At 32.0% G+C, this 144,179-nt stretch overlaps 6 protein-coding genes and 2 long non-coding RNA genes across 9 annotated transcripts in view; 3 read left to right on the top strand and 5 right to left on the bottom strand.

The window, feature by feature from the left end:
* Nucleotides 1-462: 462 nt before the first annotated feature.
* On the top strand, nucleotides 463-25,167 carry LOC145331661 (uncharacterized). The gene is made up of 3 exons (XR_013883826.1): nucleotides 463-597; nucleotides 23,495-23,559; nucleotides 25,100-25,167. It is a non-coding gene; the product is annotated as an uncharacterized LOC145331661 (long non-coding RNA).
* Nucleotides 25,168-30,058: 4,891 nt separating this feature from the next.
* LOC145331337 (carbohydrate sulfotransferase 11-like) lies at nucleotides 30,059-34,961 on the top strand. The gene is made up of 7 exons (XM_080175953.1): nucleotides 30,059-30,065; nucleotides 30,967-31,030; nucleotides 32,003-32,059; nucleotides 33,162-33,250; nucleotides 33,412-33,463; nucleotides 34,290-34,350; nucleotides 34,935-34,961. The coding sequence occupies exons 1-7, from the start codon at nucleotides 30,059-30,061 to the stop codon at nucleotides 34,959-34,961; spliced, it is 357 nt and encodes a 118-aa protein (XP_080032079.1).
* Nucleotides 34,962-39,140: 4,179 nt separating this feature from the next.
* Nucleotides 39,141-49,656, bottom strand: LOC145332787 (uncharacterized). The gene is made up of 15 exons (XM_080177844.1): nucleotides 49,522-49,656; nucleotides 48,831-48,904; nucleotides 48,243-48,296; nucleotides 47,769-47,822; nucleotides 46,632-46,685; nucleotides 46,007-46,039; nucleotides 45,224-45,281; nucleotides 44,883-44,972; nucleotides 44,308-44,406; nucleotides 44,001-44,099; nucleotides 43,458-43,556; nucleotides 42,091-42,189; nucleotides 40,947-41,015; nucleotides 40,598-40,649; nucleotides 39,141-39,883 (listed from the first exon to the last, which is right to left on the bottom strand). Exons 1-14 carry the CDS (start codon nucleotides 49,577-49,579, stop codon nucleotides 40,621-40,623), a joined length of 969 nt encoding a protein of 322 aa, XP_080033970.1. The 5' UTR covers nucleotides 49,580-49,656; the 3' UTR covers nucleotides 39,141-39,883; nucleotides 40,598-40,620.
* A 9,782-nt stretch (nucleotides 49,657-59,438) lies between these two features.
* LOC145332788 (bolA-like protein DDB_G0274169) lies at nucleotides 59,439-65,706 on the top strand. The gene is made up of 5 exons (XM_080177845.1): nucleotides 59,439-59,457; nucleotides 59,781-59,875; nucleotides 61,300-61,377; nucleotides 64,873-64,952; nucleotides 65,611-65,706. Exons 2-5 carry the CDS (start codon nucleotides 59,837-59,839, stop codon nucleotides 65,642-65,644), a joined length of 231 nt encoding a protein of 76 aa, XP_080033971.1. The 5' UTR covers nucleotides 59,439-59,457; nucleotides 59,781-59,836; the 3' UTR covers nucleotides 65,645-65,706.
* Nucleotides 65,707-83,210: 17,504 nt separating this feature from the next.
* Nucleotides 83,211-91,601, bottom strand: LOC145332762 (uncharacterized). 2 transcript variants are annotated; one of them, XM_080177819.1, is made up of 22 exons: nucleotides 91,413-91,601; nucleotides 90,490-90,741; nucleotides 90,174-90,317; nucleotides 89,784-89,930; nucleotides 89,384-89,523; nucleotides 89,076-89,174; nucleotides 88,757-88,862; nucleotides 88,492-88,617; nucleotides 88,183-88,292; nucleotides 87,933-88,003; nucleotides 87,633-87,711; nucleotides 87,370-87,534; nucleotides 87,096-87,160; nucleotides 86,758-86,883; nucleotides 86,374-86,584; nucleotides 86,045-86,145; nucleotides 85,736-85,842; nucleotides 85,480-85,601; nucleotides 85,185-85,324; nucleotides 84,798-84,912; nucleotides 84,037-84,423; nucleotides 83,211-83,811 (listed from the first exon to the last, which is right to left on the bottom strand). In XM_080177819.1, the coding sequence occupies exons 1-22, from the start codon at nucleotides 91,487-91,489 to the stop codon at nucleotides 83,330-83,332; spliced, it is 3,372 nt and encodes a 1,123-aa protein (XP_080033945.1). In that variant the 5' UTR covers nucleotides 91,490-91,601; the 3' UTR covers nucleotides 83,211-83,329. The 2 variants fall into 2 exon arrangements, with proteins under 2 accessions (XP_080033945.1, XP_080033946.1); XM_080177820.1 differs by lacking the exon at nucleotides 90,174-90,317.
* An 11,920-nt stretch (nucleotides 91,602-103,521) lies between these two features.
* On the bottom strand, nucleotides 103,522-105,202 carry LOC145332789 (uncharacterized). Its single transcript, XR_013884312.1, has 4 exons — nucleotides 105,110-105,202; nucleotides 104,217-104,315; nucleotides 103,961-104,059; nucleotides 103,522-103,621 (listed from the first exon to the last, which is right to left on the bottom strand). It is a non-coding gene; the product is annotated as an uncharacterized LOC145332789 (long non-coding RNA).
* Nucleotides 105,203-108,107: 2,905 nt separating this feature from the next.
* On the bottom strand, nucleotides 108,108-110,911 carry LOC145331338 (uncharacterized). Its single transcript, XM_080175954.1, has 7 exons — nucleotides 110,904-110,911; nucleotides 110,500-110,533; nucleotides 109,953-109,992; nucleotides 109,799-109,888; nucleotides 109,616-109,718; nucleotides 108,486-108,588; nucleotides 108,108-108,197 (listed from the first exon to the last, which is right to left on the bottom strand). The coding sequence occupies exons 1-7, from the start codon at nucleotides 110,909-110,911 to the stop codon at nucleotides 108,108-108,110; spliced, it is 468 nt and encodes a 155-aa protein (XP_080032080.1).
* Nucleotides 110,912-113,004: 2,093 nt separating this feature from the next.
* The window catches only part of LOC145331339 (astacin-like metalloprotease toxin 2), a 174,578-nt gene continuing 143,403 nt past the window's right edge, over nucleotides 113,005-144,179 (bottom strand). The window contains exons 8-9 of the mRNA XM_080175956.1: nucleotides 116,748-116,805; nucleotides 113,005-113,131 (exon numbers count right to left, since the gene is read on the bottom strand). Of these exons, the coding sequence (XP_080032082.1) occupies nucleotides 113,005-113,131; nucleotides 116,748-116,805 (185 nt within the window). The remainder of the gene's footprint in view (nucleotides 113,132-116,747; nucleotides 116,806-144,179) is intronic.

Consider the following 144,179-nt stretch of genomic DNA (forward strand, 5'->3'; position numbering starts at 1 on the left):
CCAAAATAGTTATAAACCTTCCCATGACCTATGAGAAGCTACCCTGTTAAGGAGGACCCGAACGGCTCAGCGGTTAGCGAGATCCTTCAGTACACACAGACAAGCAGACAGAAAGACATCCTGTTACTTTATTATAAGGATTAATACATTTATTGGATTGCTAGCCCCTTGTTGCTGCGCTTGTACAAGTGTGATTTGCAAATAAAGACAAGGATGACAACCTACACAAAAGCTAACCTTTAAAATCACGCAACCCCCCCCCTACCCCCCCCCCCCCCCGACCGATAAAGTTGCGGCTAGGTTCCCGACTGTTAAGGGTTAACTATAATTTACTGAAGGGGTAATTTTGTGTACAATTGTTGGGGATATACAATACATCATTTCATCGGCCATTGTATTATCCCTTTAGATCCCTGGCTTAATTATATTTAGATTGCATATTTCTTTTCATTTAAATATTTCAGAAATAATTCAACACTTGACCCGAATAGGATAAATTATTATTAAAGAAATAATTTATTAATTATGAATAGATACGGGTTAGGCTTAGTGATAATTTGCAATACATTAGTTTTCCTCACTGTTGTGATTGTCAAGGTCTAGCCATCATTTTCGACAAATTTATATTATCGCAAATATCCGGTCCAACCCTAATATTGATCCTTTCGTTAGTTTAGGTGTGTTATAATTTTCACATCGATTTTAAACTTTGCATGAGGATTCCTATAAAATTTAGGTTCTATTCACTGTTTAGAAATCGTAGCACTTCTAAAATCGTTACCCGAAAGTCTGTACGTTCAATTAAAGAATGCTGTTTTTTAACTTTTTGTTGTACTATATAATTTTCCTTTTCTTTTGATTTTCGGAATAATGATTCCTAAGACAGCAAGGTACAATGTTATAAACATAGAATCTCTATAATCAATTTCTTAAAATCTATGTATATCCTTTCAAAAAGTGTCTAGTAGTTAGGAAATTTTGCAACAAATTTATAAACAATTTGGTTTAGACCTCTTAGTGTATTCTGTTTATTAAGTTCTGGCACTCTACAAGTGTGAATGTTTGTTTGTCCAACTTGCTGATTTTAGACCTTGTATATGCTGTCATCCTTGTTTAATAGCGATGTTGTTTTTATTTGTCTAAATAGTGTCAGTCTGTTTTTCTCAGTGCTTTTTTTGTAGTTAATTATGGATCTAAAGGGATAAGATAATGGTCGATAAATTGATTTACATGCCCCACAAAATTACTCCTTTTATACATTACCCTAGTAATCTCAAAACGTGTAAGTAAGCAATTAACATTTTTTTTTGCTTACTTAAATGTGCCATTGTGCCATTTTTGTGGTAAATTACTGATAAGCCATAAAGAATACTAATTGCTTACTTATATCAGCATTCTACAACAATTTGGTCTTACTTGTGAGATAAAAGAGGGTGGAGTAAATAAATACTCAGTCATTTACAGTAAAAGTTACTTATATAAGTTGAAGTGAAGAAAAAGAAGGAGGAGTAATAATTAATCCCTTTCTTCCTGTAAGCAGTTTATGAAAAAAAGAGAAGATTTGGCTGATATAAGCCAAATAAGCAACAAATGTGATTGATTGCTTATAAGTAATTTATCCAAAAATTGCATGATTTGGCATATAAGCCAAATAAACATTTATTGTGATTGATTGCTTGTAAGTAATTTATTAACAAATTGGATGATTTGGTATATAAGCCAAATAAGCATTTATTGTGATTGATTGCTTATAAGTAATCTATCAAAAAATTGCATGATTTGGTATATAAGCCAAATAAGCATTTATTGTGATTGATTACTTATAAGTAATTTGCATTTTCATTGATTGCTTATAAGTAATATATCAAAAAATTGTATGATTTGGTATATAAGACAAATAAGCATTTATTGTGATTGATTGCTTGTAAGTGATTTATGAAAAAATAGCATGATTTGGTATTTAAGCCAAATAAGCATTTATTGTAATTGATTGCTTGTAAGTAATTTTTCAAAAAATTGCATGATTAGGTATATAAGCCAAATAAGCACTAAATGTGATTGATTGCTGATAAGTAATCTATCAAAAAATTGCATGATTTGGTATACAAGCCAAATAAAGATTTATTGTGATTGATTGCTTATAAGTAATCTATCAATAAATTGCATGATTTGGTATTCAAGCCAAATAAGCATTTATTGTGATTAATTAATTTTGTATATAAGCAAAATAAGCATTTATTGTGATTGACTGCTTGTAAGTAATTTATGAAAAAATAGCATGATTTGGTATATAAGCCAAATAAGCAATCATTTTCATTGATTGCTTATAAGTAATTTATGAAAAAATAGCATGATTTGGTATATAAGCCAAATAAGCAATCATTTTCATTGATTGCTTATAAGTAATTTATGAAAAAATTGTATGATTTGGTATATAAGCCAAATAAGCATTTATTGTGATTGATTGCTTATAAGTAATCTATCAATAAATTGCATGATTTGGTATATAAGCCAAATAAGCATTTATTGTGATTGATTACTTATAAGTAATTTATCAAAAAATTAGATGATTTTGTATATAAGCAAAATAAGCATTTATTGTGATTGAATGCTTGTAAGTAATTTATGAAAAAATAGCATGATTTGGTATACAAGCCAAATAAGCAATCATTTTTATTGAATGCTTGTAAGTAATTTATGAAAAAATAGCATGATTTGGTATACAAGCCAAATAAGCAATCATTTTCATTGATTGCTTGTAAGTAATTTATCAAAATATTGTATGATTAAGTATACAAGCCAAATAAGCATTTATTGTGATTGATTGCTTATAAGTAATCTATCAAATAATTGCATGATTTGGTATATAAGTCAAATAAGTATTTATTGTGATTGATTGCTTATGAGTAATTTATGAAAAAATAGCATGATTTGGTATGTAAGCCAAATAAGCAATCATTTTCATTGATTACTTAAAAGTAATTTATCAAAAAATTGCATGATATGGTATATAAGCCAAAAGAGCATTTTTTGTAGTTGATTGCTTATAAGTAATATATCAAATATATAAGTAATCTACCAATCTAGGAATCAAGTTAGCAACCCAACCAATAAGCAAATCTCATCAAAACTTGATAAAAGTATGCAGAATATAAAATGATTCAATCCCTGAAAATTTCAGCCGTCTATGTTGAATAGGAGTTGAGAAAATCATGAAAACTTTAAAATGTAGGAATCAATCTAGCACCTTAACCAACTGACAAATCCTAATAAAACTAGGTGAAAATATGAAGACTGTGAACATAATTCATCCCTTAAAATCTCAGCTCTCCATCTTTTATAGGAACTAAAAAAATCATGTTTCCCTTTTTCTGTCTTAGATGGACAGATGGAGGGGCGGACGGACAGACGGACTGACAGACATTTAGACCCATGGAGTAGCTTCACTACTAAAAAAAGCAAGATTTGGTATATGAGTCAAATAGACAAAAGTTTTCATTGATTGCTTATAAGTAATTTATCATAAAATAGCATGATTTGGTATATAAGCTAAAGAAGCAATAATTTTAACCCCTTACAGTCGTTCAACGCCCCCCCCCCCCCCCCCGCCGTTAAGGGTTAATTGTTTTCTTATAAGTACTAATATTTGTGGAATGGATTACATAATTTAATTATGATATTCCTAACTACAAAAATTTCGAAAATTGGACCATAAAGACCAAAGATATGGGGGAAAATATAAAAATAGCTAAAAAAATGCTACAAAGCAAGGATGTTTTTTTTATATGTTGGCTATGATCTCATTAACCACTTTTCTCTACTAAGTTCTTCATTTTATTCTATTTGATTGTTAGATTAGTCTAGAAATGATTTTATTCTTTTCCCTCACCCTTTCCTTTTTGAACAACGACACTTCTTATATTAGTATTAGTTCATAGTGTGTATTTTTTATGTTTGAAGGCTTGATTGCTAGCCCAGACAAGGATGACAATATCCATAAACCAACACTCTAATTGTAGAAAAATAAGAATATAGAGAACTAGAATATGTTTTAACTGGACGTACTGACATTCTGGTAACGCTTACTATATAAATCGTACCCAACTGTAATAGAAATCATCATGCAAAGTTTTAAATTCTAATATGCCTAAATTAAAGAAAATAATTTACCATTCCGGACGGACATACAGACCAAGCGTAATTTTATAAAAGCTGTGCTTTTCTAAATTTCTTTGATAGTTTAGTAATTTCTTTAATCTGTTTGATTAGAACCGGATCTCAGCCATACAAAGAAATGTATATAGCCTTGTATTATATCCATTTTTCTACGAGATTTAAGACTGATTATATACTTACACTTTACATTTTTATATCTGCAGAAACTGTTAATAATACGATGCGAGTATTATCTATTTCAGTATGGCTTCAAACCCGATTAATATTGGCCCCCTAGCCTATAACCTAACCTAACCTATGTATGAATGTTTAATGTACATTAATTTCTAATTTTATATTTTTTTATTCCATACATTTGTTAGGTTAGGTTAGGTTATATGCTAGAGGATAAGCACCCATGGCTAGGCAGGCCAGTGATCCAAGTGCTGTAGCCATGACCTTTATTAACAGTGGAGGCTACTTTACGTAGGAGGCTATTTTCCTTAGGAGGCTAATTTTCGTAAGTAATTGCCCCACTCTGCTTTGTCCTAGAGGCTACTTTGTCCAGAGGCTACTTTGTCTAAAGCTACTTTGTCCAAGTTCCAGCAATCACCACTTGTTTAATAACTCTTTACAGTTGAATATCAACTATATATTTAATATTACCAGAAGATATTACTTAGAAACATAGCTACTCTGTAATCTTGACCAGAAAGTCTGTAAGTCAATTCAAACATCTTTCAACTTTTTTCATAAAATTGGTTTGAATATAATAATTATTCTACTCATCTGATAATAAACAAACAAATAATGAATTAACCCCTTCCATAATTAAATTGATTTTCTCCATACATTTTATCATTAAGGGGAACGGGAAGGTTTTAGAGCTCAACAAGGTATCCTGAGTGAAACTACCAATTTTTACATTTTTTATTGGGATAAGACAATGAATGTTTATTGGAATTACATCTCCAATGTTATTGCATCATATTATAGACAGCATTCCACAGATAGTAAAGTGAAAAATCATAAGATTAATTCTGGTTTTGTTAACATTTAGGGGCTAACAAATATGGCATTGAAATTTGTATAAAATTGTCTAGAACATAATATGATACATGATTTTCCAGTATGACTTCTAGCAGATATAATTCATTTTTGAAGCCATTCTGAAAATAAAATCACCTCTGTTGTAGATTAAAATTATTAATTAAATTAATTGAATATTGGGCACTACTTGTTTGGAACAAACCAAATGCAATGAAAGTACCCAAAGTTTGTCAGCTAACCATTGAGCAAGGATGGTATTGAAACTTTGGGTACCTGTGTAAATACAGTCAAATATACACCTTGGGTATAAATGTAATTTACAGATCAATGTTCCATGGGCATTGTTGGTCTACAAATTGGAAATAGAATGTTAAGGTTTTTATTTAATCTAAAGTTTTGCATATTTGGCTTATATACCAAATCATGCTATTTTTTGATAAATTACTTATAAGTAATCAATGAAAATTATTGCTTATTAGGCTTATATACCAAATCATGCTATTTTTTGATAAATTACTTATAAGTAATCAATCACATTTATTGCTTATTTGGCTTATATACCAAATCATGCTATTTTTTTCATAAATTACTAATAAGCAAACAACTACAATAAATGCTTATTTGGAATATATACCAAATCATGCTATTTTTTTATAAACTAGATATAAGCAATCAATTACAAAACTGCTAATTTGGCTTATATACCAAATCATGTAATTTTTTTATAAATTACTTAGAAGCAACCAATGAAAATATTTGCTTATTTGGCTTATAAACCAAATCATGCAATTTTTTGATAAATTAATAATAAGCAATCAATGAAAATTATTGCTTATTTGGCTTATATACTAAATCATGCAATTTTTTTTATAAATTACTTATAAGTAATCAATGAAAATTATTGCTTATTTGGCTTATATACCTGATCATGCTATTTTTTCACAAATTACTTACAATCAATCAATCACATTTATTGCTTATTTGACTTACCCTAGAGGCCACTAGATGAATTTGAAGTCAGAAAAAAGGGTAAAATGACCTTCTCCGAATTAGTTTTAAGAGAAAAAAAGTAAAAAAAATTAGGGAGGGGGGATAAAATTTTTCTAGGAACTATTTATATTTTGAGGAGTGTGGTACCCTTATAAAATAGTAATAAACCTACTTAGGACCAATGAGAAGATACAATTAAAGATCCATACAGGAAAACAATATCTGTTCAGCTTTTGGCAAAGTTTTTCAATGCAGACAGACATAAAGACATACAGGGACACAGGCAGACATCCTGTTACTTTTATATGGGGATTAGGACAAAAGATTAAAAATGATTGTTTGTTTTCATTTAAATTAGAGAAATTATCTTATTATTCTTTAAAACGGAAAAAAATAGATTTCAACTTTAAATTTCATTTACCGAGCTTAATTAGTTAGATTCAAAGGTCTGTAGATTTAATTAACATTTGGATTTTGGAGAGGGACGATGGAATATTAATTATCCTTGCCAAACCATTTAATTTTTATGTAAAAATGTATAATAATCAATCAGCCATTGTCCTATCCCTCCAAGAATAAGTTTAACATTAGACTATATTATAAGTTACAACACATAAGCAAGGATAACAAATAAAATTATGAAACAAATCAGGGATCTAAAGAGATAAGACAATGGTTGATAAATTGATGCACATCCCTAAATATGACACGCAAAATTACCCCTTCTGTAGATTAAAATTAAGGGTTGAAAAGTTTATAAACTCAACTTAACCCATTAGAGCCGAGCGCCACTTTTATGGGCCGATCGAGCTGAAAATCTCAGGGAAGCTTTATAATGGTCAAAACGGAATTCCAATTTTTTTGTTTTGCTCTAGTCATAAACAAATATTTAATGGTTTAAAAGTTAAAACCGGGTAATAAAACCAAAGCTGAGCTGGGTTTTAAAACTGCCGGGTATTTATGGCCATGCCGAACCGGGTCATAATAGGGCATAAAATAACGATAAAAAAATCATATAAGAAATAATAATTTGAATAAAACGAATTCACAAATAGATGTACTTGTCAATAAACATTAGATTTCTCCAAAAAAAATCAGCAACTTTACTATAAAAACAAAAAAGTTAGAAGGGGTATTTTGAATTCACCAATATTTTCATGGTTTTCAAATTTTGTTTAGCTATACCGGCAAACGGAAGTAAGCAAAACTGCCTGCTTCAGGGGGAAATGAAAACCAGGGTAGTAGAGGGGGGATTCATACTGGGAATGATGCAATTTGAAGACTGGAGACCGGTTTTTTAAAACATTTTCTGGAACCAGGTTTTAATACCCGATTCGTCACTAATGGTTTAATAAACAACTCAAAATACAGTAAAACTCCCCAAAGCCAACGAATAAGAAAACGTTATTGTAAAACTTTGGGGACTATTGAAATAAACAGCCAATTGTCTCCGCTCTCCCTCTGGAAAAAAATACTAACCAAGAAAGAATAAAAAGCAAAGCTACTCTATGATTCTCTTTTCTGCCTCTCATCATTCAGTCCTGATTTTATTTGATTTTCTCGTATTCATTCCAATCTGGTGGACAGGAACCGGTTCTCATCAATACGAAAAAAATATGTCTAGCATCATATTATAAACCGCTTTCTACGAATATAGAAATGTACAATCATAAGATTAAAACCATTTTTTTAGCCTGTGCCTTCGGCACCTCGGGACTAAAAAAACTGGTTTTAATCTCATAATTGTACATTCTATATCCATGAAAAGCGGTTTATAATACGATGAAAGAAATAACTATTCCAGTATGGCTACAAAATCAATTAATATCTGCCGGATTAGAACCATTTCCCAACCATACTGCAAAATCATGTATCATATCAAAATATAGACATTTTCTATGAAGAGTAAAATTAAAATCCTAATATTCATACCAGTTTCATTGAACCAAGCCTTCGGCCATTCAGGACTAACAAAACCGGAATTAATCTTATAATTTATCGTTTGACTATCCGCAAAAAGCTAATTATAGAATGCTGCGATAATAACTAATCTTGGCTGCTTGGGTGTGAAATAAAATATTTTTCAATAATTGGTCCTCAAAATATTTTTTTTATTTTGCTCGGGGATCTAAAGGGATAATATAGTGTACAATTTTAAATAAAAGTAAAAAAAATTTAGGCCAACAAATGATTATGAAACTTTGGTTACTGCTGAAATTCAAACCCACTCTTATTCTTCTTGTAGTGAAAATACTTAAATTTAAAGACAAAATTATAGAAACATCCAAACCATAAGAGTGATTCTGTTTACATACAGACATACTTTTCTACCTTTATTTTTTTTTTATAGAAGGTTTCGCTTTAAAACAATAAGGTTTTTTTATGTGTCTTATATTTATGAATCTTAAAGGATAAGAAACGGATCATAAATTTACATATGGTATACATTTCCAATAGTAATTTAAACAAGGATGACAACATCCATAAGTAGCAAAGGACAAAAATCGTGGATAGGAATATGTACAAAAAGAAAGAGTATTCTTTAAAATCAAGAATAGATTTATTAGAGAAAATAAAAACAAAACCTTATTTTATTTTGTATGATGACTTACATACCAACAGTCAAAGTAAATTACATACTAGATGCTCAGAAAAAAAAAGAAAATCTCAAAAAAGTTTGAAAATCGGACCAAAAAAACATTAAAGATATTAGGAAATATGTAAAAATATAAAGATAGCCAAAAACCTGCTTAAAAGATGGAAAATTTAATTAGATATCCATAACTAATTTTTTTTTGAAAATATGACCTTTAGGCTTTAGCCTTCATAGGAGCCGAGAAAATCACGTTTCCCTCACTTTGCCTGTAACAGAAGGACGGACGAACAGACGAACGGATGGAATTATAGAGTAGCTTTGCGACTAAAAATTGTTACTTTTGATAATAATAATTGGTTGAAAAGTTTAGACACCCAATCCAGATATGCAGACCTAAGTTTATACTATTTTTTTAATGTAAAGAGCTTCATCACATGTTTTAAATGGACATAAAGACTATCTAATAACGATAATAGAAATACTATGCCTTCAAAGTTTTATTTTGTTACAGGAATCCTTACCCGAAGTTTGAGATCTATAACATTTATAAATTAACAAAAGTTATAGAGAAACTATACAATGGAAAATTTATTTTGGGTATAGTCCCAGAAAGAAAATATAGAAATAGGAGAAAAGCTACTATTAAAATACGACGAAACGCCCCTTAAGAGGCGTTTCCACGAAAGAGACTATACCCCAAAAAAATTCTTAGATATTCATACTGTCTTTTTCTTGTCTTTCCTAGATATTATAGACAGAATTTAGACCGACATTTTTCGTTCATTATTTCCTCCCTGTAGACAACTCTTACTATTCCCAGAGAGTGAGGGAACATTGTACAGTAAATCTTAAAAATACTCAGGGAGTGAAAAGACATTGGACAAAACTACAACCAATAATTTTTACAGTAAAACAATGTACAACAGGGGCAATTTTATTAGTCGTCATTGTAGATCTATTTGTTTATTGTCTTACCCCTTAAGATCCCTGAATAAATTTAATAAATATGTACATAGTTTCATAATCACTTTGCCTTATTCGTTGGCATAAAAGTACGTTAATTGAATTTTTAACCACCAGGGATCTAAAGGGATAAGACAATAGCTGATAAATTGACAAACATCCCCGTTGATGATAAACAAAAATACCCCTTATTTAGTTTACCATTAGTGGTTGAAACGTTTGGACACTATACTTAAGGATTCAAAATTCAATAAAAGTCCCCAAAGTTGATAGGCAACGAATAAGAATACGTTAATAAAACTAGTGGGGACTAGTGTAATAAACAACCTAATGTCCATTATCTACCTGAAAACCACCCTCGCTCATTAATTAGCTAATAAGCTTGAGTTCTTATATTTTAAATAATCTACAAAAGACAGAATTTGCTTCCTAAATATTTTATGTAAAATTTTTGTTTAATTATCTTTTCCCTTACCATACAAAACTGTGTATAAATGGTTTGTGTGTGTGTGAGTGTGGGTATGTGCGTGTGTGTGCGTGTCGTGCCAGCTCATAAGTAGGGTCAACACAGTTCCCGTGTCGCGTCATCGTCAGTAAACCAAAGTTAAGCTTGGGAGAAACATTTATGTGTTATAAGTATGTGCAAAGTATATTCTACAGTGATAGTTATTTTATTTGATAATTAATGAAAAATTCTTTGGTTAATTTTATATCTTTTAATAGTGCATTTGTAACAATTTATATTCTAAAAATTAAGTTTTACTTTTAAGAATATTTAAATTGTAGCAATTGTAATGTTAAATAATATCTACGCATTACATCAAATTGAGTGTAGCTGAAAGGAAACTATGCAGTTCTTTCTAATAATATAAAAGGTTAGACTATGTTTTTATTTTAAAATTTATAAATCGTATCACATGTACTTGTACGTATAGTCAATCATTGCGTCCTTTATCTATGGATTTTTTTAACTATTGGGACACAAACGTTTTTATGAGTTAAGCATTCTGTTATTTACTTATTTTAATTAACTTAACGCATATACTAAATGGGCAGGGTTTATATAGTAATGTTTGGAGTACAAACTTGGATAATAGTAGTAAAAATTGGTTGATGCTTGGTATGCGTTTTTGTTTGATGTATAACTTTGAGCAGTAAAGAAGGGAGGTGTCATTGGACTATAAATTACACTGGTACCCAAAGTTTTATTACAACTTTATCTCATTCGTTTACTCAAAACTCTAGCAAGTTCCAAACTGTAAGTTATTTTGTGGGTTTTTTTGAGGGGGGGGGGGAGTTTGGGGTGATTTTTCTTGGATGGATGGTGGTATACTCCCTTAAACAGACAGAGAGACACACATAGATCCTGTTACTTTTTAAAAACAGTATATGATTCAAAAAATAATAATTATTTATCGCCTCGTATTATAGTCAGTTTTCCGCGGATATTAAATTGAAAAATTTAAAAGATTAAAACCAGTTTTGTTAGCTCTTAATGGTTGAAGGACCTGGTAAAGAAAACGGACTTTAATGTTATGATTTTTTGTTTTTATACTCGTAGAAAATTGTCTGTAATAAGTTGAATACATGATTGTTTTCAGTATGGATTAGAACCGGTTCTAATTCAGCGGATTTTAATTGGTTTTGAAGCCATACTGGAAAAAATATTTTCGGTTCTAGGGCATACTGAAAAAACATTATATCCTGTTTTCTATGAATACAAAAATGTACATAAGATTAAAACCAGTTTTGTTTACGCGTGCCTTTTGAATCTCGGGACCAACAAAACTGGTTTAAAATCATACAAAAAAAATAAAAAATCCACATATTTTAATTGGACGTACAAACTTCTTGTTCATAGAGTTGCTACGCTTCTTAAATAATACACAGGAATCACCACCTACAGTTTGAAATTGATAGGACAATTCTAAATCGACATAGTGTATGAACAGACGGACGCACAGAACCTTATCATAAACAAACTTTGCTTTTAATAAGATTATTGAAATTACATCACCAGACCGGGATTTGACTAATTAATTATTGCATCGTATTATAGACAACTTTCAGTGTAAAGTAAAATAAAAAATATAGGAATAAAAACAAAACTGGAAGGCATTAATTTTATGATTTTATTTTAATATTCATGAAAAAATGTCTGTAATTTGATGCTAAACATGATTCAGTATAGCCGATAAATTGATGTACATCCTTAATGATGAAACACAAAATTACCCTATAGTATATTAAAATTAGTGGTTTAAACGTTTGAACACTCTACTTAGTGAATCAACCAATCAAAATTAAAATCAAAAGTCCCCAAAGTTGTTTAGCCAATGAATAGGAAAAGTTATTATAAAACTTTGGGGACTATTGTAATAAACAGCCCATTGTCTAATCTCTCTGCTGAGAACCGGTCCTAATCCAGCGGTTAATCGGTTTCGAAGCCATACTGGAAAATGGATTGTAACTTTTTAAAAGAAAACCTTTCTATAATCAGGGTCGGTCTGTCCGTCAGTACTGGTTAGCTTTTTTCGTTAATTTAGACATGTTAGAATTGTCCTATCAATTTAAAACACACTACATTATAACAAGTAGGTACGATTTAGAAAGCGTAGCAACTCTATAATTGTTAAAAGATCTTAATTATCTTATTTTTGGAATACTGATTCCTATGACAACAAGGGACAATGTTATAAGCAAAGCATATCTTTAATGAAGTCTTATAAATTTAATTATGTCCTTATACAGTATCATGCTAATTTAGTTCTGACACTCTACAATTGTAAATGTTCATTAACACTTGACATATCAGCAGTAGGAACAACTTTTAATGTCTTAAGTTATGTCGGGTCGAGATTCAAACCTATCACCTCCCCGACAATGAGCGGATGCGCTACGTGTTGAGCCATGATTGCGAGTTTCCCTGAATTATACACAATATTTAATAACTATGTTATCTTATTTGTTGGCCCAGAAGCTTTCGGTACTTATATTGAAGTTTTATTATCGCAGGAACCTAAAGGGATATGACAATGGCCGTTTAATTAATTTACATCCCCAATATGATGGTAAACAAAATTAATAGATTACAATTAGAAAAGAAACGTTTAGAAACTATAGTTTATAAACAAACCAATCAAAATTAAATTTAAGTGCTAAAAGTTGTTTTCCCAAAAAATAAGAGAACTATTTTTATAAACTTTGTGGACTTGTTTCACAAGGAGCCCAATGTACCACCCCTCCCTAAAAACGCTCGCTCATTGATCAATTTTTTGATCGTCCATTGTCTTATTCCTTACGATTCTTGTTAAAAACGAAAATCAAGTTTGAAGTAGATAAGAAAAAAATCATCCATAAAAGCAACGCTTTAAAATAAAAATATTGGCGCTTTCACTTGAAGTACATTGTTGAGCACTGAAACCTTGAATTTTGGGTAAGGTTAGGTTAGGTAGTATAAGAAGCGGGGAGGGGGGGGGGGGTGGTATTTTACTTAAATGTTTTATTTATATGATGCATATCTTTGAGCCGACTCTTATGTATCCTGAAAATATGCATTATTATGTAGACAATGTCCTAGTTAAAACGAAATTTCTAGTATGGCTTTGAAACCGATTAATATCCACTGGATTGGATCCAGTTCTTAGCCATACTGAAAAATTATGTATTTGATCGTATTACAGACAGTTTTCCACGTAAATTAAAATAAAAATCATAAACCTAAAACAAATTTTCCTGGCCTGGGCCTGGGTTAAGAAAACGGGTTTTAATCTTACAATTTTTCATTTTGATATCCATTAGAAATTAGATTGGATTAGTTTTTTTATTGTATCGTATTAAAGACCGCTTTCCGTGGATATTAAAATAAAAAAATATGAGAATAGAATAAAAACTGGTATTAATTAATTATGGTTGAGAAACGGTTCTAATCCAGCGGATTTTAATCGGTTTCCCTACTGGAATATTAATTTATAGCATTGTATTATTGTCAGCTTTCCGCGGATATCAAAATGAAAAATAATAAGCTTAAAGCTGGTTCAAATTTTATGATTTTTTAAATTTTCGTGGAAAATGGTCTGTAATATGATTCTATCCTTATTTTTCAGTATGGTTGAGAACCGGTTCTAATCCAGCGGATTTTAGTCCGTTTTGAAGCCATACTGGAATAGTTATTTCTCGTATCGTATTATAAACGGCTTTCCGCGGATATAGAATGTACAATTATGAGATTAAAACTAGTTTTTTTTAGCCCCGTGGTGCCGAAGGCACCGGCTAAAAAAACTGGTTTTAATCTTATGATTGTACATTTTATATTCGTAGAAAGCTGGATATAATACGATGCTAGACATAGTTTTTTCGTATTGATGAGAACCGGTTCCTGTCCACCGGATTTGAATGAATACGAGAAAATCAATTATACATTTCAAAAGCAAAGCTTCTCTATACTTCGTGTCGGTACGTCCGTTCGTACCCTCATATCGATTAAAAAGTTTGCTTTATAACGAGGTAGCAGAATTTTCGTAGATCTATATTGAATTTTAAACCTTTTTGACAAAAAAAAATATTTATCTTAATAATTTTATTATAGAATACTAATATTTATCAAAACGAGGTACAATGTTATAAGCATCTTTATAAATATGTCCTAACAATGTAAGATGTCCTGGAGCAGTATCATGCTTATTCAGTTATGCCACTCTTATACAATTGTTAATGTTCATTTCAGAGCTTCGATTTTTTGGATGTTGACATCCTTGTTTCTCTGATATTTTTCAGGGATCTAAATGGATAAGACAATGGCCGATAAATTTAAATATATCCACATTGATGGTAAACATAATTACCCATTCTGTAGATTACAATTAGGGTTGGAAACGTTTGAACACTAAAGATAATGATGATAGATTATTGAATTTTGATTAGTTAAGTTTTCAAACTTGTTTGTAAAAAGGGAATTTTCATCAAAATATCGTCCATTGTCTTAGTCTTTAAGATTCCTCGTTAAAACGAAAATTTAGTTTGAAGTAAAAACAAGAAATATAAATCCATAACTGCAATGCTCTAAAACAAAATATTGTCGCTTTCACTCGAAGTACCTTGATGAGCACTGAAACCTTCAATTTTGGGTCAGGTTAGGATAGGTTGTATAAAGAGAAGGGGGGTGGCATTTTTCTTGAAACGTTTTTAATTTGAGGCACATCTTTGAGCAAATAAAATGAAGTTTTCAATGCATTATTCTAAAAATATTTTTACTCTTACGGAAAGCTGTTTAGTGTATATAATATGATGCTATAAATAACTATTTTAGTGTGGCTACGAATCTAAGTTTTCCCTCTTGATTTGATAGGTTTTGAGTCAAAATGAAAAAAAAAATATTATATTGTAGAAAGCAGAAATTTACTTGCGCGATAACTGTTTACAATATGCACAATTACAATTATAAAACGGGACCACTTTTGTAGATTAAAATAATTGGTGTAAAAGTTTGAACACTGCCTTTTTGTAGACACGCCATACCCTGGGATGTAGGGATCATTGAGCAGTAAATTACATTTTTACCCAAGGGGGAAGGGTACATTGGACTATATTTTCAAAGGTACCCAAAGTTTTATTACCATCCTTGCCTATATTTAGCATAAAAACTTTGGGTACTTTTATTTAATTTTGATTGGTTGGTTCCAGACAAGTATTGCCCAATCAATGATTTTAATCTACAATAGGGGTTATTTTATTTTCAGTATGGCTTTGAAACCTATTTATATCTGCAGGATTAGAACCGGTTCAAAGCCATACTAGACTATTTTATATGAATATTAAAATGAAAAAAACATAACATCAATACCAGATTTGTAAGGCAAGGACTTCGGCCCCTCAGGGTTAACAAAACCGTAATTAATCTTTTAAATTTACTATCCGCGGAATGTTGTCTATAATACGATGCAATAAATAACTATTATCATCATTGGGGATGTATTTCAATTAAACATTCATTGTCTTATCCCAATTAAAATTGTAACTTTCACTCAGGATACCTTGTTGAGCACTAAATCCTAAAACCTTTGAAATTTAAAGGATAACTGTAACATGCCTAAATTAACGAAAAGGTATTGACAGACATACAGACGTAAACAGATGGACAGACAGACAAACTGGCGGACAGACAGACAGACTTATACTTTTAAGAATATTTTGAGTGTTAATTAAAATTATGCATTAAATTATATTAAAATAGGCACGTCAGAATTTTTCTATCAATTTCAAAATTTGTATGGTGATTCTTTTGGTAGATAGGTAGACTTCAGAAATCGTAGGAACTCTATAATTGTTACCTGAATGTCCGTACGTCCATTCTAAACAGCTAATTTTTGTGTTATATAATTTTTTGATTGATCTGATTTTTGAAATACTGATTCCTAGGACAACAAAGTATAATTTTGTAAGCGTAGCATCTATAAAAATGAAAGTATGTCCTTATACATTATTCTGCATCTAAGCAGTTTTTCAACAAATTTACTCAAAATTTTGTTTCATCTTTTAAACATTTATATTCTGATTATTTAGTTCTGATACTCTAAAAGTGTTAATGTTTATTTATCACACCTTTTCAGAGCTTCGCTTTTATGGATGTTGTCATCCTTGTTTACCTGTTTTGACCCCACCCTTTAAAATTTTTTAAAAGCGAAGCTTTTCTATAATTAGGGTCGGTCCGTCCGTCCGTCCGTAACGGATAGCTTTTTTCGTTAATTTAGACATGTTAGAATTGTCCTATCGATTTCAAATTTTGCATGGTGATTCCTTTAGTAGTTAGGTACGATTTAGAAAGCGTAGCAACTCTATAATCATTACCAAAATGTCCGTACGTCCATTATATTGATTTTTTTACTTTTTTAAATAGCTTTTTTCGTTACTTAAGGCATGTTAGAATTGTCCTATCGATTTCAACTTTTGCATGGTGATTCCTGTAATAGTTAGGTACGAGTTAGAAAGCGTAGCAACTCTATAATCATTACCAGAATGTCCGTACGTCCATTTTAAACATGTTGATTTTTTTACATTTTTAACAACAAATTTGTATGTGACCTAATTATCCGATTGGTCTGATTTTTGGTATACTGATTCCTGGGACAACAAAGTACAATTTTATAAGCAAAGCAACTCTATAATCAAGTCCTAAAAATGTAAGTATGTCCATAAACATTATCCTGTATCAAGCAGTTTTTCAACAAATTTACTTACAATTTTGCTTTGACTCTTATACATTTGCATTCTGATTATTCAGTTCTGACATTATACAAGTGTTAATGTCTGTTTGTCCTACCGTTTCAGAGCTTCGCTTTTATGGATGTTGTCATCCTTGTTTATGAGCAAATCATTTTGTTATTTAAATTTCCTTGTTTTAAATTAGTAAATGGGTTAATGTTTGGCTTTATTTCTTAAAACGTTTTTAAGATGCATTTGTTTGAGCAAACAAGGAGAAAGGTTTGTGACATTAATAGTTTGAGTATGAGGAATGTCTTGGTTTAAAACAGGTGCAACTCATTACCATGCCTCTAGGACCTCTAGACAAAATTCGTGCAATTAAAGATTTGGCTATCTATTTGGTGTTACCTTACTTAATACCCTTGGGCGATTGAGTGCGTTACATTGCAATTTAGACACAGAGTAGGTTCAAGGTGGGGTGGAGAGGACTTTTACTCAAAGCGTCACCGAGCCCCTAGAGGTAATACTGGTATAAGGATAAGTATATTCATAAGAAGAACAGCATTATTTTACTATACTGAATTTAACATGGACAAGTATAAATATAAGTAGAGCAGCAATATTATACAATAGTGATGTTTAAGTAATGTTGAAGTATATTCATAAATAGCACGGCAAAATTATATTATGCTGTCCCTAGTAATCTCTCCTCGTGGAGTAAGCATGAAAAAAAGTAAATTGCTTACTTAATTGTGCCATTTTTGTGGTAAATTACTGATTTTAACAAGTGCATTTATATCCACAAGTTTGTCAGCAACATTATGATAATCTAAATTTAACCCTTACAGATCGGGCCCCAATTCCCACCTTAATAGATCGGGGGGGGGGGGGGGGTTCATATTGACCCTCCCCCTCTATCTCGGCTCCTGTTACAGTTAGACATAAAATTTTTTTCTGGTGGTTCATGTGTATTTTTAGAGAAAATTACTTTTTCTAGTCATAGCGATCAGACCGCTCCTTAGCCGCTTTTTACAGCCAGCCGCTAAATATTAAAACAGCTGTAGAGCGGCCAATTTTGCAGCTAGGATGACCAAATTTTAGGACGAACTTTTAATTTTTGATAACAAAAAAAAACTTTTTCTGATCATTGCCGAAAAACGGCAAATAACGGAAACTGCCATTTCCGGCGGTTACGGCGGTAAAACGGCGGTTGGCGACGCCAATTAATATTTTTATCTGTTTATATTTGCTTAAGGATTTACCAAAAAAATTTATAGGTCTCTAGCTGTAATATAAGCCACGATATTTATGATATATGTCTGTAGTAAGAGCCGGACAAAAAACGGTCATAAAGTCAGTCAGGGAGCGGTCATAACACCACTTTTCTCAGAAGGTCATTGATATCTAAGTATTCACCAAAAAAATTTTAGGTTTTCCTTATACACAAAAGTCATAATGTAGAAATTAAAATTTATTTAAAATTTTTTCTAAATTTGGTGCCACCTAACCGACTTTGACCGGACGCCACGACCGACACAGACCAGATATCCTTATAAGATCAACTCTTGCCGACGTATAATTACAAAACTTAAATAGTCATGAAGTCACAACTCTCTATCTTACCATAAAAAAAATGACATTGAAATAACTAGAGGGGGGGGGGGTCAATATGACTCCCCCCCTCCCCCCCCCCCCAATCTGTAAGTAACGCAACATTATTCCTTCTAATGTTAACAAGGACAGTTATATACATATGTAAAACAACAACATTATACTATACTAATTTACCAAGGATAAGTATATCCATAAGTAGGGCAGCAACATTAAACTATTTAACAAAGTATCTTCATTCCTCTCCCCCTCTGTTTTTTAAAAACTTTCTGAATATAATTGGTTCTTACACAAATAATTTTTTTTTATAACTCCCTTATCATTTCTTAGCATTGGGGTACCCAAAAATATAGGTACCCTAAAGTTTTTCTGTGTGTGTGTTTTTGTTATGCAGCAAATGCTACAATAATATTTTTAATTCATTACCAAATTTTGCCCTGGATTGTTGGGCTTGTTTTTATAGCTTGTAAGCTCATTTATTTGATTTGATCCACATGTAAAACTGTAAAAATTGAATTTTGGGACTTTTCTTCTAGGGGCTAGTGGAACAAAAGATCCCCCAAAACACTAAAAATGTAAGTTCTGAGCTTATTTTTAAAGATATCAATCTGATTTTTTTAAAGAACTTTTTTAACATAACTTAACTAATTAACCAATACAGATTTCATTTCGGGACTTCCTTTCTAGAGGCTAGTGGAGCAAAAGACCCCCTCTAAAACTATAGATATGAGTTCTGAGCTTATTTTTAGTAGCAAAGCTATTCTATAATTAGTAGTGAAGCTACTCTATTATATGAAATGTCTATCTGTCTGTCCGTCCATCTGTCAGAGACAGAAAGGGTGAAACATGATTTTTTCAACTCCTATAAAAGATACAGAGCTGAAAATTTTAGGGATAATTATGGTAATAATCTTCATATTATCACCAAGTATCATTAAGTTTTGCCAATTGTTTGGGGTGCTAGATCGATTCTCACATTTTTAAGTTGTAAATCTGTTTTATTCTTAAAACTTATAACCTTGGAACTAAAATTTGTGGGTATAAATAATCCCAATAATAGAAAAATGCTTTTAACTTTAAAAACTTAATTTTTTCATCACAATGTGTATAATAAAGGATGAATTCCGACATTTATTTGGCCCCCTTTTCGACATATCTCTTTAGATCTCTGGTAAATTATGCTTTTGAAAATCAAAACTCATTTTGATGAAATTTTATTTTGTTGATATCTTTTTTGTTAATAAAGTTAGGATCATGAAAATATCATTAACCTTACAAGACTCCAAAAAATGCTTTCAACTTAAAACTTATTTTAACTTTTTACTTAAAACTTATGTAAGTTACTTTTTCTTAAGTTACTTTTTCAAAATTTAGGCTCTTTCTAAAATTTTTTTCTTGTGTGGAAATATTAAGAGATCAAGAACATATGCTACTTTTTTTGATACACTAAGTAATATGGTCTGTAAACCCTAAAAAATACTTTTTGTGTGTCATGCTGTATTACATAGAAGCTCCACAATGATGTCTTAGTTCCTAAATGCCAAATTTCATTGGGGGTGGGGGTTATCATACCTGTACATCCCTCCCTCCTTAGACATCAGTGCACTTCATTGCTTGTTTTTATATATAATAGCTTTAGATTTTTTTTTGAATAAAAGTCTAATCCCAAATGACAAATACTATATTAGATATTTTACTATTATTTATTTATTCTAAATGTTAATAATAATACATGAATATTTATTGTAAATATTAAAGAAAAATATGTTAGAAAGAGTAGTTTTGTGTATTTCATATCAATATTAAATATACCTTATTTTTAGTAATTTTTTCTCAGGAAGTTACTTCATTGGAGAACAGAGTTGATAAATCAATCAAAATATCATTAGAGTACATTAGAATCACTTCAAAGACAGATTGTCTCAGTCTGTGGTTAGAGTGGTTTTGCTGGAACTTTATAACACAACTTTAAATCAGAAACAGAAGATTGATTTATGCAGAAAACTAGTGAATTTGATTTAAACATCTAATTTGTATAAATTTAAAACAAACTTTCATCAGACATTTTTTAAACATGAAAAGAATATAAAATTTTTGAATGTATTGTAATACTGTATAATATCATGTAGTTTAATATAATTTGACTTATAAATTTGTTTTTTCTCATTAATTATAGGTTCAATTTTGCCAATTTTCATCATGAAAGTAGGAAATAAATCACAAAAAAATGGCTTGTTTAAGTAAGGATTTTGTAGCAAAAATGGAAGATTTAAGTAAGAAATTAATCTCAAAAATGACTTGTTTAAGTAAGAATTTTGTAACAAAAATGGAATATATAAGTGGGAGATTAATCACAAAAATGGCTTGTTTGAGTAAGAATTTTGTAGCCAAAATGGAAGATATAAGTAGGAATTTAATCACAAAAATGGCTTGTTTAAGTAAAGATTTTGTAACAAAAATGGAAGATATAAATAGGAAGTTAATCACAAAAATGGCTTTTTTAAGTAAGGATTTTGCAATCAAAATGGATGATTTAACTAAGAAATCAACCCCAAAAATGGCTTATTTAAGTAAGGGTTTTGCAACAAAAATGGATGATTTAAGTAAGCAATCAACCCCAAAAATGGCTTAATTAAGTAAGGATTTTGCAACAAAAATGGATGATTTAAGTAAGCAATCAACCCCAAAAATGGCTTAATTAAGTAAGGATTTTGCAACAAAAATGGATGATTTAAGTAAGTACTCAACCCCAAAAATGGCTTATTTAAGTAAGGATTTTGTAGCAAAAATGGATGATTTAAGTAAGCAATCAACCCCAAAAATGGCTTATTTAAGTAAGGATTTTGCAACAAAAGTGGATGATCTAAGTAAGTAATCAACCCCAAAAATTGCTTATTTAAGTAAGGGTTTTGCAACAAAAATGGATGATTTAAGTAAGCAATCAACCCCAAAAATGGCTTAATTAAGTAAGGATTTTGCAACAAAAATGGATGATTTAAGTAAGTACTCAACCCCAAAAATGGCTTATTTAAGTAAGGATTTTGTAGCAAAAATGGATGATTTAAGTAAGCAATCAACCCCAAAAATGGCTTATTTAAGTAAGGATTTTGCAACAAAAATGGATGATTTAAGTAAGTAATCAACCCCAAAAATGGCTTATTTAAGTAAGGGTTTTGCAACAAAAATGGATGATTTAAGTAAGCAATCAACCCCAAAAATGGCTTATTTAAGTAAGGGTTTTGCAACAAAAATGGATGATTTAAGTAAGCAATCAACCCCAAAAATGGCTTATTTAAGTAAGGATTTTGCAACAAAAATGGATGATTTAATTAAGTAATCAACCCCAAAAATGGCTTATTTAAGTAAGGGTTTTGCAACAAAAATGGATGATTTAAGTAAGCAATCAACCCCAAAAATGGCTTATTTAAGTAAGGGTTTTGCAACAAAAATGGATGATTTAAGTAAGCAATCAACCCCAAAAATGGCTTAATTAAGTAAGGATTTTGCAACAAAAATGGATGATTTAAGTAAGTACTCAACCCCAAAAATGGCTTATTTAAGTAAGGATTTTGCAACAAAAATGGATGATTTAAGTAAGTAATCAACCCCAAAAATGGCTTATTTAAGTAAGGATTTTGTAGCAAAAATGGAAGATATAAGTAGGACATTAATAACAAAAATGGCTTGTTTAAGTAAGGATTTTGTAGCAAAAATGGAAGATATAAGTAAGCAATCAACTACAAATATAGCCTAAATGGCTGAGAAGGGATTAAATTTTGAGGAAAAATAATCCGGATTAAAATCTTAATCTGTAAGACATTTACGTCAAAAGCATCCGATTTGGCTGATTCTTATCAGCCACCCTTATTTTTGGGGATTTTTAGGGGTTTATAGGGCAATAATAGTTCTTCAAGTAAGCAATTAACCTACGAAAATGGCTCGTTAGTCCGACATGTCCGATTTAAGTAAGCCACTTTTGTTGTAAAGTGCTGACTTTCCCGATGTGAGCACGTCCTACTTAAATCTGACAAAATTGCTTATATAAGCACAAAAAGAGGTAAATTGCTGAGACAGAGATTACTAGGGTTAAGATTAGTGGTTAAAACGTTTGAACACTAAACCAATCAACATTTACAAAAGTCCCCAATGTTGTTAAGAAAACGTTATCATAAAACTTTGGGGACTAGGGTAATCAACAGCCCATTGTCCCTCCTCCCTCTAGTTGTTAATGTCCTTAGATTTTTTATTTACTTGGCTGCTAACTATTATAGACGGCTCAATTTTCTAAAAAATGATATCTAGTCTTTGAGCATCTACTCTGTAAGTCAATTTGTCCGTCAGTCTGTAAATATCTTCTGTAGATAGCAAAAATCTACAGATGGGGTAATTTTGTTCTTTTTCATCGAAAGTACATCAATTTATCGTCCATTGTCTTAACCCTTTTATTTTGCGGATTCAATAAACTGACAATTTGGGCAGGAGTAATGTGTATTAATATATTAAGGTTTTATAAACACAATCTCTCATTCGTTTTTTTTTTCAAAATAGCAGTAAACAACCAATCAAATCTTCAAAAAGGGTGATTTTGTTCATTAATATTGGGGATGTACAATACATTAATATATCACTCATTGTCTTATACTTTAAGATTCCTAGATGGATTTTTAAACAGATAATTTTGGTAATGGATATATCATTACCTGGATGAGACACTAGATTTTTTGTTTTCTATTTTAAAGTTAAACTCGCTAAGATACTGATCCACACCCTTTAAACCATCATACTATACTCCTACTGAATGAACTAACTGGCCAATAAATGATTTCCATGTTAGCAACCTAAATTGATGATAATTTTTACCCTGTCATAATATCCACGTAAATTACATATCCATTTTTTTGGCGAAAACGAAGGCTAAAACTGTTAAAGAATGAGGAATTGTTTGAGGAGGAGAGAACTGCTTCAAACAGACAAAGTGATGAACAAATAAAAAAGTACGTTTTTTGTGGGGAGGGGAGAGGGGGATTACCCAAAGTTTTATAATAGTTGTCATATCAACTTTGGGGACTTTTATTTGTTGGTTCATTAAGTTGAGTGTCCAAATCATAGAGAAAAAAATAAAAGAGAGGAATCAAAGTAACTAGAAGACGAAAATAGGCAGTGGGCCCAGGGGCCTAATTAGCGCTGTTGCCGCGCTAAATTTTATTGCTATTCCACCACTTTTCAAATGGGAGGATTACATAATTAATATGTAAAGTATTAATAATTAGAATATATTATTTTTATTAAAAATAAAAAGAAAATTTTGTTATTAAATATAAAAAAATATTAAATTAACAACATCTAAAAAAATATTTTTTTTTACTTTTTACTTTTAGATATTGTCGTTTTAATGTTTTAATTAAAAATTACACAGAATTTATTTTTATTTTAAAAAATTTGTGCATGAAAGATGAATCCTTTCATTTCTAAAAAGAGGGAAATTTTTTTCATAATGAACATTCAGCTGATTCTGACTGCCCATGGCTGTTTGCTAAATATCGCTTTTCTTTTTATTCACATTATTATTTATGATTGACATACAAAAAGCCCTGGGCGGCTTTTGATTTTCGTCTGCTAAATTATCTTTTAAAAATTAGGGATGTGGAAGTAGTATTTTACCATGAAAAGGGGATGAGTATTAGGGTGGGTTCATATCGGAATTAGACAAAGCGGGGATATGCAACAGATAAAATTAACCTTAAAAACATTTCTGACCGAAAAAGAATTTTAAAAAATTGAGTTTTAGAGCACGACCACTTAAAAATATAATTCATTACTTATTAGTATGCAAAGACGACATTCAAAATTTTTTTTGAATCAGAACTATGGCTTCATGGTACTCCCTGGAAAGGCCTTGAGGAGCTGAATCAGGAACTTTTGTCCGTTTCAAAATATCTCGTTCCTAGCCATTGAAATCACTAAAAAACCAAAATTTTTTAAGGTTTATTGAGAATTGTCCAATTTGTAGAGGTTTTTTAGATTTTCTCAGGCTAGGAACAAGATTTTTTGAAACGGACTAAAGTTCCTGACTCAGCTCCTCAAGGCATTTCCAGGGAGCACCATAAAGCCATAGTTCTGATTCAATAAATTTTTGACTCCCATTTACAAATAGCTATACAATTGAATGTCTGGTCGTCAGCGGTTTTAAGACTTAGGATAAATTTTAAATCATCCAGAGGTGTATTATATCTATATAAATTGAGTGCAGATCCCCGCTTTGGCCTCAGAAAAAAAATATCCAAAATCGACCCACCCTAATGAGTATTCATCCTCTTATCCTTTTTCCCTATGGTCCAAATGTTTTAACTACTTATTGTAAACTACAGAAGGGGTAATTTCGTGAATCATTATTAGGCCATTGTCTTATCCCTTTAGATCACTGACAAAATAGGACCCTGCATATGACCCCTCGTCGATTAAAAGCTGGTTCTAACATGATTTAGTGCTGCCCTGTTTATGATGGACAAAATTATCCTTGTGCGTTTTATTAAGGTACATAAAAGTATTAGATCCTGAAGTTTTTAAGCCAACGGAAGATTTTAACATAACATCTTGGAAAATCATTCAGGAAAAAAACTTTAAAAAACTGTAGCCAAAATAAAATAAGAATAGTTATTATTAGCTTTCCGCAGATATTAAAATGAGAAGTTTAAAACCAGTTATGTCAGCCCTAAAAAGGCAAAAGGCCAGTGCTAATAAAACTAGTATAAGATTTTTTTTTATATAATTGTGTAAAACTGTCTGTAATGTGATGCTCACTGGAAATAAGAATGACAACATTCATAAGTAGCAAAGCAAAAAAGTGTGAATTGACAAACGGTCAAAGTGATTTATAGAGCAATTGTTCATTTCTTCAGACGGACAAACAGACAGAAAATCATTTTTTTTAGATTTCTTAGAAAAATATTACGCAATATATTTTCATATTCAGACCAAAAAAAATCTTACTACTTCACATAAATGGATTTTTAAAAGTTTTCTTTTATAGGCGGATAGAAGGGCAGCCATAAAAAGGATATGTCGACAGGGAAATTAATAAACATCTAGATACATTTCATATTATACAGTAAGACCCACGAAAAAGTATCTTTTAGGGCTTACACAGCCACTTTTTTTCCTCAGTCACTTTTTAAAACTTTAGCTCTAAAAATCTACGGTGTTAATGGAGGTAAAATTAAAATTTTTATATATGCTTGTGTGGAAATGTATAGAGAACACGGATATATGCTATTTTTGATGATACATTGAGAAATAAGGACTGTGAACCCTAAAAGATACTTTTTCATGGGTCTTACTGTATATCAACATACTTTTTGAAAGATATCCTATTCACTTTAGGCTACATAACCCTGCAGGGCTAACATTTACAATTATAATATAACAAAACAATGGGACATCAACCCCCCCTTATTTTCAATTTATTTCAAAATAACGGAGGGAGTGGGATGTTTCTTGTGCTAGCTTAGCACTTTGAGAGAAACCTCCCAAGAAAAGTATCAAGAAAGAGCACATATTGTTATGCTTATTCTAGGCAGGGGTAGATTTTCGTTCAATAAATTCTACAAAAAAAAATCACGAAACCTTTTAAAATTTTCTACAAAAAATTAAGAAATCTTTTAAAATGTTTCATTTATCTAAAGAGGGGTGGGTAATTATAAAAAAGCTTCGCTTTTAACAAAAACAGCGGTTGGGTTTTGGGGTGGTGATAATTGTTTAATTTCAAAAAATGTATCTATATATGTATGTTAATTTATTAAGAATGATTTTCTGCAACATTCAAAAATTGAAAAAGGAAAAAAAATATATTTTTCACTTTAAAATAAAACAATTAATATAGATTTAAAAGCTGATTTATCAAGTCTAATGATTATTTTAAACCTGTATATTAAGACAATTGATGATAAAAAGATATTTATGAACAATGATGAAAAACAAATTGTTGGTTGAAATGTTCGGACACTTTTAGTTTGGAGGCAATAAATTTAAATTCCATAAAGTTTTCAACCAACCATAAAATTAAACTTGGTTATAAAACTTTGGGGTACAGTATTATTTACCAAAGAATTATAATGACGTTTTCTTATTTTAAAGACTTTAATTGAATTTTGATTAGATTATACAAACTAATAGTGTTCAAACTTTTCCATCAATAATTAAATTCGACAAACGGTTCAATTTGGTTTGTCATAATTGTCTTATCAGTAAAGATCTCTGATAGAGAAATAGCTTTGCGGTACGGCTTCGAATCCAATCGTTATCCGCTGTACATGAACAGCATTGTTGTATAGACAAATTTCCACGGATACTTAGATATCCGCAGAAAGCTGTCTATAATACGATGCGATAAAGAACGAAAAACCCGAAGACGAAGAAAGTTACGTAATAAAAACAAGGAAATATCCATCTCTTTTTTATTGGTCTTCTTTCCCACTCCTCCTCTCCTCATCCCTCATTTTTGTGATGTCATCGAGGGACCCTCTTCGACTTCCGAAAAACCTACTATTTTTCTTTGGTATAGATGATCTTACAACATGGTTTAAATCTCGCAATGCTGAGCTGTTAACCTGCATTCATCCTAAGGAATTATTTGTTCTTGCTAATTGCAAAGTATTTAAAAGCGAAGCTTTTCTATAATTATGGTTGGTCCGTCCGTCCGTACGTCACAGTTAGCTCTTTTCGTTAATTTAAACAGGTTAAAATTGTCCGATCGATTCCAAACTTTGCGTAATGACTCCTGTAGTAGTTAGGTACAATTTAGAAAGCGTAGTAACTCTAATATCCATACCACAATGTCAGTATGTCCATTTAAAACATGTCGATTTTTTTGACAACAAATTTTTGTATGTTAAAATTATCTGATTCTTCTGATTTTTTATAAACTGATTCCTATTACAACAAGGTACAATGTTATAAACGAAGCATCTCTAAAAAAAAAGTCCCATAAATGTACGTGTGTCCCTAAATAGTATCATCTATTTATGTAGTTTTGCAACAAATTTACTTACAATATTGTTTGACAATCTACAAATGTTAATGTTCGTTTGTCCTTCCATTTCAGAGCTTCGCTTTTATGGATGTTTTCATCCTTGTTCTATATACAGCGTATAGTGACCAATTAAAAATGACGTCATTTTTATTGGACACTTTATGCTGTTTCATTTTTCTATGATAATACGTCCATATGTACCTAACGGAGAGCTTTCATGTTTAAGACGTGTTAGACTTGTCCTATTGATTTCAAACTTAAAATATTGTTTACTGTAACTTAATTTAGAGAGCGAAGGAATTGTTACTAGAAAAGCCATAAATTTTTTAAAATGTTGATTTTATATTAAAATTATCTTATTCAACTGATTTAAAAAAATGATTCCTAGGGCAACAAGATGCAATGTTATAAGCAAAGCATTTCAGTAAAAAAGTCCTAAGAATGTAAGTATATCCTTTTAACAATTTTTAACAAAGAAGGTGTATCAACTATTTTTTTTATAGCTAGCCGGTTCTTTTAGTAAGTAGTAGATGTAAAATTTTTCATAGAATTCAGATATGCAATCGGTTTTTTTGTAGACCTCTTATTTTTTAAGTAATTTAAGTTTAAAAAAAAAAAAATTAAGTCGATTTTAAGGTACTAAAATGCAACAAAAAAAAGAAAGAAAATGGTCATTATGAACAAAAATAGTAAGATCTTTAATTTGACACCTTACTTTTTCAATTCTGTCAGGTAATTATTGAAAAAATCGATTTTTTTTAACCCACGAGAATAAAAACTTTGAACTTAATTTTATTATTTCACAAATAAAAAAATATGGGTTCATATATACCTTCAGAATCAGAAAAATATTACGAATCCATTGTAAGCAAAATTGAAAAAAAAAGTTTACAATATAGTATATAAACTACAATAAAAGGAATTATATGAAAATATCATATTATATTGTACAGGCAACGTCTTAATTCTTCAATTGAGTATAAAAATGGGAAGGGGGTAAAGAGGGGGTAAAAAAGGGAAGACAACAGTGTTGTCTGAACAAAAAAAATAATTGGCCATTTCTTTAATTTTTTAATTTTTTAATTTTTTTCAATTTTGCTTACAATGGATTCGTAATATTTTTCTGATTCTGAAGGTATATATGAACCCATGTTTTTTATGTCTGTTTGAGAAAATATTTAGGTCTAAAGTTTTTATTATACCGAGGTTAAAAAAATAGATTTTTTCAATAATTACTCAACAGAATTTTAAAAGTAAGGTGTCAAATTAAAGATCTTACTATTTTTGTTCTTACTGGCCATTTTCTTCTTTTATTTTGTTGCGTTTTAGTACCTTAAAACCGACTTAATTATTTTTTTTAAAAACTTAAATTACTTAAAAAATAAGAGGTCTACAAAAAAACCGATTGCATATCTGAATTCTATGAAAAATTTTACATCTACTACTTACTAAAAGAACCGGCTAGCTATAAAAAAAAAGTTGATACAACTTCTTTGCATTATAAGTAAAGTTGTTGAAAAATACAGGATATTGTTTAAGGACATACTTACATTTTGAGGACTTGATTATAGAGTTGCTTCGCTTATAGCATTGTACTTTGTTGTCCTAGGAATCAGTATAACAAAATTCTGATCAATCGGATAATATTATCACATAATTATTTGTTGTTAAAAAATAAAAAATCAACATGTTTAAAATGGACGTATGGATATTCTGGTAACGGTTATAGAGTTGTTATGCTTTATAAATCGTACCCAAATACTTTAGGAATCACCATAATAAAACGCTATCTGTCTGTGACGGACGGACCAACCCTAATTAGAGAAACGCTTCGCTTTGAAAAGAAGGTTACGTGATCATAAGTTTGAAATTGATAAGACAATTCCAACATGCCTAAATTATTGATAATATCTACCCATAACGTACGGACGGACCGACCTTAACTATAAGAAAAGTTTCGGTTTATGGACAAGAACAATAAAAATGCAAGGTCGCATCAACCAGTTGGAGAAATGAATTCGCCATACTACAGGAAAAATCTTATTTCTGACGTTATTTTCTTATGTTAGCTTCGAAACCGATCAATAATATTCGCTGAATTATAACTGGTTCTCAGCCATACTGAAAAATTATGTATCATGTCGTGTTGTAGACAATTTGTCAATGAGCAGGGATCACAAGGAATAAGACAATGGAAAATAATTTGATGTACATACCCCCCCAGTAATAATAAACAAAAATACCCCGTCTGTAGATACACATAATGGTATTGCTTATAAATGAGAGAGCGTAATTTAAAAACTTTGGGTATCAGTATAATTTAATTCAGTGTATTTTATATAGTAACATATTAATTAAATTGTTTTTAGCTTAAGAGGGAGGGAACATTGGACTGTAAATTACACTAGTACCCAAAGTTTTCTTCACACTTTTTGGCTTCTAAAATTTGGTTGTTTTATCATATCATGATTGGTAAGTACAAGCTAGCAGTGTATAAACGAGAATTTATATCTACAGTAAAAGACTAAAGTAATTATGTTCATCATCATTGGGAATGTGCATCAATTTATCTATCCATTGTCTTATCTGTAAAGTTCTCCCAATGTTTAACAGGATGTTTATTTGTTTGTTTGTACCGAAGGATCTCGCTAGCCGCTGGCTCGATCGGGGTTTCCTTGACAGGGTAGCTTTTAACCAACTATTTTGGAAGAGGGTACCACCAACCTCCCAAGAAAAATCGCTCCTAGAAAAAAATCTACTTGTTTCTTAATATAAATTTTAAGCTTTTGGGATTTCACTACCCCTTCAAGTACCCCTAGAGGCCTCCAGGGGCGTAACCGCTAGTTCAATAATAAATCAATAAAATAAATATGATTTTCTCATAGAATTTAATATCCGCGGATGATATATTTAGAAATGGTGATTATAAAAAAGAAACGAAAGTAAGCAATTTAGGCATGATAAAATTATTTGAATCTATCTGATTATCTTTCTATCTATCTATCTATCTATCTATCTATCTATCTATCTATCTATCTATCTATCTATCTATCTATCTATCTATCTATCTATCTATCTATCTATCTATCTATCTATCTATCTATCTATCTATCTATCTATCTATCTATCTATCTATCTATCTATCTATCTATCTATCTATCTATCTATCTATCTATCTATCTATCTATCTATCTATCTATCTATCTATCTATCTATCTATCTATCTATCTATCTATCTATCTATCTATCTATCTATCTATCTATCTATCTATCTATCTATCTATCTATCTATCTATCTATCTATCTATCTATCTATCTATCTATCTATCTATCTATCTATCTAACTATCTAAATAAATTTATCTACCCACAAGAAGCTGTATATACATTATTGAAGAAGTATACGTCATTCAAAACAGTCAGACATCCGTATTCAAGGTATATTGTAGTGTAGCTATGCTATTCTAGTTTTAGACTTTGTCTGTACGTTATTTCTTAATAGCTTTATGAAAAAACATACTTTAATATTACTAGAAGAGTTGAGCTGGATATCCGGCCATTTTCAATATCTGGCAGGATACCGGATATTGAAACTATCCGGATACCAGATATCTAGCTGATTTTTAATGCCGTATATCCGGTTATCCGGCCGGATATTCAGTAATTTGCCGGATATTAAACGTTGCCCAGATATCCGGCATTATAAATCAGCCGGATATCCAGTATCCGATCAAAAAAGTATCTGGCCCAACCCTAATTAGTATATAGAGAGGGAGGGGGGACATTGGAATGTATATTATATCGGTTGCTGATATGGTTCTCCTTTACAGTGAGAGGGACCGTGGAGGAAAGTTTACTAACTAAGTTGGGGGATCTGATTTAAATTTTTCACTGGACGTTTGCGGAGCTTCACTGTTAAGGAGTACCATATCAGTATAGATGTAAGCGAGATCCTTTGCTACAAACACACACACCCTATTACTTTTATGATGTTACTGTGTAATCATTTATACTAAAGTAACAGGATGTCTGTTTTTATGTGTGTTTGTGTGTCTGTATCAAAGGATCTCACTAACCGCTGAACCGATCGGGTTCTCCTTAATAGGGTAGCTTCTCATAGGTCCCAGGAAGGTTAATAACTATTTTCTTGGGGGGTGGTACACCCCCACCCCCCAAAAAAATGAAAATGCCACCCCTCTAAAAAAGAAAAATTTCAATTATTTTTAACTAAAATTAAAAATATGAAGGGGTCACTTTTTTTTACTTCTCTCTTCAAATCTAAAATAATAAATTGGTTATAAAATTTGACTCTTCTCTCCTGAAGTGCCCTTAGAGGCGCTAGTACTAATTAAATTAATAAAATATTATATTGCTGCTGCGCTACTAAATGATATAATTTTTTTGTATTAGGCTAATATCAGCATATAAGAACAAAATACTGGATCAGAAGGACATAGGTTTCATAAAGTAAGTTTACTCTAAGTATCGCACCTACTCTATTGTAGGGTTGGTCTGGATACTTTTGGGCCGGATACCGGATATCCGGCTTATTCGTAATACCGGATATCCGGTTCCGGTAGGATATCTGGCCAAAGTTCGATATCCGACAAATTACCGGATATCCGGCATTAAATATTAGCCTGATATCCAGTATTCGGCCCAACCCTACTCTATTGATATAGTTTGTTCGTCTGTTTGTCTGACCAAGGTACTATGGCTATCTGTACTTTACAATCTTAAAATGTTTGATTATCTTTCTATAATTATCAGTAGGGAGGGGACAATGTGCAGTAAATTACACTTATACTCAATATTTTCAAATAACGTATTTATTTGTTGAATCATTAACTTTGGGTTCTTTTTATTGTGTGTGTGTGTGTGTGTGTGTAGCCATAGTTTCTTAGTGTTTGGACCTAAGTAGTCATGGAGTAGAACAAGACAATTTTGTATGCTAGCACCAGGGCCAGCTCAAGGTCCACGCTCAAGTACAAGTACTTGACCCGCTGTCTCAAGGGACCTACTCTATATTACCTCACCCTTGCCAAGTATGGCAGGTGTCCCAAATAACGTCACCATAATGAATGACGCTCTCCACAGAAGGGCTTGGGTAAGGGTTGTACTGATATTATGTACTTGACTATTGAGTATCCAAACTACCAAATTATCACCCTTCTTACACAACCAAGGGGAAGTTGCGTGAATGAATTGCGACTGAGGAATTGGAGTTGCCACATGTGGACTTTAACTCAAACTTTCACCACAATAACTCAGTGGGTTAAAACGGAGCAACGACGCCCCTTGGAACTTTTTATTGATTTTAATTGGTTGGTTTAAAACTAGCAGTGTCCAAACTTTTCAATCAATGATTTAATGTACAAAAGGGGTAATTTTGTTAATCATAAATGAAAATGTATATTTATTTATCGCACAATGTCTTATTCTTAAGATCTACCTTATGTCTTTATCTATCAATCTATGTACCTATTTATCTATCTATAATTCTACCTATCTATCTACCACTCCTACTAAATATCTATCTTCAAAATTATCAATCTATATTTGTATTCAGGAAAGGACATCTGAACTCTATAGAACGAAGATTTGGTTCTCTGTCCTTTGTCTCCTTTGTTAAGAATATTCTATTCGAATTTTACATAGGCAATTTTTAATATATCAGGGATCTAAAGGGATAAGACAATGGCTGATAAAATGATGTACAGTTGGAAAGTCAAAGTAAATTTTTGTTAAGGATATTTTATTTGAATTTAATATATTAGAGTTTCATTTTATACAAAATAAAAAAAAACTTTGAAAATTAGGAGAAGTGAATCCTCATTGGAAACCCTACTATCGCCAGTGTCAATACTGCAGGTTATTTATTTATTTTTTGAAGCGAAGCTTTTTTATAATTAGGGTCGGTCTGTACGTCCATCCGTCCATCCGAGACAGGTACGATTTAGAAAGCGTATCAACTCTATAATCATTACTAGAATGTCCGTACGTCCATTTTAAACATGTCGATTTTTATATTTTTAACAAAAAAGTTTTATGTGATCTAATTATCCGATTGTTCTGATATTTGGTATACTGATTCCTGGGACAACAAAGTAAAATATTATAAGCGAGGCATCTCTATAATCAAGTCTTAAAAATATAAGTATGTCCATAAACATTATCCTGCATCAAGCAGTTATTCCACAAATTTACTTTGACTCTTATTCATTTATACTATGGTTATTCAGTTCTGACACTATACAAGTGTTAATGTCAGTTTGTCCTACTGTTTCAGAGCTTCGCTTTTATGGATGTTGTCATCCTTGTTTATATTTTTGTGTGATAAAAATACATTCTGTACAGAAGATCAGCTGTTACTTTCCTATTTTTAAAACTATACGATTTTTTTAGGTAAATTTATTTAACAATTCTTAAAATATAAAATACAGTGGGGGGATGTGTACTTGCCAGTTGCCAGCCGCTACATTGTTAAGGCAATAAGACAAGGGATAAGACAATAATTTTCTAAAATGACAAACATCTCCAATGATGATAATCAAAATTAACCCTGATTGGATAAAAGTTTGACACTACTGGTTTGTAACTAACAATAGAATTATATAAATATACCCAAGGTTTTTTTGATAAAACTTTGAGTACCAGTTAAATAATCAGTTAAATCTACCCTTCTTCATATTCTTAGACTTCCAACAAAATATTTACTCAAGTTGGAAACATTCACTGATGATTTGATAGGATTACAGGTATCTATCTATATATCTATCTATCTATCTATCTATCTATCTATCTATCTATCTATCTATCTATCTATCTATCTATCTATCTATCTATCTATCTATCTATCTATCTATCTATCTATCTATCTATCTATCTATCTATCTATCAATCTATCTATCTATCTATCTATCTATCTATCTATCTATCTATCTATCTATCTATCTATCTATCTATCTATCTATCTATCTATCTATCTTTCTATCTATCTATCTATCTATCTATCTATCTATCTATCTATCTATCTATCTATCTATCTATCTATCTATCTATCTATCTATCTATCTATCTATCTATCTATCTATCTATCTATCTATCTATCTATCTATCTATCTATCTATTTATCTATCTATCTATCTATCTATCTATATATCTATCTATCTATCTATCTATCTATCTATCTATCTATCTATATATCTATCTATCTATCTATCTATCTATCTATCTATCTATCTATCCATCTAACTAAGAAAATTTATCTACCCACAAGAAGCTGTATATGTTCAAATTATTTTATCTAATATATCCATCTATTATACTATTGATTATTTAGGAGGTTAACTTACAAACAAATTTGTGAATTTTACATATTTAATCAAACATAACAAATTCTTTCTATAATTATTTATCTATTTATTTATCTATCTTACTATATTTCCATATATTTTTTACATCTATCTAACTATCAATTAACCCTCTTTAATTGATCTTTTTTATTAGGTAGTTACAGATGTAACATTTTCAACCTTTCACAAAATAAGGAATAAGAGCAAGGAATAGTTTAATTCAAATTTTAAATTAACTATCACTTTATAAAATAAACAGGATGTGTTTGTGTCTGTCTGCACCAAATGATCTCGCTAACAGCTGAACTGATATGATTGTTCTTTACAATGTAAACTCTCTTAGGTTCTCAGGAAAGTTTAAAATTATTTTAAGGGAGGGCACCATCACCCTCCTATGAGAATAGCCCCTTGAAAAAAATGCCCTACCCCCTAAAAGACAAAATTAAGGATTGAAAAGGGCAGATTTCGACTTTACCCCACTCTCATTTCCATAAGTTCCCTTTAAAGGCCTCTAGGAATTTAATTTTCTTAGGATCCTCTAAATGGCTAGATATATACATAGCTGTTTTAGTATATAGATAGATTAAATAATAAAGCAATAGACATATGAAAAATATATTTATATAGAGATAGATAGATAAATATATTAAACTATCAAAAATAGGGCCATGGAGAAAAACAAGGTATCGACTATATTGCCTCCCTACCAGCTGACATCAGAAATCAACTTTACAGGCAAAGAGAAAAAAAAGATAAAAAAAACAGGGATTTAAAGGGATAAGACAATGACTGATAAAACGATGTAAGTCCCCAAGGACAATTAGATTACAATTGTTTGACACTCAACTAATGAACCAAATGAACAAAAAAAGTTGTTAAGGCAACAAATAAGAAAACGTTATAAAAGTTTGGGGACTTGTGTAATAAACAGTACAATATACCCTTCCTTTCTGATAATAACTGAAAAAAGGTTAAAAGTTAAATTTTCATCAACTAGGGTCATGATCTAAATCTCCAATAGTAAAAGATAAATAAGTATGATTTACTTTTAGGAAAGAATTGTTTTATCAAAATTAAACTTTAATAAATTTATGTCAGAGGGAATATTTTGGAACTAAGTGATTTTTGACAATAAAGTGTTATTTTTTTCATATGCCTAGACCTTGAATAGGGCCCTTCTCCTGCGGGGCTACCAAGTCCTTATATAACCTATCCCAACCTGACCTAAAGTAAACAACACTAACCACTCTCTTTTTTTTCATTATGCAAAACAAGAAGGTTCTTTAAAATTCATAAAAAGCAAGGAATGGCTTTTTTTTTTAATCTACATTTTTTATCTTTTTTTTCTTTTTATTATAGACAGTATGAGTTGGATTTTAAAATGTTTGGATATACACAATATGATTATGAATTATAATCAGGGATTTTAAGGGATAAGACATTGGATGATGAAAATTTAATAACAACATTATAAAACCAATTTAATTCATACTCCAGTGTCCACCCCCTGAGAAAGATTGATTTTTAACAAATATAGTTGATTTTTATGTGAGAAAGTTTTATATTGTTTTATTTGTAAACTGAATTAAAATTCAAATATTTATTGGGACAAAACAACATGTACATTTAATATCAACATTTATAAATGATAATTACATTGTATTAAAATTTATTAATAAACTATTTTTAAAAGCGAAGCTTTTCTATAATTAGGGTCGGTCCGTCCGTCCGTACGTCCGTCCGTACGTCACGGAAAGCTTTTTTCGTTAATTTAGACATGTTAGAATTGTCCTATCGATTTCAAATTTTGCATGGTGATTCCTTTAGTAGTTAGGTACGATTTAGAAAGCGTAGCAACTCTATAATCATTACCAAAATGTCCGTACGTTCATTTTAAACAAGTTGATTTTTTTTACTTTTTAGATAGCTTTTTTTCGTTAATTTAGGCATGTTAGAATTGTCCTATCGATTTCAAATTTTGCATGGTGATTCCTGTAACAGTTAGGTACGAGTTAGAAAGCGTAGCAACTCTATAATCATTACCAGAATGTCCGTACGTCCATTTTAAACATGTTGATTTTTTTACATTTTTAACAACAAATTTGTATGTGACCTAATTTTCCGATTGGTCTGATTTTTGGTATACTGATTCCTGGGACAACAAAATACAATATTATAAGCGAAGCAACTCTATAATCAAGTCCTAAAAATGTAAGTATGTCCATAATCATTATCTTGTATCAAGCAGTTTTTCAACAAATTTACTTACAATTTTGCTTTGTCTCTTAAACATTCGCATTCTGATTATTCAGTTCTGACATTATACAAGTGTTAATGTCCGTTTGTCCTACCATTTCAGAGCTTCGCTTTTATGGATGTTGTCATCCTTGTTTTAGTAAACAATAGGTTTAACACAATATAATTCAAGTATCCAAGGATATTGTACCAGATTTTCATGTACTCTGATAAAGTTATGCTTGCAGCTGGCTTAGAATAATTCTCTCCTTCCCCTCCTCTTCTAATGGATGAACTTACTGACCAATAACTGAGATCCATATTAGTATCCTAATTTGATGACAAATTTTCCCTTGTCAATATATACATGTATATCCTATTTCCATTAACATGAGCTTTGGAAATTATTAATTTTGTACAATGTATTGACATATTCTAAACAAATTAATCATTCTTGTTTTTAAATTGCGAAGCTTTTCTATAATTTTGGTCGTTCCGTCCATCAGTCTGTTTGTCACAGTTAGCTCTTTGCGTTCATTAAGGCATGTTAGAGTAGTCCTAGTATTTAGGTTGGATTTAGAACTCTATAATGGTTACCAGAATGTCCGTAAGTCCGTTTTAAACATGATGATTTTTACATTTTTTAATTTTAAATTTTTATGTTATATACTCATCATTCATCTGATTTTTAGAATACCAATTCCTAGGACAACAAGATACAATGTTATAAGCAAAGCATCACTATAATCAAGTCATTTAATGTAAGTTTTAGAGCTTTGCTTTTATGGATGTCGGCATCTATGATTTATCATCATTTGTATGGCCCAGGGCTTTATTTTGAACTTGTCAACAGTTTTGTGATCAAGTTTTGGAAAATATTGTAATTTGTTTTATAAAGTAGTAAGAGGTCTATGTGTAGATGTGAAGTATTTAGAAACATGGATGACAACATTCATTAAAGCGAAGTTAGTATACAATTCTAAACAAAATAGTAAGTTAATTTGTTGCAAAACTGCTAGGATAATGATGTCACATAAAAAATCATTAACATGTTTTAGGTGGACGTAAGGACTTACTGGTATCAATATGAGTTGCTACGATTGTTTAATTGAACCTTACTGTTAAAGTTTGAAATCAATAGGACAGTTCTAACATGACTGAATTATTGAAAAAAATATATCCGTTCTGGAAGGAAGGATGGAACAACTATAATTATAGATAAGCTTTACTTTTAAAAAACGTGCCATGTTTTACAGTAATCTGATAACACATTTTAAATTGTCCTTTACATAGTGATGTGTTTTTACAACAAAGGGATAGTTGCATGAAGTGTATTTCAGTTAACAGATTTCAAGCAAAAGTTACAAATAAATCAAACATACAATTTTGTATAACAATAAATGATAAACAATTAGACATTACTAAATTAGTCTTCTATTTTTGTGAAAATAAGCCAGCTTCCTTTTCCCTGTGTTTTATCTTCAGTGGTGGTGTAGGACATTTGCTTTTAAGGAGAAGATTTATTATTTTTATAGTTGTCTACTATTAAAATAATTTAATTGTTGTTTCATTTAGCTTTACATATTTTATCAGGGACAATAATGTAAATAAGTTTTGTGGCTTTGATGGAAAACAGGAAAGATAAACTCAAAATAAAAGGGCTGATACATTCACAAAACCTCGTTTGCTAAAATATTTTACCATTGTTAGAAATGGAAGGACATACACTTATTATTGGGTACCTGTCATACTAAAACCTCCATAACTTCTTTCATCAAATAATGAAGACATAATATATAAATTATCTATCCACTCCTTCTTCAATTTATATTATACTAGTTTCTTCGCCCCTTACCTCTAGTAAAAGTGGAGAAGTTCAAGAGAATATTAATATTATCCAAGATCTTAGCTTTAGACAAAAAAAAACTTTTTATTATAGGATATTGATAATGTATCAAAGTTGAAATTTATATTTTCATTAACTTTTAGTTTTTGTAATTAATTCCTTTCATAGGATAAAGAAAATAAGATTGATTATCATATAGAAAACTTATCAGACAAACAAACACACAAAGTAAATTAAAGAATAGCTTTGATATTATGATTTAAATTTAATGTTTTAAGCAAAATCGTTTTATTGAAGCAAAAATATGTTACAAGGTTTAAAAGCAAATAATTTTATTGAAGCAAAATCTTGTGTTAAAAGTTTAAAAGCAAAAATCTTTTTATTAAAGCAAAATCATTTTATTGAAGCAAAATCATTTAAAAGTTTAAATCAAAATAATTTTATTAAAGCAAAATCATTTTAAAACTTTAAAAGCAAAATAATTTTATTGAAGCAAAATCATGTTTAAAGTTCAAAAGCAAAATCATTTTATTAAAACAAAATTATATTTAAAGTTTAAAAGCAAAATCATGTTATTGAAGCAAAATCATGTAAAAAGTTTAAAAGCAAAATCATATAAAAAATTTAAAAAGCTAAATTATTTTAAAATAAGAAAAAATATGTAATTATTTAACAAGCAAAATTATTTCATTTAAGCAAAATTTAATAGCAATTTAATTCTTTTAAATTCAAATGTTGAAATTCAAAAATGTTGTGTTTAGGAAATTTATGAGAATCAGGTTAAAAATAAAATTGTATTTTCTTTGTTCTCATCATAATGTCCATTAAGCAGTAAAGCAGTGGTCTCAATCAGATCTAGAATAAGAAAGGCATCATAAATGAGGGAATAATCAGCGATTTAAAGGGATAAGACAATGTCTATTAAATTGAAGTAAATCTCCAATGGTGAATCATAGATTAAAATTATTTGTTGAAACGTTTGGACACTAAACTTAATGAAACAACAAATCAAATTACAATAAAAGTCCCTAAGGTTGTTCAGCCAGCAAATAAATAGCTAGATGGCTTTTCTCACTTCGTATACAAATACCTAGATAAATTGATGTATTAAAAGTTAGATAGAAAGATAGATAGGTAAATGTTCTCAAAATGTATAGAAATACATTGATAAACTGATATATTAAAAGGGAGGTAGAAAGATAAAAAGATAGATAGATATTATCACCATGTATAGAAATACCTAGTTAAATTGATAAATTAAAAGGCAGATAAAGCAACTGTTTAAGTCTCTTAGGACAAAAATGGTCTGTTTTGAAAGCATTTTTGACAGAGATATGATACATGATGGAATATATAAAAAAAACTTACAGACTGTAGATAGATGTTATCACAATGTATAGTAATTCCTATAGAAAGGTAGTTAATAGTTATATAATTTACAACATTAAACTTTACCCTTCAACTTACTTTGTCTAAATTTTGTACAACCATCTGTCTGAATAAACTTATCATTTTATAATCCCTTTATGTCTATGTTACTTGTTATCTTTGTTTAGATTTGAAGCTGACCTGTTTTAGGTATCATAGAGGAATCATGAGATCTCACTCCCTTTCTTTGCTCCTAAAATATATTGTATTGTTGATATCAGCTTCTATTACTTGAATTTTGTTAGAATACTTTTTTAAGAGTGGGTGTTATATGAAATCTAAACAAAATGAGAAAATAGATAAAGTTCATTCCATTAGACTTTGCAATTTTTTATTTAATAAAAAAAATTCCACCCTTTTTCTTCTTATAAAAATTATACAGCTCTTCCCTTAACACTTAATTACGGCTTTTCTATTAAACTTATTGGAGACTATACATATAAATACATTTTGCTTTATTGATCCCAATAAACTAAATTAAATAACTTACCTTTTTGTTTTAGATATTCTTCTACTTGAGTATGTTCTCTTCTAATTGCATAATCCAGGGCAGTCTCACCTTATATTAACATTACTTTAATTATTGATTTCCCAAGAGAATGTGTGAAGAGAACTTTCAAGGCTGAGGATGCCATTATTACTGGGCTAGCATTAGAAAAAGATTGGTTATTTAACCCTTACAGATCGGGCCCCTATTCCCACCTTAATAGATCGGGGGGGGGGTCATATTGACCCCCCCCTCTATCTTGGCTTCTGTTACAGATAAAGACGTAAAATTTTTTTCTGGTGGTTCATGTGTATTTTTAGAGAAAATTACTTTTTCTAATCATAGCGGTCAGGCCGCTCCTTAGCCGCTTTTTAGCGGCCAGCCGCTAAATTTTAAAACAGCTGTAGAGCGGCCAATTTTGCAGCTAGGATGACCAAATTTTAGGACGAACTTTTATTTTTCATAACAAAAAAATTACTTTTTCTGATCATCGCCGAAAAACGGCAAATAACGGAAACCGCCATTTTCGGCGGTTACGGCGGTAAAACGGCGGTTGGCGGCGCCAATTAATATTTTTATCTGTTTATTGTTGCTCAAGAATTTACCAAAAAAAATTATAGGTCTCTAGCTGTAATAGAAGCCACGATATTCATGATATATGTCTGTGGTAAAAGCCGGACAAAAATCGGTCATAAAGTCGGCCAGGGTGCGGTCAAACGGTCATAACACCACTTTTCTCATAAGGTCATTGATATCTCAGTATTCACCAAAAAAAATTTAAGTTTCTACCTTATACACAAAAGTCATAATGTAGAAATTAAGATTTATTTAGAATTTTTTTCAAATTTTGGTGCTACCCAACCGACTTTGACCGGACACCACGACCGACACAGACCAGATATCCTAATAAAATCAACTCTTGCCAACGCATAATTACTAAACTTAAAAAGTCATGAAGTCACAGCTCTCCATCTTACCTACGAAAAAAATGACATTGAAAAAACTAGAGGGGGGGGTCAATATGACCCCCCCCCCCGATCTGTAAGGGTTAAACTTTTGCCATTTAAAATAAAAAATAATATATTTTTCTTTAATAATGAAATAAATATCCAACTTTCAAGTACATAAGAAATATAAACTAACTTACCCAACTTATCCTTAGCATTGATGTTTGCTCCTCTATCCACAAGAAATCTGACCACATCAAGGAGGGGCCAGCTCGTTGAAAACATAAGACTTGTCTTCCCTAGATATTATACTATAAGATTAGGTTTAGTATACAGTGTTTATTTTTAATTATAAGAATAGATTGTTAGATACATAGACAGATTTATAGATTTTTTATAATATCATAAATCATTTAGTATTAAAGGGACTGTGAACGTAAATTTTTCTCATCTTAATATCAAATCTTAACATCATCTCCTTCATAATATCTCACAGATTGAGCAAAACGCGCTTTTGTTTGCTTAAAAACGGCTATTTCCGACGATTTTTATAAGGTACAGGGAAAGGAAGAAATTTTCCGTATTATATAAATGTGCATTAAATTGCTTTATTCTCCCATTATAGCTAAAATTAAACTTTTTCACATAGTTCTAGATTTTTCCTAATGGTTAAGCTGACTTTTAACATAATCCTTGCTTTAAAACAATGTATAGTTACTTAAAAATTGATAAAATAAGCAATATTTTTTAATTGAAAACCAAATACAATAACAAAGCCAGAAACAGGTTTTTTATTATTATCCAATTAACTTTAGATGGCCCATCTCTCGCCCACCTTTAATTACAAATTTGTAAAAAATAAAGACGCAATATTTCTTTATGAACAGTCTGATAAAAGTGTAAACTAATTCTCCAAAGTGGGTTATTTATTGTCCAACACAATAAAAAAGGATATTATTATTTTAAATAACCTATGAGATTCAACCCTTTGTAGACAGTAAGGTATTTTTTTGTCAATAATATGAATTTAAAATAGGTCTTTATTACCTAATTACTACATTATAAAAAAACTAATTGGCAATTTTATAGCATAAAATAAATCCTTAACAGTAAGTAAATTGTTTCAACTATATATGACACGTTAAATATCCCTACAAACATTATAAGAAATAAAAATGTTCAGATTTTCCCTGTTTTTTCCTTTTTCCCTCCCAAAATACCATAAAATCAAGGCATTATTCCTGGATATTTTTGTTAATAGGACGTTTTTGGTTGATCAGTGTAGTGAAATGTGCTTAGTAAATGTTAAGATTTGATAATCAGATGAGAAATTTTTACGTTCACACTCCCTTTAAGGTATGACTATATCAGATAGATTGACCTAATGAGAATAGGATAAACAGAAGAAGTTTTCAAAATATATATATTCCAATCTATTGATAGGTATGCCTACAAATTAGGATAAAAAGATAGTTTTACCTAAGGCAATAGAAAACAACAACAATAATATTTTAAGTTTAAAAGATAGAATTACAAATATGAAATAAAAATATCTAAACTAACTTACCATCATTATTCTTAGCATGGATATCTGCTCCTCTATCCACAAGAGCTCTGACCATATCAAGATAACCATGTATTGAGGCAAACATCAGACTTGTATACCCTAAATATAAATAGATTAGGTCTAGTATACAGTGTTTATTCCTAATTACAAGAATAATTTGATAGATATATAAACAGATCAATAGATATTTGAGAATGATATCAAGTTTAAAAGATTAAATAACAAATATAACAATGTTTATTTTTAATTACAAGAATAGATAGATAGATAGATAAACAGATATATAGGTATTGATAATGATATTATAAAAAATTATTTAGTATTCAGTTATACATATACAAAATAGGTTGACCTATAATTATAAGACAGAAGAAACTTTTAAAATAAAGATACTCTAATGTATTAATAAGTTTACATACAAATTAGGATAGAAAGATAGTTTTAGCTAAATTAGATTTATAATAACAACAATAATATTTTATGCTTAAAAGATTATATGACAAATTATGACCATATTTAATAAAAATATCTAAACTAACTTACCCTGATTATCCTTAGCATGGATATCTGCTCCACTATCCACAAGAAATCTGAACACATCAAGGTGGCCATAATATGATGCCAATATCAGACTTGTCTTCCCTAGATATTTATAGATTAAGTTTAATATACAGTGACAATTGACAATGATATCATAAAACATAATAAGCATATATAAGCATAAGATATAGAGAAGAAGTATGAATAGGTATGGATACAAATAAAGATAGAAAGATAGGAACAACAATAATATTTTAAGTTTAAAAGATTGAATTACAAATATAACATAAAAATATCTAAACTAACTTACCCCACTTAACCTTAGCCTGAATATCTGCTCCACTATCCACAAGAGCTCTGACCACATCCAGGTAGCCTTGCTCTGATGCATATATCAAACTTGTATACCCTAAATATAAATAGATTTAATATACAGTGTTTATTTTTCATTACAAAAGTATGGTCATTAAAGGAACCCTTCAAATTTTGGGTGTTGGATCTACTCGTGGCAGTCTTTCAGCAGTGTTTTTCTTGCAAGGCTCCTTAAGTAGATGGATATGCAGGTAGAAAGTTCTATCAGCAATGACAATTGTCAAGCAATGCAAAGGAGATTGGAGAACCATAGTGGGTTGCTGTACAAAGGAAAGATAAAAGGCTATGATGATGATTTAGATAGATGAATAAATTTAGATAGATAGATAAATAGATATTGATATTTTATTTGTTAATTTTTCACTTTAAAACAGGAAATTTGGCTTATTATATCAATAACAGATACATAAGCTAATTAAAAAGTTTGTGTATAATAATTTTCATATTAAATTGGAATGCAGATTATTGTTATTTGTTACTGAATTGTGCCTTTTAATTACAAGAAATAAAAACCTTTTTCATCTTTCCCATTAATGTTGACTCCAAGATCAAGTAATTCTTTTACTTCCTCAATTCTTCCATTCTTAGATGCTTTCAGCAAATCTTAATATAATAATATTTCAAAAACATGACCAGTATGTCTATATGTTCAAAAACTTTTATAATTGTTAAGCATAATTTAATTGCATACATTAAGAAACCCCACATAACAAAAAAGATATATATTAAACTAGTATGTAATATTGAATTGAAGTTGAGATGTTGAAGAGTGGTTGTTGAAATTTTTAAGTAAAATTAGAAAGAAATTCTACCTCATATATATAAATCAAAGCAAAGGTAGTGTTACAAAATACCTGGAATGCTTTGATCAATAACTTCCTGAACACTTTTTCCAACACCTTTGATCAAGTTCTGTAAAAGTTTATATTTGTTTATTTGTTACTAGCAGCTATGCCCCTAGAGGCCTCTAGGGGCACTTGAGGAGAGAGTCGAATTTAATAATTAAATTTCTTATTTTAGATTTTAAAAGAAAAAGTAAAAAAAATTTTGGGGGGGGGGATTTTCATTTTTTGGGGGGGTTAGGGGTGTCCCACCCCCCAAGAAAATAGTAATAAACCTTCCCGGCACCTATGAGAAGCTACCCTGTTAAGGAGAACCCGATCGGTTCAGCGGTTAGCGAGATCCTTTGGTACAAACATACAAACACACAGACACACAATTATCTTGTTACTTTATTATAAGGATTAGTGTGCTTACCAACAGGATAAGCATGAATTATTGCATGCTTGCTTGCTGTCAAAGAAGATATCTAATTTGAGTCTGGTCACCTACCTATTCTGATACCTACTGCTGCTAAATCTGGCACATGACACTAATAGGAGGAATACATTGGCCCTTAAACAGGCGCAACACATTATAATCCACAGTGAAAGGGTTGGTTGTCTGTTGGATATCTAGAGGCTACATTCTAAAGAATGAGCTCTAAAGAACATATGGTTTCTGTATGTAATATGTCTGGCAGTTAAGGTCTTATCTGCTAGGCTGTAATCTTACTTTTATTTTTAACAGCCTTATACTTCAGGATGTTGTCATCCTTGTTTGATTAGATATTGTTATTATAGATGAGAAAAAATTACTTGTATCAATCCATTTGTTTTCTTCCTCTCAGCCTGAATACAAAAAAAAATGATGAAATTAATGATAGCCTGTTACATTTGCTTTATTTAAGAATTGTAATATAAGCAATAATACAATCAATAAATATACCTTCATACAACGTGTCCAAGGTTTTATCTTATTACTGAACTTTGGTGATAATCAAACATTTTAGTCCATTTTTTAATGAGAATGGGGAAAAAAACACAAAATAACTTTTTATATAGTGATTGATACATTTTCTTTATTTACACTTTTTCTCCACCTCCACTTTTAAGTTTTCTTGACTTTCTCAACTCCTTTTTAAACAAATTTAATTTTTGTTTTTTGCAATTTTTTTGTTTCATTACTTAAACTGTTTTTAACCTACTTTTGAAAGGCATATACATATACAACTGTAGAATCATACTGTAGAGCTAAAAATGAGAATAATAGCCCACATCAATTTTGTTAGGAATTTAAAGTTTATTTTTCACTATTCAAATTTTGTTTTATTTTGATGTGTCTTTTCTTCTTTACTCCCCACCTCTTGGACGTTCTTTAATTTATGCATATTTATAATACCCCTGGAATGAAAAATATTCATTTATTTGTTAATATCTTTACCTGGTGGGCCTTATCACTGTTCTCCATTTTAGTAATTAGCTTGACCATCTCCACCTGACAAAAAAATTATTTAGAAATATATTTTTAAAACATATACAGCATGACCCTCGAAAAAGTATTTTTAAGCATCTGCAGCCCATATTTCTCAATGAATTATCAAAAAATGTATATGTCCTTGTTCTCTGTAGATTTCCACATAAGTAGATATAAAAATATTTTTTTTACATCAATTAACAGCTGAGATTTTTGGAGCCAAAGTTTTGAAAAAGTGGCTGAGGAAAAAGTAACTTTTCAAGAAAGTGAAATGACGTGTTTTCCTCATAATTTCAATACTTTTTATAAAACTTATATGAAGATGTTTCCAAGAAATTTATTTCATGCTGAAAGCACTTTTTTCACTTGCTCTAAAAGGCATTTTTAAATTAGTGTAAATTGCAAAAACACCCTTACAGAAAGAAATCCTATAAAAAATAGTAGCAAATTGAAAGTTAACATAAACAGAAATCAAACACTTTTTATTTTATCAAAATAAGTTAAAAAAACCAAAAAGTTACAGCTACAAACTTTTATTAAACATTTAACAATTTAAATGATTTTTATGTGTCTTAGATTAATTTGATGAGTGGGCGTGAATTTATTGGTAAAGGTGGCAATAATCCTTCCGGTAATGAGCTTAAATTGGGGAATGGTTTATTTAAGGTCATATTAATAAGTGGGAGATATTATAAGATTTGAGGGAAAATGGTTATAAGAAAAATGTATTCAGTAAAATTTGAAAAGTAGTTTTTTATATGTAAAAGTAACGTTTTTTAATGCAATAAAAAATGTATCAATAGTAAACTTGCTCTTCTTTCTTATTTGTTTTTTAACTGGTTGATAAAAAGTAATATACTAATAAAAAACTAAGAAATATTTAGCAATATCCAGTTTCTCAAGCACTTTTTCCAAACTTTGGCTTTAAAAATCTCGGCTGTTAATTGATGTAAAAAAAATATTTTGATATCCTTTGATGTAGAACATTATAGAGAACAAGTACATATGAATCTTTTAATATTTTATTGAGAAATATAGGCTGCAGATGCTTAAAAATACTTTTTCGAGGGTCATGCTGTAGTAAAAAAAACGTATCATCTGTACCTTGTGGGCCTCTTCGTTCCTGTTCATTTTCTCAACCAATTTGTTTATCTCCATCTAATTAAATATAATTATTTGAAATCATATATATTGCTCATGTCTTCAGGACTGCACATAAGTAACACAAGTATATTTAGAGGTTGGACTTTAGGAGATGGTGGTAAAGTAAGTTTTCAGAAAAATTTTTCATGATTTGTTAATTTCAATGCTGTATTGTTTTTATGCTGGACTCTGTAAAGTGGAAGACTCTACCACCTTGGGCTCTATCCTTGCATGGTCCTAGCTACCCTTTTCATACTTACCTAGCTATCCTATGATAAATCATTAAGACAATTGCTTTTGTTTTAGAAACCCCCATACCAAATAAAATTTTTCTGAAAAATGAAATTTTGCAGCTTTTTAGAAGACAATTTTGAATTTGGCACAAAGTTGTAAACATGCATATGTTCAGGACATAGTAAAATTCCTATTTTTTACCTGCATTAATTTCTTTATGTCATCAATTTCTTCCTGTAGTTGATCTAGCTGCATCTAAATATGATCCATTAAGCTTTTAGTTCAAAGGAGATTTAAACAATTTTTAAAAAATACTGAAAACAGTGATAACATTCAAAGATGAAATAAAAAGGAATAAAATACAAAAAAAAACTATTTATTTCATTGATTTGTTATATATTAGGGTAGACCAAATAGGGTAGACAAAAACCAAGCTAGAGGAGGAAACTCCTAAAAGAACTGAAAGATAAGAAAATTTCATCTTTCTGCGATGCCTCACAGAAGATTGGAGAACTTTTGTGTGGGGCCTATGTTAGGAAATATTGAGGAATTGACAGTGGCAGTTTTGCTGCTATTTCTTTACAGTATATATTGTACCATAATAAACCAACTGCCATGCCAAATTTTAGAGTTCTAGTCCTATTTTATGTCCTAAAAATTTAAATGAAAAAAAAACAGGTTTTGGGATTTAACTCCCCATTTCTCAAGTGCCCCTAGAGGCCTCTAAAGGGCGAATCCGCTAGTTTTAATTACAATAATTATATCTTTTTACTTATAAAATACTTTTACCTGATAGTTCTGATCCAATTCCTGAGTGTTGTTTGTACCAAAAGAGTCCAAATATTCATCCACATTTGGATCACCTAATAATTATGTAAGTTGGTAAAGTGTGAGAGAGCTTATACTTATGAATCCAGTTAAACCTGCCATTTAGTACACAATCATTATCTTTTAAAGGGTATCCTCAACTAAGCAAAAATCAACCAGTAACAGTCAGTCCCCTTGCTGCACCTTAATCGGTTAGGGGGTAGGGGTGTTCAATGCCCCCCTCTATTATCTCAGTTCGCATTAGAGCTAGAGGGATGAAAAAAATTTAATTCTAGTTTCAAAAAAAGTTTTTTTGTTTGGGGAAAAGGGTAATTTCTTCTTGGGGTGGTTGGGGTTGTCCTACTCCCCAAGAAAATAGTTTAAAGCCACTGTAGAACCAGTAGTTATATTCCCTAAAAAGTAGACCCAAGTAGGTACAGCAATTACTTTTTGCTTACATAAAAATAAAATAAAATTGTAAGGGTTATATTTTTTTGGGGGGTGGGGGATTGTCCCAACCCCCCAAAAAATAGCTAAAACCACCAGAGGACTAGTAGATATATTCCCTAAAGAGAAGACCTCAATAGGTTTATTGGTTACTGAGATCTTAAGCTTTAGACAGACCGACATCATTCTACTTGTTATTATAAATATTTTGTTAAAAACATTTTACCTATGACAATGTTAGCACTAACATTTAAGTAGAGTATAATCCATAGAAAAAGTCTCATTTTTTATATACTCAATGTTTTTTCTGGAAAGTGAATTATAGAACTCACTAAAGACAATTTAAAATTTTATAATGAAAACTTAATTGAATACACATGTGTTCTAAGAATTAGGATTTTAGTTGACTACAAATAATTATTTATAACTAAAAAGAGGGATTCTGTATTTTAGTTTTATTTCAGAATGATTACATTTTTAATTTTATACACAAAATAGAATGAACAATTTCATATTTTGCAACCTTTACAAGTGAATATTTAACCCCTTACAGTCGGGCCCCTTGCCGCACCTTAATCGGTCGGGGGGGGGGGGGTGTTCAACGCCCCCCCTTATTATCTCAGTTCCTACTAGAGCTAGAGGGCTAATTTTTTTGGGGCAAGTCCCCTAATTGATAATGAATTTCCGACCTTTTATAAGTCTAGGTCAATTTTCGCTTCCTTCACCCTTTTATTTAACAACCTTTGTTTTTAGGTCTTTTTTTACTTAAAAATTTCAAACGGCTGTAACTTTCTTATTTTTGAAGCTAGAAGAAATTTTTTTTTCCAGAAAATGTTTATTTTTACGTACATTTTACATTATAAATATCAAATATAAATTTCAGCGGCCGCAGCTGTACTTGGCAGCTGCCAGCCGCCGCAGTCGGCGGTCGGCAGGAAAATGGCTGCGGATCTTCATGAAATTTCAATACATTATGTAGACATGTAAGAAAAGCTTAAGTTTAAAATTTGAAGTCTCTAAGTAAAAAATTACGGCCACAGGAGCCTTTTAAAGATTTCTAGAGACCTGGAGGATCAGGACCTGCAGGATCATACCTGGTACCTGAAAGTGACTTGAACACCTGTATTTTATATAAGGATGTACTACTAGAGGATTTTTTAGTATTTTGGTATGATAAAATGCTTTGTTTTAGTCAAAAAAATATTTTTGCTCTTTACCTGGATGACCCTGCCAGGTTTGCTGGCATCCTGTGCCCGCCAGGATGGAGATATTCAAAAAATTCCAACTCTCAGTTATGTGTCATACCCATACTTAAAAAGTCAAGCAGTTTGGGCTCTTTATCTTTCACACACAGAAAATGAGATAGAAAAAACCGGATGGGGGGGCGTTCAATGGCCCCCCCCCCCCTGACCGTTAAGGGTTAATCTATAAAAACTGTTAAAACAAAAGTTGTTAGGAAATGATTATTTGAATATTTTTACATCATAAGCATAAAATTTGAAACTTAGTAGATATAGATCATCATAACTAGTTTGCTTTGTTAATTTACCTACTCACCTTTTAATTTTTAAAAGTTTAATGCTGCAAGTAAATGCCAAAAGTAAACTTACTAAAAACTTTAAAAAAAGATTAAAAGTTCTGCCAGATCTACCAATATTTTACTAAAGGGGCAATCTTAAGAATGGTTAAGAGGAAAAAAAAATTAAAACTAGGATTATATCTTTGTAACAAGTTTATACTAAACAAAAAAAAATAAATGCACTAGCTTCATTCATGTGCACACGTTCTCTACGGGTGTCTGTTCTTCTCACTCAATCCCTGACTCACTTTTTTAGAATTTCTTGCTTATTTTTGTAAAATTTGAAGATTTGATTTGATATTAAATGTAAAACTAATACTGCTATTGAGTAAAAAAAACATTTTATTGAAATTGCTTTAAGGAATTGATCTAACTTTAAGATATGAAACTAACAAATTAACGTTACAAGTAAAGATGTTAAATATGGTTCCTACTGCTGCTTTGTCAGGTGTATAACATAAAAGTTAAAAGGGTTGGTTATCTAAACAGTATTTGACCATATACATCAAATTAAGCTAAATTTGGTTCAGAGATGTACCAAAATATGATCTCATAGGCTATCTTCAGGTTAAACTAATAATTTGACTATAAATTATTTTTACCAGCATATTTCCTGTTTTTTAAGTCCATTGTCTCAATAAATATCTCATTCTATTTTATAAAGTAGTAGGCTTTTTTTGTCTATAGCAATCTCACAAACCGATGTTCCAAAGGAAATCCCCATCCTTCCAATATTATATGTCCTTTCCCCCCCAAAATATATATTTTTTAATTGTTCTTTTTTAAATTGGGAAGGGATCAACTTTCTTCCTCCTACCTTAAGTGCACTAAGAGGCTTTACAGGGCCAAAACTGGTAGTGTAATAGAGCAATACTGATGTCCTGACAGACCAAGTGTATCTTCACAACAAATTAAGTAATCTTTGCCAGGGATCTAAAGGCTGATAAATTCATGTACATCCCCAATGATAATACACAAAATTATACTCTCTGTAGATTTAAATTTAAGATTTACTTGTTGACATTTTTAAAACTTTAGTTGTTAAGCAAATCAAGAAAAAGTTATTACACAACTTTGGGAACTGGTGTATTAAACAACCCATTGTATGCTTTCCCTCCGAATCTTTATCATATTTCAATTTTGATATTATTTTTCTGTCATCTTTGATAATCCAAAAATATTTTAGTTGTTTTAATACCTCAGCACTCCCAACACATCTTATTTTGATTTATTAATTCAAATCTATGCATTTATGGATAAAAGCAGTCTTGTTTAACATAAACTTGTCTCTGCTTTCTATGACCTTTGCCCTGGGAAAAATATTAGAAATGGAAAAGATGAGTGAAAACCCCCCAACTAAAGTAAAAAAGTAAGTAAAGGTAGGAAATTATCATCTCTCCAGAAAACTTGTTTAATACATAAGACTATATAGGAAGATGATTAAAGTCCCTCAACAGATTATGACGTCATACGATAAAATAACCAATGAAAGGCCAGCATAAATTTTACCATTGGTCGATTACAGTGTGTACTGGCCTCTCATTGGCTATTCTATCATTTGACGTCATAATCTGTTGAGGGACTTTAATCATCTTCCTATATTGCAATGCCCAGCAATTAGGTGTCCAACCTAAATTAGGCTATTCATTTTTTGCAAACTAATATTTTTATCACATTCTTATCTTGTTTTAAAATCTATCAGAATATCCTTTTCTACAATTAATGTCAGAATTTAATTGATATACATATAAGGCACGTTAGAATTGTCATATCAAATTCAAACTTAACAGTGAAAGCTAATACAATTTAAAAAAACATGACATCGGTTTCTGTGCAGTCATTCAATCCTTGGCTGTAAGGGAGTTTTTAATTCTTATTTTATTGGGGAGGAGGGGAGAAGTTGCACCACTTGCTAGCACGAATAGTGCTTAGTATGATTTTAAAATTGATTTATTGTCTCCACATGTGAACATGTGATAACAAATATAAACTTGATTTTGTTATGCGTGGCCTTATTTAAAACAAGGATGACAACATCCATAAAAGCGAAGCTCTGAAACAGTAGGACAAACGGACATTAACACTTGTATAATGTCAGAACTGAATAATCAGAATGCGAATGTATAAGAGTCAAAGCAAAATTGTAAGTCAATTTGTTGAAAAACTGCTTGATACAGGATAATGTTTATGGACATACTTACATTTTTAGGACTTGATTATAGAGTTGCTTTGCTTATGATATTGTACTTTGTTGTTCCAGGAATCAGTATACCAAAAATCAGACAAATCAGATAATTAGGTAACATACAAATTTGTTGTTAAAAATGTATAAAAAATCAACATGTTTAAAATGGACGTACGGACATTCGGGTAATGATTATAGAGTTGCTACGCTTTCTAACTCGTACCTAACTATTACAGGAATCACCATGCAAAATTTGAAATCGATAGGACAATTCTAACATGCCTAAATTAACGGAAAAAGCAATTTAAAAAAGTAAAAAAAATCAACATGTTTAAAATGGACGTACGGACATTTTAGTATGGATTATAGAGTTGCTACGCTTTCTTAATCGAACCTAACTACTAAAGAAATCACCATGCAAAATTTGAAATCGATAGGACAATTCTAACATGTCTAAATTAACGAAAAAAGCTATCCATGACGGACGGACGGACGGACCGACCGACCCTAATTATAGAAAAGCTTCGGTTTTAAAAAATCCAACTGTACATTACAGTGTCCCAGAAAAATGTAAATTTCGAAATTTTTTTTATAAATTTCGAAATTTTATTGCATCAGAACTATGGCTTCATGGTGCTGCCAGAAAAGGTATTGAGTAGAATCAGCAATCAAAGTCCGTTCAAAAATGTCTCACTCCTAGTCCTGTGAAAATCTTAAAATCCTCTAAAAAATTGCAAATTCTCCAAAACCCCTAAAAATGGTGGGTTTTCTGTTATTTCTCAGCCTTTACCTAACCCAACCTAAACTAAGAGAAACTGCAAAAATTCATGTTGTAGTTGAAATTAATTTGTATAGATTACTATACAAATATACTATATTACTATACATCATTTTTTCTCCTTTGAAAAATGTAAATCATTTTTATATTTCTTTTATAATCATAATAGGACGACATTTTAGATTTGCACTCAAAAGTTAGAAATACAGAAAAATGAAAACTAGATGAGATTAAACATCCTTATAATAAATTAACAGGATGTTTGTCTGTCTGTTTGTTCGTACCAAAGGATCTTGCTAAACGCTGAACAGATTGGGTTCTCCTTTAGTTTCTCATAGGTCCCAGGAAGGTTCTAAACTTTTTTTTTTTTTTTTTGGGGGGGGGGAGGTTTAACACTCTTCCAAAAAGGAATCGCACTTAGATAAAAATCACCCCTATCTTAAATTTTTTTAAAAGTTTAAAATAAAAAAAATTGGGTTTTGGAATTAAACTCATAGAGGCCTCTAGGGTCTTAGACGCTTGTTTAATAAAATAAAGTAGCAACGATTTTTTACGTCCTGGGGTGGGTTTGCGCTATTTTATCCTCTTACCTGCATCCTAGATGCCAGGGACACAACTCCTAGAAATAAAAAAACAATTATCTAAAGTAAAAGAATAGTTATTTCTTTCTTTGTATTATAAACGGCTTTCTGCGGATATAGAATGTACAATTATAAGATTAAAACCAGTTTTTTTTAGCCCTGAGGAGCCGATGCTAGACATGTTTTTTTGTATGGATGAGAACCGGTTCCTATCCACCGGATTTGAATGAATACGAGAAAAATATATTCTATTCTATTGAATAAAGAAATTAGTTTTCTTGGTTGGCTTGTTTGTTTATTATAATCTTCAATATCAAAGAATCAATTGAATTCTCTTTGTTCAAAGATCCCTTGTTGGTTTAAGGCTGTTTTACTTTTATGATTGTACATTTTATATTTGTAGAAAGCTGGATATGATAGGATGCTAGACATAGTTTTTTTTGTATGGATGAGAACCGGTTCCTATCCACCGGATTCGAATGAATACGAGAAAAATATATTCTATTATATTGAATAAAGAAATTAGTTTTCTTAGTTGGCTTGTTTGTTTATTATAATCTTCAATATCAAAGAATCGATTGAATTCTCTTTGTCTCAAAGATCCCTTGTTGGTTTAAGGCTGTTTTATGACACCATGGAAACTGTCCCAATTTTGTATAACTTTTGCGGAACATGTTCCAGTTACGTCATATTTTTCTTTTCCTAAGCGACAAACCTCCTAAACGACAAACCTCCTAATGTGACATCTTTTAAGTAAAACCCCCTAAAAACTTTTCAAGTGATATCACATTTATTAAGTGTGAGGTGAGGGTCAATATTTCTAATGCAAGGTTGTATCGGGTTCACAACCATGCCGTAGCCAACACAGACTTTGGGACAACTGTCGAACGGATTATTAAATTTCACCCTGTGGACAAAGTTATTCAAGAAAGAAATTTCGGTTTTGAATTTCGTCCCTGTGTGTTTTATCGCCATATTGGATTTTATTGTTCAACTTTTTTAACAGCAGTGGTGGATTTTATCCTCAAATTTTGGAAGATTTTTTTATTTTTTAACTTTTGAAAAATTTTAGGAAGTTTTACTTAAGAAATGTCGCTCTAGGATGTTTGTCCCTTTAGGTGGTTTGTCGCATTAGGGGGTATGTCGCTTAGGAGGTTTGTCGCATTAGGATGTATGTCGCATTATGAGGTTTAGGACGTTTGTCGCATTAGGACGTTTGTCCCGTTAGGAGGTTTGTCGGTGTACCTTATTTTTGTATATCATGATTTTCTATGAAAATAACAGGATGTCTATCTACCAAAGGATCTCGCTAATCGTTTCACTGATATGGTTCTCATTTACAAATTAGCTTCTCATAGGCCAAGGGAAGATTTTAAACTCTTTTGAGGGAGGATACTACAACCCTCCTCCCAAGTGATAGCAACTCTAGAAAAAAAATAACAAGCACCAAAATATTGTATATTGTATATTAAACTAAATTTGAAAAAGTGATGGGGTCGACACCCCCCTTCCCAATTCAAGTGCCCCAAAACGACCTCTAGGGGCGTAGCTGCTAGTCCCATTATGTAAATAGTAATATTTTTATTTTCTGTTAATCTGTAAGATCATGCTTACCACTGAACCGATTGAACTCTCCTTTTTAGAGAAACATAGGCTACAGGACCTTTTAAAGCTTTTTTTTATATTGGAATGGATTAAATCGGTGCTTCCCCTCAGTATTTTCTTTCCCTATCATTATATTAGAAAACCAGGGAGGAAGGGAACAATGGGCTGGGTATCCAGGGAGTAAGGGAGGGGACAATAGGCAATTAATTCAATACAAGAGGGTTCGCTGAAAAGCAATGAAAACTAGATTTATCAATAATCTAAGTAATCTAATTTAGAACAAAATTGGTTCCAAGAAAAAATCATTTACTTGAGAATTAAATTATCAATACATCACAATGTTGTAAACATTCTGTAATTAATCACTAGAAAAATCTTGTTTAGAGCTATGTAAACCCTTTCATATATTTTTAACTGACCCCTAAATTCAAGCGGTTCTTAGATTATTTAATACATGAATATCACAGTAGAGTTTCTATACATGAAATGACATTTTCTTGGGAAAATATATTTGTTAAAACCGGCCTGTCTGCTAGAAATTAAGTTTATTAATACTTGTCTGCAATTCAAATTTTTCTGTCTGCATATTTAACCCATTAGTGCCGAACCGGGTTTTAAAACCCGGTGCCAGAAAATGTAAAAATAACCGGTTTCCGGCTTCATAATTGCATCATTCTCAGTATGAATCCCCCCTCTACTACCCTGGCTTTCATTTTTCCCTGGAGCAGGCAGTTTTGCTTACTTCCGTTTGCCGGTATAGATCAACAAAGTTTGAAAATCATGACAATTCAAAATACCCCATCTAACTTTTTTGTTTTTATAGTAAAGTCGCTGATTTTTTTCGTTAAATCTAAAGTTTATTGACAAGTACATCTATTTGTGAATTCGTTTTATTTAAATTATTATTTTTTATATGATTTTTTTATCGTTTTTTTTACGCCCTATATAGGCCCGGTTCGGCATTTCCATTTTGAGTCTGAAATTTTTATTACCCGGTTTCACTAATAGATCTTTTTTGACAACAACAACAAAACAGGGTTTTTTTACCCGAAATCGCCGGCTAAACACGAAATTTGAAATAAATCGCTTCGTATTATACTTGTAGCTCTTTAGATTACATGAGGTTGTGTAGTTTTCAATTACGGATCGTATCAAAGTTCTAAAAAGTGTTCATCTCACTTTTGGCGTTCAAAAATTACATTTTTCGATTTTTGGTCAAAATAACCGGGTTTATACAGGTCAACCGGGTTTTAAAACTGGGGGAAAGCACCAAAAACGGGTGTTAATGCCTGGTTGGTATTTATGGCCAAGCCGAACCGGGTTTTTTTGCAACTTTCCTGTGCACGCCACTAGAGCAAAACAAAAAAATACGAATTCCGTTTTGACCATTATAAAGCTTCCCTGAAACTTACAGCTCGATCGGCCCATAAAAGTGGCGCTCGGCACTAATGGGTTAAATCTAACTCAGCTAGTTAGTGGGGCATTGATGCGCAAGTACCCAAAGTCAGTCAGAATCTGCTGTATTCGTGCACATTCCCTTTAAGCCAGTACCCAAAGTCTGAGACTCTTAAAAATTGAATATTCGATCCATTGTCCCCTCCCTTACTCCCTGCTGGGTATCACACTAGTTCCCAAAGTTTTTAAATAACTTTTTCTTATTCTTTGACTCTCTCCTTTGGGGACTATTATTTTTTGATTGGTTGGTTCAATAAGTTGAGTTTCAAAGTAGTTTCGTTGTTGGTATCAGGGTTGTCATATTGGGCATTTTTTCGATAATGGGCCGCCCAATTACCCAAAAGGGTTTTGAGCATCCTTTTTGGGCAAATGTTGTAAAAAGCATATAGAAAGGATATAGCCAAAAACCATACCAAGACTTATAATTTAGAAATAAAATAGCCTAAAACTATCTCAGGACCTATAAAAGCTCCACTGGAAAGGAGAACCATATCGGTTAGCGAAATCCTTCTCTAGGTACAAAAATAGCTTAATCCTATTATATAAAGTAGTAAGCGTTTTTTGTCTGTTTTGAAGGATCTCGCTAACCGCTGAGCCAAAATTGTACTCCTTTACAGTGGAGCTTCTTAAGGTCCTGGGAAGGTTTTAGACTATTTTTGGAAGGGGATTCTTCACCCCCCTTTCCCCCAAAAAAATATTTGGATCATGGAAAGAAACGAAGTTTACGGTTTCATCGTTTTTTCACAGTAGCCTTTCTCCTATTTCTAGCCCCTGCGGGGGGCTCTAGCCCTGCAGGGCATGTTTTCTAACCCTGCGGGGCAATCATTAACATTTACTTAACCTAACCTAAAATAACCCTTCAAAAGCTACTGTGAAAATACGATGAAACCAGCAACTTTGTTTTCTTTCCATGATCTAAATTTTTTTTTAAACTCTTTTGAAACTCAAATTTAAAATGGGATAAGGTCGACTTTCCCCTTCCTACCAGTGCCCCTAGAGGCTTCTAGGGGCGTACCGCTAGTAATTTATATAATAGTTAATATCACAAGAAAAATAGGCCCGCCCCCTCTTTTTAACCCCCTCCCCTTTTTTTCACCACCCTAAACGGGGGGTGCCCAAATCTGCAGAAAAAGGACCAATAAAAGGCGGCCCAAAACCGCCTGCTCGATTTGACAACCCTCGAATATTCAGGACCTCTCCAGCTAGAACTATAGAAACTATCTAGAATAATAACTCTATTACTCAGGACCTCTCTAGCTAGAACTATAGAAACTATCTAGAATAATAACTCTATTATTCAGGACCTCTAGCTAGAACTATAGAAACTATCTAGAATAATAACTCTATTATTCAGGACCTCTCTAGCTAGAACTATATAGAAGCTATCTAGAATAACAACTATTATTCAGAACCTCTCTAGCTAGAACTATGTTGAACTATCTAGAATAATAACTCTATTATTCAGGACCTCTCTAGCTAGAACTATAGAAACTATCTAGAATAATAACTCTATTATTCGGGACCTATAGCTGGAACTAAGGAAACTATCTAGAATAATAACTGTATTATTCAGGACCTTTCTAGCTAGAACTATAGAAACTATCTAGAATAATAACTCTATTATTCAGGACCTATAGCTGGAACTATAGAAACTATCTAGAATAATAACTCTATTATTCAGGACCTTTCTAGCTGGAACTATAGAAACTATCTAGAATAATAACTCTATTATTCAGGACCTCTCTAGCTGGAACTATAGAAACTATCTAGAATAATAACTCTATTATTCAGGACCTCTCTAGCTAGAACTATAGAAACTATCTAGAATAATAATTCTATTATTCAAGACCTCTCTAGCTAGAACTATAAAACTATCTAGAATAATAACTCTATTATTCAGGACCTTTCTAGCTAGAACTATAGAAACTATCTAGAATAATAACTCTATTATTTAGGACCTATAGCTGGAACTATAGAAACTATCTAGAATAATAACTCTATTATTCAGAACCTCTCTTGCTAGAACTATAGAAACTATCTAGAATAATAATTCTATTATTCAGGATCTATAGTTGGAACTATAGAAACTACCTAGAATAATAACTCTATTATTCAGGATCTCTAGCTGGAATTATAGAAACTATCTAGAATAATAACTCTATTATTCAGGACCTCTCTAGCTAGAACTATAGAAACTATCTAGAATAATAACTCTATTATTCAGGACCTCTCTAGCTAGAACTATATAGAAACTATCTAGAATAATAACTCTATTATTCAGGACCTATAGCTTGAACTTATTAGAAATTGACCCAAATATTTTCTCCTGTCCATCTTCAAATTATAAATGAATCTTACATGCATTCTGTGCCCAAGAATTCAGAAACACATTTTAAGGTAAGGAATAGTAATTTCTGTGGAAATTAAAATGAAAAAATATTAGATTAAAACCAGTTTTGTTAGCCGGCCGCTGAGAGGTGCCAGGCTATTACAAAACTTTATTAATTTTATGATTTTATTTTAATATTTATGGAAAATTGTCTTTAATTCGAAGCTATATATGATTTTTTCCGGAATGGTTGATGAGAACCAGTTCTCATCCATTCGGATATCTGTTTGGGCACCATACTGGAAATAGCAGGGATATGTCAGGGGAAAATGGGATTTATGTAAAGACTCCATAATCTAAGTATATAGGTATAAAACTAAAAGTACCCAAACAACATAAGTAACACAGATATAAAACTTTAGGTAGCAGCGTAATTAAGAGTCTAATGTCCCCTCCCATCCTGCCAGGTTTTGAACCCCTGCAGGGACTAGGCATAGGAAGAAAAAAACTTATTTGCATTTTTTAAGGGGTAGTTTCACAAAATGCATTTTAACTTGAATTTAGTGAACTTAATTTTTTTTTCTGTTCAGTAGTTTAAACCATTTCTATCAGACACATTTATGAAAGAATTTTAATTTTCTACCAGATAGTTTTAATATCAAGACTTCAAAATCATGTTGTTTTTTTGGATATATGCAACTTAAATGGCTGTCTTGTTTTCACAAAAACAGCATGATAACTATTTTGGTAGTGCCTAATTGATTGCTCTAATTATAAATGTTAGATGGTATTCTTTTAAAGTATGCTTGCAATCAAACTTGTTAAATTTTCCCTTTTTCAGGGGTGGTGAATATTCTGCAAATTGACACTGCTATAGGGGGGGGGGGTAATGTAAATATTAAGAGAAATGAAAACATATTTTTCCATTTTTTCTCAACTCCTATGTAAAAAAATGAAATAATGTATGGGAGGGGGGGAAATCTGAATAAAATAAAGAGTTCTAAAATATTTTTTCCTTTTCCCCCCCTTCCTTGCTGAAAAAAAACCAGGAGTGGGGGAAAATTTTTAGTGCAGAATAGTTATTAGTATTTTATTATGTAGGTAGTTGTTGTAAGTGAGAGCTTTCAAGACAAGAAACTTTTTATGTAGGTAGTTGTTGTAAGTGAGAGCTTTCAGGACAAGAAACCTTTTTATGTAGGTAGTTGTTGTAAGTGAGAGCTTTCAGGACAAGAAACCTTTATATGTAGGTAGTTGTTGTAAGTGAGAGCTTTCAGGACAAGAAACCTTTTTATGTAGGTAGTTGTTGTAAGTGAGAGCTTTCAAGACAAGAAACCTTTTTATGTAGGTAGTTGTTGTAAGTGAGAGCTTTCAGGACAAGAAACCTTTTTATGTAGGTAGTTGTTGTAAGTGAGAGCTTTCAAGACAAGAAACCTTTTTATGTAGGTAGTTGTTGTAAGTGAGAGCTTTCAAGACAAGAAACCTTTTTATGTAGGTAGTTGTTGTAAGTGAGAGCTTTCAAGACAAGAAACCTTTGGCCAGGCACAGACTTGTTAATGAAGTTCTTAAAGAGGTTTGTATTTCTATTGAATACTAGTATATGGGCCTCTAGGATCTAAAGGTATGGAATCAAAGGGGTACAATACATTAGGGACAGAAAATAGCTTTAAACCATCCAAAGGCTTACATCTACAAACTAAAATAGTATAAAAAAATTGCATCGATATAATTATATTTTAAACCTAAAGTAATACATTTTTTGTCTGTAGCAAAGGATCTCGTTAACAGCAGAACCAATATGGTTTTCCTTTTAGGTACAGGGAAGGTTTTTAACTATTTTTAGAGAGAGTATTTCCACCATACCCAAGGGGGGGGGGAAGTTTTGCCACTTTCACGTAATCCGTGATTATTAGGCTAGGTATTGATGTGAGACTATAGGTTATTTGGGATAAAAGTTTACTTTTGGGTAGTACTTCACGTATATTTAATCATTTTTTAGATAGGTCTCCAGGTTCAGGTGCTGCAGGCTGGAAGGTGGTTTCTGGACAGGTAAAAAAAATTAAAATTTTTGTTTGAAGAGTTAGAGATCAAATTATTAAACAAAATTTGCATCTTTTTGGATATTATTGAAATATCAGAAGAAAAAATTCAAATCGGCCTCCAGGTTCAAGTGCTGCAGGCCTCCAGGTCCACTCTGGACAGGTAAAAAAAACAAGTTTTTTATTTGAAGAGTTAGAGGTCAACTTATAAAACAGAATATGCATATTTTTTTTTACATTATTGACATATTTGAAGAAAAAATTAAAATCGGCATCCAGGTTCAGGTGCTGCAGGCCTCCAGGTCCACTCTGGACAGGTACAAAAACAAGTTTTTTTATTTGAAGAGTTAGAGGTCAACTTATAAAACAGAATATGCATATTTTTTAATATTATTAACATATTTGAAGAAAAAATTAAAATCGGCCTCCAGGTTTAGGTGCTGCAGGCCTCCAGGTCCACACTGGACAGGTAAAAAAACAAGTTTTTTATTTGAAGAGTTAGAGGTCAACTTATAAAACAGAATATGCATCTTTTTTGATATTATTGACATATAAGAAGAAAAAATTAAAATCGACCTCCAGGTTCAGGTGCTGCAGGCCTCCAGGTCTACTCTGGACAGGTAAAAAATCAGATTTTTTATTTGAAGAGTTAGAGGTCAACTTATAAAACAGAATATGCATTTTTTTGTTATTATTGACATATTTGAAGAAAAAATTAAAATTGGCCTCCAGGTTCATGTGCTGCAGGCCTCCAGGTCAACTCAGGACGGGTAAAAAAATTATTTGAAGAGTTAGAAGTCAACTTATAAAACAGAATATGCATTTTTTGTTATTATTGACATATTTGAAGAAAAAATTAAAATTGGCCTCCAGGTTCACGTGCTGCAGGCCTCCAGGTGCACTCTGGGCAGGTAAAAAAATCAAATTTTTTATTTGAAGAGTTAGAGGTCAGTTTTAAAACAACATTAGTATCTTTTTAGATGTTAGATGTTTATTTGAAGAAATAAAATAAAATTGGCGTCCAGGTTCAGGTGCTGCAGGCTTCCAGGTACACTTTTAGAGACTATTTTCAGGTATATTTCCTATTTATTTGATTTCCCCCCTACTTTTTTTCTATTCTATATTTATTTAAAACTGGTAGTTATAATATTCATTGAAACTTTTTGATGGATCCCAGTGACCGCTGTTGGCCATTGGCCAGGTAAATATCCAGCTAATTTTTGAATTTAGAGGAAAGGTATGTATTTAAAAAATGGTTAAAAAAGGATAATATAGTAAAATTAATCAATTAAGGCTTCAAAATGTGTGTCCAGACGGGCTCCAGGTCCTTAAATTTCACTATATTATTATATTTTAAGTTTTATACTTATTCTATTTCGAAATCTTTCTTCTAAATTCCAAAATAACCATTTAAGATATTCACCTGGCCGGCAACAACCAGCGTTCACCAGGATCCAGGTAAAAGTGTCACTGTTCATATAAAAAAGTAAAAATGTATGATACCTAACTACCATGTTTTAAAACAGAAAAAAAAAAATACCTGAAAATAAAAGCCAGCTGCACCAACTTGAAGGCCGATTTTAATTTTATCTTCAAGTATATTTATTATATTCAAAACAATGCATATTTTGTTTTATAAGTTGACCTGTAACTTTCCAGATAAAAAGACTTAATTTATACCTGTCCAGAGTGGACCTGGAGGCCTGCAGGATCTTAACATGGAGTCCGATTTTAATTTTTTCTTCAAATATGTCAATAATATAAAAAATGAAGCATATTCTGTTTTATAAGTTGACCTCTAACTCTTCAAATAATTTATTTTTTATTTTTTACCTTTCCAGTGTGGACCTAGAGGCCTACAGCACCTGAACCTTTAGACCGATTTTATTTTTTTCTTCAAATATGTCAATAACACCAAAAAAGATGCATATTCTGTTTTTTTAGTTGTCCTCTAACTCTTTTAATAAAAGATTTTATTTTTTACCTGTCCAGAGTGGACCTGGAGGCCTGCAGCACCTAAACCTGGGGGCTGATTTAATTTATTTCTTCAAACATGTCAATAATACAAAAAAAGATGCATATTCTGTTTTATAAGTTGACCTCTAACTCTTCAAATAAAAAACTTGTTCTTTTACCTTTGCAGAGTGGACCTGGAGGCCTGCAGCACCTGAACCTGGAGGCCGATTTTAATGTTTTCTTCAAATATGTCATTAATATCAAAAAATATGCATATTCTGTTTTATAAGTTGACCTCTAACTCTTCAAATAAAAAAATTGATTATTTTACCTTTCCAGAGTGGACCTGGAGGCCTGCAGCACCTAAACCTGGAAGCCGATTTTAATTTTTTTTTCAAATATGTCAATAATATAAAAAAATATGCATATTCTGTTTTATAAGTTGACCTCTAACTCTTCAAATAAAAAACTTGTTTTTTTTACCTGTCCAGAGTGGACCTGGAGGCCTGCAGCACTTGAACCTGGAGGCCGATTTTAATTTTTTCTTTAAATATGTCACTAATATCAAAAAAGATGCATATTCTGTTTTATAAGCTGACCTCTAACTCTTCAAATAAAAAATTTGATTTTTACCTGTCCAGAGTTGACCTGGAGGCCTGCAGCACCTGAACCTGGAGGCCGATTTTAATTTTTTCTTCTTATATGTCAATAATATCCATAAAGATGCATATTTTGTTTAATAATTTGATCTCTAACTCTTCAAACAAAAATTTTAATTTTTTTTACCTGTCCAGAAACCACCTTTTAGCCTGCAGTACCTGAACCTGGAGACCTATCCAAAAAATGATTAAATATACGTGAAGTACTACCCAAAAGTGAACTTTTATCCCAAATAACCTATAGTCTCACATCAATACCTAGCCTAATAATCACGGATTACGCGAAAGTGGCAAAACTCCCCCCCCCCTCTTATTTCAAAATATTTCTTTTTAAAACTCAAATTGAAAAGTGCACCTAGATGCTTCTAGGGGGAGTAGCCATTAGTGCCAATAATTTAAAGACATTTATTTCAGGAATTAAGCAGTGGTGTACACGCCCTCTCCATCAATGCCTTCACCCCAGAACAATGGGAGAAGGGAAGACAAGTGGAGAAGTAAGTATTTACAGAGAGAGGGGAGGGGGACAATGAGCTGTTTATTACACTAGTCCCCAAAATTTTACAATAACGTTTTCTTATTTGTTGCCTTAACAACTTTTACTGAGTTTTTTTCAACTTAATGAACCAACCAATTAAAATTGAGTAATAGTAACTTACAAAAAGTTTTCTCTTGGGAGGTTGGTGGTAACCACCCCCATAATAGTTATAGACCTTCCCAGGACCTATGAAAAGCTACATTGTAAAGGAAAACCATATCGGTCCAGCGGTTAGGCAGAACCTTTGGCACAGAAAAATAGTTATTCTTTTACTCTGTCATATCATTATAATAAAGTAACATGATGTTTGTCTGTCTGTGTGTGTCTGTATGTTTCTACCGAAGAATCTCGCCAACCGCTGAACCGTTCGGGTTCACCTTTACATTGTAGCTTCTCATTGTTCTTGGGAAGGTTTATAGGCATTTTGGTGTAGGGAACCACCACACTCCCAAGAGAAACCACAAAAAAATAAAAAGCTGCCCTTCGAATATTCTTGGAAACAGCTAAAGCCACTAACAACAGCTGATTCCCCTATAGTCCTCTAGGGGCGTATCCGCTAGTAGATAATATAACCCTCTATGTTATACAACTTATAACTAATACGGTTTTGTTTTCAGAAGTCCCAACTGTATGGGTGGATTTGGAAAATAACAATATTATAAATAAATACATATTTATTTTTAGTCTTATTTAATACCTGTGTAAAGTATTTGTGATAAATTTTATTATTGTATCCTTATAATAAAGTATCAGGATCTGTGTCGGTCTGTTTTTATGTTGAACAAATATGATTCTCCTTTACAATGTTGCTTCTTATAGGTTCATAACTGTTTTTGTGGAGGGTAACACACCCTCCCAAAAGAAATTGCCCCTGTATTTTTTATCATTTCCGTTTAAAACTAAAATTATAAATTGGGTCATAAAATTTATTAATTTTGTACAATGTATTGTTTGTTGTTTAACACATATTAACCCTTACAGATCGGGGGGGGGGGGGCTCAAAGAGCCCCCCCTCTAGTTTTTTCAATCTCATTTTTTTTGTAGGTAAGATGGAGAGCTGTAACTTCATGACTTTTTAAGTTTAGTAATTATACGTCGGCAAGAGTTGATTTTATTAGGATATCTGGTCTGTGTCGGTCGTAGTGTCCGGTCAAAGTCGGTTGGGTAGCAAAAAAAATTTGAAAAAATTCTAAATAAATCTTAATTTCTACATTATGACCTTTGTGTATAAGGTAGAAACCTAAAATTTTTTTGGTGAATACTTAGATATCAATGACCATCTGAGAAAAGTGGTGTTATGACCGTTTGACCGCTCCCTGACCGACTTTATGACCGATTTTTGTCCGGCTTTTACTACAGACATATATCATGAATATCGTGGCTTCTATTACAGCTAGAGACCTATAATTTTTTTTGGTAAATCCTTGAGCAATAATAAACAGATAAAAATATTAATTTGCGCCGCCAATCGCCGTTTTACCGCCGTAACCGCCGAAAATGGCGGTTTCCGTTATTTGCCGTTTTTCGGCGATGATCAGAAGAAGTAATTTTTTGTTATGAAAAATAAAAGTTCGTCCTAAAATTTGGTCATCCTAGCTGCAAAATTGGCCGCTCTACAGCTGTTTTAAAATTTAGCGGCTGGCCGCTAAAAAGCGGCTAAGGAGCGGTCTGACTGCTATGACTAGAAAACGTAATTTTCTCTAAAAATACACATGAACCACCAGAAAAAAATTTTACGTCTTTATCTGTACCAGGAGCCGAGATAGAGGGGGGGGGGCTCAAAGAGCCCCCCCCCCCGATCTATTAAGGTGGGAATTGGGGCCCGATCTGTAAGGGTTAAACAATTTAATCAATCTTGTTTTTTTTTCAAATAAAGAATATTTACACAAAACAGTTTTTGTTTGTTTTTTAACAAGACAAAATAAACAAGGATGACAATATCCAAAAAAAGCGAAGCTCTGAAATGGTAGGACAAACAAATATTAACACTTGTAGAGTGTCAGAACTGAATAATCAGAATATAAATGTACAAAAGTTGAAACTAAATTTGTTGAAAAACTGCTTAAATACAGGATAATGTTAAGAACAAACTTACATTTTTTAGGACTTGATCACAGAGATGCTTTGCATTGCTTATAACGTAATTTTGTTTTCCATCATATGAGATGTACATCAATTTGTATACATATTTTTAACAAGGACAATAATGTATTTAAGTTGCGCAGCTTGGATGGAAAAGAGATAGATTCCTATGCTGAAATATTTTTAACATTATTAGAAATGGAAGGACATACAATTATTATAGAGTATCTGTTATACTTAAACCTCTATAACTTCATTCAACAAATTATGAAGACAATCTTTAAACGATCTATCCACCCTTAATTTCAGAGTTTCGGATCCGCATATTTTTGAGTCCAAGGATCCAGATCCGCAAAAAATCAATGTGGATCCGAAACACTGCCTAATTTATTTTATATTATACTAGTTTCTTTTCCCCTAACCTCTAGTAAAAGTGTTGAAGTACAAAAGAATAGCTTTAAACTACCCTCAGACCTATATTAAGCTTCTCTGAAAAGTAAAATCATTACAGATCCAAGATCTTAAGTTTCAGGCAAAAAAACTTATTGCTTTATATTATAGGATATTGATATTTTAACCAATTTGAAATTTATATTTAATGTTTAGTTATTAATATTTGTTTAAAATTAATTTATTTCATAGGATAAAGAAAATAAGATTAAATATCATATTGAAAACTTATCAGACAAATCAACACATAAAGTAAATTAAAGAATAGCTTTGTTATGATAATTAAAGTATAATTTTATATGCTAAATCATTTTATTGAAGCAAAAACATGTTATAAAAGCAAAATCATTTATTAAAGCAAAATAATTTTAATAGAGCAAAATCATTTTATTGAAGCAAAATCATTTATTAAAGCAAAACATTTTATTACTGCAAAATCATTCTACTTATTTAGAAAGCAAAATCATTTTATTAACCCTTTACAGTCGGGCCCCTTGCCGCACCTTAATCAGTCGGTGGGGGGGGGGGGCGTTCAACGCCCCCCCTTATTATCTCAGTTCCTATTAGAGCTAGAGGGCTAATTTTTTTTGTGCAAGTCCTCTGTTTGATAATGAATTTCCGACCTTTCATAAGTCTAAGTCAATTTTCGCTTCCTTCACCCTTTTATTTAACAACCTTTGTTTTTAGGTCCTTTTTTACTTAAAAATTTCAAACGGCTGTAATTTTCTTATTTTTGAAGCTAGAAGAAAAATTTTTTCTTAGAAAATTTTTATCTTTATGCAAATTTTACATTAGAAATATCAAAATATAAATTTCAGTGGCCGCAGCTGTACTTGGCAGCTGCCAGCCGCCGCAGTCGGCGGTCGGCGGGAAAACGGCGGCGGATCTTCATGAAATTTTAATACGTTATGTAGACATGTAAGAAAAGCTTAAGTTTAAAATTTGAAGTCTCTAAGTCAAAAATTGCGGCCACAGGAGCCTTTTAAAGATTTCTGGAGACCTGGAGGATCAGGACCTGCAGGATCATACCTGGAACCTGAAAGTGACTTGAACACCTGTATTTAATATAAGGATGTACTACTAGAAGATTTTTTAGTATTTTGGTATGATAAAATGTTTTGTTTTAGTAAAAAAAATATTTTTGCTCTTTACCTGGATGACCCTGCCAGGTTTGCTGGCATCCTGTGCCCGCCAGGATGGAGATATTCAAAAAATTTCAACTCTCAGTTATGTGTCATACCCATACTTAAAAAGTCAAGCAGTTTGGGCTCTTCATCTTTCACACACAGAAAATGAGATAGAAAAAACCGGAGGGGGGGGCGTTCAACGCCCCCCCCCCCCAACCGTTAAGGGTTAAAGCAAAATAATTTTATTACTGTAAAATCATGTTACAAGTTTAAAAGCAAAATCATTTAGGTTAATCATACAAAATCATTCTCCTTATTTAAAAGGCAAAATCATTTTATTAATACAAAATTATGCTACAAATTTAAAAAGCAAAATCATTTTATTAAAGCAAAATCATTTTATTAAAGCAAAATCATTTTATTGAAGCAAAATCATGTTACAAGTTTTAAAAGCAAAATCATATCTATAATAAATTTAACAAGCAAGATCATTTTAAAATTTAAAAAGTATGTTAGGTATTATCATTTAACAAGCAAAATCATTTCATAAAAGCAAAATTCAAAAACAATATAATTTCTTTAAATTCAAAATAATGAAATTTAAAAACTTGTGTGTTTTGAAAAATTTTGAGAATCAAATTAAAAAAAAAAAAATTATTTCCTTTGTTAATAGGCAGATTTCCATTTTGCAGTAAAGCAGTGGTCTCAATCAGATCTAGAATCAGAAGGGAATCATAAATGAGAAAATATTCAGGGATCTAAAGGGATAACCCAATGGCTGATAAATTGAAGTGAATCATAGATTATAATTATTGGTGGAAACGTTTGGATACTAAACTTAATGATAGATTTTATCACAATTCATAGAAATACCTAGATAAATTGATATATTAAAAGTTAGATAGAAAGATGGATAGATAGATTAGATTTTATTCTAATGTATGATTGTATAGATAAACTGATATATTAAAAGGGAGATAGAAAGATAAATAGATAGATATATATTATCACAATTTATAGAAATACCTAGATAAATTGATATATTAAAAGTTAGATAGAAAGATTGATAGATAGATAGATGAATACCTAGATATAATAAAAGTTAAAATAAAAGATAAAAATAGATAGATGTATTACTCACAATGTATAGTAATTCCTAAAGAAAGGTAGATAGATAGATATAAATAATTTCATCATTAAACTTTACCCTACAACTTACTTACACCAGTTTTCCGTCTAATTTTTGTACATCCATCTATCTGAATAAACTTAACTTTTGATAATCCCTTTATATTTATGAATTTTGCTACTTATGGATATTGTCATCCTTGTTTAGATTTGAAGCTGACCTGTTGTTGTTATCATAGAGGAATCATAGATCATAGCTATCATAGAGGAATCATTAGATCTCACTCCCTTTCTTTGCTCCTAAAATATATTGTATTTTTGATATCAGCTTCTGTAACTTGAAATTTATTAGAATATTTTTTGGGTGGTTGTTATATGAAATATAAACAAAAGGAGTAAATAAATAAAGTTCATTCATTTAGAGCTTGTACTTTTTTATCTAATTAAAAATAACTGCCCCATGCCCCCAACACTTTTTCTCTGAAAAATGTAAAAATCTCCTCGTTTATGCCTAAATAAATCTTTTCTAATATTACTTATTGGACATAACCAGCAAATAGTAAATACCAAACTATTTGTTTCATTGATCCTAATAATTTGAATAACATACCATTTTGTTTTAGATATTCTACCACTTGAGTACGTCCTTGATTAGTTGCACCATCCAAAGCAGTGTTACCTTAAATTAAAATTACTTTGATGATTAATTTCTCAAGAGAATGTGTAAAGAAAACTTTCAGGGCAAAGGATGCGATTATTACTGGGCTAGCATTAGAAAAAGATTGGTTATTTAAACTTTTGCCATTTAAAATAGAAAATAACTTTTTTTTTAATAATAAAATTAATTTCTGACTTAAAAAATAAATTTTAAGTTCATAAGAAATATAAACTAACTTACCATGATTATTCTTAGCATTGATATTTACTCCACTATCCACAAGAAATCTGACCACATCCAGGTAGCCATTATATGATGCATATATCAGACTTGTGTCCCCTAGATATATATAGATTAAGTTTAGATTATGTACAGTGTTTATTTTTTATTACAAAAATATATTGTTAGATATATTAACAGATATATATACATGTAAGTTTTGACAATGATATCATAAATTATTTAGTATTAAGGTATGCATATATAAAATAGGTTGACCTATAAGCATAAGCTAGAAGAAGTTTTCAAAATATATATACTCTAATGTATTAATAAGTTTACATACAAATTAAGGTAGAAAGATAGTTTTAGCAAAATTAGATTTATAATAACAACAATAATTTTTTATGCTTAACTCTTACAGATCGGGGGGGGGGGCTCAAAGTGCCCCCCCCTCTAGTTTTTTCAATCTCATTTTTTTTGTAGGTAAGATGGAGAGATGTAACTTCATGACTTTTTAAGTTTAGTAATTATACGTCGGCATGAGTTAATTTTATTAGGATATCTGGTCTGTGTCGGTCGTGGTGTCCGGTCAAAGTCAGTTGGGTAGCAAAAAAAATTCGAAATAAATCTTAATTTCTACATTATGACTTTTGTGTATAAGGTAGAAACCTAAAATTTTTTTGGTGAATACTTAGATATCAATGACCATCTGAGAAAAGTGGTGTTATGACCGTTTGACCGCTCCCTGACCGACTTTATGACCGATTTTTGTCCGGCTTTTACTACAGACATATATCATGAATATCGTGGCTTCTAATACAGCTAGAGACCTATAATTTTTTTTGGTAAATCCTTGAGCAATAATAAACAGATAAAAATATTAATTTGCGCCGCCAACCGCCGTTTTACTGCCGTAACCGCCGAAAATGGCGGTTTCCGTTATTTGCCGGTTTTCGGGGATGATTAGAAAAAGTATTTTTTTTGTTATGAAAAATAAAAGTTTGTCCTAAAATTTGGTCATCCTAGCTGCAAAATTGGCCGCTCTACAGCTGTTTTAAAATTTAGCGGCTTGCCACTAAAAGGCGGCTAAGGAGCGGTCTGACTGCTATGACTAGAAAAAGTAATTTTCTCTAAAAATACACATGAACCACCAAAAAAAAATTTTACATCTTTATCTGTACCAGGAGCCGAGATAATAACAAATATAACATAAAAATATCTAAACTTACTTACCCAAATTATCCTTAGCCTGGATATCTGCACCATTATCCACAAGAGCTCTGACCACATCAAGATGGCCACTAGATGATGCAAATATCAGACTTGTCTCCCCTAGATATATATAGATTAGGTTTGGTATACAGTGTTTATTTTTAATTACAAAAATATATTGTTAGATATATAAACAGATTTTTGATATTTGATAATTACAAGAAGAGATAATATCACTGAAATATAGGTTTTGATAAAGATATCATAAATCATAATCATTAGTATTAAGGTATAACTATATAAAATAGGTTTACCTAATAAGCATAAGATAAAAAAAGAAGTTTTTAAAAGATAGGTGTTCCTAAGTAAGGATAGTTATACCTACAAATTAGGATAGAAAGTTACTTTTAGTTAAAGCAGATAGAAAATAACAACAATAATATTTTAAGTTTAAAAGATTGAATAACAAATATAACATAAAAATATCTAAACTAACTTACCATAACTATTCTTAACATGAACATCTGCTCCACTATCCACAAGAAATCTGACCACATCAAGGTGGCCCCACCTTGATGCATACATCAGACTTGTCCACCCTAGATATTTATAGATTAGGTTTAATATACAGTGTGTTAGTTCTAATTATAAGAATAGATTGTCAGATATATATAAACAGATATATTGACTTGTAAATATATAAAGATTAAGTTTATTATATGAACAGTGCTTTACTTTTAATTACAATAATAGTTATTTCTTGCATCATATTATAAACCACTTTCTGCAGATATAGAAGTATAGAATGTATAATTATAAGATTAATCTTATGATAGATAGATAGATAGATAGATAGATAGATAGATAGATAGAGTTTTTGTTGGTATGATTCTTAGGACAACAAGGTAAAGTATTAAAAACAAGCCAACTCTATAGTCATATTGTTAATTTCCTATATTAATGCAATGTTGCAACAACTTTATGAACAATTTCATATAGACCTAGAAGTTAATGGTTTGCTTATTAAGTTCTGACACTCTACAAGATTTAATGTTTATTGTGGATGTTGCCATTCTTGTTTATATTTTAATGCAGATAATTATTGTAAGTTGTTGAATGATTATGAAAAGAATACAAACCATAATCATCTTTTGCTTCAATGTTGACTCCAATATCAAGCAATTCTTTTACTTCATCAATTCTTCCATTCTCAGCTGCTTTCCACAAATCTTTAAAAAATATTAAAAATTTTTAGATTTCATAATATTCCTAATTTCAATTCACTGAATTTGATTATGAAAAGTCCAAAAAACTATTTTAAATGTAAAGGATAAAACAATGGTATACATGAAAGACATTTCCATTGACACCTTAACCAGAGGTGGGTTTTTAAAATACTAGTTATCAACAGCCAGCAATGGTAGCAAAATCAAGTTGAGTAAAATCTTCTTTTTCTTGAATACAATATTACAGAATGGTCAACAAAAATTCTAATAATAACACTGAATATTTAATTTATGCTTTTTTTAAAAACCAAAAATCAATTTCTTTTTGCTTGAATTCTGATTGACAGCTCATAATAATTCACTAATTTAAGAAAATACACTTTTAGGGATAAGTTCAATACAAGATAATTTGCAAATTTTTTAATATATTGAAATGAAATAAAAAGTTAGTTTATGAAACATAAACAATTTTATCCTATAGTCATAATCTTTTATTTGGTTGTTTTATCTAAAACAATTTTACTTAAAAATAAGTTTTCAACAAATTAATAATCTAAAAAGGCTCTGAAATTTTGTAAAAAGTACTGTCAACTTAACATTTAATTTTTTTATTAAACTTTATATAAATATTCTCGTAGTAAAAAAATAAAAGGATTTTTAAGTAATTTTAATTTGTCTCATGTAGAAATTTACTTTTTGCTCAATCACTTTTTCAAAACACTAGCACTAAAAATCTCTGTTGTTAGTATAAATAAAATTGAAATTATTCTTGTTTGGAAATGTTTACAGAACAAGGAAATATGCTACATTTGATGATACATTAATAAATAAGGGCTAGATTTAGGAGGGGAGGTAATCTTTATATCAAAGAGGCAAGGACATCCAAGCTTTTTTTTTATTTTTTGGGGGAAGAAGAAAATTGAATATTAAAAATTTTTGGGGATGCTGAAATACTGCTCCTAAATTTGTGATAATGATTAGATTATATTAACCTATCTATTGCAACATATAGGTTGAAAAGTACAATATTAAAGTAATAAAAGGTTTAATCAATGTCCTCATTTGAGATTTTTTACATTTTTCTTTTTTGGCTACATGCAAGGAGCTTTTAAGGTTCTTCAGAATTTTGTGTTTTATTTTTCTATTAATATTGTGCACATAGATAAATTAAACAAGTCACTTTTTATTTCATTTCATTATCTTAAAAAATAAGCAAGTTATCTTTGTTTGAAAAAGTTGTTAAAAGTACTTTACTTATGTTATATGGGGTTAATTTGTCTCCACTTACAATCAAAAGGGATTAGGAGATTAAAAGGGAAGGAGGAAGAAGAACTTTTAAAAATATCAAATTTGGATCATAATAAAAGCAAAATTAAAATTGGTTATTTATTCCCCAAAAAAAATAATTATATTAGATTTTAAATGTAGTTATCATAATATTTCATTTAGCATGCTTTAATGTTGTTTTTAAGTAAAAAAAAGATTTTAATTGAACGTTATAGCTCTAAACTGGATAAATAGATAGATATAAAGAAAAATCAAGTATTCATGTAGAAATCACACATAATGATATTTGGCTGAAACTTGAAAATTGTTCATTAAAAAGTTTAGTTTTCTGGTTACCTAATATAGCTTTTTAAAAAATGATTTTTTTCTGCATAAATCCTGTGGTTTAACTAATCTCTGAAGCAAATCTGGTTAACCTATGAGCATGATAATATGTTCAAACACCTGTAATTTGCTTTCTTTGGGCCAAGGCATTTGGCATTCTCAAACTATTTACTTAACCCATTAGTGCCGAGCGCCACTTTTATGGACCGATCGAGCTGAAAATCTCAGGGAAGCTTTATTATGGTAAAAACGGAATTTTTTTGTTTTGCTCTAGTGGCGTTCACAGGAAAGTTGCAAAAAAACCCGGTTCAGCCATAAATGCCCATCGGGCATTTTGACCTGTTTTGGGGGGTTTCCCTCAGTATTAAAACACGGTTTTGTTGTAAAAACCCGTTTTTTTCGACAAAAAAATGAAAAATGTAATTTTTGAACGTCCAAAGAAAGATGAACAGTTTCTAATACTACGATATGATCCATAATTGAAAACTACATAACCTTATTTAATCTATAGAGCTACAAGTAATATACCAAACGATTTATATCACATTTAGTGTTTTGGCTATAGGTACCACCCTTTTTGGTTAAAAAAGTCCATTTGTCAAAGTTTTAAAACACACACACACACTACAAAAAAAAGAACATATAAAAATTGGGTGTTACATATCAGAAAAAGAGCATAAAAATATTGGGTGACACTTATAGAGATTACTAGGGTATACTTATTAGGTGGTTCAAGAATAATAAATCATAAAAAAATATTTAATGGTTGAAAAGTTAAAACCAGGTAATGAAACCAAAGCCGAGCAGGGTTTTAAAACTGGTGGGCATTTATGGCCATGCCCAACCAGGTCATAATAGGATGTAAAAAAATGATAAAAAAAAATCATATAAAAAAAATTATTTGAATAAAACGAATTCACAAATTGATGTACTTGTCAATAAACTTTAGATTTCACGAAAAAAATCAGCGACTTTACTAAAAAAAACAAAAAAGTTAGAAGGGGTATTTTGAATTCACCTAAATTTTCATGGTTTTCAAATATTGTTGAGCTATACCGGCAAACGGAAGTATGCAATTATGAAGCTGGAAACCGGTTATTTTTGTGATTTTCTGGAACCGGGCTTTAAAACCCAGTTCAGCACTAATGGGTTAATACAACTGATGTAGGATGAGCTCCAAATGGATTTCCTATTCTAGCCCTAGATTCCTAAAGTGTACAGCAGGTAACCCAATTATTGCAGACCCTATTTTCAGCTACTAAAGCAATTTAAACATTATACATTCAAAATTTTAATGTTTAAAATTTTAATTTTTTTTTTTGAAGTTTGAAGCTTTTTTAGCTAATAGCAAATTTCGAGATAGGACACGGACGCTAGGTACACTTTCTGAAACTAAATTGGAGTTCATCTGATGTAGCATTAGTAGGAACCATTTTTAACATCTGTTTGAGTTATTACATGCTTTCCTAAACTCCTATAAATGATAGAAGGCTGAAATTTCTTGCCAACTTACCCATCAATATGGAGCATAATTAATAATTAAACATCCAAGTCAGTTGGACAGCTTTTAGGCAGGTTTTTAGCTATTTTTATATTTTTAATGCTTTGGGTGAAACCTAATTATATCAGCTTCTTATTTGTCAACATTTTCATCAATATGGAGCATGATTAAGTATTTAACATCCAGGGTGGTCAGACTTTAGGCATATTTTTGGCTATTTTTATATTTTTCAAATATTTCCCCATGAATTTGGTATTTTTGGTTTGATTTTCAAATTTTTTGGATGATAGTATCAAAATTAAATTTCCTGTTGTTTTGAGGTAATTTTTTTTTAAACATAAAAGGACAGGTAGTTTTTTAAATTTTTTTTTACATATTTTCCTATATCTTTCATGTTTTTGGTCTTATTTCTAAAGTTTTTGTGGATAGAATTTTTGTATCAACAGCAGAAAAGCCTTTTATAAAATGTTTAACATGTAAGTATAATTGCAATCTAGTTTTTTTTCTATTCTATGCATGGCTTGGCTTTATATTTCCCCATAAGGGGCCAGTCATTCAACCTGTGCTAGCGATCAACTTGGGCCAATAGTGGTGAGACACGCAAGGGAGTCCCACATGGATACATTTTTGTTCCCTTCTCTTTTTTTTGGGCTCTCAACAGAGCTTCCCCAAAAAGCAAAAGCATAGACCCCAAAATACAGCATCTTTTTGATTACGCGGGTTTTTGAAAAGCCCATCTATATTGTTGTTGATTGTATGTAACTTAAAGAATTTATGCTTTACTTAACTTTGAGACATTGGACTGAGTACATCTTTTTTCATTCTAGCTTGTGCATTGAAAAACAAGGTGATTATTTCTTTTATTTTTATATTTATAAGCTTTTGTATTTCAGCAGATATGACATTGATTTTACTATTTTAATTCTTTATAAGCGAATTCAAAAAAAGGTCTATTTTTGTTATTATATTCGTTGAATTAACAATGTGAAATTATATCATAAGTATTTAATTGAATTTGATAATGTTTGTTTATATATACATTGTTGCAAACATGAATACTTGTAGTGATGCGGAATATTGCGTCCTTCTAAAGTGAAATTTTATAACAATTTTCTTTATCCTTTTTTCTGTATTAGAATGTATAATATATTGATGATTTATTAATTGTATTTTTATATTTGTAGACTCATGATTAAATGGTTACACTTTTAGTAATAAATTAATTCATATGAATTGGGTAATTTGTTTTTTAATGTTAATAGATCAGTTCCTTCTCAAGTTTTGTCATCTAGCCTATCAGAGCTGATCTGACAATTTTGAATTTCCTGTTTTTCTAAGCATTCAGGACCTATGTAATTTACTTTGGGAATAATCCTACTTTAGGAGTGGAGATACCCGGTATCATGAAAATTAACCCCCCCCCCCCCCTGGGAGTAGCTTCAATTTTGACACCCGGTAAGTGTCAAAATGGATACCCCCCCGTGTGCATCATTTTTGACACCTGGTAAATTTCAAAATGGACACACCTCCCCCCATATGTATTGGTTTCGACACCTGGTAAGTGTCAAAATGAAGAGGGGAAGGATTGGATTAGAGAGGATAATACCTAGATAGAAATAGCAGAAGGATCTGATCACATATAAAAGATGATTAAAATGATAAAAGTATAGGATAAAATAGTTTGGCCTTTGTTTGTGAGTGTTTGTTATGTGGTTTCAATGCCTTTATGGTCATATTGTTATTTGGCAAGTCTTGGTTTCCTTAAAACTTGGAGACATCTATGTATGAATTTTTAAACTAAACAGATATCTTAACTTTTTGTTGTTGTTTACTCCCAATAGATGTAAGTCCCTAGATAGAGAATTTATACACACCAATAGGTGAATAAAAAAAAACTTAATTTTTAACATTTTTTTTGACTATACTTTTAAGGTAATGTAATGGCTATAGAATAACGGCCTTTTTGCCGTTTTCAACGTTGTTTAAACATTAAAATCATCAAATTCAATGCTATTTTTAAGCTAATTTAATAGGCATAGAAAAAAAACTGGTTTTGAGATAGTTTATACAGCTCTGTTTTCTTATCGTTTTATTGCCTTTTTTACGAAAGCGATAACTTTTTTTGTTTTGCTTCGATATTAAAAAATTTTTTTGTGTGTACAGGAACTACTTAAACTAACTATGTTTAAAATTTCATTGATTTACAATGAAAAAGTACGATGAAAAAAAAAGTTAGGGCCATTCAAAGGGGGATTGTGTTTTTCCATGATTTGAGGAGAGATTTTTAGTTTCGGTTAGAACCTACCAACAAACATCACATAATTAAAAAGTTTTAAAGTTAAAAATCGAGCACAAAGCACAAAAGAGCAGCGATTCTCATTTGTTTAAGGAATCTACACAAAAATTTTCAGACTCCTATCTTTATTTGAAGCGTTTTTTTTTATTTTAGTATAAAGCTATTTATAAACAGGACTATAAGAATAAGATATTGCTATCAACAACAAAAAATAAATGTTTTGTCTAGTTTTTGTAAAAATTTAGAGCATATTTATCATTTAAAATCAATGCTATCTTTTCAAAAGTGTTTCAATTAATTTGTTTGTGTTTTATATTCAAAACACGTTTTATTATTATTTGTTCTGTGTTATTTTATTTGAATATTCAATTCAAAGACAGCTAATTTTTTAAATAATAAACTGGGACGAATGTCGGAATTTTCTTATTAAACATAATAATGTATATATAATTAGAATAGTAAGGACTTGAAAATAAGAGATGAATTATTAGATGACAATTATCAGTAAATTTAGCAGAATTTAAACGTCATTATTACAAAGCTAGCTTAAAAAGTTTTGACAAAAAATAATAATCCTTTTATTCAAATACTATAATACATTATCACAAGGATGATAATATCAAGTGTAGCAGCATTTAAAAAAGTATGTCTTTCTAAAATCAGTTGATTTAATGAATGAAATATTAACAAGGATGACAACATCCATAAGTAGCGAAGCTGAAAAATTATGAATGATATCTGGAATAAATTTATTATAATAGGCTTTGTCATCCAATATATTTGATGAAATAGGGAAATAACGAAAACTTCAAAATCATGCAACCTTTAAATCAAGAAAAATTAAAAAACTAGGAATTGATCTAGCACCACAAATAATAGACAAATCTTAATGAAACTTAATGAAAATATGTAAAATTTAAGCATATTCAATCCCTGATGATTTCAGTCATCAATCCTGAATAGGAATAGAGAAAACATCGAAAAGCTAAAAAATCTAGGAATCGATCTAGCACCCCAATTAATAGACAAATCTTAATAAAACTTACAGAAAATATGTAAAATGTAAAATTGATTAATCCCTGACAATTTTAGCCCTCTATCTTGAAAAGGTATAGAGAAAATCATGAAAACTTGAAAATCTAGGAATCAATCTAGCACCCCAAACAACGGACAGATGGACAAAACAATGTATAGATTAGATGGGCATATGACATAGGAATCTACACTAAAAATTTCAGCTATATATCTTGAATAGGAGCCGAGAAAATCATGTTTCCCCCAATCTAAGACGGACAGACGGACGGACAGATGGACGGACGGATGGACAGACGGACATTTCAAATTATAGAGTAGCTTCGCTACTAAAAATATAGCAATGTACAAATTTTTATAATTTTCAGGAATTGAAAATAATTACATTTACATACATTTGGTTGCTGATGTAAAAAGCAGAGAAAGGCATGTATAGAGTCATAAAAGAGCTACAATTTAAAATAATTTACATATAACATATTGTTAGGATGTAAAATCCTTTTATAAAAGGCAAATACAGAATATCTTTTATTTACAAATTCATTGAAAAAAAAAATCCGGACTTAATGATAAAGTGAATTATAGAGTAGCTTCACTACTAAATATAACATATAAAAGACATGCGCAGAAGATTTACGTAGGAGCTACGGACAGTTCTAATATTTCGGAAAGGGGAAAAGAAGAAAGTTATCTATCTAGTACTGGGATAAAAATTTTAAAGCCCCCTCACAAGGAAATTATTTTAAAAACAAATTAAACCTATATTGCTTTTAATTTGAAACTTAATATTGCTATTTTTAAAAAATTGTTAATGATAACTACTTTCCGAAATGATTGCATCTGTTAGCAGCTTGCAGTGAAAATATCTTACAGAAAGTCCAGGTTTTTTACAGTTTTTATTATTTTTTGACAACACTAGAATTGTTTTGTTTACTTCATTAATTTTAAGATATATCCATTATTTATTAGGGACAAACACAAATTCATGTTAAATTTTATAGTTAGGGCAATGTTTCTAAAAATGAAAATCCTGTATAAAACTCAACCATTTTTGGGTCAACGCTGTGAAATTTCTAGAGCTATATGTTAGTAGGTCTTTGCCATAGTTCTATATAGCCATATACCCTCGACCCCTCTATACTCTAACTTTATTGTCTCAATCAGATCTAGAATAAGAAAGACATAAATAAGAGAATATTCAGGGATAAGACAATGGCTGATAAATTGAAGTAAATCCCCAATGGTGAAATACAGAACTACACTTTCTGTAGATTATACCAATTGGTTGAAACGTTTGGACACTAAACTTAATGAAACAACAAATCAAATTACAATAAAAGTCCCTAAAGTTGCTCAGCCAGCAAATAAGAAAATGATATCATAAAACTTTAGTGGTATAAACAGACCCTATCTGGAGAATATTGAAAGAAAGATAAATATATATATAGATGGCTTTTCTTACTTCGTATAGAATTACCTAAATAGATTGTTGTATTATAAGGTAGATAGAAAGCTAAATATATATATAGATGTTATCACAATGCACATTGGGGCAAATCAAAAAAAAAGAGGATTTAATTATTTAGTACCCTTAAAATTCTATCCATCTATCTATCCATAAATCTATCCATCTATCTATCTATCCATCTATCTTTTATTTTTTTTCTGTCATTTGAAAGAAACATGGAGATAAAGGTTATTTAATGAAGGTAGATAGAAAATTACCGGAATAACCCCTCCCCAAAAATAGCCCACCCTATCCATCTATCTATTAATATATCTAACCAGGCATAGGCTAGGTAGAAATTTAATAAAAATATAACATAAAGGTGTTAATTACCCTTAAAATATTGATATTTAGGGACGTGTGAAATTGACTGGAAATTTCAATATTTTGGCCATAAAAAAATATTAAAAAAACAGGTCAGGATTTTATTGCCCCAAATATCCCATTTTTTTAGTTTCCAACCCTTTATTACTAATCTCTAAACTTCTCATGAACATTATGATTTTACAATTTTATTACAAATATTCAAATTACAATTAGGGCAATAAAAATATGAGAGAGATATGAGTATCTGCTTACTATTTAAAAACACCAAATCTCTCCAAGATATATTTAATAATTCAAGTTTTATACAAGTTTGGGTGTCATTATAATTATTCAAATTTTGGTACTTTATTTCTTAATATCTGCGGAAAACTGTCTGTAATAAAATGCAATAGATATGAAAATCATATAAACGCGATTGGGTACCACTATAATTATATAAGATTATGATAATTTAAATTTGAATACTTTATTTTACTTTGTTGTTTCAAATTTAAAATCCACGGAAAAATGTCAATAATAGGATGCGATAAATAACTAGTCAACGAAACCCCCTAAAATCCACGGAAAAATGTCTTTTTATACAATTCGATAGATATGAAATAATGTTGGTTAGCATATTTACATTAAAAAGATTATTATATTTTAAAATCCGTAGTAATCTTATCATCGCAATTATCTATCTAAATATCCGCGGAAAACTGTCTGTCTACAATAGGGAGGGAGGAGAAATTGAGCTGTTAATTACATTAATCTCTCAATCCCCCATCCCCTTCAATAATATGAAAGGGGGGGGGGTGGGATTATATCAACAAGGATGACAACATCCATAAAAGCGAAATGGTAGTTCAATTAAACATTAACATAAATGTATAAGTATAAACAAAAAGTATTACATAGTTGCTACTCTTTCTAAATCTAAACAATACTAGTATGCATGAATTAATGGAGCACAGACGGACAAATTATAGAAAAGCTTCGTTTAGCCCCCCTCCCCTCATATATGACGTCTCCCTATGAGAATTTTTTATAAGCGAAGTTTTTCTATAATTAAAGTATAATGTTTCAAGCAAAGCAACTCTATAATCAACTTCAAAAAAATGTAAGTATGTCCAAAACATTATCCTTTATCAAGCAGTTTTTCAACTAATTTATAATTTTTTCTTCAACTTGTATATTGTGATTATTCAGTTCTGACACTATACAAGTGTTAATGTTCGTTTGTCCTACAATTTCAGTGCTTCGCTTATATGGATGTTGTCATCCTTGTTATTAAAGTATTACTATTGGGTTATTTATTAATAAATGGAATAATGAATACACCCCCCCCCCCCCTTTTTCCTATAACTCTTAAGTTCTATGTATTTGTTCGCTCAATTTTTAACCTCATTTCCTGTATGCATGGCCCTCCTTCAAAACTTTTATTAATAAATGGAATAATTACCCCCCCCCCCCTTTTTCCTATAACTCTTAAGTTCTATGTACGTTTTCGCTCAATTTTTAACCTCATTTCCTGTACTTTGGTTAAAATGTTTTTTTTTTGGGGAGGGGGGGGGGAGGCGGATTATGTGTATCATCATTGGGCCGGTATATGTATTTCACTTAAATATTTAGAGAAATTTATAGAATTTTTCTACCATTAACACAAACCGCGCAATTTCAATTGTTAAAATGTCCGCATTTTTAATTATATAAATTCTTATCTTTTTATATTCACGATGTTTCTTTACTTTATCATTAAGGTCTAATAGAATTAAAAATGAAGTTTTGTAGTCATCCTAATAATTCGCTACTATGGATTTTGTTATCCTTGTTACCTACTAAAATTAATTAATACTAAATTTCACAAAATTCAAAAGTTTATTCAATTTATTTGCATTTTTATATATTTATACACACAAAATAAGATACATTTATTACTTACAAAATTACAAATATACATTTTGCCAGCTTTTAATTTTTATTGACGGAAATAAGTAATGTTCCTTGCAGGAAGACATTTGTTTATGTTTAAAAACATAAGTTCAGAAACTAATGGGGAATTCATTCTTAGCCTTTTTTTGGAGTATAGTAGTTTCAACTGGCTAAAAATGCGTTCCACATTGCTATTAGACACAGGGAGGCATACTAAATTGGAAGCCAATTGACGTAAAGCGTGCGGGTATTGGCTGTAATATGGTAGGTTTACAATACAATTGTTAAATATGCGAATAGAGATGGTTTTGCTATTGTTCAACTTTTTAAAGTCAGGTGTGTGGGTGTACTTTGTAAAAATTTGTGCCAATTCGAGCACATACTCCCAAGATCCATCTCTCCATTGTTCTAGCCCCGTAAATATCCTTTCCAGTTTATCATGGCGTCGTTCTTTGTTTGTCTCTGGTTTATCTCTGGTCGCAGCTTGTGCAATTTCAAGTACTTGTAACATCCTGGAACGGGAACTTCCTAAGAATATTGTTTAAAATTAAAAAAATATACAATTGTAATGTCCGTTTGTCATCCTTGTTTAATTAAGTTTGATCTACTAGTTTGACTTTAATCTACTGTTTCAGTGCTTCACTTTGTTGTGTTCCTTGTTTGATTATTATTTTTTTAAATTTTAATTTATTTGCTTTGCTTTTATAGATGTTGTCATCCTTGTTTAAGTAACTTGTTAACAAAAATTATTACCTATTGTCAAAGCTTTCTCTTTTTCTGGTGCTACCCCGGCAGCTTTCTCTTTTTCTGGTTCTACCCCAGCAGCTTGCTCTTTTTCTGGTTCTACCCCGGCAGCCGTCTCTTTTTCTTGTTCTACCCCGGCAGCTTTCTCTTTTTCTGGTTCTACGCCGGCAGCAAGATCTGATTCTGTTACTGTATCTTCAAGGTCTGGAGCAGGGACTGCCATCTGTATCTCAACAAACCTTCTGGCAAGCAGTTTACATGCCAGGTATCCTGCTCCTAAAACTTCCTTTGCTATTTCTTGTGTCACCAAGGAAGTTGGGTGTGGAATCTTGTTCAGTATGATCCCGGTGAAGTACATCTTTGTGTAGGGGTGTAAGAAGATAACGGCCCTCCAACCTAGAAATAAAGTATATCTTACATTTATATAACAGTTATTTTCATGTATAATATTAAAATACTCCCACCCCCACCCCCATTTTATCTATAGTCCTGCGGGGTACGTCTTTTCATATAACCACTACCACCCCCCCCCCCCAAATATCATTGGTACTGTAATGTTTGTTTTCAACTTGAATCACGCCTCCCCCCCCCCCCCCAAATACGTCTTCATGTATAATGTATAGGTGGAGTCATAAATGAAAAAGGTAAATATTTAAATATTTGTTGGTTATGTACAGGTGGAGTCATAAATGAAAAGGTGTACATTTGTTGGTTATTGGTAATAATTACATTAACCCACCCCCCCCCCCCTCCTCCCACAAATTTCATACCTTCATTATTCAACATATTCTTGATGGCTCGGTTTTTCAATTTTTCCCGGAATATAACAGCAAAAAGGTTTTTGCTGTCTTCCTCTGCCATAATCTTAAGCTGTTCAAGACATTCCTATATAGATTAAATTTATTATTTTAGATTAAAAGAAAAAGTTGCATAAACAAATTTTTTTCAGCTGTTCATTGGTTAGCAAGACCCTTCGGTACAAACAAACAGACACACAAACACACAGACAGACAAAGAATTTCTTAGATTAAAAGAAAAAGTTTTAAACAAATTCTTTTTTGACACAGACAGACATCCTGTTACTTTAACATAAGAATATAATAAACTGAAAAATATCTTATTCAGTTCAGCAGATATCAATAAACAAATTTTATTACCTCCAAGTTAAAAAACATGTCGCATATGGTAATCTCATTGCTTTGGGCTGGACGAGTTATCACCTTCTCAACAATATCCAGCACACTTAATAGATGGTCCAATAGGATCTCTTCTTCATCACTCAACCATTCAATGTCGACTAAAATAAAACGACTTTTGAATATTTACTTACAATTTTGTTTAGACTTATGCATAAACTTTTGCGTACTCAGTTTTGCCAAGTTTTAATAATTTTTGTTTGTCCCTACTTTCCAGATCTTCAATTATATTCTACTAACCCAATTTTTTACTAACCTTTCTGAGCATCAAAAATTTGCTTCACCTCCCCAACAAGTTCTTTATTCTTGATAAAGCGTTTATACACCGCTATCAAAAGAAAGCGGCTGCTCCAGCGGGTTGAACAGTACTTGGGAAATCTGTAAATAAAAATAAAATATAGGTACGCCGTACGTTTATTAGGAATACTTGAATATTTTCTGAACGCGCTGTTTAAGTTGACAACCTTTGTACATAGCTAGCAACTTTTAGTCAAAGTCAGATAAAAATTTACCTAGGCTGTTTATGTTTCCTGCACTTCTTGATGACTTTCTTATTGTTGCGGGCCTTGTTACAAATTTGGTTCATCTTATCAAAAACGTCTCTGTAGTCACCAGTCTCCTAAAAGTAAAACAATTATCAATTTTTAACAAAAAATGAATCAATCAATTTTTAAGGATTAGACTTACATATTAGAAGAAAAAAATAAATTAATCATTTTTTAAGGATTATGCTTACATGCTTAATAAAACTTTACACAAACAAGTACTTAAATCTTTAAGATCTTTGATTAATAATATGATTAGTTTACAAAATAATTTACCTCTGCTTTCTCACATGCTTCTACGAGGGCTAATTGCGACTGATGGTTCAGGCAATGCAGGTCGATGGTAAATCCAAATTTTTCCAATAGATACTTGGAAACTAAAAATACACAATAATTTTATTTTATTTATTCAATTAAAAACTAAATTCTAATCTATAATACAAAGTAGAACGATGTCTGTCTGTCTGTCTGTTTGTTTGTTTGTAGCAAAGGATCTTGCTAACCGCTGAACCGATCGGGTTCTCCTTTACAGGGTAGCTTCTCATAGGGAAGGTTTATAACTATTTTCTTAGGGGGTGGGACTATACTGACTAATATATACTTACGTTGTTCCAGTAATAGCTCTGATTTCAAAAAGCTTTTAGTTGAGGAGAAGCCCTTGCCCCCAACCTTCTCACTGGTTTCCTCATCAGCCTCAGTTTCATCATCACTGCTATCTGATTCTTCACTGTCTGTTCTTTCGTCATCAGGAACCTCACAAGATTTTTTCACCTGTTTGTCCGTCATCCCGTGGTTCAGTTGGAATATTTTAGTAAACTAAAATTGAGAAAAAGTTAGGTAATTTAATTATGAGCTAAAATGTGATTTTTAATAATTTGATGAACTATATTTCAAGAAATAGTTATTATAAGCTAGAATGTTATTTTTTAAAAATTTGTTGAACTATATTTCAAGAAATAGTTAATTATGAGCAAAATTTAATTACTAACCGCTTTCATATTGGCTGCATCATCAGACATTATGGACATGACCTGATGTGGATCAATTTCATAAGATGAAAGTATGTTGTTGATTGACGCATCTATAGATTTGGCAGAACTGTCTTCAGTTTCAATCTAAATTAAAGGGATAGTTTCACGAAATGCATTTGAACTTAATTTAGTTAATTTGTAAAAATCTTAAAAATGCTTTTAAAAATATGCGGTTCACTAAATCAAGTTCAAATGCATTTCGTGAAACTACCATATATTTGAAATGAATTCAAACAGACAGACATAAAGACATCACATTGACATTATATCCCTGAATAAAATTTAAAAAGTTTTACCTCTTTACATGTTAACATTATAGTGCGTGGTTTCAACGTTTCCAGGCAAGGAAAGGAAGCAGTGACTGAAAAATATGGATATTAGTAATAGATATATTAGCGCTTATCAATTTCCCCTAGACCCCTGACCCCTTCGACAATACTGGAAGAACGAACTGACCAATATATATTTTTTTGATATTAAATACAAATAATAGTTGTTGACGTCATAGTCAGACACTTTTACGAGGTTCATAGTTGTTGCTACTGCTACTCCATAAAAAAAAATATGAACCTGTTGTAAAATCAATGTATGCCTGTCCGTGGTCCACCGAAATGTGAACAGCTTGTCCTTTGAGTTCAGCTTTTGCTGCTTCTTGGTAGTAGGTTGTTGCTGCATGGATCCACCGCTTCAGTTGATCGGTTGTTGGGGCAAAGCTGTTCTGTTCCAGGATGCCAACTAAAATAGAAAATTATGAATAATGTAGGAAAATGATATAATTTGTGTTTATTATACAAGGAAAGATAAATAAATTAAAATAACTAAGTCTAACTAACCCTCACTGGCAGCAAAATGTCCGAAAACTCCAGTACTCTTCTCGCAGATTTGTGACAGGGAAAGCTTGCTATTTGCTGCCTAGTAAATATATAAATTAATTGATTGGATATTTGTTAAAATGATTTTAAAAACAGACATCAGGGTACAATTACACAAGATTATCTTATCCTTTCAAAAACTTTACAGACAGACAGACAGACATGCAAAAACCAGATTATCATATGATATAAATACGGTACAAGTACAAAAAGACAGAAATGAAGACATCACTTTAATTTATAATTTAAGGATATAAATACCTGATTTAAGTAATCAATTATGACGTCAGAGGCAGACACATTCGGTATAATGATGGCCGTTCTTATGCAGTCTAAATTAATTAAAACTATAAATCAAATATGAAAGAAACAATTTTATATCCCCACCCCCTTTTGAGATTTTGAGATAATACCAATTTAATAAAATTGACTTAAATCAATTAAAACTTTAAATCAAATTTGAAAGAAACAATTGGCAAAATAATTAAGAATATTAATTTAAATGTTATACCTTTGTCAAGACCTCTCTTGAAATTCATCTCGACCTTCACCTTTTTGATGCTGTTGTAGACACCTTTCATGATTTCTTCGTGCTGTTTTCTCCAGTGCTTGATCAATCTCCTGAATAAAAAATGGATTTATATTTAGTTCATATATCAGATAAATCGGATAATTAGATCACATAAAAATTATGTGTTAAAAGTAAAACTAATCAACATGTTTAAAAATTAAAATGGAAGTACAGACACTCCGAGCTTTCTATGTTAGAAATGTTGGGTTTACTATACTATTATGAAAGAAGAAAGAAAAAAACACTTACAATAAGAGTTCAGAATCATCTGTGTTTTCTGTTATAGAATCAGCTGGTGTACAGTACCCTGTTGGTCCTGGACAAAGGATACACTCCAGTTTCAATTTACCATCCTTATATGTATTCTTAAAATACCTGGAATAGAAAAATAAGGATTAATAACCAAAAAAGTCATTATTTTCTTCTCTTTCTAACTCTAACCCTGCGTGGCCAATTGCCTAACCAAGAAATTAGAATAAACTATAAATAAAATGAAATTAAAAAAATTACTTACATTCCAACATATCGAACTTTTATGAATTTTGTTATCTCAGGGCATAACTTGACCCTCTTGTTTTCCACTCTGATGTCTAATGTGTGATAATCTTTTTCTTCATAATCTTAAAATATAAGATAAAATAAAAATTTGTTTTTATACGAAATCACTCCCCCCCCCCCCATACAGAAATAAAAGTACTACAAAGGATGTCTGTCTGTATATTTTTTTTTGGGGGGGGGGGAGAGATGTTAATTAATTAATATCACAACCCCCCCCCTCTACCCTATACGAGGGGGGGGGGGATTGTGTTAATTAAAATTTAATTGCTAGCTACCTTTCATTTTAAATAATTTCTTTGACTCTTCTTGTTGTGCTTGGGCCATTTGAAGTTTTGTTTGGTTTATTGCAGATAATTTCTCCTTATTATGACTTCCTAAATAAAATTAAATTAAATCATTAAATAAAACTAGAGTTCTTTATGCCGCCAAAATGAAAATCTAAAATTGCCGGTAGATAAAAAAGCAAGAGAAATTTGCAATAACATCTTTGGGGACTTTTTTTTAGTTAATTTTGATTGGTTGGTTTGTTAAGCATGAAATACCGCCAAAAAGAAGAAAAGAGCAAAATTTGTATGTGCTTTACCTTTAGGGCGCCCTCCCTTCCTTTTCGGTGGTGTTTCTTCAGTGTTGGGGCTGGACATGGCAAGGGTATCCGTTTCTATCTTGCGCTTGGCCTTGGGTGTTGATGATGACGGTTTTAGAGAGCCGGTGCTAGTTGGTAACCTTAAAAAATAGTAAAATATTTCTTTATTTACGATACCCTTATTTTGTGCGTTAATGTCTTTTTTAAAAAGCAAAGCATTTCAAAGGTTTCGTCCGTCAGTTCAATCGTTTGTATTGACATTATTAGAACAAAAAAGGATCTGTAAATTTGCGAAGGGGGGGGGTGTATGTAGCAATTATTTTCTTTATTTTGTATTCTAACCATAGTTTCTAAGGGATAAGACAATGGTTAAAAATTTATGCACATTCTATCAATTTACCTTTGCCTTTTTGCTGGCAATTCTAAAAATTCTCTTGGTGACAGATTTTGGATTGGTGATAAAACATTGCTTGGCAACCAGCTCGCTTGTGATGGAGATGACATAAAAGTGTTCATCGCTTGGTACTGGTAGGTTTGGTTTGTTGATCTGTAAAAATAATATTAATTATAAAAATGCAATCTTAATTTGTAAAGAATACAGACAGACAGTTCTTTTATTAGTAGCGAAGCTACTCTATAATTCGAAATGTCCGTCCGTCCGTCCCTCTGTCCGTCCGTCCGTCTGTCCAACAGAATAGGGGAAACGTGATTTTCTCGGCTCCTATTAAAGATAGACAGCTGAAAATTATACTACTTATGGATGTTGTCATCCTTGTTTTAGTTTTTTTACCTTTTTGCAGATTCTTTATGTGCCACAGGTCCACCAGCATGTTGAAGTTGTTGTCCACCAAAACTTCCATTCTGTTGATGTGATGGAGATGACATAAAAGTGTTCATCGCTGACGCTTGGTACTGGTAGGTTTGGTTTGTTGATCTGTAAAAATAATATTAATTATAATTCGAAATTTCCGTCTGTCCGTCCGTCTGTCCGTCCGTCCGTGTGAGACAGAATAGGGGAAACGTGATTTTCTCGGCTCCTATTAAAGATAGACAGCTGAAAATTATACTACTTATGGATGTTGTCATCCTTGTTTTAGTTTTTTTACCTTTTTGCAGTTCCCTTCCATATCGGCGTAGTAGCTTTATGTGGCACTTGTCCACCATGTTGTGGTTGTTCTGGTGCAGATTCTGTATGTGCCACAGGTCCACCAGCATGTTGAAGTTGTTGTCCACCAAAACTTCCATTCTGTTGATGTGATGGAGATGACATAAAAGTGTTCATCGCTTGTTGTCCACCAAAACTTGTATTCTGTTGATGTTGTTGTCCACCATTTGTGTCGTCAAGGCAAAGTGTCAATCTAAAAACGTATAAAGTGTAAGTCTTAAAAAATCAAATGTAAAAATTATTAAATGTATGTTTTATATCATTCAATTTCTAAGTATTTTTTTAGAAAAAGCACATTATATTTTTATAGCTTATTGTCATATAGTTTTGTCATATTTTCACAGTAGCTTTTCTCCTATTTGCAAGTAAAATGCATGTAAATGACATTTAAAAAGTCTTATAATGTTTATAACAACGATATTGGTGATTACCCTCAAATTGCCTTTATGAATAGAAAATATCCCCCTTCCCCACTTTTTATAAGGTATAGGGACTTTTTCGTTTGTTTGTTAATTAATTTAGATAGGTTAGGTAAAGTTTTAGGGGTAAGGCATAAGAAAACAAGGATGACAATATCCAAGAGTTTTGTTTACTTGAATTAAAATAGCAAATCTACTCTATATTTCGAAATTTCTGAATGTCTGTTTAAGGGGGAAAAAACATCCATAAAATAAAAAAAAAATTAATTTCAAAATTAAAAATAAAACAAGCAGTTGCCTTGCAATAAAATATTTTATTAAAGAAAATTAACTAAAGAATCATTGTTTTGCTTGCTCTTTAAATTCCAAGATTCAAATAGATTTGTTGTAAGGACATTAAAATATATATAATGAAAATAATTATTAATGTAGACAAATAGTGTACCTGTGATTTGAGCTGTCAAGTGCATGACACATTGACTCAATAGACCTATCATGCATTCCCCTTTGGTAATGCGACATGATTCATTTAAAAATAACACAGTATCACAAGTTACAACCGAACACAATGATTATTTCTTATAAACTAAATGACAACTTATTTTGAATCAATATTATATTTACACCACCTACATTTAAAGTTGTTGATAAATCAATGATAATCCACCCCCCCCCCCCCCAATTCCTCTTGTCCCCAAAGACATACCTGTGGAACCACCTACAAATTACGTAACGTACGAACCCCTCCCCCCTCTTTTTTAACACTTTAGCATCAATTTACCCCCCCCCCTTTAATGGTTATTCTATTACACCACCTACATTTAAAGTTGTTGATAAATCAATGATAATCCACCCCCCCCCCCCCCAATTCCTCTTGTCCCCAAAGACATACCTGTGGAACCGCCTACAAATTACGTAACGTACGAACCCCCCCCCCCTTTTTTTTAACACAATTTACCCCCCCCCCTTAATGGTTATTCTATAACACCACCTACATTTAAAGTTGTTGATAAATCAATGATAATCCACCCCCCCCCCCCCCCAATTCCTCTTGTCCCCAAAGACATACCTGTGGAACCGCCTACAAATTACGTAACGTACGAACCCCTCCCCCCTCTTTTTTAACACTTTAGCATCAATTTACCCCCCCCCCCCTCCTTTAATGGTTATTCTATTACACCACCTACATTTAAAGTTGTTGATAAATTAATCCTCTTATTTAAAACACGAACCCCCCCCCCTTTTTAACACTTTATGATATTTTATTAAACATAATAAAATACCCACCCACCTCCCCCCCCATATAATGCTACTCCCCGGCCCCACCCAACCAAACTATGTAGGAGTAGGGTGCACATGCCGCCCTTCAGGGCACACAAAACTGGTTTTAATCTTATAGTTTTCCTTTTTAATATCCGCAGACAGCTGTCTATAATACGATGCAATAAATAACTATTCATGTATGGCTTCAAAACCGATTTATATTTGAAATAAGTAAAGCTGTCTATAATACGATGCGATAAATATCTATTTATCTATGTCCCACCCAACCAAACTATGTAGGAGTAGGGTGCACATGCCTTCAGCCCTAAATAAAAATCATAAAATGAATGTTAAATTTTTTAGCACGGGCCTTAGGCACCTCAGGGCCAACAAAACTGGTTACTATTGAAGATTTATGTCGGATTTTTTTAACAACTAAACTGGTTTTATTTGTATATTTTTTTCATTCTAAATAACTGCGGAAAGCTGTCTATAATACGATGCGATAAATATCTATTTATCTATGTCCATCATAACTTTTTTAATGCAAATTGTCTAATTCTAAATCTAAATAAACTAAATAAAAGCTATCCAAATGAAAAGTGTATTATTCGGTTTCTATCACATTTATTGGTATAGGTATAGTATAGTTTATAAAATTCTATTTACATTTTCAATATTACAATGAACAATCTATTTTACATTAGTTATTACTTATTTATATTTACAATACAAGTCAATCACATTACATTATTTATAATACAAATAGTGAATTACATTACTTATTAAAACTACATTACATTACTTAATTAAATGTAATGGTCCCTCCATAAATTATGTACACCCTAGCGTTGTCGGGGATTGCTGGCGGCTGTGGCATTGCTGGGATTGGGGCGGCAGCTGGCTCTGGCACCGCTGGCACTGCTGGGACGGCTGGCACTGCTGGGACGGCTGGCACTGCTGGGACGGCTGGCACTGCTGGGACGGCTGGCACTGCTGGGACGGCTAGCACTGCTGGGATGGGGGCAGCAGCTGGCACTGCTGGGATGGGAGCGGCAGCTGGCTCTGGCACTGCTGGGACGGCCCTTGGTTTTCGTTTAGGACGGCCAGGGCCAGAAGCAGGGCGGCCAGCAGACCTTTGCTTTAAATTTCCGCGCTTGCCAACACGGCCGGCAGCAGATTCAACATTTACAATTATGTTGGAATGCGACCCAGATGATATTTTTGTATTTGCCTTAGTAATTGACCTTGTTTTGGCCATTTTAATATTGTTAGATATTAATAAAATAAGTATTTAAATAAAGTATCACAAGTTCTTGACTGTAGCTTGAGGACTATATAACTGACTATAAATTGAAAATTGAGATTAGAATTCATGTGTAGGTGGGCGGAGTTATCCATTATGCCAGGTAAATGGCCGTAAATGCCGTAACCACGTAATTTGAAATAAGAATTGGGGGAGGGTTATTAAGAATATCAACCTTAAGTCGTAACCCCCCCTCTCCCACCTAATCCATCGGCATCCTTTTTCTGTATCATTTCATATCTTAAACATTCTTTCTCAGAGAAATTTTGAGTTTCTTGTCTTTAAAAGCGAAGCTTTTCAATAATAAGAGTCGGTCCAAAAAATCAGATCATCGGTTAATTAGATCACAGAAAAATGTAACTAAAAATTCAAAATTCCATATTTATTAAATTTTTTCGTTATAAGTTTTATTTGCTGTAGCTTAAATAATATGATGAATGATATGTTATTTTTTTCTAAAATTAATTCCACTTACATACTACTATACTTCTTATTATAAATTTCTATATCTTACTTTTTCCCGGTTTTTTTTTTTGGGGGGGGGGTGGGTGAGGTAGGTTTATATCAACAAGGATGACAATATCCGTTAAAGCGAAACATTAACATAAATGTATAAGTATAATCAAATTATAAGTAAGTATTGCTATGCTTTCTAATTCTATAAATTCTATACAATACTAACATATTTATGATGGACAGACTGACGTCTATAACCAACACAAATTATAAAAAGGCTTCGTTTATTAAAGAGGGGAGGGGAATTTATTTATTATTTCCTAATTTCCATATGTCTAGTGTTGTTATTCTTGGGGGGGGGGGTTCATATATCGGTCAACCTTTCTCAAATAGGGGAAGAATTTCCATCGTATTACAGACAGTAATTTTTCAAGTCTCTTTACCCAGTGGCCCCGTCCCCCCTTTTTTAGACTCCTAGACTTATGTGATTAATCAACTTTGGAACTGAGAGGAATGTTTTATCTTTCAAAATTATCAGGCAGCTTTGTTAATATGAGTTTCAGCATAACAGAATGATGAACACTCTCCAATCAAGATTAACAAAATTAACCTTCATCAATTAAAAAAAATAAAAGAACGTGATTTAAAGCACTGGGTACTGGTATAATTTACAGTCCAATGTCCCCTTCCTCACAAGGTAAATACATGGTCCAATATGGATAAACTTTAATTACTATCATGTACTTGGTGACCATTCCCTTCCACATTTCATTTACATTTTTACGTGCATATTATGGCAGGAGGAAAATAGTCGTTAATTTAGGTTGCTTTAATGAACATCATTGACATTGTTTACCTAGTAGAAGGGGATTGGGCAGGTTAAAGGGGCTAGATAGGGGCATCGTTATATTAGACAGCTACAAGTTTCACTTCATTAGAGTACAGGATAATCTTGCGTAAGATCTAAGTAATAATAAATCCAATTAGTATAAACTACAAATTTCTTAAAATTGAAAAAACAGCATGTCTTGAATCAATTTGCTATTGTGTCTTTTTGCAAATATAAAACAGCAAGTGAACGTGATTATATACAGAGGTGTATGCACACTCATTTATACTATAACATTTCAAATCAAGTCTAAAATCAAAGAACCCCAACACTAATAAAATAGGCGAAAACCAGTGTTATTATTTTATAAAGGCAGAACTCAATCAGTCTAATGGGTACTCAGAGATTTAGCTTGATAAAGACCCTAAAAATGACTAAACTAAAATTAATAAAATATTTTAATACGTATGGATGTTGTTGTCAGTAATATGTTAGTATGTATGGACTCAATTGTATATAAACTTCGCTTCGCTTTTATGGATGTTGTCATTATTGTTTTAAAACTTTTATTCAAGAGATAAGACAATGGACGATAAATTGATGTAAATATAATTATCGCATCGATTTCTTGTTATGAAGGTTTTGTGATTAATTTTGGAAATAGATTTCAATTTTCAATTCATATTAAAGTCATAAAAATTCCGTGAGCTCGTAAAATTCCCCCCTTCCCCCCACGTAACGAAAAATGACCAACTCCAGAAATTAAAAAATTTGTTTATTATTTTATTACCTTTAGTGACCAGAAATATGAGTATTTTCTTCCAATATTAATATGGAAAATATAATAAAATAATAAACGCTTTCTTTTTGAACACAATTATGAATTTAGGTGTTAATTAATAGTTCCTTTGTGAACAAAAAATTTAATATTTAAACCCATTAAATTTATTGATATTTGTGTTCAAATAGGGGCTGACCACCAATTTTTTCAATTTTATTAAAAATATTGCTACCTAGCCTATGCCTGTATCTAACCATCCGTCTATCTATCCATCTATCTATCCCCCATATATCTATCTTCTATCTATCCATCTATCTATCCATCCATCTATCCATCCATCTATCTATCAATCCATCCATCTATTCATCTGCCTATCCATCTGTCTATCCATCTGTCCATCTATTTGTCTATCCATTTACTTATCCATATATCTATTCATCTATCTATCCATCAAAGTGTCAAATTTGGGGTCATGAAATTCATTTTAGTAGAAGGTGAAAGGATGGTGTAAAAAGGGTGGATGGGAATTCTTATTTTAGCAAGCTACAAGTTTCACTTAATAATAAATCCAATATGATTTATGATTGACATAAATCTAATATCTATATTTATAATGATATTATGATTCTTGTTTACTGTTTATATGTATGCTAGCGGCTTCACCCCTATCCTCTATGGGCTTTGCTCTAAGAGGTAATTAAACAAGGATGACAACATTCATAGAAGCAAAGCTCTGAAACGTAAGGACAAACGATCATAAACACTTGTGAAGTGTCAGAACTGAATATTAATGCATGTCTATACAAAATTGTAATTAAAACTGATTAAATACATGTTATTGTTTAAGGACATACTGACGTTTTTAGGACTTGATTATATAGATGCTTTGCATATAACACTATATTTTATTGTACTAGGAATTAGTATTAAAAAAATCAAATGAATAGGATATTTTTAACATTCAAAACCATTATTTTTCTTTCTGGTAATGATTATAGAGTTGCTGTGCTTTCTAAGTCGTACCTAACTGTTGTAAAACGGCATGAAAAGTTTTAAATTGATAGGACAATTCTAGCCTGTTTAAATTAACTAAAAGTTATAGCTATTTTTCTTATGGTAATCAAATAGTGTTTTTTTAGCCGGTGGCAACCAATGAAAACATGTTTCCTGTTACTGTCTACTTAAATGTTGATTTTAAAACAAACAAAAATAAACTAAAATATTGACTAGAATTATTTAGGACTAATATCTTTAATTTGTATTTTTTTCTTTTATATTGTCAAAATACATGTAATACATGACTCATCAGAAGTTATTTTGTCTAATTACGTTAATTCTAAGAGATTTTATAATACTTTTTAAATTGTTGGTGAAACACCAAAAATACGCCTCTTTCTGTAAGAAAATTTTTGCATTTCTTGACTTTCAGGCTTTAGAAAGCTTACTTAAAAAGCGTATTTTCACGATTCCTTTGAAATCTAATGTACATTGGGTATGATAATACTCATAGAATGATTAAAACTTGATTTGGGGGTGGTGAATTGAATCCCCTGGATGCCCCTATGTGCAATGTATAGAAATACCTATAGACAGGTAGATAGATAGATAGTTTTATCACTAAAATTTCACCCTTAACTTTTTTTCATTCCTTTATATTAATGAACTTTGCTACTTACGGATATTGTCATCCTTGTTTAGATTTGAAACTGACCTGTTTTAGGTGTCACTCTCTTTGCTCCTAAAATATATTGTATTGTTGATATCAGCTTCTGTAACATGAATTTTGTTAGAATATTTTTTTAAGAGTGGGTGTTATATGGGATGTCATCAAAAGGAGTAAATAATTAAAGTTATTTTAATAGACTTTGTACTTTGTTAATTTAATTAAAAATAACCTCGCCTTTCCCCCACCCCTTTTCTATGAAAAATGAAAAAAAAACTCTTATTTCTTATTATATCTTTTCTAGTAAACTTATTGGACACAAACAGTAAATATCTAACTATTTATTTCATCTTTCCTAATAAAAACAGGCATTCAGTTACTTATTAATTTGAATAACTTACCTTTTTGTTTTAGATATTCTACTATTTTAGTATGTTCCTCTTCAATTGCATAATCCAAGGCAGTCTCATCTTAAATTAATATTACTTCAATTATTCATCTTTAAGAGAATGTGTAAAGAGAACTTTCAGGGCTAAGGATACCATTATTACTGGGCTAGCATTGGAAATAGAGTGGGTATTTAAACTTTTGTCATTTAAAATAGAGAATAACATATATATCTAATACCTAACAAAATTAATATCTGACTTAAAAAAACAAATTTTAAGTTCATAAGAAATATAAACTGACTTATAGAATATGTTTAGTATACAGTGTTTATTTTCAATTACAAGAATAGATTGATAGATGTATAGACATTTATAAATTTTAGTAGTATTAAATAATCAATCTTACAGTATTTAGGTATACTTACATAAAAAAGGTTGGCCTAATAAGCATAAGATATATATAAAGTTTTCAAAATATATATACTCCAATGTATAGATAAGTATACCTAAAAAAAGGATAGAAAAATAGTTTTAGCAAAAGTAGAAAAAATAGTTTTAGCTACAGTGGATATATTATAACAACAATGTAGTATTATGCTTAAAAGACTATATGACAAATCATGGCCACATTTAATAGAAATATATAAACTATCTTACCAGTATTATCCATAGCATGGATATCTGCTCCACTATCCACAAGAGCTTTGACCACATCAAGGTGGCCATATTCTGATGCAGACATCAGACTTGTCTTTCCTAAATATATATAGATTAGGTCTAGTATACAGTGTTTATTTTTAATTACATGAATAGATTGATTGGTGTATAGCCATAATATGGTTGATTTATGCAAAAAAATTACGCATGCAAAAAAAAATTTTTGTAATGCAAAAATATTTTGCAGGGGTCATTTTTTTTGCATAAATCAACCATATTTTGGCAGAGGGCCAAAATTTTAACAAAATATTTTTAGGACAGGATACTGTAATACATATACATATTTTGTAGTATTATATAATCAATCTTATGCTAATGTTGTTTGGGTGAGTTGCACCTGGACTGAACAGTCAACTTGTCAACTCAAGGCCAGACTCTTGGTCCTTCACCTCATACCCGTAGTACAGTACATTACAGACAACCAACTCTCTGTAATGCACGACCTTTGTCTGAGAAGTCCTAACTGTGCATGGTAACGAGTTGCGCCTGTTTTGGGCCAAGGCATTCCCCCTACTCTAACTATTTACGTCGCGCATTTGACATAGTAGCAGTGGGAACCATTTTCAACGTCTTTAGTTTTGACGCGGTGTGGGACCGAGATTCGAACCTATCACCTTCCCGATGACGAGCGAATGCACTACGTGTTGAGCCACGGTCGTGGGTTTAATCAATCTTATAGTATTTAGGTATACTTACATAAAATGGGTTGGTCTAAAAAGCATAAGATATATGGAAAAGTTTTCAAAATATATATACTCAACACGCTTGGTTTTTTATTAAATGAATAAGTTAGGGTACAATGTTTGGCACTTTCGATATAAGTAAATGATAATAAAAAACCCATAGAATGCGATAATAACTTCAGAAAAATCGAAGAAAATAGTTTTAATACTTAATTAATGTTTTTAAGTTTTTCTTCAAAAAGTTTAGATAAGATGCCTTTAAAAGTCGTCTATGATTTTGTCAGGGATAAAAATGTAACTTTAAAATAAGAATTACAACATATTTTTTCAATTAGTACAAAGTAAAATTTTGAACATTTTATTGATCAGTATATTTTTTAAAATGTGAAGTAGAAACCTGAATATTTTATCATGAAAATTGTGTTATGATTTGATTGTCTGCTAGATTACAAGAAAAAAGATACTGACAGTACTTGTTGGTTCTTTATAAATAATTAGGTAGATTACTTTCAGAACCCCTCTTTTTGCAACGTTATTTCAATAGAACAGAGCCGTAGTCTTAGTGTACTCAATATCTAGACAACCAACCATTGTTTTAGAATTGTTCAATTTTTTTAACTTCTGATAAAAACAGAATTAATGGTATTTTTGTAAATATTATACCTCCAAAAAATGGCTATACTTCCCAATCATATGTTGTGTGATATTTAAGAGGAATTATTTTGATATAATGTCATTAAAATATTTGTTAAAAAAAGTGCTATTCTAGCTTATACTTTACATTTTAATGTGTATGATAATTCAAATAAAAGATAATGAAGATTTATATTATATTTGATTGTTATAATTATAAAGAAAAACCTGGAAACAGTAAAAAACTGACTTTATTTTATTGACGTAGGGAAAATTTTGTCAAATATTTGAATAAAAAAACACTATAAAACAAAATAAATTATTTTTAATATAGTCACAAAAAGGCTTAATGAGTTTAGGAAATATTTCATTCACTAATCATGTCATTTAAACTCTATTACACAGAATACATTGTAAAAAGATGTTCTCATTTTAATTTTAAGTAATTTGAAATGCATTTTAATACCTTTTAATGATTTATTTTTTGAAACATCTTTTTATAAAATGTTATTGATTTTTGAAGTTATATGTTAAAATGTTTTTAAATTTTGTTAACATTTTGTTTTAAATGTAGAAAATTGGTAATTCTAAACATTCAAAAAATGATTTTATTAAATTTTCATCACTTAAATTGCATGTTTGATGAAATTTTCAACTGATAATTCAAGAAAAATCGTTTAAGTTTTATTATATTTTACTTTGAAATGTTAAAAAAATATAATTATTGTCAAAAATGTGGAAGTTATACTTTCCTCAAAAAAAGACCTAAAACATGCAAATTAACACATGTAATGAGATTTTTTTTCTTTCAGGTTTAATTTTAAGTAATTATTGATATTTTTTGTAAAAAGGATTTTATATAAAAAGTTTTAAAACTCGAGTTATGTAGTGGTTCTAAAAAAGGTTGCAAATTTATGCAATTTTCTTGCAAAAAAAATTTTCTAGGATTTTAAAAATAGCAAAGGGTGTTATTAGACGTACTTATAGATACAATTGCAAAGTCATTTTGGCCAAACACTAAAATAAAGTTTTGACATCTGAGGGTCCAACCGTGTCCAATGTATAGATAAGTATACCTTAAATTTAGGATAGAAAAATAGTTTTAGCTACAGTGCACACTGGTCTGGAGGGGTCAACAATTCAATTTTTCCTACCCATCAATTTAGACAAAAGTTGACCTGCCAATCTTTTAAGACATCCTGGGCCACCTTTATTTTAAATATCAACCCATGTTGATAATATGTTTTTTGAAATAATTTGGGGCCAAAGTTGCAGTACCCTAAAATCTAAGAAGGTATTGTTGTCATTGATAAATTGGCTATACTTGCTTAAATTTAACAAATCAAATATCTGCATGTTGGAAATTATCCAACTAAAATAAGTCCTATATAAGTTAAAAAATTATACACGGCATTTAAAAAAAACTGCGACTTCCAAATTTGGGAAACAACCATTAGGAGTACAAAAAAAATAATTATATGTCAATATTCTCTATAAAAATATGCATCTAAATTGTTACAGGTGTTTTTTAATATCTCTGAAAATAACAGCGTATTTTAAAGCATAAATATTTCAAAAGATGCGTATGATGCTTTTTTCTGGTAGAATTTTGTGCCTTAAGGTTGGTTTTCAAAAATTTATTCCCTTGAAAACAACATCTTAATACGGCCAATACAATTTTCTACCAATTACACTAAAAATTTCATTTAAAATTTGCTCACTGAAAACAAATATTCAGTTTTTCTTCTTGTATACTTAAGAAACATGACCTTAAAAATTGCTCATGTTCGTAAATCCCCACCCCTCATTTATTCCTATAATCCTTTAATTTGATTGACAGGTTAAGATATAAACTCATAAGTTATCCATAATTTGTAATTAAATGCTTTAATAAAAAAATTCAAACTTCAATAACTTTTTTGTCTTTAGAGATTTTTTTGTCAAATAAAAAGGAGTTTTTTTCTTTTTACTATAACCTACATTATTAAAGAAGATTCTTTTACTGCAAATGCATCACAATCAAGAAATGTTAAAAAATGACAAATTTGCAGTTTTCTAAAAATGCTTTTGTGAGGAGCTAAAAAGCATTTCACCTTTAAAACTCATTAAGGTACTTTTCCTATACCTTTTTCTAAATTAATATTGAAATTCTATGATTTTTTTATACATAATAAAGGGGTTATTTTAATTTTTCTTGCAAAACATTTTTCACATAAAGCATTTTTGGAAACTATGTACCTATCATAGAGGCCGCATTTTTAGAGATAACGAAAAACACCTGTTATAAATTTGATGTACTTTTTTACAGAGAATAAGGACATTTAATCGTTTTTTTCTGTATTCCTTCTGGTTGTGTCAGAAAAACGGAAAACACAGTTTTTTCTGAAACACCTTGTATATAACACAAAAAAATGTTACAAAATGCAAAAATGTGGGTTTTTTTATCAGTTTTTAAGATAAGGTAAGTTTAGAAAAATATTCTTAATGAGTATAACCTGATATAACATGATATTTATTAAAGAGAATATGTTGGCATTTTAATTGGCTACATTTAGCAAAAAAATCCAGATTCCAAAATGGTCTGAAATGTGCTTTATAAAAAAAAAAAATTTATGTTGTAATTTAACAATATTTAAAAAAACATTATATAAATGCATCTCGCCTCTGATTGGTTGAAAGGAAAACTTCCAAAACCCTCATTGGTCATTTATTAAATTTGGAAGCCTCTGATTGGTCAAAATTGTTTCAGTATATGAAAATTTGAGTCTGCTGTCTTTGAAACAAACATGGTATTACTTGGAATCATGGAAATAGCACTTATTTATTAAAATTTTTTTTTGTATTATTCATTTAACTATCTCTACAAAAAAAAAAATTCCGAAATGGTATAATTTGGCCATAACAACAAAAAAATATCAAGACGTTAAAATGAATAATGATATCTAATTTTCTTATTCCTAGAGAGTGTGTGTGTGCGCGATTTGTCTCGTCTAGTCTCGTCTCGCTACAATCTCTACTCACCCAAATAAACAATTTTTTAACATTTTTGGAGCTTTTATAATTTGTAAATATTTTGATAAAAATGAAATTTGCAATATTTTAAAGTAACAAATAAATTCTTTTAAAAAGTATGTTTGATTATATGAAAGATAGCTTACATACACAAATAAAAGGTAAAGCTGTTTATCCGTAATGTCACGCCTTCTGCTTTATTAGTACCACTTTGCAGGGCTTCCAGGGCACTCTGTTCCAGGTCAATTAAACATCTTCAATTTTTCATATATAATACTCATATATAATATATAGAATTATATATTTTATTATATGAGTATTATATATGAAAAATTGAAGATGTTTAATTGACCATATATATAAATTGGTTAAAAAAACAAGAAAATATTTGAAAAACCCGTGCAATATTGAAATTCAGCTAGTAAAAAATCGTTTGATAGTACAAACATTTTTACTTCTCATGAAATTTAGCTATTGCAATTACCTTAAAAAAAGTATTATATAGTCGTCTTGATTGGACAACTCCTTCCCCCCCTAAATGTCCAATAAAACCACGGAAAAGGCTTAATCAGAATTTAGAGGTCATTTTAAAGGTCTTTGACCTTCGAGTCATTTATTTTTTCTAAATAAATGGAATCCCTGACCCCTAAAACCCCCAATTTGCCGTATTGGGCATTAAAATCGGCCAAGAAACGGCTGAAAAAGAATTGTTGACCCAAAAACTGCGTTTTTTGGGCCAGTGTGCAGTTGATATATTATAACAACCATGTTATTTTATGCTTAAAAGATTATATGACAAATAATGACCATATTTAATATATACCAGTGTTACTCTTATCATTGATATCTGCTCCTCTATTCACCAGAGCTCTGACCACATCAAGGTGGCCATACGCTGATGCAAATATCAGACTTGTCCACCCTAAATATATATAGATTAGGTTTAGTATACAGTGTTTATTCCTAATTACAAGAATAAATTAATAGATATATAAACAGACTTATAGATTTTTGAGAATATCATAAATCATTTAGTATTAAGGTATAACTATATAAAATAGGTTGACCTAATGAGCACAAGATACAGAAAAGAAGATTTTAAAAGATAAATGTTTCTAAGTAAGGATAGTTATACATACAAATTCGGATAGAAAGTTAGTTGTAGTTGAAGAAGATAGATAATAACAACAATAATTTTCAGTTATAAAGATTGAATAACAAATCAACACAATATAACATAAAGTTATCTATACTAACTTACCATCATTATCCTTATCATTGATATCTGCTCCACTATCCACAAGAGCTCTGACCACATCAAGGTGGCCATACTTTGATGCATATATCAGACTTGTCTTCCCTAGATATAAATAGATAAGGTTTAGTATACTGGGTGTTAATTCTAATTACATAATAGATTGATAGATATATAAACAGATATATAGATATTTGATAATGATATCAAGTTTAAAAGATTGTATAACAAATATAACATACAAATATCTAAACTAACTTACTAGCAATATTCTTAGCATGGATATCTGCTCCTCTATCCACAAGAGCTCTGACCACATCAAGGTGGCCAAACTTTGATGCATATATCTGACTTGTCCACCCTAAATATATAATAATTAGGTTTATTATATGAACAGTGCTTTACTTTGAATTACAAGAATAGTTATTTATTGCATCATATTATAAACAGCTTTCCGCGGATATAGAATGTACAACATTTATAAGATTAATCTTATGATAGATTAGATAGATAGATAGATATTATTGTCAGAATTAAATTGTAACTGAAGATTGCTTAATGCATGAAACATGATGTTTTACAAATAAACTTTTGTTCATTCTATGTAAACTATAGATAGATAGATAGATATATAGATAGATAGATAGATAGATAGATAGATAGATAGATAGATATATAGATAGATAGATAGATAGATAGATAGATAGATAGATAGATAGATAGATAGATAGTTAGATAGATAGATAGATATATAGACAGACAGACAGATAGATAGATAGATAGATAGATAGATAGATAGATAGATAGATATATAGATAGATAGATATATAGATAGATAGATAGATAGATAGATAGATAGATAGATAGATAGATAGATAGATAGATAGATAGGTAGATAGATAGATAGATAGTTAGATAGATAGATAGATATATAGACAGACAGACAGATAGATAGATAGATAGATAGATAGATAGATAGATAGATAGATATATAGATAGATAGATATATAGATAGATAGATAGATAGATAGATAGATAGATAGATAGATAGATAGATAGATAGATAGATAGATAGATAGATGTTGTCCTTCTTAATTTTATTTTAATGCAGATAATTATTGTAAGTTGTTGAATGATTATGAAAAGAATACAAACCATCATCATCTTTTGCTTCAATGTTGACTCCAAGATCAAGTAATTCTTTTACTTCATTAATTCTTCCATTCTTAGCTGCTTCAAACAAATCTTAAAATGATATTAAAAAGTTTTAAAAAATTTTAGATTTCATAATGTTCCTAATTTCAATTTACTGAATTTCAAGTTTGTATCTAAGTTGATCATGAAAAGTTCAAAAACTTTTATATATGTTAAGGAGACCAAAGGTATACATGCAAAGACCTTTCTATTGACACCTTAACCAGAGGTGGGTTTTTGAAATACTATCAACCGCCAGCGATGGTAATTAAGTTGAGTAAAATCTTCTTTTACTTGAATACAAAATTATAGCAAGTACAAAATGTTCTATAAAAACACTAAATGCTTTTTAAAAACCAAAAATATATTTTCTTTTCGCTTGAATTTTGATTCTTAGTAATAAAAAAAACTAGTAATAGAGCAGCTATGCTCCTGTATGTTTTGAATTCTTTATGCTCTAAAAGGAGCTGTTGTTTTAAGAGATATTTAAAAACACCTCTAAAAAATTGATGTATATTTTTATAGAGAATAAGAATATAAAATCATTTTTTTTTTCATACTCTTACTGGTTGTTTTCCAAAACCAAAATATTCAGTTTATTTTGGGACACCCTGTACATACAAAGTAATAGATGTTTAGTATTTTATACATGAACTAGTGGCTTCGCCCCCAGCCTCTAGGGGATTCGCCCTATGAAGTAATGGAAAGTCAATAGAAATAGAAATATTAAAAAAGTTATTTAAAGGATGTGCGCTGTATGCACAAAAAAATCAATTCGTAAAAATAAAACCTAGGTTGTTTGCTGCATACACAAAAATTTCAATTCATAAAAATTAATCCCATGTTGTTCGCATGCACAAACAATACAATCTTTATAAAAAAGATATCATAGAACTATCAGGCAGGTAGTTCAATAATAAAGTTGGTTGCTGGATAGATGTCACTTAAACTAATACAGAAAAGAAAAGAAATGGTTCTTCTTAGTTATCCAGGGTTCAACTAGTAGCGCATCTGCTTGTCATCAGGGAGGTAATAGGTTCGAATCTCGGACATAGACTGCGTTATAACTGAAGACATTAAATGGTTCCTACTGCTACTAAGCCAGGTGTGCAACATGAAAAGTTAGAGAAGGAGAAATTCCTTGGCTCATAAACAGGCGCAACTCATTACCATGAACAGTTAGGACTTTCAGGAAGGTAGTTCAATAAAAAAGTTGGTTGCTGGATAGATGTCACTTGAACTAATACAGAAAAGGAAAGATATAGATCCCCTTAGTTATCCAGGGTTGTTGGACCTTAGGTTGATGTCATAGAAACCCTCGACCATGGCTAAAAATGTAGCGCATCTGCTCGTCGTCTGGGAGTTAATAGGTTCAAATATCAGCTTTGCACTGTGTCACAACTGAAGATGTTAAAAAAAGTTCCTACTGCTATAAAACTTGTATAAAACTTTGGGTACCAGATTAAATTTTGGGTACCAGTATAAAACTTTGGGTACCAGTATAAACTTTGGGTACCAGTAAAAAACTTTGGGTACAAGTATAAAATTTTGGGTACCAGAATAAAAATTTGGGTACAAGTATAAAATTTTGGGTACCAGTATAAAACTTTGGGTACCAGTATAAACTTTGGGTACCAGTAAAAAACTTTGGGTACTAGTATAAATTTTGGGTACCAGTATGAAATTTTGGGTACCAGTATAAAAATTTGGGTACCAGTATAAACTTTGGGTACCAGTATAAAACTTTGGGTACCAGTATAATAATTTGAGTACCAGTAAAAATTTGGGTACTAGTATAAAACTTTAAGTACCAGTATAAAACTTTGGGTACCAGTATAAAACTTTGTGCACAAGTATAATAATTTGGGTACCAGTAAAAATTTGGGTAACAAGTATAAAACTTTGGGTACCAGTATAAAACTTTGGGTACCAGTATAATTTTTTGGTACCAGTATAAAACTTTGGGTACCAGTATAATAATTTGGTTACCAGTAAAAATTTGGTTACCAGTATAAAACTTTGGGTACCAGTATAAAACTTTGGGTACCAGTCTAAAACTTTTGGTACCAGTATAAAACTTTGGGTACCAGTATAAAACTTTGTGCACAAGTATAATAATTTGGGTACCAGTAAAAATTTGGGTACCAGTATAATAATTTGGGTACCAGTAAAAATTTGGGTACCAGTATAAAATTTGGGTACCAGTATATAATTTGGATACCTGTATAAAAATTTGGGTACCAGTATAAAACTTTGGGTACCAGTATAAAACTTTGGGTTCCAGTATAAAAATTTAGGTACCAGTATAAAACTTTGGGTACCAGTATAAAATTTTGGTACCTGTATAAAACTTTGGGTACCAGTATAAAACTTTGGGTACCAGCATAAATATTGGGTACCAGTATAAAACTTTGGGTACCAGTATAAAACTTTGGGTTCCAGTATAAAAATTTAGGTACCAGTATAAAACTTTGGGTACCAGTATAAAATTTTGGTACCTGTATAAAACTTTGGGTACCAGTATAAAACTTTGGGTACCAGCATAAATATTGGGTACCAGTATAAAACTTTGGGTACCAGTATAAATTTTTGGTACCTATTTATATTAAACTATAGCCTCAGCTGCGTGGCTTAATTAAGCTTAAGCCTTAGAATAAGCCGCAAGGCTTATGTTTTCTTCAGCCTCAGCCACTGTAAGCTGCAGCTGACTAAGCCACGGGGCTTTCAGTAAGCTACAGCAGCACTAAGCCACGAGGCTTTCAGTAAGCTACAGCAGCACTAAGCCACAGTCACTGTAAGCCTCAGCCACCCTCAGCCATTGTAAGCCTCAGCCGCACGAAGCCTCAGCCACAAAATTCCCATTCAGCCACTCTAAGCCGCAGGTCCCCTGATTCTTATTCAGCCGCAGCCGCATTCAGCCGCATTCAGCCGCATTCAGCCACAGCCACACTCAGCCGCATTAAGCCTCAGCCACTTCCATCACAATAAGCTGCAGCCGCAAACTAGGATTCAGCAGCAGCCACACGTCTGATAGCGCGGCTTCCGAACCCTAATTTTTTTTCATAAAAAAATTTTATCATTAAATTTCCAAAAAAATTGCCTGATGAAAAAACATTTACATTTTGTTTTCAAATTTTCCCTCTTTAAAAAATTAAAAGCATTGTTCAAATATCATCTTTTAGTTAAGAATTTTAAAGATGATGTTTTTTTTTTACTTTCTTTTAAAGAGAAAGCTTTTCTTATGAAATATTGTTTTAGTATATTTAAATTTTAAATACATCTACAATAAATCATGAATCAATAGACTTTCCCATACCACAAGGACTTTCCTCATTGCCAATGTCAAGAAGAACTTTGCTGGCTTGGACAGCGACATTGTGACCAGGGCCTGTAGATAGTTAAGATGCGGGTAGAGGCTGGCGGCAATTTTATTGAATAATCTATTGGTAATATACTTGTTCCCAGTTTTTAAATTCAATAAAATCTTTAAAATTAACAATTTTCTGTTCATTTGTTTAAAAATCAGAAAAAATTCTGGTTTTGAAAGAGAAGCACAATTTGAGTCATTTTTAATAGATAGTTACACATTAATAAAAATCAATTAACAGAGCATAATCTCAATTCATAAAAATATATAAATTAACCCTTACAGATCGGGCCCCAATTCCCACCTTAATAGATCGGGAGGGGGGTCATATTGACCCCCCCCTCTTTCTCAGCTTCTGTTACAGATAAAGACGTAAATTTTTATTTCTGGTGGTTCATGTGTATTTTTAGAGAAAATTTTTTTTCCTAGTCATAGCGGCCAGGCCGCTCCTTAGCCGCTTTTTAGCGGCCAGCCGCTAAATTTTAAAACAGCTGTAGAGCGGCCAATTTTGCAGCTAGGATGACCAAATTTTAGGACGAACTTTTATTTTTCATAACAAAAAAATTACTTTTTCTGATCACCGCCGAAAAACGGCAAATAACGGAAACCGGTAAAACGGCGGTTGGCGGCGCCAATTAATATTTTTATCTGTTTATTGTTGCTCAAGAATTTACCAAAAAAAGTTTTAGGTCTCTAGCTGTAATAGAAGCCACGATATTCAGGATATATGTCTGTAGTAAAAACCGGACAAAAATCGGTCATAAAGTCGGTCAGGGTGTGGTCAAACGGTCATAACACCACTTTTCTCATAAGGTCATTGATATCTTAGTATTCACCAAAAAAAATATAGGTTTCTACCTTATACACAAAAGTATTTAGAATTTTTTTTAATTTTGGTGCTACCCAACCGACTTTGACCGGACACCACGACCGACACAGACCAGATATCCTAATAAAATCAACTCTTGCCAACGCATAATTACTAAACTTAAAAAGTCATGAAGTCACAGCTCTCCATCTTACCTACAAAAAAAATGACATTGAAAAAACTAGAGGGGGGGGTCAATATGACCCCCCCCCCCCGATCTGTGAGGGTTAACTTACCATCATTATTCTTAGCATTAGTATCAGTACCATTTTTCAGAAGTTCTGTAACCACATCTTGGTGCCTATTCTCTGATGCATACATCAGACTTGTCTTCCCTAGATATAAATAGAAAGATTAGATTTTGTATACAGTGTTATTTTAAAAACAAGAATAGATAGATAGATAAATAGTTTACCATATTCATCTTTTTCACTGACAGAAGCCTTATCTTTCAAAAGCTGTTGTACTAAATCAACATCACCATCTTTTGAGGCCTTTATTAATTCTAGAAAATAAAAATATTTTTTAATATAATTATTAACAGTTTTTTGATTTTTTTTTAAATTTACCTCTGCCATAAATTTCTTCTTTGTATCTGCTATATTTTTCCTACAATACAAATTTAATTGTTTGTACAAAAAAAGATCAGGCCTATTATGTGTTTTTTTGTGGTTTGGGATAGGGGGAAGGTGCCTTTTCTAACTTTTCTATTGCAAATTTTTATTGCTTTAGTTGGAATTTCGACTTGCAGTCTTTTCTCAATAATTGCCCAAATTAAAAAGTTATTGGGTTTGCATAGATAAAAAATAGTTTTAACACAAGAGGATTATGCAAGGGAATTTTAGCCACTACCTCCTACTCTAATCAATTAGAGGCCAATATTTCTGGAATATAAATAGTATACTGTTTAAAAATAAATTGCACACTATAAAGATAGATTTTTGAATTTTAAGTTCAAGAAAATTGAAAATACAATTAGACTTACATACCAAAAGATTTATAGTGCACCTTTGCTTCTAGAATTTTGAAATAGCAGATAATAATGTTAAGATATTTTTAGAAAAATCATTATGATAATTTCCTCATATTTTGTCATAATTATTTTCTTCTACTAACCTCTATGTCCTTGCTAACTGTGCAACCATAGGCCCTTCATGATTATATGTAAGTTTTATATCATATAAGGATATGCATTAAAAAAACAGATATGTCAGTGTTTTCAAAATGAATTAATCTTAATTTGGTGCTTTCTCTTAAAGTGGCAATCAAGCAATTACCACTTTATTTAAGTGTTAGCCAATGTGGTTATCAATTTGCAGATAGAAAAACTGTTGAAAAAAAATCTATAATGAAGAAATTTTAATATTGCAGTTTTAGAGAATGTTAAATTAAATGTTAATAATTTTTTTTTTTGATTTACCACATAAATAGAAATAAAAAGTACTGTACTTATGAGAAGCTTCACTGTAAATGACAAATAGAAATACAACCTTTTAGTTTTAATTTAGGATATAATTAACTTATGCATATTCCTTGAGACTTCCATTATGTCGACAACTGACAACTCTTTCTAAAAATATAAAACTTAAATCTAATTTTTTTGTTAACAATTTTTTTTTCCTTTTTAAAAATAACAGAAAAAAAAACATAAGCAAAGTGTTTTTTTTTATAAGATTGCAAAGATATAACAGGTGTCCAGAATTGCAATAAAACAATTAAAATATTTAAAATCAATAGATGCATAGTTAATTGTAAGTCAAAACATAAGTTAGAAGTGGCAAAAATTTTATCTTTAGAAATGCAGAAATGTATATTGTTTTTTTAAAATGGGTATAAAAATCAATAACATTTTTGTATGATTGTACTAAAAAAGTACCAGAGTACAAATTGGAAAATCAAAACTTCTAATACTAAATGTATCAGTTGAGTATTGTAACAGTGTTGACAAGTACTAAGTTCAACCTGGGTATCAATGTAAAAATATAAAGTGTAGATCTGCTTATTAATGTAAAATATCTATTGCGTTACTATTACCACAAAATCTGTGAAAATTTTATCAAAAACACCAAAATTATATGAAAAATAAAAAGAACTAAATGTTCATTAAACTGTAGACATCAATCTGGAAGAAAAGTTTATTTTTAACACTATTACCCACAAAAATTTTAAAAAACCAGATCACAAACACCAAAGATAAACAAAAGATATAAAATAAAAGCACCTTATCACTTATAAACACATAAAATACTTTATAATATAATGTGAACAGGACGTTTTAGCTGTTAATCTTGAATTGCTGACAGTAAGACAGATGCACAGATTGACAGATATTCTGAATTGTAGAGTAGCTTTGCTACTATAAATGAAATTTTTTAAAAATCATATACCAGATACTGTTTTAGTGTGTCTTCTGTGAAATATTTCATGTTGTTGAAAGGCCAATTTATTGTCATGCAAATATCTTTCTTCTTACAACCTTGTCTTTCATGATAATGCATGATGCTAACATTTTATTTAGGAATAAATGAACTATTGCAATTGTTCATATCATTTAAAAGGAAAATGAACATGAATAAATAATTCTTAAACTAAGGCTATCTTTATATTTGATTAATTAGGTACAAATTCAAGGAATGAACTTTCCAAAAATATTTTTTTTCTCCATAAATTTTACTTTTTAGTCAATGGCAACAAATTCCCAATATCAATTTAGGTAGACAATTTTTTTTGATAAATCACAGAATTTACAAATTAATATACACAAAAATTATTAATAAGAACATAGCAACAAAGGTTGGTGTGGGGATTGTAATTTGAGCAATAACCAAAATAATTAGAAGCTTTATCTTAATAAAATAATATTAAACATTTACATTTTTGAAATCCGATATGTTTTTTTTTATAGAAAAATTAATAGGCATGCTTTTTAGCACCTATATTCTTTATAGAATATGGTTGTGGAAGCATTTTGTAATAAATTTTTTTCTTGATTAAGCAGGAAAATTCAAAATTGAGGTTGTAGAAAGTGTACAGCAATATAACAGCTATTACAGCCTATACTTACAGCCTATATCATAACTTTCAGCAGAACAGGGATATATTTTATGAAAAAAAGTTAATTGTAATTTAATTTAAATTTATATGTTTGACATAATATTTTAGATTTCTTCATGATTAAAAAAGTAATCCTAAGCTTAATTTTAAAATTTGAAGTCTCTAATGCAAAAATTGCAATCACTGGAGGCTTTTAAAGATTTCTGGAGACCTGCAGGATCATATCTGGAACCTGAAATTGACTTGAACACCTATATTTCATACAAGGATTTTTTACAGATATTCTAGTATTTTGGTAAACTAAAATGATTTGTTTAAGTCTAAAAACTATTTTTACTTGGATGGCCCTGCCAGATTTGCCCTTGTTATCTATAATGTTATAATTTGGTTTGTTCCCAATTCCTGTTAAAGTCATATGGTGTCTAGAAAGAAGAAATATTTAGAAATATACAATAATTAAAACTTTTTTCAAGCTTTTATAGGTATATGAGTATTCTATTAATGTGTAAATGTTCTTCTGAGTATTTAGAAAGAAAACTTTTTTGTTTTCAAAAGTCATTTATGTTATCAGATTTTCAATATTTCTAATTCCTGAAAGGTTTCTCCAAATATTCTTTCTCTTATAATCATGCTGTCTTCAGCTTCTGGTTCTAACTTATCAAAGTCAATAGTCAAATACTTATTTCTGTCTGGTCTGAAAAAAGAATAGTGTTACTTAGGATCCTATTAGAAGGTTCTAAACAGGGATCGGAAGCCTCACGTAAGCCGCGCATAAGCCTCAGTTTTAAACCTGCTTGTGAGCAGAAAAAAAATTAAGAAAGAAGGATTGTCTGCTAAAGAGCCGTTTTATACATCCAGCTGAATTTTATAGTGATAAAATCTCGATTTCACTGAGGCTTACACGCGGCTTACGTGAGGCTTCCGATCCCTGGTTCTAAAAGAAGGTATAATATTTATTTTGCCCTATCTACATAAACCTTTATATTTGTATATATACTAGGTGGCCCAAAATAAACTTTTTGCAGAAGGAGTATGAAAAAAATAATCATATAAACTTATTCTCTATAAAACGTATGCATCACTTTTATTAGAGGTGTTTTTGATATCTCATAAAACAGCAGCACTTTTTATAGCTTAAAAAATTCAAAACCTACATGTGTTGCTTTATTCTTGTAGAATTTTTTTAATTTTTTTTTTATTATTCTATAATTTATTGGGTTCTTAAAGGATGCAATGTTAATTCATTGTTAAATAGATTATCATTAAAATAAATAAAATCGATCACATGAAGCAAATGAATTGAGAAAATTATAAATACAATTTAAAATTACATGATAAGTTTAATTGCTTAATCCATAGTGTTCTCGACGATGAGAGAGCCAGAGTTGTTTGATGGTGTGTTCGGCTTGGCTGTGAGCAGTCCCTTGGTCTCTAGGAAGGATGTGAATTTCAGCTCAGCCTTGGCTCTCTCTTTTCTGGCTTGAGTTTTCTTTGCAGGGCTCCCAGAAAAAAATTGGCACAGGATTTATTTAGATTGTATGTCAGGTGGACGCCGTGGACAAGAGATCTGCTGCTGAAAGTGTAAAAAGAAACGACAGGTAGGTGTTCTAGGAACTTTCTGCTTTTACAGCTGGAAATTACTTTTAGAATTTAGTGCTATAGCATTCAATTAAAATCTTCTTTTTTCTTGAAAACATTTTAGCATGCTCAACAAAATATTCTAATTATTACATTGAAAAGAAGGTGTATTAACTTTTTTGCTTTTTATACCCTTACAGCTCGGGCCCCAATTCCCACCTTAATAGATTGGGGGGGGGGGGGCTCCAAGAGCCCCCCCCTCTATCTCGGGTGGTTCATGTGTATTTTTAGAGAAAATTCCTTTTTCTATTCATAGCAGTCAGGCCGCTTTTTAGCGGCCAGCCGCTAAATTTTAAAACAGCTGCAGAGCGGCCAATTTTTCAGCTAGGATGACCAAATTTTAGGACGAACTTTTATTTTTCATAACCAAAAAATTACTTTTTCTGATCATCACCAAAAAACGGCAAATAACGGAAACCGCCATTTTCGGCGGTTACGGCGGTAAAACGGCAGTTGGCGGCGCCGATTAATATTCTTATCTATTTGATGTTGCTCAAGGATTTACCAAAAAATTTATAGGACTCTAGCTGTAATAGAAGCCACGTTATTCATGATATATGTCTGTAGTAAAAGCCGGACAAAAATCGGTCATAAAGTCGGTCAGGGAGCGGTCAAACGGTCATAACACATTTTTTCTCAGAATGTCATTGATATCTAAGTATTCACCAAAAAAATTTTAGGTTTCTCCTTATACACAAAAGTCATAATGTAGAAATTAAGATTTTTTTAGAATTTTTTTCTAATTTTGGTGCTACCCAACCGACTTTGACCGGACACCACGACCGACACAGACCAGATATCCTAATAAAATTAACTCTTGCCGACGTATAATTACTAAACTTAAAAAGTCATAAAGTCACAGCACTCCATCTTACCTACAAAAAAATGAGATTGAAAAAACTAGAGGGGGGGGCTCTTGGAGCCCCCCCCCCCCGGTCTGTAAGGGTTAAGATAGCTAGCTGGTGCTTTTAGTAAGTAGTAGAAGAAAATGGCCAGTATGAACAAAAATATTAAGATCTTTAATTTGACACCTTACTTTTAAAATTCTGTTGAGTAATTATTGAAAAAATCTATTTTTTTAACCTCAGTTTAATAAAAACTTTAAACCTAAATATTTTCTCAAACAGACATAAAAAATATGGGTTCATATATACCTTTAGAATCAGAAAAATATTACGAATCTATTCTAAGCAAAATTGTAAAAGTTTTATAAAACTATAATAAACAAAATAAGTTTATTTTAAGAATCATAATTTTTGGCTTTTAAGGGTTGACTTGATCAAAACCTGAACAAAACCTAAAAGAATGTACATACACTGTAACAGATATTTTTTTAAACACAAGAAACAATAATGCATTTTTAACTGCATTGTTTTGAGGTTTATAAACAGACTGAAGCATACTTGTTCATAATTTTTCATTCTTTACATGTTATGTTAGTATCACTATTTTTATTGTAGTATCTATTGTATATATTGTTTGAACATTATTCTTTTTTTTTGTCAATTCTATTGGTTAAGTTTTGAGGTGAAGCTTCTTGATTTATCAATTTTAGAGATTTTTGATTGGCTAGTTTAATAGTTAAGTGTTGCCTGTAAAAATATAATATTTTAGGCCATTTTTATTTTTTTAAGTTTTTACTTTTTTTCAATTTTGCTTAGAATGGATTCGTAATATTTTTCTGATTCTAAAGGTATATATGAACCCATGTTTTATGTCTGTTTGAGAAAATATTTAGGTTTAAAGTTTTTATTAAACCGGGGTTAAAAAAATAGATTTTTTCAATAATTACTCAACAGAATTTTAAAAGTAAGGTGTCAAATTAAAGATCTTACTATTTTTGTTCATACTGGCCATTTTCTTCTTTTATTTTGTTGCGTTTTAGTACCTTAGAACTGACTTAATTATTTTTTTTTAAAACTTAAATTACTTAAAAAATAAAAGGTCTACAAAAAAAACGATTGCATATCTAAATTCTATGAAAAATTTTACATCTACTACTTACTAAAAGCACCAGCTAGCTATCTTAAATAAAAAGCAAAAAAGTTAATACACCTTCTTTAATAAAAAATTCTCTTTTAGGAATAATTATTTTTCTTTTTGCTATAATTATGATTCAAACATTTAAAACTCTCATTTTTGTCACCTCCCTCTTTATTTCCTAATATCTTTTGATTGACACATTAACTCATATAACTTATAATCAAAGAAAAAGTACTTTTAAGGAAAGTTTCAAAGATAACTTGCTTATTTCTCTAGATATTGAAATGAAGTAAAAATGCAATGCATTCTTCAATGCACACAGTATTAAAAGAGATTTCTTACTAAAGAAAGCCTTTGCCATAGCTAAATAGAAAAAAAATTTAATATTGTATTTTTAAACCAATATGTTGGAAAATAAATAAGGTATTTAATTATAATTGTCATCACAGTTTTAGCATCAGGTATTTTACCCTTCATGTACTTATCAGTACAGCTACATTTTTATTGATACAAAAAAACCACTTAAGGAAATGTGATTTAAATTTTTATAAAGAATATAGATGTAAAATTATTTTTTTCAGGCTCCTTCTGGTTGATTCCCAAAACCGTAAAACAAAGTTTTTTTTTGGACACCTTGCATATAATTATATATATATTATAACCTTTACATAAAACAACTATCATTTAACCTGTTTTGTTCATGAACCATTCCAAGTAGATGTGATAATTCATGCAGCACAGTTCGTCCTTAATTAGATTTGCTTTTGGAAATTTAAACATTTACAACTACTGTTAAAAAGAGTAAAATTGAAAATATATCTGTGTTGAGATTAATATATTAATCCTTTTCTTATTGTGAAGCTAGAAGAACAATTTCTTGCAGAAAATGTTTATCTTTATGTAAATTTTATATTAGAAATATAAATTTCAGCGGCTGCATCTTTACTTGGCAGCTTCCAGCCGCAGTGGTTGGCGGGAAAACAGCGGCAGATCTTTATGAAATTTTAATATGTTATTGTAGACATGTAAGAAAAGCTTAAGTTTAAAATTTGACGTCTCTAAGTAAAAAATTGCGGCCACAGGAGCCTTTTAAAGATTTCTTGAGACCTGGAGGATCATACCGTTCAACGCCCACCCCCACCCCACACCCGACCATTAAGGGTTAATGAATTTTCTAAAATTTAACACTTTCAAATTTGCACCATTCACATTTCTTTATTAAGTCTAGAATGTGGCTGTACAGTTCAGAAGTATTGTTTTCATAAATTAAGAAGTGTTTAACCCTTAACGGTCGGGGGGGGGGGCGTTGAACGCCCCCCCATCCGGTTTTTTCTATCTCATTTTCTGTGTGTGAAAGATAAAGAGCCCAAACTGCTTGACTTTTTAAGTATGGGTATGACACACAACTGAGAGTTGGAATTTTTTGAATATCTCCATCCTGGACTAAAACAAAGCATTTTATCATACCAAAATACTAAAAAATCCTCTAGTAGTACATCCTTATATGAAATACAGGTATTCAAGTCACTTTCAGGTTCCAGGTATGATCCTGCAGGTCCTGATCCTCCAGGTCTCCAGAAATCTTTAAAAGGCTCCTGTGGCCGCAATTTTTGACTTAGAGACTTCAAATTTTAAACTTAAGCTTTTCTTACATGTCTACATAACGTATTAAAATTTCATGAAGATCCGCCGCCGTTTTCCCGCCGACCGCCGACTGCGGCGGCTGGCAGCTGCCAAGTACAGCTGCGGCCGCTGAAATTTATATTTTGATATTTCTAATGTAAAATTTACATAAAAATAAACATTTTTTGGGAAAAAATTTTTCTTCTAGCTTTAAATATAAGAAAATTACATCGTTTGAAATTTTTAAATAAAAGAAGACCTAAAAACAAAGGTTGTTAAATAAAAGGGTGAAGGAAGCGAAAATTGACTTAGACTTATAAAAGGTCGGAAATTCATTATCAAACAGGGGACTTGCACAAAAAAATTTAGCCCTGTAGCTCTAATAGGAACTGAGATAATTAGGGGGGGCGTTGAACGCCCCCCCCCCCCCCCGACCGATTAAAGTGTTCACGAAGCTGGGAAAAAGTTGATATATGTCACTGATTAATGTTTTTTAAGAGTACTATTTTGAGAATTAAGTCTTAATTACTTCCCATTTTAAAATAAATCAAACTTTAAAAAAACGAATTTATTCCCTTGAAAACATTGATGTATTTTGTGTTTTATTATACATATCTTAAAACCTATCAAAATCGACAAATAACAATCTTTTTGTTAAGGTTTACTTGCAAATTTAGAGTAGAATAAATTCTTTTGTTACATACATATCAAACTAACCAAAAAGGTTTATAATTTCTTTTTACGGGGAGATTAAACGATTTTTACGGATAATCAAAAAGATATTACCAAATATGGATATAAGGTCAGCTGATTTATAGTTGTCGATTTTAACATAGCATCCTCATCCTATCTCAATAATTACTACTTGCTAAAAAAGCTTCAAACTTCCATAAAAAATTTAAATTTTAAAAATTAAAATTTTTAATGTATAATGTATAAATCGTTTTGGAGGGTGGTGGTATTCTCCTCCAAAATAGTTATAAACATTTCAAGAACTTATGACGAGCTACCCTGTAAAGGAGAACCATACTGGTTCAGCTGTTAGCAAGATCCTTTAGAACAGACAAACATACAGACATCCTGTTACATTATTTTAACAATTTATATTTAGGATGTGTGTATTACTTAAATATAATTTATTAACTTAAACAGAAAGAGGGCTACTTATAGTAGATATTCAAAATAAGCTTTAAAACACAAAATAATTTATAAGTTTTAGGTCATGGAAAGGAAACAAGTTTGCAGGTTTTGTTGTATTTGTATCCTTTCCATGAACCAAAGTTTTTATTATAAGCGTTTTCTAAGATAGGCATTTGTTGAGTATAACCCCTCTCTCTCTCTCTCTCTCTCTCTCTCTCTCTCTCTCTCTCTCTCTCTCTCTCTCTCTCTCTCTCTCTCTCTCTCTCTCTCTCCCTCTCTCTCTGTTTTTCTTTCTCACACATTCAGATTTTTACCTGGGGGTTTAGTTGTTAAATAAATATTATTTAATGTATAAAAAGAAACCAAATATAAATTTATATTTTTCTATAAAAGGGCAGAAAAATAGCTTAAAACCAACAAACAACTTTTTTAATAAAAATAAAATAGCCTAAAACCTTTCCCAAAAACTATAAGAAGCTTCACTGTAAAAGTGAACCATATCGTTTCAGCGGTCCCTTCTCTACAGATAAAAAAAGCTTACAACTTTATAAATTAGGATATTGTTAAATCTTTTCATTTAAAACTACCCTTCTGTACAACCCTTCTGTACGTAAATGAATGCAGGGAGGAAATGGATATTTGGCTTTTTATTACATTAGTTCCCAAAGTTAATGACATTTTGTTAGTTGGCTAATTAACTTTGGGGACTTTCATAGAATTTTAATTGGTTGGTTTATTACTTTGAGTGTTTAAATGTTTAAACCACCAAATATTGTTTACAAAATGGGTAATTTTGTGTATATTTTCATTGAAAATATCCATTAATTTATCGGCCATTGTCTTAGGCCTCTAATTCCCTGGTTATTTATGTAGCAAGTGGGTTCGTGGGTGGTGCGTTAAGTGTGTGTGTGTGTTATACTACAATAGTGTGTGTGTGCGTGTGTGTGGCAAGATAGGTAAGGTATGTGTGTGTGTGCGTGTGTGTGGCAAGATAGGTAAGGTATGTGTGTGTGTGCGTGTGTGTGTGTGTGTGTGACAAATTACAATAACTTTTCATTGGAACAAAAAAAATAATGTTTGTTTTTATGGAAAAACTTTAATAAAATGATTGAATTTTTTGCTGAAGTATATAGCAAATATAATACATTTTTACTTTTTAAACAATTTAATTCTTAAATATCATTCTTTCTATAGATTTAAACACTTTTTCTATTGTCTTTATACCAGCTCAAGCATACCGAAATTCGGTCAATAATTTTATAAAATAAACCAAACTTTTTCATTACATTTTAAAGAAAGTTTGAAGACAAATATTATTAGAGATGTATTATAAAAATATTTCCTAAGTATTGTTTTTTTTGTTTTTATCTGTGAGCGAAGAAATAGCTTATTATTTCATAATCTAATTCTTGCACAGATTTTAACATTATTTTCATGTGGAAATACTCTTTGCATTTTAAACTGATTTTTTTCTAACTTAGTTGAACTTTTAAGGCATTATACTTTGAAAATTACTTTAAAAATACGAAAAGGAAAACGAAAATGCATTTTGAAAAATTAAATTTGCAATCACTTTAAGGTGCGGCAAGGGGCCCGACTGTAAAGGGTTAATTCCCCTATTTATAAAAAAAGACCTTAAAAATAATATTGATTACCATTATCTGTAAAACAGTCTGGATTACCAAGGTTCAGGCTGCTGACTGGCTCTTTAAATCCTGATAGAATAAAATGAATATTCATTTAGACATTTCTTAATTTCTTTAGAGTTTGTTTTATTTCTAATAATGAATTTTGATAATTATACGACTTGTTAAATGTAAAACTGCTTAACATTCAACACTTTTATATTTTAACTTATTCCAAATTTAAACTATTTTTATAAACTTTTTAAAAAAAGTAGATGATTGATTGAATAATGACATTTTGAACATGAAAAGCTTTGATATTGAAAAATGAATATAAGAGTAGGTCTTCACTCCCAAAAACTGGTCTAATATTTTATTTTTTTTGTATTAAACTATAAAATTATACCTACTGATGCACTACATTCATATGGATATTTTTTATGAATTTCAACTTCCTGTTCAAAAAACTTCCTATCATCATTCTCAATGTCAATAAATTGAATACATCCTACAACAACATATTATAAGATATGTATTCCTGCGTGATATGTTTCAAGTAATATTGCAGAAAATATAACATTTTAGGTAAATCATAAAGCTAATAACTGAAAAAAAAGCAACTAAAGTTTAATGCTTTGATTAAATAGATATTGAAATTACATATTAATTACCATTCAGCTGATTTTCAATAATTTTCATTTGGGATCTGATCAATTCTTTTTCATCCTTGTTATACCTTAAGTGAATATGTTTTTTTATAACTCAATTGAATGTTTTTGAAGCCTAGAATTTGTTCAAAATCAGAGTCTAGTGATTTTCTTTTCCTATAAACTTTTTTTCTAAAGATATTTGGCAAATACAAATATAACACAAAGAAAAATTCCTCTAAATATTAATTAAGTAGAAAGATTGAATTGTATTAAACTGCATGTTCAAACAGTTGTCCAATATAAGTTCTGAACAACATTACATTATAAATTGTCTTTATAATGGACTTTTAAGATACTCCCTTAATGAAGTATTTTAGAGCAGAATGGGAGTAAGTGTAAAAAGGTAAAATATTTGCAATGTATAACAATGCTCACGGTCTTCCATAGGCAAAGTGATCCATGAATCTATAAGGAATTTCTCCATTTGTCCAGCGAGCACTTTCATTCCTACACAAAATCAATTTTATTAAGATTTAATCAAGTTTTCAGTTTCAATATTTTTTTTACTGATTTACCTTATAAAGGAATTTCCAATATCATAGTCAATACCTGTAATCATGAAATAATTGATTATAACAGTAAATTTATCAAGTATATAACTTCCTTCCTTGTTTTATAAAAAAAAATGATAGTTCAAGGAGGAGTCTTTTTGATTCTGAAAAATATTGAGAATGCAGTAATTATAAAGAATATTTTTTATTTTTACTCCCAATACATCAGTAAGTAAATTATTTTCAATCAAAAAGTAAAATTTTTCTTTGTTATACTAATATAACAAAGAGGGATCTCTTAATTTATTTACAATGAATGATACAGAATTGTATTCAATCAAAGTATGATACAAAACTGTATTGTATGATAAATTATGCTAAGAAATTTGATTACCTACAAACTCAAAATCATTATCGCCTAAAGGGAAGGGAACTGAAAAATATAATATTTATTAGCAGGGGTCCTTCAAATTTCAAATGCTAAGGAGAATGGCTGGGAGATGAATTTAGGTATTCTGTATATTTTATAATTAGAAAATGCCATTAAGATTGTTGTGATAAAGTGTGCTAGAGTTTGACTTATGCCTAGTGACTAATATCTTCTTGAAGCTGCTCATTTTTTCTAAATCTGCACTTTTTTTCGTTGTGAGTGTATAAATGAGTCAGTTGCAGCTTCAGCTTCAGTAAAGCTAAGGTAGGCTTCAGGCAGCTATGGCTTAGCAAGAGGATTAATGCATGGTTTAATCAATATTTGGTGGCAGCTGAGGCTGGGGCTTGATTTCAAGTTAAAAATTTAAAGTAAATATTAGGATACCTGATATTGGTATTAACAGGAAAACCAAAATCATAAGTTGTAAAATCATTGTATTTGTCTGAAAATTAATTTAAATTTAGGTGAAGAGCAAAATAAATCATTACAATGAGGAAATTGTATAATATAATTCTAGGTTCCATCAATCCTGGTGGCCAGAGGTACCTTCCAAATTCCAGTAATTTCCAAAAATGCCAAAAGAATACTCTATGCCTTTCTTGCTTAAAAAACAAAACAAAAAAAAAATTGGTTAAAAAGAGCACATAAATAAAATTTATTAATTAAATAAGTTGACAAACTTTTTTATAATAATATATTTCATTAGCAGCTCTATAAGCATTACCAGAATGTTCTTATATCCATTTATTACATCTTAATTGTAAAACTTTTTAACAACAATTTTTTATGTGTTATAATTATCCATTTCAACTGGTTTTTGGAATGATGATTCCAATTACATCAAGACATAATGTTATAAACAAAGCATCTGTATAATCAAGTCCTAAAGATGGAAGTATGTCTTTAAACAATATCCTGTTTTCTGCAAATTTTTTTTATGGTAGTTGTACTGGTTTAAGCTATTTTAATATTTCTTACATTTTTTCAATTTTACACTTTTCCATTGGACCAAATTAACCAAAGATATGAAGAACAATGTTAAAAGTGAAAAAAATACTTGACTTTCCTCAGAACCGCCATTAACTCTTTTTTTTGGAAATTAAAGAACTAATTTTTTTGTTCTCAAAAAACGCGCGGCTAGAGCTAACTACACAGTAAGAGCACACTTCTTTGTTGAAAATATATTTTGCTTTATTCAAGCCTTCTCAATTCTATAAAATAATAACCATATTTCCAAAAATTCTTAAGAAAACAACAAGCTTCATGCTAGTTTAAATTAATATAACAAAAAACAGGTTTTTTTGTTATTTGAAGTTTAGAGTTAATGAAGATGTAAGAAAGTTGCAAAAACAAATTTTTGGGATAATTTACCACTTAGCTTCTAAACTATTTCACTAAGTTCCAGACAGTGACAAAAAATCGATTTTTAAATTTTGGAAAATACACTTTTAAACAATTGTTTTGTAATATACACAAGTTTTTAGAAATAAAACCAAAAGAATTAGCTCTTTAATATGAAAAATAAGAATTTGATGTGTAATTATACCAGAGGTTTAGAATTAAGTTCCTTTTCATCATGCTAGACAATTATTTTTTCAGTCAACTAAACTACATTTCAAATCAGTGTTGATGGTTTATTTTTCAAGCTATTGTTAAGTATTATACATTTTTGGATTCAATATGAAATGCTTTAAACGTTTAGCTTTAAAAAGAAGTCAAATCTCCATTTTTTGTTGTTATTGTAGGTACTTTTCTAGACATACCCGTTTCTTGTAGGATAAACAATTTTCTTATAATGAAAATTTTACATTTGGGACCAGAACTAAAAATGGCAAAGGATGGCAATAAAATCCTCTCATATGAGTAAATTAGAACAATGTATAATATCATAGAACCTTAGCCTAATCTTTCGAAGTTTGTTTTTTAAGCTCTTAAGTAACTAGGGTCAACCAAAAAAAAATTTTTTTAAGACATAAAAGTAATATATAGGGCGTTTCAGAAAAAACTGCGTTTTCCAAATTTGGGAAACAACCATTAGGAGTACACAAAAAATAATTATATGTCAATATTTTCTATAAGAATATGCATCAAAATTGTTACAGGTGTTTTTTAATATCTCTGAAAATAACGGGGCATTTTAAAGCATAAATATTTCAAAAGATGCGTATGATGCTTTTTTCTGGTAGAATTTTGTGCCTTAAGGTTGGTTTTCAAAAATTTATTCACTTGAAAACAACATCTTAATACGGCCAATACAATTTTCTACCAATTATGCTAAAAATTTCATTTAAAATTCCCTCACTGAAAACAAATATTCAGTTTTTCTTTTTGTATACTTAAGAAACAAGACCTTAAAAATTGCTCATGTTCGTAAATCCCCACCCCTCATTTATTCCTATAATCCTTTAATTTGATTGACAGGTTAAGATATAAACTCATAATTTATCCATAATTTGTAATTAAATGCTTTAATAAAAAAAATTCAAACTTCAATAACTTTTTTGTCTTTAAAGATTTTTTTGTCAAATAAAAAGGAGTTTTTTTCTTTTTACTATAACCTACGTTATTAAAGAAGATTCTTTTACTGCAAATGCATCACAATCAAGAAATGTGAAAAAATGACAAATTGCAGTTTCTTAAAAATGCTTTTGTGAGGAGCTAAAAAGCATTTCACCTTTAAAACTCATTAAGGTACTTTTCTTATACCTTTTTCAAAATTAATATTGAAATTTTACGATTTCTTTATACATTATAGAAGAGTTATTTTAATTTTTCTTGCACAACATTTTTCACATAAGGCATTATTGGAAACTATGTACCTATCATAGAGGCCGTATTTTTAGAGATAATGAAAAACACCTATTATAAATTTGATGTACTTTTTTACAGAGAATAAGGACATATAATCGTTTTTTCTGTATTCCTTCTGGTTGTGTCAGAAAAACGGAAAACGCAGTTTTTTCTGAAACACCGTGTATATTTCTAATTACTTAAAACACCTATTCAATTAAACTTAAAGTAAAGAAAAATTTTAAAACAAATAAAAGATTATCTGTTAATGCCTAAGCTCTTATCTGATCTATCATTCCTTTTTATTGGGGGGGGGGGGGGGGGGTTGCTTGATATATATCAATCTTGGATACCCATATACCCATTAAAGCTAGAAGTTTAAAAATGTGTATGTGTTTTCCTTGATCAACAAAAAATATTCTGATTATACATTTTTAACATAATCTACTCCCCTTTTATTGAGCAACCTTTCACAAAAGGTTTTTTTCATACTTATTAACAAAGAAGAATAGAATTTATGTTGATTAACCCATTAATGACAATAGGGTCTTAAACGACGCACAAATTCAAACCTATACTATCACTCTATTTTTTTATGCTGTCCTTTTTAAATGTTTGTAAATAACTGAATAGAGCTTCAAGTTTTGTCCTCTACATTGCTTGGCCTCTCACTTCATTCGATGACCAGATGAAATCATATTTTCATGGCAGAGGTGGAAAAAATAGGAAAAAATTTCCACACCAGGTCTAACTTTTTTCTTTTAAAGAATTAAAACATACTTATTTATAATTAATTATAGAATTTGTTATATATTTTTAGTTTCTGCTAAGTTTTCTTAAATTTTAGTTAGTTTATATACTTTTTTTTGATAAATTGTTGTGCGTCGTATTCGACGCATTCGGACTAATCATTTTAGCCATTGCGTCCTTTTTGACCTTATAGGACTAATCATTTTAGGATTTTACTGTATAATCTCCTATAATCTACTAGTTGCTACGCCCCTAACCTCTAGGACGTGTGGGGGATGTCAGAAAATAGCTTAAAACCATCCCAAGGTATTTATAAAGCTTTCCTGATAAGTAAAACCAATTCAGATCTTCAATTTCTGTAATCTTTGGCTTGAGCCAAAAAACCTTACTACTTTATAGTATGGAATACAATACAAGCAGCGGCTACGCCCCTAGAGGCATCTAGGGCCCCTTAGAATTAGATTGCAGGGGGAGTCAAATCCCCTCTTTCAATTACAATTTTTTAAAGAAAAAGTTTTTTTTTAATTTTTATTTTTTCTTATTTTCTAGGGATAATTTCTCTTAAGGGATGGTGGTGGTACCCTCCTTCAAAATAGTTATAAACCTTACCAGGACCTAGTAGAAGCTACCATGTAACGGAGCACCATATAGGTTCAGTGGTTAGCAAGGTCCTTTGGTACACACACAAAGACATACAATAACATGTTACTTTATTTTAAGGATATAAAAATAGTAGCGCAGATAATCTACAACTAGGGTCTGTCTGTACGTCCACCTGTCTGTATTTCCATAATTGCATCCAAATAAATAATAGCTACCTTACAACTAGGGAATGTATGTATGTCTGTCTGTAAATTAAAGACTGTAAATATGTTTATACTTCCGTAATTTTTATTGCAGCCTAGCTGTTAATATATTCATAAAAATAGCGCAAATACTCTACAATTGTGGTCTGTCTGTACATCAGTCCGTCTGTATATATATAATTGCATCCAAATAATTAACAACTACGCTACAACTAAGAAATGTATTGGTTAGGGATCTAAAATAGTAAGTCAATGGCCGATAAATTGATGTACTTACTCAGGGATATTATACCATAAAATCTTTCTGTAGATTACATTTAGTGGTTGAAACATTTGGACACTTAATAAACCAACCAATCAAAATACAAATACAATTCCCCACAGTTGGTAAGACAACAAATAAGAAAAAGTTATTATAAAACTTTAAGGATTAATAGGGGCTGGGGGGGGGGGGGGGGTTGAGGGGTTGTCATGTATTGGGTTGTTCAATATAATTGTCGACAAAATCATATTTTTTTGCTAAACATTGTAATAAAGTGAAAGGGTATCTATCTGTGTATCTGCTTAACTGATATGCTTCTTTTTTTACTTTGTAGCTTCTCATAGGTCCTAGGAAGGTTTACAACTATTTTTGGGGAGGTTACCTCCACCCTCCAAAGGGAAATCGCCCCTTGAAAAAGACTCCCCAACACAAGAAAAAATAGAATTAACTTAATGAAATTAATTCTTTTTAAATAAAAAATATTGTTGTTGAATTCAATGACCTCTTCCCATCTCAAGTGCTCCTAAAGGCCTCTAGGGGCGTAGCCACTAGTACTAAATAATTATATTCTGAATTGTTTCATACAGACGAATGGACGTACAGACCGACACTGATTGTAGAGTATCTGTGTTATGTATCCTTTTAATAAAGTAACAGGATATACTTTCTACATGTGTCTGTGTGTTGTGTACCAAGGGATCTCACTAACCACTGAACCAATATGGTTCTCCTTTACATGGTAGCTTCTCATAGAACCTGGTAAGGTTTATAAATATTTTGGGGGAGAGTACCACCACCTTCAAAGAGAAATCGCCACTTAAAAAAGACCCCCAACACAAGAAAAAATAGAATGAACTTAATGAAATTAATTCTTTTTAAATCTAAAATAAAAAATATTGTTGTAGAATTCAATGACCTCTCCCCATCCCAAGTGCCCCTAAAGGCCTCTAGGGGCGTAGCCACTAGTACCAAATAATTATATTCTGAATTGTTTTATACAGACGAATGGACGTACAGACAGACACTGATTGTAGAGTATCTGTGTTATGTATCCTTTTAATAAAGTAACAGGATCTAAATACATTCTACATACATGTGTCTGTGTGTACAAAGGGATCTCACTAACCACTGCACCGATATGGTTCTGCTTTACATTTTAGCTTCTCATAGGACCTGGTAAGGTTTATAACTATTTTGGGGGAGAGTACCACAACCGCTCTAGGAGAAATCACCCCTAGAAAATAATAAACCCCTCTCATTATTTTTTAAAAATTTTTCTTTAAAAACTGTAATTGAAAGAGGGGGTTTGACTCCCCCCAAACCCAAGGGTCCCTGGATGCCTCTAGGGGCGAAGCCGCTGCTAGTATAGTGTTCCATACTATAAAGTAGTAAGGTTTTTGTCTGAAGCTAAAGATTATAGAAATTTCGGGTCTGAATTGGTTTTACTTATCAGGAAAGCTTTATAAATATCTTGGGATGGTTTTATGCTATTTTTCTGACATTTCCCACCCACCCTCGAGGTTAGGGGCGAAGCAACTAATAGATTATACAGTAAAAGCCTAAGATGATTAGTCCGATATGGTAAATAATAGACGCATGGGAAAAATGATTAGTCCGAATGCGTCGGAAACGACGCAAAAAAAAAACTTCTTTGTTATGCCACAAATCAAAAAATCTAAAAATACAAATGTCTTACAATCCCTTAAGGAAGCTGTGTTTAAAATTTCAAGTGATTCTGACGACAGGGGGGAAGTTCGGCACTAATGGGTTAAGATAGAAACTGTAAAATGAAAATAAAAATTAAAATCTTACATATCTATGATCTAAAGGGATAAGATATTGGCAATGGCCGATAAATTAATTTACCTTTCCAATGCTAATGTGGTATTCGGCAACCGTGAGCCATGCCTATGGCACCCCTGATCTGGGGTTCGGTGGAGGGTCAACGGCCCTCCCCCGAGTCCTGGGGAAGGGGTCTAGTGACCCCCTCCCTACGCTTAGAATTAATGATTGAATCTGTCATGTTTATTATGGTTAACTGTATTCTTAATTCTCCCCCACCCTTTTCAGGGATGGGGGATCATTATTGCCCAAACTGACCATTGTATATGTATTATTTATGCTTTTATGTTATGATTATTTATTCCTATCCATGTTATTATTGTTTGTTGTATATAGCTTCAGTATCTTTTAAACCTTCAATAAAGTGACAACTGAAATTGGATGTTGATCATTATCTAGTGAAAGCTAGAGAAGCGTAGCTTCTCTATAGTAAGGTGTCCACGTCTGTCACACTGCCGTAATCTAATTGAACTCCGGTGTCTGCCATTTATCCTCGGCGGATACCACAACTTTGGTGACAGCTGTGTGAGATTACGGCGAACCACAAGTGTAGAGCAGACGCGCATCTGAGGCTAAGGTACTCCCAGCAGTGAATCTGGCAAAACTGACGCAAGCAACCTGAATTACCCACCCTGGACAGCAAAGTTTAACTCTGCATCCGGCAGTTGTGGAAGCGAGACAGCGAAATTCGACGAATAACCGCGAGCAGCGCTGATATCTAACGGAGAATTGAGCGCCAAAAGGGCTGAAACAGGCCTGCGGACCGGCTGAAACAAGCCAAATAAGTGTAAACGGCTGGAAATAGGCCAACTTTACTGCAAGAAATAGCAGGATCCGAACCAGTGGCGCTAGCAGGACGGGACATTCCCTGCCGCCATCAGCCGGATTTGGATCAGCGGTGCTAGCAGGACGGGACATTCCCTGCCGCCGATAGGCTGAAACATGCCACATAGCTGCAAGCTGCGAGCTAACATACGAGTGTAGTGCACCAGAACAGAGAAAAACTACGTCAACTCCGAGTATCCTGAGAAGCTACAACGCAGCCACCCATCTAGAAAACAGATATTATATCACATTTGCAGGGATTACCACCCTAGTGTGATGGCCAAACAATAGATTTATGAGCAAAGCTTGGCAAACAAATTGTTGTGTTGTGATAAATCTAAGAATAGAACAGGCTTGGATTATTGTGTATTGTGATAACAGCTAAAAATAGAACAGAGTTGGTAAACAAATCTGTTATGCAATTGTGATAAGGACAAAAATAGAAGCTAGATGTAATATAATAAAGACCCTGATATACAATCAAAACAATCTCAAGCCCACAGCACAACAACAATACACCCCTTATTCCAAGGGAAGGGGAGGGGCCCCTCTCCATTGAAGGCAAATACAATCAGGGTGATATAATAGATAAGCCTAGGATTAAGAAGAAAGGCCCTATTACACCAGCACACAGTTACCCCCCCTCCCTCACAGGGGGAACGGACGGAGTTACCCCCGTCCCCTCACGCGCTTCCCCCTTCCTACCCACACTAGACTAAGTCCGTCTGTAGTGTGGGGCTAGCGGTCGGACACACAGGGCGCCATTCACGGGTAGTGCAACAGAGTGCGGAAAATATCATAAATCCAACGGACGAAGCGGACCAATGAGAGAGCGAGTTGAGGGGTGAGAGCGCGTTTTCCCCGTGTGTGCGGATTTGACGGCGCGGACGCGCGTTACAAGGACAGGAGATTCCACGCACACACACACACACACACACACTCACACCGGAGCGGAGCTACTCCATAGCATTTAACAGGGGTATTTTAGCAAATAAAGAATTGCAAGTTTCTTTCCTTCTAGCTCTAGTGTGATAAAGGAAAACCCAATCAGTTCCTGACAGCAGTTCAGACCCTCAACATCTATCTACCTCTACCAGCCTACCCTACAACCTCAACACCTAACTAGTGATAAGTACAGCTAAGTTATATCTTTGCAACTAAACTCCCAACCTAGTGATACAAACAGTGTTGGCTGTTAGGCTAGGAAGCCTCAAGTGACAAACCATTCATTTTAGTACTGTATAACTTTGTGCCCGCCGTTTCACCGTTGACCCAATGGACCAGCATCAAGCCCCAGGAGGTGACCAAGCCCCAGGATGGCTCCAGGATGACCCTCAGCCGGCCCCAGCCGAGTACCGCAAGCTGATGCTGAGCAATCTGCCGGAGTTTAGAGGGCCGCCCAAGCAATCCTGGTCGGCACATATCCGCAGACTTGAGATGTCATGGGCGGCTTACCGCGTGCCACCTCATGATTCCCTCAACCGCCGCAACGCCCTACTACTGTCATTGGTAGGGCAAGCGGCGGAAATGGCGTCCCATCTGTTTGGCGAGGCAGGCCAAGCCTTGACCTACGAACAGGTCAAGACCGAGTGTGAATTGCTATTTCGCCCTGCTTTTGAATCCCAAACGCTTAAACAAGCGTTTAGGGATTACAAGCAACACTCGACAGAACCTATACAAGCGTACATATCAACTAAGTGCGCCTTGTATAGGGACGCCTACAACCATGAGGATCTTGAGTTGTTGGTGGACGAATTAAATCGTTGAATTCGTAACGCCAATGTAAAACGCCTCATGATGAACCATGAAATTACGAGTGTACCTGAGTACACTCGTAAGGCCATGTTCACCGTGACCATGGTTACTAAGCAGCTGAAGGAAGGTGTGTGCTTAGTGGACTCGACCGACGGGCTGACTGGATCTGCCTGCATCCAGTTGCCCCAATATGACGAGTCGGAGCCAATGGAGATTGGCTCCTTGGCTCCGGGTCTCCACCAGATGGGGAAGGTCGCTCCAGATGACAAGGTTCCAGGCCGCTGCTACCGCTGCCAGGGGAGAGGCCACCGAGCTCGAGACTGCCCAACGCCTGTGGAAGTTAGCCTAGAGGAGAGACGCACCCAGCCACGCCGTGACCGTTCTGCCAAGTGTGAGCGTTGCCACTATGACGGTCACACGGCGGCCGATTGTAGAGCTGACTGGGCCCAGGTAGCCAGCCGCAGGCGCACCGCCGACAAGGGTGCCCCTCCAGGGAAGCCCAGCAGAGTGGCCCATATGGAAGGGAGCGCGCCCCCAGCACCACCACAGCAAGCAGCCGCCCCCAGAGCTGCGGACCGAGCCGATGGGATGCCGCAGTTCGGGACTGTCCCAGCTAGGATCAACATACTGGGCGGCGCGGCTGAACCCAACTGGGTTGGCCTAGGCTTCAGTCTTAACCATCTGGGGCCAGAGCTGATACAGCCCAACAACATAGCCGAGCCAGAGGTGCTGAGGCCCCAGCCTTTCAGCCTCAACATGATGGAACCTGCCCGACTGAGCCTACCCAGCAAGAGTGGAGGGGCGCTGCCCAGCGTCCCTGAGACGGTGTATGGGGAGGTCCTGGCAGCCGCCGAACGAGAGAGGCAGGAGGTGCTAGCCAGCACCTCTGCATCGATGTATGGGACGCCACCCGGCGTCGCCACCTGGGATGATGGGGGGGTGCTATCCAGCGCCTCCCACCTGGTGCCTGGGGCGACAACCGTCGCCGCCACCGAGATACCTGGATCCTGGAACGAGCCAGCCTCCAACCTGATGTCTGGGGCGACAACCGTCGCCGCCACCGAGAGACCTGAGTCCTGGAACGAGCCAGCGGTCCCAGAGGAAGGGGTGACACCCGTCACCTCCAGTCAGCCAGCGCCACCAGCCTGCAGGGAGAGCCCAGCTACATGCCAGCCAGCGCCACCAGCCTGCAGGGAGAGCCCAGCTACATGCCATCCAGAGCCCCCTGCCAGCCAAGGGAACCCAGCTGCTCAACATCAGGATAAGTTGAATTTGTTAAATGTGTTGTATCCAAAATATTGTAAACACCCAGCCTTGCCTGTGCCCCCTGCACCTGAGGCTGGGGAGATTGAAATTTGGGAAAATAAGGACTTGCCTGTGCCACATGCACCTGAGTTCCTAGGGCAGGGGAGGGCAGTGAGTAAGGGCGAGCCTGTGCCACATGCACTTCAGCCCCATGCCACTGGGCATGCTTTGGACAAGGGAAGGGAGCACTTAGGGCTAGGGGAGCCGACACCCAGGCAAGTGCCAGTCGCTTGCCAGTCTGTCATTGGGGAGGGTATCGGGGTGCCTCGGCCGCATACAGATAACGCTCAATGGAAACTTGTATCTAGCCAGGAGCAGCCCAGCCGTGTCCAGTCCCAAGAAGCAGCCGTGACCAGAGCTGAAGATCCCCAGCCGCGTGTACGAGGAAGATGGTTGCCTGGAAGCCTCTCCCATTGGTGGATGGTCCTGTGGGGCCTCCTGCTGGCAGCCGTGTGGCCTACAACCAGCTACGTCCTGGTGGGGTGGGACTGTGCCAACCCCACCCATGTCACGTCTTACAATAAAGAAAAGATGTGTAACACGGAGCCCCTACACCAAGAGGTGCCCCTGGGCCATGAAGTACACGTCCTGCAGCAAGTCAAGGTGAGGGAAACCACTGGGTACAGTTGTCAGCTCACCGTGTCTCAGTGGACATTCAGGTGTGGGGTATGGGGTCACCTCAAGGTGACCTCGGTCCCCACCCTCATGAGGCCAACCAAGATAGACCCAGAAGCGTGCCGAGACCTGGCCAGGAACCGAGTCTACACGTTGCCAGGCAAGACCCAGCCACTGACGTTCCAGCTGAACCACCCCCTGTTCTTCACCATCGACATGGTGGGCGCCCTCGTCAACAGCCCCGAGGGGGTGGGTTGTGAGGGGGAGGACGTCCACTTTGAGGGCCAGCTATACCGCAACGAATTAGTGCTCCAGGAGCGACGGCTGCTGGTCAAGGAGGAGACCTATGTGGTGGAGGATGGACGGGTGGAGTCCCAGTCTGACCACTTGACCCTAGAGTGTCCCCATTCTGAGCTGTCCTGCATCACTGGAGAAGCAACCTACGTGTGGGACCACCTGGGGAGAGATTGCCCCTTGAGGCTGATCCGCAGCCTCCAGCCCAGCCTGGTGATGGATGCATATCTGGTTGACCATCAGGCTCAGTTTTTCAACAACATGACCAACCCCACCTCGATTGTGAACTGCGACTTCGAGGCCCATGCCACAAACCATCCAGCGCTGTTCGTGGCAGCTGACCCAGCCGCGGCTGCGCTGCCCAGAGTGTCGGCCAGGGATGTTGACGTTCCCCTTCAAGCACAGATACATGCAGGTTATATTGGGTTTACCCTGGAAACGCGCATGAAAAGCACCGCAGCAGAAGAAGTGGCGGCCAACTGCTGGAAGCTCCAGCAACTAGACCCGGCCCACCCGGTGCGTGTCCAGGGGAGCACGTTCTCGGTACTGAGGGGAGACATCCTGCTGCAGCTGACCTGCCAACGTCACAAGTACGTTGTCCGCGAACACAAGGAGTGTTGGGACAAAGTGCCAGTAGAGCCCACAGGTTTTGTAGACGCTGTGACACGGGTATACAGTGAACACGCCACCAAGATTCCCTGCTCCTCCACCTACCCCCTGACTGTGCACGCGGAGGAAGGCTGGATAGAGTTAACCCCCGCTCCCAAGAAGAGGCCACCCCCGCTGGATACGCCTAAGCAGTTGTTGACAGAACCCTTAGATGACTTCAGTTCAGGTGGCTTGTATTCGCAGGCTGAGTTGAACGACTGGCAACAACTGCTGGCATTCCCAGCATACAAGAGTGCCATGCTGACCGGCCTATCCTATGGCTCCTGCGTTCAGCAAGGCAGCTGTTCGGCCACAGGAGACCATGGGATAGTGTCCTACAACATTGACCGACTGGCGGAGGAAGGAGAGGCAGCCCTGGATGTCTGGGCTGGATTTAGACAAGCCATCCACGAGTGGGGAGATGGCGCAGCCATACTGTGTTTGCTGTTGTTGATCCTCAAACTGCTGGGGGACCTAACCATCATCTCCCTGGCAGCCGCACAAGGAGGAGTCCGAGCAGCCCTGAATGCGATATCACAAGTGTTCCTGTACCATCCAGCTTTATATAGGAAAGCGCTGGCTAGAGCCAGGCTCAACCATGCCAAGTCCCGGGACTTTTCAGTGGACTGGGATGCCATTCCCATCGGCAGGGAAGCAGCAGAGGAAATGGTGTCTATGAAATCCACTGACAGCGGGCATGACCGCCCAGGTAGGCCAGGACCGCCCTCTGGCAGACCCCGCGGCCCCTCAGGAGGACAGGCCGCTGCTCAGACGATCAACCTGACAGCCAGTGCCCCAGCCGCTGCCAACAACAACCAGCAGGCCCCACTGCTGACTGTTCCAGCAACAACTGTGCCACCAGCAAACCTGATACCTGCCGGCGCTGACCAACGTGTCCAACCCAAGCCAGCCTCTGCCTTCTATCCCACATTGGGAGCCCACCAACCCTAAGAAGATACTCACCACTAGGATTCCATTGAATCATTATCGTTTGTATATATTTTAGCCCTAAGGAGCGGGCCGAAGGCCTCAACCACTGTCGGAAGTCTGGTAGGGAAACCCCCTCCCAGCCTTCCGAGGGGAGAGTTGTGGTATTCGGCAACCGTGAGCCATGCCTATGGCACCCCTGATCTGGGGTTCGGTGGAGGGTCAACGGCCCTCCCCCGAGTCCTGGGGAAGGGGTCTAGTGACCCCCTCCCTACGCTTAGAATTAATGATTGAATCTGTCATGTTTATTATGGTTAACTGTATTCTTAATTCTCCCCCACCCTTTTCAGGGATGGGGGATCATTATTGCCCAAACTGACCATTGTATATGTATTATTTATGCTTTTATGTTATGATTATTTATTCCTATCCATGTTATTATTGTTTGTTGTATATAGCTTCAGTATCTTTTAAACCTTCAATAAAGTGACAACTGAAATTGGATGTTGATCATTATCTAGTGAAAGCTAGAGAAGCGTAGCTTCTCTATAGTAAGGTGTCCACGTCTGTCACACTGCCGTAATCTAATTGAACTCCGGTGTCTGCCATTTATCCTCGGCGGATACCACACTAATACACAAAATTGCCCCTTCTATAAATTACAATTAGTTGTTGAAATGTTTTGACACTCAACTAATAAACCAACCAATCAAAAAAATAAAGTCCCAAAAGCCTAGAAATAAGAAAACACTATTATAAAACTTTGTGGACTAGTATAATAAACAGCCCATTGTTCCCTTCCTCCCAGCTTAAAAATACACACAGGATATGAGTAAGAAATTGACTCCACTGTTTATAGACTTTGTATTGGAAATCTCAAAATATAAATTTCAGCGGCGGCGTTCTGCAGGAAACGGTAGCAGTTTTTCATAAAATTTTAGTTGGTCCTATATTATTGTTAGAATAGCTTAATTTTAAAATTTGAAGTCTCTAAGTCAAAAATTGAGGTAACAGGAGCTAATTAAAGATTTCTGGAGACCTGCAGGGTCAGGACCTCCAGGATCATACCTCGAACCAGAAATTGACTTGAACAACTATATTTCATATTGGGATGTAGTAATATAGGATATTTTAGTATTTAGTAAGTTGAAGTTTAAGTCATAAAAATATTTTTGCTCTTTACTTGTATGATCCTGCCAGGTATCCTGGCATCCTATGCCCGCCAGGATAGAGATATTCAACTTTCAGTTACGTGTTGTACCCATCTTAAACAAGTCACTCAGTTACAGCTTTCTATCTTTCACACACAGAAAATGAGATAGAAAATACCAGAAAGGGGGGGGAGGAGGGTCGTCCCCCCCCCAGACTATTAAGGGTTACCAAACATTTGGGTTGTACAATATCTTTTGATATAATTCCCGTCAATGTAGCTCTAAAAAAGGAAGTTACAGCTTCTGAAATGTGCTTATTAGACTATCTTTACACCCCCCCCCACAGTGGGTTTTTTGGCTTTTTTGGGGATTTTTTAACTTTACCAGTCACAAATGCCAACAAAAGCTTATTTTATCTAAAAATAAAGTTAAAACCTTTCACCTACAGGTTATTGCTTATGTAATACTACATATTACATACATAGTATTGTGATTTTAGATAAGAACAATGTCCCTAGAACTACTCTACTCATACCATATGCACTGACTTAAGACTTAAGACCTAATTAACACTTATTGAAAGGTTTTTAATGTGTATTTTATATAATAGATTATTAAAAAGCAATATAACTTCCTTCTTTGTTGACTGATTTTAAACAATCAAAAATTGTATTGTTTTGTTTGAAGTTTATCTCAGTTTAAAGTTTTGTTTCATGTTTTTTTTTCATTTACTTTTGGATACTACCATTTCTTTCTAACATCTGTGTCCCAAGCATCTAGGGGCTCAGTATAGTAGGGTCTCTGTACTTGTAATAGTAAAGAGGGGCTATAAAAATAGCCTAAAACTTAAATCTGTAAATCAAAGAAACTAAAACCATCTATTGACCTTATTTGAAGCATACCCAAAAAGAACCCTATCGGTTCAGTAGATATTGAGAAATTAAGCTTCAGACAAAAAATCCTTACTACTTTTATATAATATGATTTTTAAAAAAGTTTCAGTAGGTACTTTCTACAAAAAAATCTATTTAGTAAAATTCAAACAATTGTTTGAAGTATTTTTAAAGAATCAATTTAATGCATGCCAAAATTTTGAAGCAAAAAAATAATATTCTGACTAGATTTTTTCATTTAAACAGGTTTTGCAATTTCAAGGTTTCTAAATTTCTTTCTTTGTTAATTTTGCAACTTATTGTAGTGTGTCCAGCTTCATTGCAGCTTTGACACAATGGGCGACCTTTATCCCTTTCTACAGCAACTAGCGGATCTAATAATGTTAGTATTAAAGGGTATAGTATAATAATATATATTTCAAATTTCAAAGGTAAATCTTCCCCCCCCCCCCCCAAAAAAAGCTGTTTATCTAAAATTACAGCGTAGCTTTCTATAATTAGGGTCAGTCCGTACATCCCTGCGTCCGTAACGTTAGCTTTTTTTTTTTAGGCATGTTAGAATTGTTCTATTGATTCCTGTATTAGTTCTGTACGATTTGGAAAGCGTATCAACCCTATAATCATTACCAGAATGTCAATACGTTTATGTTGATTTTTAACTTATATTATAAGTACAATATTATAAGCGAAGCATCTTTATAATCAATTCCTAACAATGTCCGTTTACCCTTAAACAGTATTTTATATTTAAGAACTTTTGCAACAAATTTAGGCAAAATTTTGACAAGACTTATTTGTATATATTTTACATATTCACGCTGTTTGTGTGTCACAGGGGCGTCCAAGCTTTTTTTTTTGGGGGGGGTAAAAAATTTTAGGGGGGGGGGTAATTCCTGTTTGGGGGGGGTAAAATGGCGCGCAAAGCGCGCCGAATTTTTTTTTTACCCCCCCCAAAATTTTTACCCCGGGGGTAAAATTTGATTGGGGGGGGTAATTACCCCCCCTAAAGTCTGTTGGGGGGGGTAAATACTCCCCCCAAATCTGTTGGGGGGGTAATTACCCCCCCCAAACTAATTTACCCCGGGGGTAAAATTTTTGGGGGGGGTAATTTAATTATGTAAAAAAAGCACCTACCTAATCTATTAAGTTAATAAGTACTATCCTATAACATAAAGTAGTAAGTAAGGTTTATTTGACTATAGCTTCAGATTTCATTACTTTTAATACTGAGTTCTCGTTTTTAGGAAAGCTTCACATAGATCCCATGATGGTTCCACACTATTATAGGTCAATCCTTTGAGTGGTTTTAGGCTATTTTTCTCCTCCCTTTTTACCCTTTAGAAAACACGAGTTCTTAGATGCTAAGGGCGCCACTACTATTCAAATATATAGTAGTATCTCATTCTTTAGAACATAAAAATACAATAATTAACTCACTAACCAATGAACCAATATGATTATACTTTAAAGTGAAGCGTCTTATAGGTCCTGGTAAGTTTTATAACTAGTTTTGAGACACCCTGACATCCTCCCAAAAGAAATCGCCTATAGAAATTATTTTTCATTTTCAGTAAAAATTTTTTTTTAACCCATTAGTGACAATTCTACTTCCCGTGATCCGATTTTTGTGAAATTTTCAGGGTTTCTTAGTTTTTATCAAACTTAAACAAGTCTCGAAATAAGTTTTTTGATAATATGTAAGACAAAAAAGTTTTTTTTTTCGTTCAGTACTGCACGATTCGGATCGAACACTACTGCACGACACTAAAAATTGAAACACAATTGCACAAATAAACCATAATTATTGAGGGGATGGGGGAGGTGGGGGAAGGGGAATATTATGCTAAGATAAGTTGGCTTATATATATCTCCAGAGGCATCTTGATCACACATTGGGGGGGGGGGGGGGGAGGGGGGTATGTATAAAGTAGAACAAAAAATAAGCTGCTTCATTTCTAATCAATTTTCATTTAAGGATAACATCATCCATAAAAGCGAAACCTTGAAATAGTAAGGCAAACAAAAATTAACACTTGTAGAGTGTCAGAACTGAATAAGCAGAAAATTAATATATAAGTCTAAACAAAATTGGAAGCAAATTTGTTCAAACTTCTTAAATACAGGATACTGTATAAGGACATACTTACATTTTCAGGACTTGAATATAGAGATGCTTTGCTAATAACATTATTCCTTGTGGTAATAGGAATCAGTATTCAATTCTAACCTGTTAAATTAAAGAAAAGAGTTAACTGTCCCAGACGGACGGACAGACCAACCCTAATTATAGCAAAATTTTAAAGCTTAACCCTTACAGATTGGTGGGGGGGAGGGCTTAATATGCCCCCAAAAGGATATTAAATATTTTTAGGGTACGTGAAAATTGGTTAAATTCGCCATGAATTTTGGACATTCTCTATATGCGCAGCGACTCTATAACTAACAGGGAGGGAGGGGACATGGGCTGTAAATTACACTGGTACCCAAAAGTGTATACCTGTAGGTATTTTTATTGCATTTTGGTTTGTTGTTTCCAAAAGAGTTGTGTCTAAACTTTTAAACCATTATTTTTAAATTACCGATTCGAAATACTGTTTATCATCATTGGAGATATAATTGTATATCAATGTATCGTCCCAATGCATTATTCCTTTAGAATAGTTTTAAAATCAATTAATCCATCTTAACCCAAGACTACCTTATCAAACTAACATCTTTGTATAGGCCAAATATATATTTCAAAAACAAAAGTTTTCATTCTCAATCGTCCTGTAAAGGAAAAAAGTATATTTTTGAAAAATCTGAATCAGATATTTAATATTTCTTTTTTTCTTTGATTTAATGAATCGTAGAGATGCATCACATCATTATAAAATGTTGGGTAGGTAAAACTGCTGATTAAAATTAAATCTTTATAATTTATAATAGTAAAAACACATACCTATACAATTTTTTGACATTTTAAACATCCCTAGTAATCTCTGTCTCAGCAATTTACCTTTTTTTGTGCTTATATAAGCATTTTTGTCAGATTTAAGTAGGACGTGCTCACATCGGGAAAGTCCGCACTTTACAACAAAAGTGGCTTACTTAAATCGGACATGTCGGACTAACGAGCCATTTTCGTAGGTTAATTGCTTACTTGAAGAACTATTATTGCCCTATAAACCCCTAAAAAACCCCAAAAATAAGGGTGGCTGATAAGAATCAGCAAAATCGGACGCTTTTGAGGTAAATGTCTTACAGATTAAGATTTTAATCCGGATTATTTTTCCTCAAAATTTAATCCCTTCTCAGCCATTTAGGCTATATTTGTAGTTGATTGCTTACTTAAACAAGCCATTTTTGTGATTAATGTCCTACTTATATCTTCCATTTTTGCTACAAAATCCTTACTTAAACAAGCAATTTTTGTGATTAATGTCCTACTTATATCTTCCATTTTTGCTACAAAATCCTTACTTAAACAAGCCATTTTTGGGCTTGATTGCTTACTTAAATCCTCCATTTTTGCTGCAAAACCCTTACTTAAGTAAGCCATTTTTGGGGTTGATTACTTACTTAAATCATCCATTTTTGTTGCAAAATTCTTACTTAAATAAGCCATTTTTGGGGTTGATTACTTATTTAAGTAAGGATTTTGCAACCAAAATGGATGATTTAAGTAAGTAATCAACCCCAAAAATGGCTTATTTAAGTAAGGATTTTGTAGCAAAAATGGATGATTTAAGTAAGCAATCAACCCCAAAAATGGCTTATTTAAGTAAGGTTTTTGCAACAAAAATGGATGATTTAAGTAAGTAATCAACCCCAAAGATGGCTTATTTAAGTAAGGTTTTTGCAACAAAAATGGATGATTTAAGTAAGCAATCAACCCCAAAAATGGCTTATTTAAGTAAGGATTTTGCAACCAAAATGGATGATTTAAGTAAGTAATCAACCCCAAAAATGGCTTATTTATGTAAGGATTTTGTAGCAAAAATGGATGATTTAAGTAAGCAATCAACCCCAAAAATGGCTTATTTAAGTAAGGATTTTGCAACCAAAATGGATGATTTAAGTAAGCAATCAACCCCAAAAAAGGCTTATTTAAGTAAGGATTTTGCAACCAAAATGGATGATTTAAGTAAGTAATCAACCCCAAAAATGGCTTATTTAAGTAAGGATTTTGTAGCAAAAATGGATGATTTAAGTAAGCAATCAACCCCAAAAATGGCTTATTTAAGTAAGGATTTTGCAACCAAAATGGATGATTTAAGTAAGCCATTTTTGGGGTTGATTGCTTACTTAAATCATCCATTTTTGTTGCAAAAACCTTACTTAAATAAGCCATTTTTGGGGTTGATTACTTACTTAAATCATCCATTTTTGTTGCAAAAACCTTACTTAAATAAGCCATTTTTGGGGTTGATTGCTTACTTAAATCATCCATTTTTGCTACAAAATCCTTACTTAAATAAGCCATTTTTGGGGTTGATTACTTACTTAAATCATCCATTTTGGTTGCAAAATCCTTACTTAAATAAGTAATCAACCCCAAAAATGGCTTATTTAAGTAAGGTTTTTGCAACAAAAATGGATGATTTAAGTAAGCAATCAACCCCAAAAAAGGCTTACTTAAATCATCCATTTTGGTTGCAAAATCCTTACTTAAATAAGCCATTTTTGTGATTAACTTCCCACTTATATCTTCCATTTTTGTTACAAAATCCTTACTTAAACAAGCCATTTTTGTGATTAAATTCCTACTTATATCTTCCATTTTGGCTACAAAATTCTTACTCAAAAAGCCATTTTTGTGATTAATCTCCCACTTATATATTCCATTTTTGTTACAAAATTCTTACTTAAACAAGCCATTTTTGAGATTAATTTCTTACTTAAATCTTCCATTTTTGCTACAAAATCCTTTCTTAAACAAGCCATTTTTGTGATTTATTTCCTACTTTCATGATGAAAATTGGCAAAATTTAACCTATAATTAATGTAAAAAAAAAACTTTGTAAGTCAAATTATATTAAACTACATGATATTATACAGTATTACAATACATTCAACAATTTTATATTCTTTTCATGTTTAAAAAATGACTGATGAAAATTTGTTTTAAATTTATACAAATTAGATGTTTAAATCAAATTCACTAGTTTTCTGCATAAATCAATCTTCTGTTTCTGATTTAAAGTTGTGTTATAAAGTTCCAGCAAAACCACTCTAACCACAGACTGAGACAATCTGTCTTTGGAGTGATTCTAATGTACTCTAATGATATTTTGACTTATCAACTCTGTTCTCCAATGAAGTAAACTCCTGAGAAAAAATTACTAAAAATAAAATATATTTAATATTGATATGAAATACACAAAACTACTCTTTCTAACATATGTTTCTTTCATATTTACAATAAATATTCATGAATTATTATTAACATTTAGAATAAATAAATAATAGTAAAATATCTAATATAGTATTTGTCATTTGGGATTAGACTTTTATTCAAAAAAAAATTTAATGCTATTATATATAAAAACAAGCAATGAAGTGCACTGATGTTTAAGGGGGGAGGGATGTACAGGTATGATAACCCCCACCCCCAATGGAATTTGGCATTTAGGAACTAAGACATCATTGTGGAGCTTCTATGTAATACAGCATGACACACAAAAAGTATTTTTCAGGGTTTACAGACCATATTACTTAGTGTATCAAAAAAAGTAGCATATGTTCTTGATCTCTTAACATTTCCACACAAGAAAAAAATTTTAGAAAGAGCCTAAATTTTGAAAAAGTAACTTAAGAAAAAGTAACTTACATAAGTTTTAAGTAAAAAGTTAAAATAAGTTTTAAGTGAAAGTATTTTTTTGAGTCTTGTAAGGTTAATGATATTTTCATGATCCTAACTTTATTAACAAAAAAATATCAACAAAATAAAATTTCATCAAAATGAGTTTTGATTTTCAAAAGCATAATTTACCAGAGATCTAAAGAGATATGTTGAAAAGGGGGCCAAATAAATGTTGGAATTTTTCCCTTATTATACACATTGTGATGAAAAAATTAAGTTTTTAGAGTTAAAAGCATTTTTCTATTATTGGGATTATTTATACCCACAAATTTTAGTTCCAAGGTTAAAAGTTTTGGGAATAAAAAAGATTTACAACCTGAAATGGAAATTACCATTCCTTTCAAAAAAAAGCTTGAAAGTCCTTAAAAATGTAAGAATCGATCTAGCACCCCAAACAATTGGCAAAACTTAATGAAACTTAATGAAAATATGAAGATTATTACCATAATTACCCCTACAAATTTCAGCTCTGTATCTTTTATAGGAGTTGAAAAAATCATGTTTCACCCTTTCTGTCTCTGACAGATGGACAGATGGACGGACAGACAGATAGACATTGCAAATAATAGAGTAGCTTCACTACTAATTATAGAATAGCTTTGCTACTAAAAATAAGCTCAGAACTCATATTTATAGTTTTAGAGGGGGTCTTTTGCTCCACTAGCCTCTAGAAAGGAAGTCCCGAAATGAAATCTGTAACGGTTAATTAGTTAAGTTATGTTAAAAAAGTTTTCTTTTAAAAAAATCAGATTGATATCTTAAAAATAAGCTCAGAACTTACATTTTTAGTGTTTTGGGGGATCTTTTGTTCCACTAGCCCCTAGAAGAAAAGTCCCAAAATTCAATTTTTACAGTTTTACAGGTGGATCCAATCAAATAAATGAGCTTACAAGCTATAAAAACAAGCCCAACAATCCAGGGCAAAATTTGGTACTGAATTATAAATATTATTGTAGCATTTGCTGCATAACAAAAACACACACACAGAAAAACTTTAGGGTACCTATATTTTTGGGTACCCCAATGCCATAGAAATGATAAGGGAGTAATAAAAAAAATTATTTGTGTAAGAACCAATTATATTCAGAAAGTTTTTAAAAAACATAGGGGAAGAGGAATGAGGATACTTTGTTAAATAGTTTAATGTTGCTGCCCTACTTATGGATATACTTATCCTTGTTTTAAATTAGTATAGTATAATGTTGTTGTTTTACATATGTATATAACTGTCCTTGTTAACATTAGAAGGAATAATGTTGCATTACTAATGTCATTGTTAACCCTTACAGATTGGGGGGGAGTCATATTGACCCCCCCCCCCTCTAGTTATTTCAATGTCATTTTTTTGTAGGTAAGATAGAGAGTTGTGACTTCATGACTATTTAAGTTTTGTA

Source organism: Acartia tonsa, chromosome 11, assembly GCF_053477335.1.
Source record: "Acartia tonsa isolate MP-2025a chromosome 11, ASM5347733v1, whole genome shotgun sequence".
NCBI classification, from domain to species: Eukaryota; Metazoa; Arthropoda; class Copepoda; order Calanoida; family Acartiidae; genus Acartia; species Acartia tonsa.

Excerpts from the sequence above, each read along its gene's own strand:
- LOC145331337 (XM_080175953.1), top strand. Across the intron at positions 32,060-33,161 it reads AAGGACATAGGTTTCATAAA|GAAAGGACATCTGAACTCTA; the intron begins GTAAGTTTACTC and ends ATTTGTATTCAG. Across the intron at positions 34,351-34,934 it reads ATGATTTGATAGGATTACAG|GAGGTTAACTTACAAACAAA; the intron begins GTATCTATCTAT and ends TTGATTATTTAG.
- LOC145332787 (XM_080177844.1), bottom strand. The coding sequence starts at position 49,579 with ATGAGACTTTTTCTATGGATTATACTCTACTTAAATGTTAGTGCTAAC. Across the intron at positions 48,297-48,830 it reads AATTGGATCAGAACTATCAG|ATGCAGCTAGATCAACTACA; the intron begins GTAAAAGTATTT and ends GATCATATTTAG. Across the intron at positions 42,190-43,457 it reads CCATGCTAAGAATAATGATG|GGAAGACAAGTCTTATGTTT; the intron begins GTAAGTTAGTTT and ends TATAATATCTAG.
- LOC145332788 (XM_080177845.1), top strand. The coding sequence starts at position 59,837 with ATGCATTCTGTGCCCAAGAATTCAGAAACACATTTTAAG. Across the intron at positions 61,378-64,872 it reads TTAATGAAGTTCTTAAAGAG|GAATTAAGCAGTGGTGTACA; the intron begins GTTTGTATTTCT and ends CATTTATTTCAG. Across the intron at positions 64,953-65,610 it reads AAGGGAAGACAAGTGGAGAA|AAGTCCCAACTGTATGGGTG; the intron begins GTAAGTATTTAC and ends TTTTGTTTTCAG.
- LOC145332762 (XM_080177819.1), bottom strand. The coding sequence starts at position 91,489 with ATGTCGCATTACCAAAGGGGAATGCATGATAGGTCTATTGAGTCAATG. Across the intron at positions 90,318-90,489 it reads TGGAAGGGAACTGCAAAAAG|ATCAACAAACCAAACCTACC; the intron begins GTAAAAAAACTA and ends TTATTTTTACAG. Across the intron at positions 86,585-86,757 it reads ATGCAGCCAATATGAAAGCG|TTTACTAAAATATTCCAACT; the intron begins GTTAGTAATTAA and ends TCTCAATTTTAG.
- LOC145331338 (XM_080175954.1), bottom strand. Across the intron at positions 109,889-109,952 it reads AGAAGAAATTTATGGCAGAG|AATTAATAAAGGCCTCAAAA; the intron begins GTAAATTTAAAA and ends TTTATTTTCTAG. Across the intron at positions 108,589-109,615 it reads GCTAAGAATAATGATGGTAA|ATTATTCAATAAAATTGCCG; the intron begins GTTAACCCTCAC and ends TATTACCAATAG.